Source organism: Telopea speciosissima, chromosome 7 (genome assembly GCF_018873765.1).
Source record: "Telopea speciosissima isolate NSW1024214 ecotype Mountain lineage chromosome 7, Tspe_v1, whole genome shotgun sequence".
NCBI lineage: Eukaryota > Viridiplantae > Streptophyta > Magnoliopsida > Proteales > Proteaceae > Telopea > Telopea speciosissima.
Window position 1 is genome coordinate 61,416,248 of NC_057922.1, and position 129,330 is coordinate 61,545,577.

Genomic DNA, 129,330 nt, shown 5'->3' on the forward strand with positions numbered 1-129,330 from the left:
ACAAGACTATGCCCGCCCAATGCAAGTCTGAATACTTAAACGGTCGGACACAGTGTGAGGGTGAAAATTGGTGAGGCCCGGCTAGGCCCGACCAAGCCCGACTAGTTGACACCCCTAGACACATAATAGGAAGAGAGATTAATAGCTATTGCTTACATTAAGAGTTCTAATTTCGTGAATGAGTTTATGCTAAGTTTCAAGATGATAACAAATATCAAATGACAAATTAGCAATTGCTAAAGAAAAGGAGTCAAGACGAAAGGGAGATAAATTTCAACATGATTTTTTTTTTTGGGGAAAAAGTTGTGCACAACGTCAACTCAAAAATGAAATTGCACACCCACTCATTTTTTTTTTTTGGATAAATGCAAATTTTATTCAAGAATAGTGCAAGAGGAGCACGAGACATCCTGATTACAAAGATAACGGAGTCAATAAGTGGAATTGGGCCACACTGTCTTACTTGCCATAGACAGGGCCTCCCTGACTAGAGAATGAACAACTTTGTTTACATCTCTATAAATAAAAGAAAATAGGCAAACTGAGAATTGCAATGCTAATGCATGAATATCCTCCACAATTCCCGCAACAGCCAAGGGAGGTGGACTAGAAGTAGCCGACGAGATAGCTATGAGGTTGGAATTATCCGATTCCACGAGGATGCATGGTAGATTCAGTTTGATAGTTGAAAGCAAGCCATTTCTCACAATGAGAGCTTCCCCTATTAGAGCTTCAAAAAAAAAAAAACAGAATTGGTTCCGACAAAGCATGGATTGGGATCCCAAACTGATCGTAGAACACTATACCGATGCCTCCCGCTGAAGATGAGTGCGGCAGAGCTGCATCACTATTCATTTTTAAAAAGCCCTCCCTTGGAGGAGCACAATTTTGAGGAGAGCTTTCCGACCTGGGTTGAGGAGCATCAACGAAATGCACTGACTTGTACTACTTAAACAAATGTTGAGCCTTGGTAAACACTTCAATTGGAGTCCAATCTCTCTAGTTGAATACGAGACCGTTTCTCGCCAACCATAGCTGCCAACAGACGAATGAAAATAGACTCAAGACCTCAACCTCCATGTGCTTAGATGGGAAATTAAATTGATCCCAGATGTGTAACAACTGAGATAAGCTTGGACAGTGAATAGAGGGAACAATGAAGGATAGGTCGCTATCGAACCATGTAACCTTTGCAAAGGGGCATTCCAAAAGAAATGATCCCTAGTTTCCACTGTTTTACCACATCGCTTGCAACTCGGGTCAATCGTTAGACTCCGTTTAAGAAGGTTCTCCCCAGAAACCAAACCTTGGGCACACAATTTCCATAAGAAGGATTTGATTTTTGGAAGCATCTTACAATGCTAAATGCGTTTCCGAACAGACGAATACATATCCTCCCAAGCATGTCTATGCGACGTGGATGCATGAAGAGAAGCTTGTTGGTCCCTCTAATTGGAAAGAGGGTGATAGGAGGTCTTAACAGAGAAAGTATCATTCCTAGAGCGCCCCTCCCCCCAGCGCCCCCAACCAATCGATCTTCCCTAGGGAAGAGATTAAACTTGATTCACAAAATATCATCCCACCCTCTCATATATCTATTCATGTGCAAGGGTGATATGTCATAATCGCTTCCTCGCACACATGTCCAATGACCCCATGTCAACAAGGGAGATAAGTTTTCAGTTTTTTTTTGTAAAATTATTTCCAAGGCCATCATAAGTATTAGAAGCCTCTTTGGAATTGGCTTCGTGATAAGAGATCAGAGAAAATAACCTGATTGTAGGGTCAAAGCCTATTAAGTCTTGCAACATCCTTCAAGCAAGGGGAGGCAATTGCTTTCAGATCTGGTCTTCTATATGCCTCACAAGAGTGTCTCGACTATCTAATGGTGGAATCTGATAATAAAATGCTATTAGCCTTTGTCAGAGACCATATTACCCCCCACCCACCGATGTACTTCTAATAATCAGAGATGTACAACAATTATCTACATGCTTTTAAAGATCTAAGCTCTCTTATATTCCAAGGACTACCAATACTGTAGCAAACACTTTAGATCGAAAGGCATTGTTTCTATCAAGTGTGACAATATGACCTAGTTGTACTTGGTGGCTTATCAAAACTTGCATGTATGATCCCATGAGTATTACTCAAAGGTCATCAATAAATTCAATTCTACCCACATGCCCCCCTCAAATTGCCCAAACGTTCAAATGCACTCCTAAAACTTTACTAATTGCAAATGCATCCTTATTTTCCAAATTTTGTAACAATCTAGTTTAGTCTGTTAGTCTAAGACATTAGACGATAGTTTTAGGGAATCTAATGACCAAAATGCCCTTATGATAAAAACCCACCAAAATGAAAGAGTAAAGTGACCAAATTGCCCTCATCTTCTCCAAATCATTTAGAGTTTGAAATTGGAAATTGTTTCTCCATTGATTTTGCAATTGTCCCTGCTCCAAGATCAAGACACTACTGCAAGGTCATCGCTACCACCTGTCTTTAACCCATTACCTGCAATCCCAACAAAATTCACAGATTTGACGTTGATGATCGATTTGTCGCCGTCGATGCCAAATCCAAGCCAGAAGCAGAAGAAACAGAGTGTCGTAATAACCGCTTTTGGGGTTTGGGCGAAGGAGAGTCCAGAGTAGATGGAGTAGAGGACCATGAGAAATATGGGTTATACCGTAGACACGCTTGCAACCCATCTTGTCTTCGAGCCAACCAAAGAAGAGTTGACTTGCAAGTGTGTTGCACAGAGCAACACCATTGACTGTGGCTGATACATTTGGGGGCAACGTGCCTGGCTTTTCTGCTCCTTCTTTAGTGTAATAGATTCGACCAAGCAACTTGGTGACAAGTGAGATGCAGGCAGATTCAAATAATGGTAATTCTCCTCTCCTCTTCCTCCTCCGCCTTCAAATTTTTCTTTCCCTTATTTTCCAATTTTTTTGTAAGGAAATAAAAAAAAAAAAGAATTAACAAAAATAAAAAGCTTATTAATTTGTGGTGTTATTTTTCAGTTTCAAATCTTAAACGATTTGGGGAAAATAAGGGCAATTTAGTCACTTTATTCTTTACTTTTTGTGGGTTTTTATCATAAGGTCATTTTGATCATTAGATTCCCTAAAACTAAAGTATAACGTCTCAGACTAACGGACTAGACTAGATTGTTACAAAGTTTGAAAAGTAGAGGTACATTTGAAATTAATAAAGTTTTAGGAGTGTATTTGTAGGTTTAGGCAATTTGAGAAGGGCATTTGAGAAAAACCCTTATTTGTTTTGGTAAAACATGTCAATGTTATTCATGCCTATTTACATGCTTATAATTTTTTTTTGGGGTGTTACTCTCTCTGCTGCAGTGAAGACTGCGTCAGACACATGGGGTTGGACGCAATGACCACCCTGTCGCTGCGTCTTTGTTTTTAATTCATGGAAAAGAAAAACCCATCAGAATTTAGAACCGAAAAACGGACTCGAGATTCGTGTCCGTCCCTGACCTTGTTTTCCCCTCCCGCAAGTAAAATCCTTTTATAAACAGAGAGAAGATATCAGAAGGCGAAGCAAAACTCTTCGTTTAGAAGTTCGAAACGATAATGGCATCGTCTTCCGAGGAATCTATGAAGGGAAGACTGCAGGAATTGCAGAAGCAGCTTGGGAAGAAACAAATGTTCGAGGGGGCCGTCTCCTCCATTAAATCTTTGCTTATTGAGGCCTATCCATCCGCTTCACCCTCTCTACGGAAGTCGGTTAGACTCTTCTAGAACCTCTCTGTTTGATATTTAAAGATTAGGGTTTGTTTGTGTCTATCTGTTTAATTGTGATTTCTTGTTACCCAATATGCTGGTGAACTGTGTTAATGGACGATTGATGTCTAATGATGTGTGTTTGTTTGAAATTCTTCTCGGATTTAAGTTTGTTTGGCTGGAAAACATTTGGATTCAGAGGATATGTTCTCCTGATTTGTTTCTGGACTGCCCCAGTTTTCTTTGACGTTGTACCAACTTTGAAAATTTTGTTGTGAACAATTCAATTTCTTGTCTGATGTCTAGTTTGCCAAAATTTTGCAGAGAAGAATTACTGAAACTTGCCAAAAGTTTGCAGAGAAGAATAACTGAAACTTTCTCTGCTTTATTAATTGGGTTGGCTTTGCATAGTAACTACAGCCTTTGTATATAATCTAATATCAATGGCTGCCTCTCAAGGCCCTGCTTTCTTTTCTCTTGCAAATTTGACGATATGAATCTGCAGCAGCTGGTAAACATAGTAATCATAATGAATGCCCCTATCTCTGCGAATTTAGACGTGTATAAATTAGGATCCTTAAGATGCGATTAGGATGCCAGAACTAACCTGGCAAGTTAGTTTGATTAATATAATGGGTGCATAATCTCTAATATAGACCTGTTATGTGCTGTATTCAGTCTAGAAACACTACAATACTTGCTGTAGCTATCAGAGTTCTAGTCTGTTGTCCCGTCCCTGGTGTTCCTTCTTACCATGTCTGGAGTTGAAATATTCACCTGCTGCTTCCTGTGTACAAGTTACCTAGGATCAGTGCAAGATACAAGCTGGACTGGGACTCAAGGGCATCAACTACAAAAGCAGGAAAGTAGTAGTTGCTACTGAACATCGATTAATAAAGCAAAGAACAATTGAACCTTATAGGTTGGCGCAACCTCCTTCCCTGACATACTTTGAAAAATAGAAACTTGTCAACTTCTAATTCCTAAACTACTCCCTCTTTTAATAAAATAGAAACTTGTAGACGCTCTACCAATTCTATCTCACTGAAAACCTAAACTCTTAAGGATGGAGACGTTTTAGTTCTTTAAACTATGTTCTAATTTTATGGTTCATGACATTGCAACAAGTCAACAGTAACTCAGCCTTATCCCAACTAAATGGGATCGGCTACATACATACTTACCCTCCAACCAGCTCTGTTCAAGGTCATACTTGATACAAGGCCTAAGCTATGCACGTCTTTCCTATCCACTTCTCCTATGGTCATTTTAGGTTTGCCCCTGGCTCTTTTCACTTCTTCAATATAAATCAAATCATTCCTCCATACTGGAGCATCCAAAGGCCTCCATTGAACATGGTCATGCCACCTCAAATGACTCTTGCATAGCTCCTGAGTTACGCCCAACTCAGCTCTAATATGATCATTCCTTACTTTATCCTTCCTAGTTTTGCCACATCTCAACATCCTCATCTCAGCTACACTGAGTTTATCTACAATAAACTAAGCCTTATCCCATCTAAATGGGGTTGGCTATATGGATCCTTGCAAATCAAAGTAAGAGAAAAGAAGAAATGAAGACATAAGAGATGAGAAGTGCAAAAAAGAGAAATGAAAGTAAGAGGAAAGAGGCCCAACCCAGGAAGTCAGGGAAATTTCAGCTATATTGAGTCGGCAACATGGATCTTTGCCCTCCAATAGGCTCTATCCGAGGTCATACTTGGTACAAGACCCATACTACGCATGTCATTCCTCACAATCTCTCCTATGATTATTTTAGGCCTGCCCCTAGCTCTTTTAACTCCTTCAATCAGGATCAGATCACTTCTCTGTATTGGGGCATCCTCAGGCCTCCATTGAACATGGCCATACCACCTCAAACGACATTCTCCAAAATCAGCTCTAAAATGTTCACTCCTTACTTTATCCTATATAGTTTTACCGTACATCTATCGTAACATCCTCATCTCTGCTACACATAGCTTCTCTATATGACACTTCTTAACTGCCCAATAGTCCGCCCCATACATCATAGATAGTCGAACACCAGTCCTATAGTACTTTCCGCACCATAAGATGCTTCTTAACTACCCAACATTCCGCACCATACATCATAGCTGGTTGTATGACTGCTTTATAAAATTGTCCTTTAAATTTTAAAGGAATATGTCAATCACACAACACTTTGGATGTACCTCTCCGCTTCATCCATCCTATTTTAATTCTTTGTAAAACATCATCCTCTATAGCACATTCTTTATTTATGATTGATCTCAAATACCTAAAATAATCACTTTGCAGAATCTCCCTCTCATCAATTTTTGCCACCTCATTATCCGTCCTAGTGTGACTAAAGTTACATACCATATACTCCGTCTTCATTCTACTTATCTTAATACCTTTTGATTCCAAGGTTGATCTTCATAGCTCCAACTTGGCATTAATCCCTGCCTTTGTCTCATCCACCAAAACAATATCATCAGTAAAAAGCGTACACCAAGGAACCTCATCTTTTATGTCTCTGGTTAAATTATCCATGATAAGCGCAAACAAATAAAGGTTTAAAGCTGATCCTTGATGTAGCCTACTTGAAATTTGGAATTCACTACCTAGATCCCTCATAGTTCTTACAAAGGTTTAAAGTATCGGTATCAGGTATCGTATCGGTCGGGTGATTTTAAGAGACGTATCGTATCGTATCGTATCGCTTCGGAGATACGTATCGAACAATACAGATACGCATAGAAATGGTCAAAATACACATGGAAATATACTTTTGGAGCAAAACAATAATATAAATAAGCAATATATAACAAGTGGCATGCATAAACACTAAAATGATGAATAATGTATAACCAAACAAGTGCATTAAATTGAAATTGTTATAAAAGACGAGGTTTCTTATATGTTGTAATCATCTATAGCCATGAAGAGTATTGGATGATGCAAAGGATGATGTTTTTTAGTTTAAAAGTGTGAAAAACCAAGGTTAAATGCAAGATTTTAGACTCTTGGTTGAGAGTTTTCCTTCATTTTTTTGTTAGATTAGGGGTTGTATCAAGTCTGTGAATGAAAATGGCTTTTTATGGAATGTATCGATGGTATCGGTATGTAAAGAGCTGTATCGGCCGATACGTATCGATACATATTAAACCACCCACAGAAGCCTTTACTAGACGTATCGATGGTATTGATATGTATTGGTCATATCGTATCGGCCCATATCGGTCGATACATTTCGAGATAGTTCATTTAAAAAAAAATAAAAGAGACCTATCGGTATGTATCGTATCGATATTGATCGATACCGATATGTATCGGTCGATACTTAAAACCATGGTTCTTACACTAGTCACCACATCATTATACATATCTTTAATTATGTTCACACCATTATATATATATATTGAAATATATATTGAAATTTGATATTCACTACCTTGGTCGCCTTGTTGGATTCATCTTCCATCAAGCCCCCCCCTCCAATGCCTTGGGTTGGCTAGATGCCATGACAACTATATGCGAGTTTCAATAACTCTCTCCCATAATTTCATAATATAACTCATGTCTTATAGTTATTGCAACTTTGAATATAACCTTTATTTCTATAAATTGGAACCACAAGCTTCTCCTCTATTCATTTGCCATTTTCCTTGTGCTCATAATCTTATTAAACCGCTTAATTAGCAAAGATACGCCACAGATTCCTAAGCTCTTCCACACTTCTATTGGGACACCATCTAGACATGGAGCCTTGCCTACTCTCATAGTCTCATCCTCCTTATAGCTTCTTTTACTTCAAGCACCCTAATTTTTGTATATATCTACGGCATGTGATGTCTTGTTGGGTAATGCAGTCTTCCGGGATTTATTACTCTTATGACATTAATTTAGTATTTTGATAATATTACAAATAGAAAGTTAGAAACCCTCTTCAGTGTTCTCCAGATGAAAGAAAAAAAAAAGAAGGTTAATCTAGACCTTCCTATTGACTCCCACTTCCTGTAATAGAAACCCTGTGTCAGTGTGACGCTATCAGTAAATTAGCCATTCTTTCCCAAAACAACTCCAATTTACAAGATCTTGGTCTCATCAGAAAGCTAATTGAGTAAGGAATCAAGTGGCATGTAAGAGGTGTCAAATCGATAAGTTTTGACCTTTGAGAAGTTGCCAAGAAATAGATGTCAGAAATAACCCGCATATTGAATCCTTGAAACTTAGATGCGTCTGCATCATAAAACTAACAAGAAGATGGCAGCCTTGACATGAAAGATAAAAATTGGCATGGCTGTAGTAGGTTTTTCTGCCTTATGTTGGTGTTGGAATCCGTGTTCTTGTGCCGGACAAGGGTGCAGTGCTTATTCGTCTGACAGGTCCATGCAACATAGCTATGGTTATTATACTACTGTTTCATGTTCAGGAACTTGCTTTTAGCTTTGTGGTTAGATTTATTTCAGTTTCTTAGAGATTTTGGTTATTAAGTCACTTGATGAAAGTGAAGTTTTCTACTCTTTTTACTTACCTTGCAAGGCCTTAATCCTGATATTCCTAACTTGCCGGGTTTTCTTGATTTCATTCTCATTAGGTTTTTCGTTCCTTTATATAATGAACACAAGTTGCCATGAATCTGATATGATATATGGGCAAGGTACTAGCAGGGTGTCAGTTTGTAATGAGAATTCTACTGTTTGGTCATTATGATTAGGATTTACGGATTTGCGTGAGTACTCTAGTTCTAAGCAAAGTATAGAGTGCCTGTTTGTTAACATAGAGTCATGTTATGAGACCCAATTAAGTAACGCGTAACTGGATTACCTCAACATATTTTGTATTTCTTGGTTGTTGGTGGTTTTATTCTATTGTAATTTTGTTTTTTTCATGTTATTTTTGGAAAGGGGGTTACCTCAACACGAATCCTTTCCCTTCTTCTTTCTTTAGAAATAATTAAATGAGTAAATGAAGGAAGATAAATGAGTTCATGATGGTGCCCTCTTTTAGGAATCTTTCTAGGCTTCTGGGTATCCCTTCGTTAATGAGAAGGCTACACTGGTCTCTACATCCAAGGTTGTAATCATTGTATATCCAGATGAAGTATTCAAAGCCAATTGGCTTAACCCTGGATACACTCTTGTACACTAAGTTAATCCCTTGGACAACAAGGTTCTAGCCTGACGTTTTTACCTGAACACAGTTAATTCTGTCTGTCCCTCTCAGCAAGATGCCTTCAGAGGTCTTAAGGGAATTAAAAATTACTGGTTTCCTTCAAGCTTGCAGTTTAGTGTTCTTGTTTTATCATGAAAATTTTGAATTAAACATTGACCTTGTGTACAGATCTACTCTGTTGTTTGTCGGGTTGCAACCATTCTACAGTCAAGATACACTGGACCTGGATTCTGGCTTGCTGGTTTGCAGCTTTTTGAGGAGGCTGAGCACTTCATTACTGTGTCTTCTGAAAGAGAAAATTTGAAGTCTTATATTGCCAGAGCACGTGATCATTTGCATGAAATAAATGATCAGTCAGAAGTTCCTCAATCTGTGCAAAACAGTATTCGTAGAGGTATATCAGAGTACTTTCTTTTATCTATATGTTAATTTATTTTTTTTCTTGTTAGATTAAATAACGAGATTTACTTTTTCTTTTGTTAGATTCTAGGTATCTTTTTGAGGGGCATCTCACTGTGGATCCTGAGCCCCCGCAACCTGCATGGCTTAGAGCACAGACTGTCATTGCTGCAGCCGAGTCGTCAATGAGGCAGACAGAGAATGGTAATGCACCAGAAAGTGCAACTGAAGTTCTGCAGGACTTGATAAATCACATGCAAGAGAACTTGCAGGACTTTGAGAGTGTCATTGAAAGTGCATTGCAGGTATTCCACCTCTTCCCCCCCCCCCCCCTTTCTTTTCTTTCTTGCTAAGCAACAAATTTTATATGAGACAGGCGAAGGTCATTAAATGCCAAAAACTTTCTGCCCCTGAAAATAAGAAGTCTACACTACACTGAAAATTGTTAGGAATCCCCTTGCCCCTTTCCTAGTGCTGCTGTACTTCTAATCTGAATGGAAAGAAGAAATTCATTTAGCTTTATGTTCTCAAGGATCATGTGATGTAGTGATCTAATGCATTTGGATTTGTTTTCTTCATGCTTGATGCAAATGTGCTGTTTGTGTACTCAAATTGTGTGGAGTTTGTGGAGGTATTAGTTTGATTGTTCCCAAAACTCTGAAGCTTTTGATAAAATCAATGAGGTTGCTATTATCTGAAACTGTTGCTAAAAGCAAAAAATGTTTTTTGTTTTTTTGGGTGTTTCATTCGATCAGTGTTTCCACATCATGTACTTTTAGATTGAAAAGTGGATATGCATTAATATTGATCTATGTAGTGGAATCAACTCACATAAACCCTTCTTGACATCTAGGATATTGATACTGTTCGTCCAAGAGCCCCACCTGCGAGTAAAGAAGTGGTTGCAAAACTTCCTGTTATCACCATTAATGAGGAAATCCTTGCAAAGCTAGGAAATGAGACAAAGTGTGCTGTTTGCACTGAAGAACTGGTTTTAAATGATGAGATGCAGGAATTACCTTGCAAGCACATGTTCCACCCACCTTGTCTGAAGCCATGGCTGGTAATCTACTTTGACTTCACAAGAAAATTTTAAACATAAGAAAAATAAAAAATCTTCCATTTTAATAGTCTCTTAAATTTTTTCTGTCTTTTTTTTTGTTAAACAGTATTTGAAGATTCAGTGTCTCACATATTCTATTTATGGCAGGATGAACACAACTCCTGCCCTATCTGCCGACATGAGCTTCAAACTGATGATCATGCCTATGAGACGTGGAAAGAGCGGGAGAAGGAGGCTGAAGAAGAAAGGAAAGGGGCTGCAAATGCCATTCGTGGTGGTGAATATATGTATGTTTAATGAAAAAACTATTTTGTAATATTGTCAGTTTGTGTTGTTATGATGTTGGTGTTAATAAATTTCTTTTTTAGATTAAAGTCATTCCAATATGTCACCATGTTCGAGCATAGTTACCTCCTATTGGCTCTCTGGCCTTGCTTAGGTAACAACCACATTATACTAGTATTTAAACCCATATTCCTTCTTATACCAATGGTGTCATGGAAATAGTACTTGCTTCTGGTTTAGGGGTTTGGTAGACATCTAGTATGTGTAGATGCCCTGGATATGCTTTCTTCTGATTCCTGATATTCCATGGGAGCTCTGCACTACGATGTAGGCAGAAAATTTACCAACAGAAAAGCAAGCCTGAAATAAGAGGTGAGATCAGGGATGTTTGGTGGATGAATGGTAAATCTAGAAGAGACAAAACAAGAAATGAACTTGTGAGAGATGATTTAGTAGTAGCCCAGTCCAGTGATAAGTTGAAGGAGATATTTTGAGGTCGTTAGGGCATATATAATGTAGGCCATTGAATGAACCATGATATTTTGCAGATTAGAGTGCTAATAGAACAAGGGGTAGACTGAAGATTATCTGGGAAGAAATAATGACAAAAGATAAAGAGGCCTTAGGTTCCCAATGTTTACCAATAAATATGGATTTAAACATAAATTAATAGCAAAACAGGATTCACATAGCCGATGCCATTTAGTTGGGAAAAGCAGGGATGAAATTTCCGGAGTTTTTACCTAACTTGGCAAACTCTATGAACATGTATATGCTTAAACAACTTCATTTTCTGTGCAAAAATAGAGGTGGGTTCTAAACTCTTTAATTCAACCCTGGAGATGGTAATGTAGTAGACAATGGATAATAGCTAGCTAGCTCAAATAAAAATAGTTCCAATGGTCAATCTGAATCTTTCTGGTTTCTGTAACAGCCTCCTTTCTATGTTAATCGAGATTTGTTAGAAGACTAACTAAACATTTCAGATTGTGTAGTTACATGTTGACTTTGAAACATGGCGTCGGATTAGACCTCTTGTGTTACAACTGTCAAAAGAATTCAATATTAGTATACCATTTTGTTATGCTTATGAATCTATTTATTTTGATTAGTTGATAGTTGATTTCATTATTAAAGAGAGAATACAATGAACATGAAACAAGGTTATTCCCAAGGAAACAAAATACAACTGGATGGCACAGATAGTGGGAAGAATTAGGAGCTCAAAAGGCGTGGTATGAAGTCATGTTTTGTCTGCTCTTTCCAAGATGGATGTCATGGAATTACTTCTGACTCACTGACTCTATTAGCATATGCAGCTCGAGCATGTGTTTCTCTATTTTTTGGTCTTCCAGTGTTTCTAATTATCCCAGACCGATTTTTCTAAAGATAGCTCAATGTCTTGGTCTCAGTTTTCCATATCCTCAGCTGTTGACATTGAGTTGTAGATGGCTATTCTCTCTTTCTTTTGAGTGTAGTGTTAGTACTGTCGACTTCTATTGCTGATGTAGTGACCAAGTTGTGGTTACTGGAGGGTGGTGTTCATTGAGACATATATATATGTGTGTGGAGGTTGAACAAAGGATGTTCCTTTTGGAACCATTTTGATCAGGAAACCCTGCAGGTCACTCCTTTGTCCTAGGTAACACTATTTCTTCTCTTTGCTGCCTTCCACTTTTGTCTGAGAAACGAGTAGTTTGCTAGTTTGTTTCTCTCATCATTGCATTGGACCTTTATCCCCTGAGGTTCGCTGACCGGTACGGTTGTGTGGTTCCTCTCATAGGGGGGGCTGAAATGACCATTCCACCCCCTGACCAAACACACTGCCCAGGTGGGATCCACTCCCCTTTTATTAGAGGCACTAGGGAACCGTACCGGGCAGGGGAACCGCAGGTGATAAAAATTCCATTGCATTCTGCAGTTTAGTTGATGATGGGGTCTGGTTCAGACTAGCTTGGGAAAGAACAGCATTAGAGGAACAAGTTCCCATAGGTTAAACATATTAGATACTTCCCCTGTCTTGCTGACCTTTGTAAAAACAATTTGGTGTAGATTAGATGGCTTCAAGTTCCACTCTGTCAATTTCCAGTATTTCAAATAATATTGTTCTGGCCTAGAGTTGTGTGTTTCCTTGATCTTTGGTCGAACATTGGTTGTACTGGGTTTTGTTTTGGTCTGTGCTCATTATGAGTTCCACATCTCCCATCTTGCTTTTTTTCCATCTGGATCATGGTTTGGTCCAGAACTGGATTTCGATTTATTCTATGAGACTCCTGGTCTTATATCATGTAAACTAAAGTTGAAGCTTCCTTCTTCGGTTCTTCACGTATCTGTTGATAGGGTTATTGGAGATGGATCAATGTTAGAGTTGCTTATGAGCCAGGCTTGCATAATGGACTAGTGACTAGTGAGCAAGCCCACTGAACCGCGCAGATGTGCCTTCTTTTCTAGGACCATGGACAGGTCTTGGATTTCAAATTTCATGGGTTTGCCAAGTTCAGGGCTGGGCAAGGATTGATCAACCATACCCAACTAGGCTTTCTTGTCATGTAAAAGAAAGATGGCAAAGAGGGTTTTAAAGTTTTCCAGGAAATATTTTTTCCAGGGTTAATTAGTCTCTTATTTTTCTTTTTGGGTAAACGACGGTTAATTAGTCATACCCTGATTTTTTTTTTTTAGTTAAAAAAGATCTACTAATTAGTCATACATTGATTGAACAATACAAAATCATAATAAGATGCTGCCATCATTTTTATCGATTTTGGGAGCATTATTATTCATTTTTCATTCTGTCTCTAGTCCTAAGTAAGTCACAACTATCAACAACCATAGACATAACAAGCAGGTCAGCCTGGCACATTCACAGTTCTTAGCCATTCATGATATACTAAGGTTGTGTTTGGTGTGTATTCTCAGAATAGATTCTGGGTTTAGAATACATTTTCAAATTAACTCATGTTTTATTTATTCAATGAGAGGTCGGGTTGGGATTTTTATCACCTCCAGTGCACTACACTTGTGCAGTGATGTCTTTTTATCTTCTCAAGTGTTGGGTGTATGATTGGATTCTCAAGTGTGATGCACTGGGGCGATAAAAATCCTCTGTGGGGTTGTCCCTCATAGGAGCTTCCTTTTCTCACAACACAAACAACCCTCCCATTTGGTTAAGTCAAAGCTTTTCAACTTGTATGCCCAATACCTATAGGGCATCTATTATATCTATTCAGCCTTTTTTTCAAATTTTTTTCTCTTCCTTTCGCTGAGTTTTTTCTTCAAAAGAGTACAGTTTTTCTTTTATATCTATACTTTGGAACTTAATGATCTCCTCTCATTTTTCTTCTCCCACATCATATATTTTTTTATTTTTTTTTGGTGCAACACATCACTTTTTTTTTTTTTTTTTTTGTGAGAGAGAGAGAATAAACAGAACTTTATAACCTAAGCCAAAAGAGGAACAGCATTAGATAATGTTAGTTTATTACCCTGGTACGCTTTGCATGAACTGCAAGATCTTCACAAATAGGTATCTTGCTTGATCCTTCACTATACCAAGTGTGCACAATCAATCCAAATGAAAACGACATCGATTGTAAAGGCTCCCATTCCTCACAAGCCTTGGAGAAGTCCCTTTGCTTCAGCTTCTTGAGTTGTCACTGCATAACCAAAATCCGCACAAGCTTTCTTTATTATAGAAAAACAGGGAGGCCCTGCCTGTCGTCCATATCTTTGACGAACATATCTTTGACGAAACTACCGTCACAAATCAGCAGAAAAGCTTTGACGAAACTACCATCACAAATCAGCGGAAAAGCTTCAGGTGGTGCTAGAGATGCAATTTTCCAAAGAGAGGGGAGGGGGGGGGGGGTTTAATTCAGACTCTGCTGTGGTAGACAAGTAAGGCAGTAAGTGGAGATCAGAGATCCATCTATTGACATTTTGCAAAAGTCTAGTAGGGTTAGGTTGTGAATTTGCAAAATAAAAAATGATTTCGAGAATCCTATGGAAAATAACAGGTGATTGAAAACACGGATCGAAAGAAAGACTTGTCAGAGACGAGGTGATGAGGGTATCAATAGATGGTACAAAAAGTCGAACAAGGAAGAACCTTGGAGGTACTATGTACGTAGTCCTAAAAACCTCGCTGCCCAGATTCTCTTAGAGAAAGGGCATGATAGAAAGAGATGTCAAATTAATTTTATTTTATTTTATTTTATTTTTTGGTGGGGGGGGGTGGAGGGGAGGGGTCTTTGCAAGGATCAATGTAGTAGTGGGTATAAGGCTGAATTGTTGATATTTTTTATCACTTTCTGATAAAAAACAGTACGAACTGTAGGAATCCACCTAGCGTTTGAAGGAAACCTGATGCAACAACCAAAGGGAAGCCTGAGCTTCTTGCCTCTAGGAATCTACATAGAGTTTGAAGGAAACCCGATGCAACAACCATGGGGAAGATAGGGTTATCAGCCCCTTTTCTTCTTCCCATGCACTGCTGCTTCAAAACCACTTCTACTACCATGAATCCACAAGGCTGAGAGCTTTTAGTTTCAAACTGATAACAGCCATCCTTCTATCCTCTATATCGACCTTAACATATTCCAATTTCTACCAAGAGAAGACTTCTATTCCAAACTTGACTCGGTAAATAAACTAATTGTACTAAAACAAATGACATTACCCTCGAGCTGGTCATTGATACCTTGGCTCATTTTCTACATTTTTTTAATTATAATGAAGCGTTTAGTCATTAAAAAGTCGCTCTTCATTTTACAAAACTTCTTGATGCTATTTCATCCTGATCTTATTCATGAGAACAGATTTTTCACTTTCATCGCCACAAAATTAATAAATGGCATGCATGTACCTGTCTTAATCTTTAGTTAGGTACATTGAATATCATTTGATTTCTATCACAGAGAGAGGCGGTGTGGAAGGGCTTAAGGGAAAGGGGGGGGGGGGGGGTACTAAAAATTTCATTCATTAGTTCTCAAGAAATCCTGTACCATTTACACAACACATCATGTAGAAACCTTAACAGGCCCTGAGCACTAACCAGGTTATACCTTGGGCAGGATTAGGCCTTAAGAGTTATACCCAAACCCCTGTTCAGGCCTGAGTCCTAACTATAGTGCTATTCCAACTGGACCATTGTCTTACTACATAAGTACAAACGAATCAAACTTCAAATTTCTATGGTCCTTTAATGGAATAATATTACCACCCAAAGCATATCAACGACAAACAAATCCACTAGCTTCCATTGCCTAGTCTAGAACTTTGCACATTCCTATCACCTCATGACAATAATCTCTTGAATCTACACGATTACTCTACTAAAATAAGTTCAGGACAACCAACAAATGAGGTAAGTTCACAGTGGTAATTCTACATCTCCTAACAATAGAAAAATATATATATACATTGGGAGCAAAATATGTGAAATCAGGATTGAATTTTGGTCCAGCTTCCAATGGAATAATTTGTTATAAAAGATGAACCCTTTTCAACAGCTTTGAGAACAATTTAGGTTAATGCAATTCTTAGTTCCATTTTTCCAACTAGGATAGAACGCCTACATGAGCCTCCTATAAAAAGTCATACGACAAAAATGGAAAGCAATAAAGATTCTAACAAATCACATTCACGTCTATTACTCTACTCTGCATACCCAGAATTTTCTAAAATTCACCAACAGCTTGAGCATAGAATAAAAAGCTTCACCATACAAAGACCAGCAGAAAATCCCTTAGTCGAAAAGACTGAAGCCCATGTCCTGTAACAATTAAAGAATAAAGAACATCAGGGAAGAACAAATATATATAAAAGGTAGTAATTCATTGATATTATAAGGGAAATTATCAGCGCCACCCCCTGACGTTTGCCTATAATTTAAGGCACACCCACTAACTACCATATTATCAGCACCACCCCCTACTTTACCAAACTAATTCCATACAGACCCCCTACCATTAGTGAAGAGCTGTTAAGTGGTGATGTCAGCAACTTAATATTTTTTAAAAGACAATTTTGCCCTTCTTAATGGGCTAAGTACCTAATCTACCCTTTAAATTAAAACACCCCATAAACCCTTCTTCTTCCTCACACTCAGCCGACCACTAACAAAAACCTCATCATTACCGAACTCCCATCCTTTTCATGCCTTCTTCTCATCTCTTACCTAGCAACTCATGGACTGAACTCTCCAAACCCAAACCCTATCTCTGATATAATCTATTCCATTTTCTCATTTCTTTCCTCTGAAACCGATCTCACCATACCAACTCTCATTCACCCTCTCCTTTATTCTCTTTCTTCCCCCCACTAACCCTTTCCTTCAGCTTAGGGATGTAAACGGATCGGATTCAGCTCGGACAGTGCTAAATCCGCATCCGCATCCGCATCCGATTAGCTATCGGACGGATTCGGATAGTGCTAAACGGATACGGATCGGATATTTTATCCGTTTACATGTAAATATAGCTTTTCGGATAGCTATAGCCTATCTGTATCCGCATCCGTTTAGTTTTTGGATGGATTCGGATAGTACTAAACGGATACAGAAACGGATTTCGGCTATTTATTTACACCCCTACTTCAGCTCTGAACGATACAATCGTCTGAACCAACTTGCACCAAAAAAAAAAAAAAAATCGGTGATGGCCATTGGAGTTCAATCACATGGCCTAATCCCACTGGAGTCTGATCGAAAGCAACCATAGGAGTGATCAAAGTGCAGCTGTTGCTGTAGTTCAGGCGGTGACCACTTCTATTTATTTATTTATGTCTGTTTCAGGGATTCGGATGACTCAGTTAAGAGTAAAGGGTTATTTCCAAATGCCCCCCCCTGAAAATGGCCAAACTTACAGTTGCCCCCTTAAACTTTCACTAATTCCACGTGCACCCCTGTTTTCCAAACTAAGTACCACTATAGTCCCTACCATTAGACAGAGACATTATAACATAACGGATCCCAGTTTTTGAACCTTGATGGACCATTCTACCCCTTGATAGGGTAAAATGACCAAAATGACCTAACCTTGAAAAAAAAAAAAAAAAAAAAAAAAAAAACACCTGCAACTCATCTTCCCCAAATCGTTTAGGGTTTGGGGAAGATGAGTTCTTGAATCTGAAAAAAAGATGAGAAAACTAACCACTGAACCATTTGAATCTGAAAAAAAGACGAAATCCGAACCAGCGGAAATCAGGTCTGTCGAATTGTATCTTTTAAAAGATGAAATCCGAATTATGCAATCAGATCGAAAAAAGATGAAATCCGAACCAGCGAAAATCAGATCTGAAAAAAAGATGAAATCTGAATTATTTGAAAGAGGTAAAAATTCAACTCAAAGCTTATATCTGCAAGATTCTGTCGAATTGTGTCTTTTAAAAGAACTGATTTTAGTGAGCTTGGGTTCTTTCCACAAGTTTGAATGACTGTGTGACCAATCTCTGATTTGAAGTCCTATTCTGCTCGATGGAAAACAGGTTCGCGGTGACTTTGCGAAAGAAGAAGAGTTTTGTGGGAGGGCAATTTTGGTGAACCCAGGTGATGGAAATATTCTATCACTCTATGCTGACCTGATTTGAGAATCCCACAAAGATGCTCATCGAGCTGAGAGATACTTTGATCAAGCCGTTAAAGCGGCCCCTGATGACTGGTAAGATAGTTTCTGTTATTTAATTCTTCATATGTTTCCATTTGCTTTCCAATTGGGCCTCCTCAAGATGTACAAGTATTTCAAGAACTTGGGCTTTTCATTTAAATGGTTCAGTGGTTAGTTTTCTCATCTTTTTTTCGCTGGTTCGGATTTCATCTTTTTTTCAGATTCAAATGGTTCAGTGGTTAGTTTTCTCATCTTTTTTTCAGATTCAAGAACTCATCTTCCCCAAACCCTAAACGATTTGGGGAAGATGAGTTGCAGATTTTTTTTTTTTCTCCAAGGTAAGGTCATTTTGGTCATTTTACCCTATCAAGGGGTAGAATGGTCCATCGAGGTTAAAAAACTAGGATCCATTATGTTATAACGTCTCTGTCTAACGGCAGGGACTATAGTGGTACTTAGTTTGGAAAGCAGGGGTGCACATGGAATTAGTGAAAGTTCAGGGGGGCAACTGTAAGTTTGGCCATTTTCAGGGGAGCATTTGGAAATAACCCAAGAGTAAAAAAGAGGGATAATTATGTAAAGCGAGGGGACATGGTAACATTTAACAACCCATCACCAGGGTCATCTTCTTCCTTTCATACACAACCGAAACCAGCGGAAACCCATCTCAGCCTCTCAGGTGTGATTGATGAAACTCATGCGATAGGAATTCAATCAAAGTAAGAGTTAAGGGATAAATTCCTAACTTCTAACCCTACCGAATGCAAGAGATGGCAGCCCCAATAAAGGTCAATATAAACTGATATTTTATTCTGCAATAACATATGGCAGTAGGAAAGAAAGATCAGATCTGAACTGTATTATAACTTCCAGTTCTTGCAAGCCCTCGAACTGAGGTTCTGAATTGGGTGAACAGAAGTGATCGATACACAATATGAAGAGCTGAATGGTCGCCAGAAAACAGAGCATGTAAGGTAGTTTCTGAAAACCAGCAGTCGATCAAAGAGTTAGGAAGGGGAAGGGGAAAAGAAAGAAGGGCTGGGGTGTGATTTCAGGGGGTTTGGGTGGTGGGGGCCAGCATGGTGGTGGATTGGATTGCAGCAGGGGGTAGGGGTGGGTGGATGGTTTGAAGAAGAATAAGAGGAGGGGGCCGGTATGGTGGTTTGAGTTGCACCAGGGTGCAAGGCTGGTGGGGTGGTTTGGGTGTGGTTGCAAAAAGAAGAAGAAGAAGAAGAAGAAAAGAGAACAGTGTGGTTGCAGCAAGAAGAAGAAGAGAAGCTGCTGGTGGTATTATCTCATTTCCTCTTTTTATCTTTTAAGTGAGAGATAAGAAAGAGACATTAGCATAGCTGGAAAAAAAAAAAAGAAATAAAGGATAAAGGGTATTTTGGTCAAAGGAATTTCTGATGTTAACACCGTTCAAAATTGGGTAATGGTTGATATTATGGTAGTTAGTGGGTGTGCTTTAAAATATATGCAAACGTCGGGGGGTTGCCCTGATAATTTCCCATATTATAAAGCTATGCAAGGGAATCACAGCAGTGGGTTCGTTGCTCTCAAATTACCAAACCCTATTCTTGCGGTACCTGACCTTCTCTCCCCAATCCCATCTCTACCCCAATCCTTACTCTCTCTCTATACCTCCCAACCCCACCCCCGACTTCCCCGCTAAATAGATATCACCCAACCCAATCCCTACTCTCTCTCTCTCTCGACCTACCAGCCCCATCCCCGTCTTCCCCGCTAAGTCCCATCCCCGCTTTTTTATCCCCCATTTCGTACCCCTTACCAGCCCCTCTTCGTCCTTGCACCCCACTCTCTCCCACCACAGGTGTTTGGTAGACAAAAGGAACAAAAAAAGAAAAAAACAACGGTCAGATCCCATTTCAGCGATGGTATAGGTAACTCCACCTCCAACCTTTCCCTCTACAACCCAATCTCTACGAACTATCTTCCCTTTCCCGATCACTCTCTCTCCAACCCCTACCATCTCTTTACACTTCCCTCCTCACCCAACCTTCTCCCCACTTTTTCTCCCCTCACCGCCCCCCATTTTCTCGACCCATCCTAGAATCTCTCTCCTCTCCCTTAACTCAACCACCTCGCCCCCCCCATCACCACCCTCTCCCCCATCACCGTAGGTGTCAGGGAAAAAAAGGGGGGGGGGGGGTCGGATTGAAGCTTCCTCCCACTCACTCCCCCCTCCCACCCCCTTTCCCTACAGCACCTCTACCCCTGGGACATTAGGGATAGAAAACAGAATCTGTGGCACTTGACTGCCTGAGCTCTAGTGACCAAGGCATCTTGCGGATGTGCGGCTACACATAGTAAGGCTTTCATGCGGCACAACTATGCCGAGATTCATCGGTTACTCTTGTCCTTCACAGGTAAAACAAGCTAAGGTGTTGGATGACTTTACCGCCCCATATGTGAAATCGAATTAGAGCTCAAGACGAATATAATGACCATAAATATAAGAAAGAAAGGAAAAAGGCCATCACCGAAGCACACCCTTCATTCTTCTCCGTCATGAAACAAATGTATCTACGCAAGGGAATGGTATAAATAAATCATTTTTATATTATGAATTTGATTTGTTTGCAATACATTCCAAAACTTTGGTATATAGGAGATCAAAGTAATAGGCAATGGAGGGATGGGACATGGTGCCCTAATACAATGGTAAGATTATAAACTTATTTCAAAGATGGGTTGGCAGTAAAGTAGGCAGTGGGGGGATGGGATACAGTGCTTTGATACCATGTTGAGATTAGAAACTTATTCCATTCATTGATTATCTCCACAATATCTATATATATATAAATGAATACAAGAGAGAAGATCCCAATCGTTTAAGGTATTACACCTTGTGAGATCTCATTAGAGATCCACTTACAATAGGAAAGCCAGTCTTAGAGATCTAATTATAATGGGAAACCATAGGACAGCACATGTGATAACTACTAAGGAAGGAGACAAGTCATGAAACTGTCAAGGCAATCTTCTAAGGAAGATTGTAAGTCTAATATGGCAAGGATATCTTGGCCAGCTCAATTAGGAGAAAAATAATAAGAAGAGATAGAATCTCGGTTGATACACCCCCTCAAGATGGGGATTCGAGCGCTCGAATTCGCAGCTTGTCACGAAGAAAGGAGAACCGAGCAGTGCTTAGACCCTTGGTAAGAATGTCGACAATCTGGTCCATGGTGGAAATGAACTGAACCTATAACTCACGGGATGCCACTTTATCACGAACAAAATGAAAATCAATCTCTACATGCTTGGTACGCGCATGGAAGACCGAATTTGCAGAGAGGTATGTAGCACCAACGTTATCTCACCATAGGACGGGAGGCACAATAATAGGAATCCCAAGTTCACCAAACAGAGACCGAAGCCATGTGAGTTCGGCACAACTATCGACAACAACCTTATACTCAGACTCAGTGGAAGACCGGGGGACAATTTTCTGTTTCTTGGAGGCCCAGGATATAAGATTGGGACCCATATATATCGCATGACCACTAGTAGATTTACGGTCAATGTTATCATTAGCCTAGTCTGCATCAGAGAATGCTTGGAGTTGTAGGGAATCGGACTTGGAGAAAAATAAACCAAAATCCCAGGTTGCCTTTAGATACCAGAGGATGCGTTTAAGGACCAATGATCCTCTGTTGGAGCATGCATAAACTAGCGGGCACGATTGACGGAGTAAGCAACATCAGGCCGAGTCAAGGTAACGCATAAGCAACCAAAAACTCATAAAGAGGATCGAGCATCTTATGAGTATTATAGGGTTGCAGCCAAGGAAAGCACAAGCATCCAAAAACTTTGAGAAATAAATAATCAGGGATTTGTTGAGTCATCAGTTGATAGAGAGAAAGATTCCCAACAACAAAGGACGGCATCCAATTAATGAGATAAACTGTCGTTTCAAAGTCATAGTCCCAATACAGGGAGGGGACAAATCCATGGGAGAGAAGAGTAAGACCGGTTTCGACAATGTGTCGATGAAGGCATTTAACGGTCTTGATGTCGCTTACTCCATCAACCGTGTCTGCTAGTTTATGCACGCTCCAACGGAGGATCATTGGTCCATAAACGCATCCTTCAGTATCTAAAGGCAACTCGGGATTTTGGTTTATTTTTCTCCAAGTCCGATTACTTACAACACCAAGCATTCTCTGTTGCGAACTGGGTTGGTGACTACATTGACCGTAAATCCACAGGTCGTTATGCGACATATATGGGTCCCAATCTTATATCCTGGGCCCATAGTTGTCAAGGGCGTTGGTGACGCCTAGGCGTCCAGTCGCCTTGGTTGACTTGGGCGCCTTGGACGCCTTGTTCGCCTAGTTGGTGTCGCCTTAAACTTTGGCCCTCTCCACCGCCTTGGGTCGCCTAACCGCCGTGACAACTATGCCTGGGCCTCCAAGAAACAGAAAATTGTCGCCCTGGTCTTCCACTGAGTCTGAGTATAAGGTTGTTGCCGATGGTTGTGCTGAAGTCACCTAGCTTCTGTTTCTGTTTGGTGAACTTGGGATTCCTATTATTGTGCCTCCCGTCCTATAGTGTAATAACATTGGTGCTACGTACCTCTCTGCAAATCCGGTCTTCCATGCGTGTATCAAGCATGTAGAGATTGATTTTCATTTTATTCGTGATAAAGTGGCATCCCATGAGTTACAGGTTTAATTCATTTCCACCAAGGACCAGATTGCCGACATTCTTACCAAGGGTCTAAGCACCCGGTTCTCCTTTCTTCGTGACAAGCTGCGAATTTGAGCTCACGAATCCCCATCTTGAGGGGGTGTATCAACTGAGATTCTATCTCTTCCTATTATTTCTCTCCCAATTGAGCTAGGCAATATATCTTTGCCATATTAGACTCATACTCTTCCTTAGAAGATTGCCTTGACAGTTTCATGACTTATCTCCTTCCTTCTTAGTTTTTATCACATGTGATGTCCTATGGTTTCCCATTATAATTAGATCTCTAAGGTTGGCTTTCCTACTATAAGTGGATCTCTAATGAGATCTCACAAGCTGTAATACCTTAACCGATTGGAATCTTCTCTTGTATTCACTTAGATATATATAAACTATTATAGAGATAATCAATGAATGAAATAAGTTTCTAATCAAATTAGGCATAGTAGTGGATAAAGACCTTAAGAATGACGTGGTGGATGTTAAAAGATTTAGGGATATCCATCAAGCTTGCATTGGAAAAAGAGGTTGTTAACATAATTAGTGCTTACGCACCCCAAGTGGGATTAGATGAAAGTAGCAAGTGACATTTTTAGGAATAAATGGATGAATTAGTGCAAGGTTAGCCAAGGAGAAAAGATCATTATAGGGGGTGACCTGAATGGACATGGAGGGAGAGATCGTAGAGGCTATGAAAGTGTGCATGAAAGCTATGGAGCTGGAGAGAGGAACCAGGGGAAACCTTAGTTTTGGATTTTGCGGTAGCTTATGATTTACCTATTGTGAACACCTTTTTGAAAAGAGCCTAAAATTTAGTTACCTACAAAAGTGGGCACCATAGTAGCCTTTTCTTCCTAATAAGGCCCGACAAACTGTTTTGTAAGGATTTTAAGGTTAATCTTAGGGAGAGCCTAACCACCCAACATAGATTGGTGGTCCTAGATATGCGCCTCATTACGCAGAATTGTAAGAGAGGGGAGCCTATTTGCCCTAAAATAAGGTGGTGGAGCTTAAAGGAGACTTACTAAATTCATTTACCGATAAAATGAGTAAACAAGGAAAGTAGGACTTTGAAGGCGACACTAATACGATGTGGAACGAGACGGTGGCTTGTATTAAGAAAGTTGCTAAGGAAGTCCTAAGGGAATCGAAAGGTAAACGTCATGACCCTAGGGAGACCTGGTGGTGGGATGAAGAGGTCCAAGTAGCCATAAAAACTAAGAAAGCTAGTTTAAGACATGGCAAAGGACTAAAGAGGGAAAGGATCTACAAAGGTATATTTTTGCTAGAAATGAAGCTAAGAAGATTGTGAGGAAAGCAATGGCAAGGAAATATGAGGATCTTTATAACAATCTGGAGACAAAGGGAGGGAAAAGAAGAGTAGAGATTTCGACCATTTTAGATGTATTAAATCTGAAGATGGTTGGGCACTAATACAGGATGAGGACATTACAGAGAGATGGAGAAGGTATTTCAACAGATTTCTAAATGGAGACTTCTCAAGTAATAGTCCCCTTGAGGGCAACATTACTCACCAAGACACCACATGTCACAGTTACATACGCAAATTAGGGTGTCTGAAGTAAAAGAAGCTTTAAAAAAGATGAATAGGCAAGGGACCAGACCCAGATGGAGTCCCAGTAAAAGTGTGGAAGAAACTAAGGCTATGTGGTTTAACCTGGCTAACCAAGCTGTTAACAGGATACCGAGCACAAGGAAAATGACAGATGAATGGAGGAGAAGCGGTGTGGTGCCAATTTACAAAAATAAAGGGGATATTCAGGACTGCAATAACAACAGAAGCATACAATTTATGAGTCATACGATGAAGGTTTGGGAGAAGGTTATTGAAGTCCATTTAAGAAAGGAAACTACTATAACAAAGAACCAATTTGGCTTTATGCCAGGAAGAGCCATGATGGAAGCTATTTACTTACATAGGAGACTCATGGAAAGGTTTAGAGAGAGCAAGAAGGCTCTCCAAATGGTCTTTGTTGACCTAGAAAAAGCCTACGACAGAGCCACTAGAGAGCTAAACTGGCATATACTGGAAAAGAGAAGAGTGTCATGTAAAAATGTTGACATAATTCATAGAACACTCCCAAAGGAAAGGGAAGGGAATTCATTAAAGATATGTATGATGGTGTGGTGACTAGCGTAAGAACTATGGGGGACCAAGTTAGTGAATTCCCAATTACCATCCATCATGGTTCAGCCTTGAGCCCTTATCTATATAACACTGATCATGGATGACTTGACCAGAGACATACAAAATGAGGTTTCTCGATGTATGCTTTTCACTGACGATATTTTGTTGGTAGATGAGACTTAAGCAGGGATTAACACCAAGCCGGAGATATGGAGATCAACATTGGAATCAAAAGGTCTTACGTTAAGTAGAACAAAGACGGAGTATATGGAGTATATGGTGTGTAACTTTAGTCGCACGATGATAGTAAAAGAGGTGATCAATATTGAAGAGGAGAGATACATCAAAGTACCTATTTTAGATATATGGGCTCTATCGTGAATAAAGAAGGCAATATAGAAGATGATGCAAAGTAACTATTTTAGATATATGGGCTCTATAGGGTTCAGCGAAAATCGTTTGAGGTGGCACGGCCCTATTCAACGAAGGCCTTGGGATGCACCAATGCGGAAGAGTAATTTGGTTATGACTGAAGGAACTAAAAGAGCTAGGGGCAGGCCTAAAATGACCCTAGAAGTAGTAGAAAAGAAGATACGTATAGTTTAGTCCTTGTCCCAAGTATGACTTTGAATATTGCTGTTTGGAGGGCTAAAATCCATGTAGCCAACCCCATTAGGTGGGTTTGATGAGCAGTTGTTGATGTAGTGCTCTATTCTTTTTCTTTTTTCCATAATTCTAATTATCTCGTCTTTGCATGGATCCATGTAGCCGACCACATTTAGTTGGGATAAGAGTCAGTTGTTGGTGGTGGTGGTGGTGTTGTAATCTTCGGTTTGGGTTACACTTGAATTGGGCCTCTAGCCCAAAGAGTTTTCTTTATAATAGGCTACCTTAATGGGTAAGAGTTGGAAACAAGGGGTTTATTTTATTAATTATTTAAGTTGGAGTCATAGGCTAGTATCTAAGTATGAATCATATTGCAAATCCCTAAGAGTATTAAGTTTATAAAATCTGGTGCTGCACCAGTGCAGTGGACATTGCATACAATTCTGATTTAGAATGTATCTTATGCAAACACTTACATCATCAGATTCCTCTTTCTCTTCAACTTTCTCTTCTTTCTTTGGTTCTTCTGCAGCAGGTGCAGCACCAGCACCACCCCCGCCACCACTAGCAGCTACAGCAATAGCAGCACCTCCACCGGCAGGAACTGAAGCCAACTTCTCCCTTCCAGATGCAATAAGCTCTGTAATGTCTTTTCCCTTAACTTCAGAAAGGAGCAACTCAATCTTATCCTCATCAGCATCAGCACCAACTGCAAATCAAAATAACAGTTACTATCTTTACAACCCCCCAAAAAAATCAACAAATGTTATTTCTTAAGGAACAAATGCCATACCTAGTATCAGAAACAAGTTTACATACATACTGGCATTGATTTCAAGCATATAATAATAGACTTAGAATTCAATTCTCTGAATGGAGACCCTATTTGCAACCCAAGATGAAAAAAATGCAGCCCAACCTATCAAGTCACCAAACCATGTTTCATAAACTCCAGACCATATTAATGAAAACTGAGGCCATTGTGTCTGGACAGAGATGATCAGTAGTTGCTTAAAAGCCTTAAATCTACGGATTTTAGTAAAATTAAATCAGTTCCCTCTAGCCAGCATTATAGAATAACACGATCAAGGTCATCCAAACAAGACACCACCATATCTTAGATGAACTACACTCCAAATCTATGCTGGTTAAGAGTCTTAAACAAAAGACCATGACAAAACACTGAACACAAACTGTTGGCCGCACGACAATCTAGCCTACAGCTTGCAATCGTTAGCTTTAGGTCATCATAGATTACCCAGCAAAGATCCCTTGCATGGGTTTTTTCTCAATAGAACAAAGAAAAAACAGAAAAAACCTATTAATAAAATCCTGATAATAGCATAGTTGGAAAACCAGGTTTTGACTCGAGTCAAAAAAAATAAGGAAACCTAGTCAAGACTCAAGAGTCGTGAAAACTCGCCAGGCTTAGTAAATAACTAGACTTGGTCCGAATCAGTCCAATTTTCTCATGACTCGGTTTTTTTCCCGAGATTGGTATTTTTTTGGGTTACCCATATTAACATGCTTTATCAATTCCATCTTCCCTAATTTCTCCCCTCCAGTCTCTACCACTCTACCCCTCCCAATTGGCGACGAGGCTGATAAGAAACATGGACAATGATACAATTCCTCTCTCTCTAAATCTGTAAAAAAAATCCATGGGAAGTCATTAGTAGCTGAGCTTTTGGAATCGGGTTTTAAATTGTTGTCTGTTACTTCGATTCTAGCTCTGTTTTTTTGTCATTTTTTCCATGGCCTACATATACCTCGAAATTCAACCCCTCAAGGTATTTCCATATACTTTCTTCCTTTCCTTTAGTACTAATTCTTTCCTGTTTAAGCAAAACCCCTCAATGAGCAAAAGGGGAGAGGGTTTCCTGTTTCCAATCTTTGTTTCTTCCTCTCATGGGGTTCTTAGTTCTATGAAGTGTTGTAAAGCATTGGAAGTCCGAAACTACAAGTCTGTCATCTCTGATGAGGCGATGAGTATCTATGTACCCATTCTTTACTGTAAGAGCCCTTGGAACCGTCTGCCATCTAAAAAAAATAAACGGATCGTATGAGGTGAAGGTATAGAGATAATGATGGGGACATCATGCCGCATCATTGTGCAAGTTCCAGCCCTAGTTTAAGTCCATATTTGGGTGTTATAACTAGTGGTCCTGTCCTATTGCGGGATACCGTAGCTTCTAGGGTTTGTCCTGCATCAGAAAATCACACATTCTTCACTTGAACCTGTAATAGCAAGGTACAATTGCATCTTCATTGCACAAATTTCCTTTCCTTGAAATCAGCAAATCGAAAACAACCTATACTCAACCTGCATCAGAAAATCACACATTCCGTTCTGTCTCAAGCCTCAAACTTGAATCTATTATACTAATTCATGGATCCTATTACAGTGATTCATATTAAACAAGATTATATTGTTGGCACTCGAGATATGTGATTCTTTCATATATTTTTAAATGACTTTTTTCTGTAATAGTTTTTATTTTAGGGCGGGCCTTGGTGCAACGGTAAGGTTGCTCCATTGTGATCAAGTGGTCACGGGTTCGAGTCTGGAAACAGCCTCTCTGCGAATGCAGGTGTAAGGCTGCGTACATTATGACCCTCCCTAGACCCCGCAATGGTGGGAGCTTCATGTACTGGGTAAGCATTTTGTTTTTTTTATATTTTATTTATTCATATTTAACGTATTTAAAATATTTTTAAAAAATCATGAGTCGTTCATGACCAGGTATGATTCGCTCGACTCACCAGGTTCTGAGGACTGCGTCGAGTCAAAAAAAACTGGTTTGTCATCTATCGATAATAGTTAAACCCATTACCAGAAGTTGCAGTGCCAGGCTAAGTACTTAACTGAACTAAACGCACATAGCAACGCAAAATAGTCATCTAACATACGTAAGAAAATTCCAAATCAAAGCAACCCCAGGCAAAGTCGAAGCAAGAATACAAGGAACCATGGGACCTGAAACCTAAAACCTAAATAAACCAGATTTAGAACAGAACAACCACTAACCATCAACAACAGAACCGTTTTCAAAGTGGTAAACTCGTCCATAAGCACGGAGATGTCAACAAATATCCAAGAAACCCTAATCCCCAATAAGAATCAAAGAAGATAAAAACAGTGATTGAAGTATACCGGATCCAAGGATATTCTTCAAATCATCCGCGGAAGGGCTGGTGTTGCCACCCAACACAGCGAGCAAATATGCGGCGACAACCTTCATTGCTGCAATCCAGAGGTCGACCTTTGAGCAGTCGGCAGACGAAAGTCGAAAGTTGGAAGTCGGACGGATGTTGTACACCAGAGGACGGCCTAGAGAGAGTGCTGTTCGGGTTTTAAAGGGATGTGAAAGGAGGATGGGTGGTAGGAGCGGCGACCGGATTACCCGATCCGCCCGGATCCGATGAGAGGGCAAAGAAAGATCATATTGGGCTGGGAGGCTCTTTATGGTAACGTTCTTTTTAAGCGTTTTTTGTGTTTTTTCGTTTGGTAGTACTTTTGTTCCAGAACAGGTGTTTTTATCTTTATCATTTTTTTCTATTTCTGTGTTAAAAACATGTTTCTGGATGATAAAATGGCGTTTGATAAACTTGTTCCAAAAATGTTTTTAGAATAAAAAAACAACACAAAACCGTTTGATAAAATCTATTCTGAAACACCTTTTACCAAATTAATACATTTTAATCACAAAAAAACTTAAGAAAACAAATAATTATTATATTTAAGCTGAGTTCGGTTGGATTTAACATGATGTAAAGTTATGAAAAGGTTTAAAAGATAAAAAAAAAAACAAAAAGAAACTTTCTAACCAACAATGACTGTGCAACAAACTAAAAAACTTACGACATAAGTATATATAGCAAGTAAAATTTTCAGCTAAATTACTGGGTTTTTTTGTAGAGAAGTATGGCAAATGAAATGTTTAGTTTACCTTCAAACTACTGTCTAAAGTGTTACTATTTTTTATAAATGTTGATGTTCTCTTCTTAAAATATTCTACTTCACAACTCCTTACATCCAACCAGAGCCAACCTCAGTTTGCCTTAACAACCAACAACCATAAACTCAATAGACCACTAGACTACTCAAGCCTAAATACAATTGCCTAATAAAATGAACAACACAATTGAAGAACCTTGACACAATTTTGAATACAAGGTTCCACCCAATTACCCGAAGCCAAATCGTATCCATCCTAGAGTACATCAAATGTGAAAGTGAGTGCATGGGTGTATGCATGTGCACTCACATATGCTTGGCCAAGATTGAATCCATAGATCCCAACAGTCTATGCCTGATCACTAAGATTAAAGTTAAGGCCCAACCTCCCATCCATATGCCTTTGGAACCCAATTCCCAATTGAGTGTAAAAAGCTAGTGAACTGTAAAAGGACCAGCCATAAACCTGCTCAGCAGAAATGATCATCGGATAATCCTAATAGAATTGGTTATATAAGTGAAATAGCATGTCTCAGTATACAGGTGCAAGTATGAGCATTACACCCAATTTCAGATAATTCATGGAATTTTGGCTTTTCGTAATGAAAAGTGATATTTAGGAAACTAATACTGAGGAAAATTGAAACGCTAACCTGTTGCTTGATTGCGCTCTCAGCGGCTTCAAGTGCCTTCATGACCTGAAATAAACTATCATTGGAAGAATCATGGACACCCAATCCAGAGAACCTGTCGACTAAATTTACAATTCCGATCTCAATCAGAGGGTTCCACTGAGATCGAGTATCTCGACCGTTAGCCAATCCGTTCCGGACCAGAGGAAGAAGAAGAAGACGAGCAGAGGAAGAAAAAGAAGAAGAAGAGCAGTTTTTAGCTGTTGCAAAGGACGATGTCGCAAGGAACCAGTATAGATCTTAGGGTTTCGTTGGAGAAGACCCTCACAGGGGCGGCTCATTGGAGAAGAGAAGACAATGGAGTTCTCTTGTCTTCAAAAAGATCAGGCACAAGTCTACCATTTTTCCCAAATTTGTTTCATTTGAAGTGTTTCAGAAGTGAAAAAACAAGGTTTTACATGTTTCAACATTTCCTGTTTTTTGTGTTTTTTTTAGCCGGTTTGTTTCACTAGCACAGAAAAATAGATCGGTGCATCCAAACGGTCGATTCCATTTTTCTGTGCCAGTAGCACAAAAAAACACCAAAAACAAGAAACAGAAGTGTTACCAAACGGGCTCATAGTATGTTCGGTTTGATTTTTTGTTTTTTTTTAAACAAATCGGGCACTTGGCACACTTTTAGCACACATTTGAAGTCCGGTTGATAATACTTCTGTTTCTTGTTTTTGACGTTTTTCTATGTTACTGACACAAAAAAACAGAATCTACCGTTTGGATTCACCGGTCTGTTTTTATGTGCTAGTGAAACAAACCGGATAAAAAAAACACAAAAAACACGATTTGACGAAACAAGGGTTACCTTGTTTTTTTCACTTTTGAAACACTTCAAATGAAACAAGGAAAAAAACAAGAAAAAATTGTGCCCGGTATTTTCAAGCTCTCCTCTCCAAAAAAGCTCACTCCTCTCCTAAAGCTCACAGCCATCGTTCGAACCCCCATTGATGCTACTCCTGCTTCCTCTGCTTCTTCTTTACCATCGACGAACTCAGGTGAAAGCCCTATGTCTACTACTTCCTCATCTTCTTCTATTTCCTTCTTTCATAATGAAAACTCAGCCTCATCAAATCTCTCTCTCTTTGCACATATGTGAGCGTGTAAGAATCTGGCAAATTCCCTCTGCATTCGGAGATAACCCTAGAAATTAAAATTTCCAAGGGTTACTCCGTCTGCTTCATTCTTTGCTTTTCCTTCGATGTTTTTCTTTACCAAGGTGTCGATATTTGTAGGAATTTTTCGTTTTCATTTGTTTCTTTTTTAGGATTTTTGTTTAGAGTATACAGTGATACTACTTACCCTAGGTCAATTTATTTCGGTGAAAGGAAAAGGAGGGCCAGATGGATTTGATGCTGGACGTGGTATTCAAGAGAACCATTTCATGTGATTAGCAGAGACTTCCTCAGTTTAGCTTCTTGTTTCTAGCTTGATCTATGATTTTTTCAGCTCGAAGTTGGTTTTAATTTGCTTCTAGATCTGGGTTTTGGCTCATGTTTGAATTTTGATTGCTCTCTACTGCGATTATTTTTATAATTCTACTATCTGATCGAGTTGTATTATGTTTGTTCTTGATCTGTTTGATCGAGTTGTATTATGTTGCTTAATGGAAGACTTGGGAAAAAAATGGAAGAACAGGGGACTGTAGGGGCAGCAAGGGGTGGATGAGTGTGTGACTGTGTGTAGGGACAGCAAGGGGTGGGGGTGAGTGTGTGATTTTGAACACAGAGAGGGGTCAAATACACTTTCTAGACTATTTAAGACCTTGCATTCTATTCAAATTGCTGAGAGCGAAAAGCAAAAAGGAATAAAATTTGGTCACTAGTAATGGATATTTGGTTGCTGGACAGATTTATGGGTTTTCTTTGCTTCTTTTACTGAATGCTTCCTTCTTTATGATGCTCGCATGTAAATCCTCCCTCCTAAACTTCAGTTTGTACTTAATGGCCCATTCTTGGCAACTACAAGCTGCCCCTGCCTCTGCCTGCAGCAACTCTACCCGTCAACTTGATACTCTTTAGATCTTCTCTGTAAAACCCCTTCAATGCTTCACCTACGAACACAAGCCTACAATAAAACTGAGGGTTGGAATTCTAGAACTAAAGACAGAATTGTGATCCCATCGAACTACTTCTTGCAATATTTAACTGCCCAAGCTTCACAAAAACCTCTCTCCTAAAGCACATCCTAGGCAGTCTTTTGATCACAATGCAGGAGTTTACTTGCTTCTGAATTTTGAACTTCGAAGTTGCTTAGTATAGAAATTTATTGCTGATTACTCTTTCAGACTTGAGAATAAAATTCCAATTTACAGAATAGAAAAAGAGGAAAAGGAAAGGCAACAGAAAATTCCCAAGGAAAGGTTGATAAAAAAATTAACCAAGAGAAAGGTTGAAAATCCATAAGCAAGAGAACTTCCACTGGCTTCACAGAGCTGCATATAGACAAAGTCAATGAATCAACCAATTTGTGAAGGACTCTGTCCAGCTGAGCTTATGTAGAACTATTGGAAATAGAAGTGGAAGCATTTGGTCCAGAATTTTACAAAGGATTAAGGAGAGATTATATAATAGTGGTTAAATATCTTTGGTTGTATACCTCAGTAAGCTCAGAGAGATGACGAGTCTTGAACTGCCCATACAAACACTCACACATTCACTCACACCCCTTGCTGCCCACACACTCAAACACCCGAGCACAACATGCAGAGATGTTTATTTATGATCGTAAAAAAAACCCTGGTCTCCTTAAGATGTAGTTGTAGAAGTAAATTGAATGCAATGAATAATAAGAATTGGGTTACTTGTAAACTTCAAACTCAACTTGTTGGGTCTTTAGCTCAAATTGGTAGAGCATTTGGAACATGAGTATGTCTCAAGCATGTTCTAAGGGGAAGGTGGTTTGAATCCTCCAAGATCCTTTTTGGTTAGTCATACATGACATGATCATGGTGGATGTTTTCGTCTTAATTTTAAGTAAGTTCAGTCAAGTAATGGTATTTCTATAATAATTCATTAATTTAGTAAAAAGTGTTTCAGAACAGGTTTTATCAAACAGAATTATGTTGTTTTTTTGTTCTAAAAACGTCTCTAAAACAAGTTTACCAAACACCATTTTAGAACCCAGAAACATGTTTCCAACACAGAAACAGAAAAAAATGATAAAAGTCAAAAACACTTGTTCTGGAACAGAAATGTGATCAAACGGGCTCTTGCAAAACACCAAATTAGTATTTCTCACCTTGTAGAAACACTTCTACAAATTTTCGGAGAAACATGCGGCCCATTTAAGTTAACCAGGGGCAACACTGGTATTTGCCCGAAAAACATAACATTTAGTGAAATCCTGAAATGTACCCTAAAATCTCACAACCAACATTCGATCGACCTACTGCTCTCATCTTCTTCGCGCTCGACCGCTGCTCCTCCCAATGTAATCTTCTTCGCACTCGGCCTGCTGCAACTCAATCGACCTGCTCTCATCTTCTTCGTGCTCGGCTTGTTACAACTCTTCTTCAAGTTTGACCTCTGCTACTCTTCGTCGCAATCCACCTCTACTCCTCGTCCCAAGGTATGAAGTATAATCCATTCAAGAAAACGAATAGGTTTACATCGATTAAGGTTGTGTACTTCGATTTAGGGTTTTTAATTCGATTTTGGGTTTTTGATTCCTGTTCACAGAAAAATGAATAGGTGTATGATTTGTGATGTTTTTGTACTTTGATTTAGGGTTTTTGATTCCTATTCACATAAAAACGAATAGGTGTAGTTGGAATTTGTATTTCTGGATTATGTAAGTGTTGGATGGATTCCATTTCAACAGAGATGTACTATTATCAGGGAAGCTAGGGAGTTGATGAATCTATGGATCATCCAAAGAAAACTAGTTCATAACAACTTCATGTGAGTCGGCTAATTTATTCATGTCAACAATTTGCTTCTGAATACATAATACCTAAAGGCCATGTTTATATCTTGGTCTTTAAACATCAATAGAACTATAAGCCTGTAGTTGTTAGGTATGTTTTAGTAAATCAGTGAAATCTTAATTATGAAGCCTAGAACTTGCAGATAGTTATGATCAATATGATCAAGTCAATTTTAGTGCTATGATCTTACTATAAAATTAGCTGATTCATTTTTCTCTGAAAACAAAAGAATGTGTCAGTTAATATTGAGTGGGCTTTACAACGGTTTTGTTTTTTTGTCGGTACGGTTAGGTGGCAGTTTTTCCAATTTGGATCCTTGCCGAGCTGCCCGGCAGGATCGTGCTGCCCAGACACAGTACATGTTGTGCACAAAGTCCGCTTTACCCCTGCCCAAAAGCCTTATCAAATAAGGGTAAGGCGGTCATTGTGCACAGTACCATGTCTGGGCAGCATAGTCCTACTGGGCAGCTCGGCAGTAGAGGATCTGCTTTCCAGTTTTTCTACCAGTTTCGTAAAATCTCAAACTGATAAGAGTTCAGGTCAGGCTGAACCGGTTAGATTGGATCGATCCAATCAATTTGGGCTGGACCATTAATTTTGATCGATCCAACCGGTTCAGACTGGAAATTGGCACTCCTAGTTTATGCTAAGGTATCAGCTTGTTATGATAGTCCCAACAACTCGGGTTTGGATTGGCATATCACACTTTTCAAGTTATAAGGTCATTTATCCCTTTGTATGATTGACATATTTTTTGCTAAATTGGGATCGACCCAATATTGCATGTGGCCAAACGGGGCTCCCATCATACCCCCCCCCCCCAAAAAAAAAGGGCTCCTGTGGGCCCATCATTTATCCCTCTATATGATTGCTATATTTTTCGTTAATTCATCCTTTTAGAAATCATTATCGGTATGCATTGATCATGTTTTCTTCAAAAATCTTGATTTTTTTTTTTACATTTTTATCTTTGTCTGTACCAATCAACTAATACAGGATCAACCAAGAATCAGTATCAATCTTCTTCAATATTGATACGAATTGATCAAATAGAACAATCCAATATTGATTCCTCAAACCATTGTGTCTGAATTTTTTATATAATTATAATCAATTCCATTGTGTCTGAATTTTTAGAAGTGGAGATGAGAGAGCATCTTAGACACAACCTGTCTATAAATTTTTTTTTTGCTTCATCCATCGCATCAAGTGATAAATAATATGTCAAAGAATGGTCTTAGATAGACCATTTACAAAAATATGAAAAAATAAAATAAAATACTCTTCTAATAACCTTAAGCTATAATGGTTGCATCAGGCTCAACCCAAATCCTTCCCATGTATTAGACATAAATGCCCCATGATCCCAATTTAACTGATGGGAGAGGGTTCCCTCTGTCATCAGCTTGGGGTATCTCCTGCGCAACACCAAAGTTAGTTTGGAGAATGAAACATCTACATGAAGCCTACATGATCAGTAGAGAGAGAGAGAGAGAGAGAGAGAGAGAGAGAGAAACCATTGTGAGAGGATGTACTGTACATTAGCTGTAAGGAAAAAATATTCCCATAACGAAGCGAATGGTATAACACCTGCCCAGTTTTTTTAGATAGTATAACACATGCCTTCAATCTTAATAAGGGAACACTTCCTACGAGCCCTATCCAACACCCATCCTTTTCACTTGTATCCCAACTCATTTGCGACCGCACTTAGAATGCACCTGTCATCCGCTCTCTCTTTCCTCAACCTACTAGTCAAGCTATATTATTCATACATTTATCTCTCCATCCACATGATCAAATCTTTGCTCACATTTCTAGATCTGGTCGGTTCTCCTCCAAAATTGCTGCAAACTTTGTTAGCTCTAGTACAAGTTCTAGAAACCATCCAAATCCCATTTGGACAAGGATCTAAAAACTCAAAGTTCACCACAAATAAAAAGCAACAAGGATTTGAGTTTTTTCAAAAACCAAGGGATGACATGTAATTTACCCTCTTTTTAAAATCAAAATCATCAATAATTCATTTTTTTTTCTCCCTAGAGTTCAAGTTTGATGGCTGAGTTTCATAACTATGTTAATGACATGGACCCTTCGAATGTCCAAGAAGCCTACTAACATTTGTGATCTTTATCGAAACCACTAGATTTTATTAATCATGGAAACCACATGTAGAATGTTAATTTCTGAGGGATGCAATTTGAGCTAAGAAAGCAAGCAGCAAGCTAGCACCCTATGAGGATCGGGATGACGCCGGTTTCGATAGAGAGAAAGAGAGAGACAGAGAGAGAGAGAGAGAGAGAGAGAGAGCTAATTTATGATTTACTGCTAGCATGATCATCCCACTCCCTTTAATTATTCATTCAATGGACGTAAACTCACTTTTTCACTTTTTTAATAGAGAATCGATTTGGTTTGATTCGATTTGGGTTTCACTTTATCAGTTCAGTTTGATTCAAATAGACGGTTATCAGTCTAAAACTGAGACCAAACCCAATGAAATTTCACTTTTTAAAACCAAAATTGAATCAAATTTATTTAGTTCAGTTTTATATGACTGAATTCTGTTTCTGTTTTCGTTTCTGGTTCTTAATTGACACCTTAACTTTGTGGGTATACATTGGCATTTATCTTTGCTGCTTAGAAGCTTTACATACACTTAGACATCCTTATTTCCAGTATGTGATTTTTCTAGTAGAGAGAGGAATAGGCAACTTCTGTTCATACTACCTCAGAGGACTACTTGTTTCACTTGGCCCCTCATGGTGGCCTTGTTATGCATTAGAACATCGTTGACCTGCTGAAGCAGGGGGTGGGAAAGGATAAGCAGGGAAGGTGGGGAAGGGAAAAGGAAGGGGGTTGAGTTTGTTTGGCAAATATATCCAGTAAGGATGAGGATCGGGATGACACAGGTTTTGAAATTTGGACTTGGTTTACCATCCCTTAGTTATGCGATCTGTTGGATCTTGGTTATGTATCAACAATTGACAAGCTTTCAAACAATGCTCTAAGTACTACAAGCCAAACACCAGTGTTGAAGGTGTATCAACCTTCCAAATTCTAACGTACAGAGGTCATAGGTGATTATTGACATGGTATAATATAAGGAAAAAAGTTTGAAACTGTACAGAGATGGGGTAGACACTAGACAGTGTTTAAGAATCAGAGAAGGTCAGGCTCACCACAGAATGCATCTGGCTCAAATGATCTAGCAGATTCATCATTGTAAATTCCAGGTACAGCCCTACCCCCAGCTTCATCAGAAGAGATGTAAGAATTCTTCTGGTTGCCTTCAATGTTGAAAAGTAGAACACCACAAAAGACTAAAGATGCTGCCAGCCCTACAAGTGTGAATTTCAATCTGCTTAACACTGGTTTGACCTGAAATTGGAGAGAGAAATTTGTTTAAATGAGTTCAATAAGTGAAGAATTCAGGCAAGTCAACAAGGAATAGATTGCCCATAAAAGCCTTGATGGTGGTATGTGATCTTGCCAAAGGAGATAACTAAATTAGGTAGTTAGGCTCTATATGTATTACTCACTGAATATGAACCTAGAAGGCGATCTCGTGCCAAGACTTCTGCAGTTTTCACCCATATCTGTAAAGAAAAGAAAGACCCTGCTTCAGCTATAGAGAACATATGTGATATTAGGAAAGAAGAACAGAGTCAATCCCATTTTGTGTTCATTCGTAGAGAGAGACTATAGACCTCCTGAGTTTTATCAGAAAGTTCTGTGAATCTGTTCATGAAACTGTAATGGAGCCTTTAGAGCTTAAAAAATTGACTTAGTATGCCTCTTGGTAGAAAGAGACACTCTTCCATTAAGGATCAAAACGATTCTAAATCATATACTATGATGAAATTATTAGAATCAGGTCCTGAGTGAGAATCATTTTATAAGGGGATTATGATTAATGAGAACTAGGTAAAGAAAGAAAAGCAGATTAGCCCCAGAAACAAATTACCACGCCGGAGTATTCCATGTCTACCTCAAGTGTAGAATGAAAGCAACAAAATTTACATTGAGAACCCGAAACTCCAAAACAGAACCAATTCAGTGAAGATGGAGATATATATTAAACAGAGAAGAAACGAAGAAGGGAATAAAGGTTACCTGGCCATCGTACCACCCAGTTTCTTCATCTGCAATCAACCCAAAAAGACTCCTTTCATTCCTAATTCACAATATTAAATTAAATTGGAAAGAGGTTAAAAAAAAAAAAAAAGAAGAAGAAAAGGAAGAAATGATTTATACACTCGACAGTGGCGCTGAGAAGACGATTTCCAACGTAGGCCCAACCGAGGTACATCCGGAGGACGGCGAGGGTAACAACAAAGAGGCCACTGGAGGCGGCACCGAGAACACAGTTGAGGGGCTGCGATTCAGGATGAAAGATGCCGAACCAAGCAACGGGGAGTCCGACGAATTTATAGAAGGAAGCCCCCATGAGGAAGAGACGAGAGCTATAATCGGGTAAGTCTCCAGCTGCCCAGGAGAAAGGGAAGGAGGCGGCGAGGCTCTGGTACTCATTCACGGGTTGTTGGTCCACTGGGACGGGACACTCTGTTTCTGTTCCTGGTGGCATGTTTGCTCCTCCGTTCCTGAAGTAAGGCGATGAGGAGGAGGAGGCAATTGGGAGGAATCGCTGGCGTTGTTGATGATGATGTTGGAACTGATACTGATTTCCAGGGTATCTGATGTTGTTCTTGCAGAAGAAGAAGATGGAGGTTGAGAAGGTGGTAATTTGAGGAGTTGGGCTGGTGCCGAGTAGCCCTGTGACTGGTGCTTTGCCGGAGCCCGGCAACATTAACGCCGCAGTCATGGCAATGGTCTCTGCACTTGGCCCTCGCTGACGCTGCCTGAGAAAGGAGAAAAGAATCCTCGACTCTCTCTTACTACTCAATTACGCCACGTGGATAGATGATGATGCGACTTAGTGGTGGTAGCAATTAGAGCTGCAAGAGGGTCGGGTTGGTCTGGGATTTTAGTCCTTTAGCTGAGCCAGACCCAGCCCGACCTTGACTCAGGCCTAAAAAAATAAAAAATTAAAAGATTACCTATAATTGGGTTTCATATTACAAAATTAACCATTCAATATTGGGTTTCATATTACAAAATTAACCATTCAATCTTTAGTTTCACCATATTACCTAAATTAAACATTTGCATTACAAAAGTAGTCAAAATAATGTTTTCCTTTCATCTTATTAGGTATTATGACATTTTTACCCCGCATTCCTCTCCATCCTCTTTTCAATCACCACTATCACCCTAGAAATCCTAACGAATTGAAAACAAATTCAATCAAATTTCACCAAGAAAGATTTACAACAGTACTGAAAATCATTCAAACGCTCAGTCGCTTATCCAAAAAAAAATCCAATTTTTAATGAATAACAGATTGTCAAATCTAAAAAACAATCCAGCCCTAACTTGTCCTCAAGGTCTGGTCGGGTTGGACTAACCTTGATTGCCTCTGATCATGGGAGGGAGAAGAGAGATGCATGGCTGGGTTGGGCCGGGCTGGGCCAGGCCGAGTCAAAGAGAAAATTGTCAATTTTATATAAAATAATATTATAATAAAATATATTATATTACTTACTATCTTCATATATAATATATTATATATAATAAAAAATTTGTTTTTTCTATTTAAAGTTTATATCGATATATATTTTAGGGTAAATTACATGTCACCCCTTAGTTTTCAAACGAAACTCAGATCACCCCTTGGTTTTTGAAAAAAACTCAAATCACCCCCTCTATAGTAACGATGTTAGTCTGCTGTTAGTTATTGGTGTGAAAGGACTATTTTACCCTTGTACTAAAACATTAAAAATTAAATGTACAATACTACCCTTCCTTCATCTTCAACATTGGTCAAGGGTAGTTTAGGGATTTAAATTTATTTAATTGGTTGACTTCATTACTTACCAACATAAAACTAATGGTAGGGACTAATTTGTCATATTGGGGTCTAAACCAAGGGGTGATTTGAGTTTTTTCAAAAACCAAGGGGTGATTTGAGTTTCGTTTGAAAACCAGGGGGTGACATGTAATTTACCCTATGTTTTATATATGTATATGTGAGGGCATGGTGACTAATATGAGATCTGTGGGAGGTTAGAGCAAGGAATTCCCAATTACTATAGGATTATATAAGGGATCAACCTTAAGCCTTTATCTATTTGTGTTTATCATGGACGATTGAACCAAGAGCATTCAAGACGAGGTCCCGTGGTGTATGCTCTTCACCGATAATATCGTTTTGATGAATGATACAAAATTAGTGATTAATGTTAAGTTAAAACTATGAAAATCAATCTTTGAAATAAGAGGTTTTAAGATTAGTAGAACGAATACACAGTATATGACGTATAATTTTAATTATACTATGATGGATACAAACATAATGCTAATTGTGAAAAGAGAGATACCGCAAACAATTGACAAGCTTTCAAACAATGCTCTAAGTGTTATACCCGCACCCCAGGAGTATAATTAATTATTAATTCTTCCCCGTGACGTGTAGTTATCACTGCCACGTATGCCGGTGAGTTGTTCTCACTGGTGGTCAAACCCAGCTATAAAATTATTGACCATAGTACGAGTTTGCCTGTGGAAACTAGTCGGGACCACGGAGGTTGCACTTTGACGTGTCAGGGGTAAGTAATTGACCAAATTTTGTTGTGTGCTTACTGCCCTCTCAAAGCCCTCGCAGTGTGGTCCAAAGGCCCTGACCTCTTATGGTGGGAACCACCTTCCTACTCGCATCGGATGCAAGGTTACTGGCTACCTCCGACCCTGCATCCAATGCTGCTGACAAGGACTCTTGTGGGTGAGACCCTATGGCTAAGGTGCTATGGGTGTCCTGCCATGTTTGACCCTACCCAAATAGACCCTAGGTTACACTTATGAGACCTTAGCCAAACAGGCCATTAAAAGTGATTTTTTCTATATGAGAGAGAGGGGTAAGACTATTCCTTAGTCTTTCTTTTTTTTTTTTTCTTTCCTAACCTAATCGTGAAAGGAGAGGAGAGCTTTAAGGAGAGGGGGCGGCAAGGAGGAGAAAAAGGAGAAGGAAGGGAAGAAGAAGAAGGAAATGGCTGCTGGGTTTGGAGCTTTAAAGAGGCCACATCTTGTGTATCTCAGACCAGGTAAGCCAAGTGCCCCTTTTCCCCCCTTTTTCTCTCTTTCTCCCTTGCTCGTTTGAGCTTGGGTGGTTTGTTGGTAGCAGCCCCAAGATGGGGTTTTCCTTTTTTGAAACCCAAAGGGTTAGCTCGAACCATGTGTAGTTTCCCCTTGTAGGATGCTATCCCATTTTCATTACAATCCTATAAAGACCTCTATTTGACCTCTTGCTGAATCTATTTGATTCTAAAGCTTCAACCACCAAAGAAAACCCCAAATCTGGATTTTTGAGCTTTTGATCCTTTAAACCCCCTTAAATCTTTGGATGTTGGGTGTTCTAGGACCCAAATAGACTCCAAGACACCCCCTCCCTAGTCCCTTGAGGCTTAGAGAACCAAATGGGACAACACTGGGCTTTTAAAGACCTTGAAATCACACTTGGGTTGCATCGGAGGCAGAGTCTGCGTGAGTCCGATGTTGCCTCCGATGTGTCCTGAGCCTGCAGGGAAGGTCGGAGGCAAGGTCGGAGGCAAGACTGCGTGAGTCCGATGTTTGCCTCCGATATGGCTTGAGCCTACAGGAAGGTCGGAGGCAAGGTCGGAGGCAAGCCTGTTGAGTCCGACGTTGCCTCCGATGCAGTTTTTAAGGCTTATAACTTATGTAAACTGTGGGGTTTCTCTATGAGGCCTCCCCTACACTCTCTCACACTCTTATTCACTTCTATAGGCGCCAACATATGTGCAATGGAGTGATTTTGAGCGAGAATCGTTGCGCTTATACAAATTCTATGTGAAGTAATTGGTGAGTGGGTTTGGGTGACTGTTTGAGCTTGTTTACTATTGCTTATTCATGCATTTATGAATTATATTGTGACATTATCATTCAAGCATGATTGCATATTTGCATTTATTCTTATTCGATGATGATGATTTGGATGATATGGATTTGTGTTGGGTTACGGTGCCGGGAAGTACTGGCACCGGAACCCCCGAATTACGTGAAATTGTATATTACATCTCATTCTTGCCTGTATGCGCCGTGTTGTGCTGGTACCCGGGTGTTAGATGGAATGGGACGTTGACACACCCGGATGTACCTCTCAACACGATAGGATTCATCTAGTATATCTGTGGTTAGGCTCAGTTCCCTATGCTACGACCCTTACCAACAGGGGTTTAGGTGTTGGGTAGCGAGCACCGCCGCTGTGGAGAGTTAGAGAGGCCAGGCCAGGGTAGTAATGGTTATCGGGGTCTCGCCTCGGTGGTGATGACTACGACCGGCGCGGGCTCCATAGTAATAATTGAGGTTGCATTGTGGTGAGAATGGAAGGATCCACAATGTCTTCCCGAGTTATTGCAGTAGCATATACCCATTGACTTAGCATTGTGGTAGGTGGTAAATGAATTAATAATAGCATGCACCATGGACTATTTGTGATTGTGTGATTGTGCATCCCCTTTTCTCTCTCACTAGCTCGGTGGAGCTAACCCCCGTGTACACATTCTTTTTAGATTTGGATGCAGATGATTACTGTGGAGCTAGAGACCGTGACTGAGGATCATGGCGATGGTTGCCCATGATGATTGTGCCCACGGGTTGTACTGTTACTTGGGATCGTTCCCGTTTTATTATTATTTTAGAGCATTGTGCTTTGTATAAACTTTTATGTTTTACCTTTTTGGTAGCTACTTGATGGTCATAGGAATTTTGTAACTATGTTACTTATTATCATTAGCCAATGAACATCTTATAATCATTTCATTTACGCTTCCGCAAACTCGATTGTCTTGGAATGTAATATTCCTTTGTCTTTCGTACTACGATATTATTGTATTTTAATATTGGTTTATGACGTGATTTGGCCATGCATCGAGATCCTGGCGGTGAGGTGGGATGACGCGTGTCACCCCAATCATACCCTGATATTGTATTCTATCCCTTGTCGGGATAGGGGTGTGACAACATGGTATCAGAGCCATGATGCTCTGCACCAACCACAGTCTCGCGGACTCTTAATTTACTCTCCACAATTAGGTTCTAAACTAAAAATCTTCAAGAACATAAATGATTATGTGCAGACATAGGAGAAGACTGATTATGGTGAAACAAGAACTTAGAAGATAATAGGCAACATGAAACTTAGGATTTGAACCATAGGTTGTTAAGCTACAACTATGTAATTGCTTGGTTGAGTCTTAAGTAGGTCATAAATGGACAACTATATGTTAAAATTCATAAACAACAATGAATCAATTATAATCACCCACAATTATCAACAATGAATTAAACAAGAAAGAATTAAGTAACTACATAGAGATACATATAAGATTAATTACAAATATCCAATTGTTCCAAATCTTCTTGGGAGGCAATCATATTCTTCCCGTTTTAACATTCATGATTTCATCTTTTCCAACAAAAACATATGACTCCATCCTGCTCAATCAAGAGATACCAATCTAAACACCATAATTGTTCCAGATTCTCTTTTTGGGCATACCTGTGCCCTTCCCAACTCAGAATGCAAGACCCCATTTGTTCCAATTCGAAACTTTTGATTCTGGTTATCTCAGATTAAATATACAAGTCTACCATTTCTAAAAGTTCCCAATTGTTCATCCTAAGACAAGAACTAGAAGAACTGATCTGGGATAACTTCAATTTGTTGAGAGAAAGTTGGGATAGTCATTTGCACCACCGCCACCATCGCGACCAAGAAAGGTGTTGATGTCATCTTTCCCTCTCTCAATACCCTCTAGGCGCCGAGTCTGATCGAAGAGTTGCTTCGTGACCTCATCGAAGCCATCCACCACTCGCAGGTTCAGCCTCCTGATGGTCGTCAGAATGTCAATACCTCCCACCTGATGAAGGTATAGGGATTCCTTCTAGGTGAACAATAGGTCTTTGCTCCTCCAATGGACATGTTGATAACGCCGACCAACTGTGCTGCAGTGAAGGCTATAGGAACCCCCTTGACATATGAGACAACCCGATAATTTTGTATGCCCGGGTTCTCGGTGTCCAGATTTGTATAGAAATGGCAAATGAGTTTCAAGTAGTATGGTTCAGGAAGGTTGAGAATGTTGGTCCACCCCAATGCCTCAAATCTCTGCCCCACCTTGTAAGCTCGAGATCATCCAACACTACATCCCGCCCTTCCATTATATTTTTGAAGCGGAAGTAGTCTCGATAAAGCTCTTGGTCCTCTATCTTTTGGAACCATAGTGGATCTAGGACAGTTGGTGCAATTTGTTCTACGCATGCACGTCGTGTTCTTGGAGCCATTGATTGTTTTAACCCGCAGCCAAAAGCCAAGTAGATAGCAAATTAATACCTTGAATGCTAAGGCCTAAGTAGATGATCAATGTAAGGTTATGGGGTTTAAAACCTAGCCTTTGATTCTTTTCCCAAGGCAATTAAGTTACAACAGGATTCTTAGGCTAGAAATTTCTGATTTTTTTTTTTATCAAATTGTGATCTAAGAAGTTGGGGAAAAAGGGAATGCATGGCCACTATGTGAATGCAATCATACATGATAGAGGTTAATGGCCATTTTATGCCTAGAAAGTAATATTTTATACAAAACAGTGGGTTCAAGCAAGAAATAGGTTTATTCAATCATGGAGCATGCCTTGAACTTCAAAGAAAATTTTCAGATTTTGTGGTTGGAAGTTTGAATCTTGGGAAACAAGTAAATATGGTTTGTGACAGCTCAGAGAATGTAAGCTAAGCCCTATCTAGTAAGACCGAATCAAATATGGCAAAAGAGAAGAGGAAAGATTCTAAGGATTTTATCAACAATCATGTATACAAGAAAATATGTTTGAAGATAAGACAATGTGATAATTTTCTATGAGATTTTATGGCATGTAAAAGAATTAGATTTGAACTTGGAGAGTTTTCCCAAAATATTGTGAATTGAGAACTTTACCACAATCAAAACCTGAACATAATCCTAGTAAAATTCAACTAGACTTGACAAACATAGCAACAATCTCTAAAATGCTTGCAAAGACTTGAAAATTTATAAAAGATGCAATAATCAAACAAGGATCCAACAACTTAGTGTCATCGATCAAATAGGGCTTGATTTACACCTAAAAAACCCTAGTTCCGGCCAATCGGTTTGGTATGAATTTGGTGTACATGGCCATGGGTTTACAAGCAAAATCAAGACATGATCACAACTTGAGATGATTCATCCCAAATCCAAGAAAGAGAAAGTAGGAATGAGAAGAAAGTCATATCATGAACAAGTAAGAGTTGAACCTTGAGGCTTAAGATTACAAGAAAACCACCTAAGGGGAGCTTGAACGGAAGTCCCTGTAGAGCTTTTTCTCCCTGCGGTTATGTCCTTTTCTTTGGAGCCAAAAATGAGTTTTAAAACTCGTGGCTCTGTTTTGTTAAAATTCTACGAACAAACGAACGAACGGATCCACACTCATGCGTCCATCCGTAGATCCGTTTGACTTCAACTCTCTCGGCCTTTGAGACTTCTGAGACCGAACGAACGAACGGATTTGCATTCCACATCTGCTCGTTAGTCCGCTCTACCTATTTTCACGGAGGAGCCACGAATGCACCCGGTGCGCGTCGCTCGTGAGTCCACCCGATTTTCTTTTAAGATTTTGAGCCTATTTTGGAGACCTTTTGACCACACCTATATGTGATGATCTTGTGCCTATACCCTAGATCGGACACCCCTGTTGTGTGACCCATTTGTGGGGACCACATGAGTCTAGTTAATACCTTGAAATTGAAAGAGGTTAGGACTTGTACCCGACTGGGCCAGCTAATAAGAACTAGCAGGCATTGGTAACCGCTGTGACTCCTCTCTTACCTAAAAGGAGAAGAGTTACCCTTGAGGATGAAGATCCATAGACCCTATGAATGTAAGGACTCAAACCTTATGGATAGGGAAACCTAAATCTATGCGGGTAGAGACCCTTAAGGGGGTGCGTAGAATCTAAACCTGTGGGTAGGTACTAGGAAAGGAAAGTAATAGGCTGGTTTGGGCTGTTTATTTGAGTAAGCCATGAAGGTCACGTGTATTTGGAAGTCACTCATAACACCTCAAGCTAGTGACGACTCTATTTAAACTTTACTTGGTTTATCCAACCTTGTTTAGACTCATAGAGGGAGTCCTACACCGTGATTTGACTTTCCAAAAAAGGACTTAGTGAACCGTGCACTGAGAACTTCTTGTTCTTGTGGATTGACCTAGATGATGGATATGTCCATAGGGATTTGAATGTAATTATTGAATCTATGCCTACATATTGGTGTGATAAATATATATATAGATATCCCTTAGAACCTTGGACTTGTGTGACTAGAGTGATTCTCTGGTACTACAAGTATGACTTACCTCGACCTTGCTATGAAACTAGTTGGAGCCCTGACCTTGGTTGACCAAACCTTAGGGTAATGAATAATGAATTTAATGACCGAGTAGGTTAATTTATTGAGACCTGCTTGAAGAGTTGACTTGGACCAAAACTATTAAAGGGTTATTGGTTCTCGAAAGAGGACTGATGTGGACTCTTCCTTGTGGGATAACTGTGTAGTAGGTTTAAAGGTTGTGAAAGCTGAAACTGAAGGATGTAACAAGACCTTCTCCAACGACAGATATGAATGGGGTAATGGATCACCAAATGCGTTCCCTCCGTACTGGGAGTGAACAATAGGAGATTCCATCAATATTCCAAATCATTCTAAAGTTGGGTTAGGTAATGAGACAACCAGATGTGAAGGCCTTCAGAATGTAAATCCTATGTTGGGTCATGGACAGGTTAAATCCTGTAACCCAAGAATGACCAGAGTAGTGAAGGCTAGAGTGGTATCACCTGATCTGGAAGATCTAAGGAACCTTTATTCCTTGAGACTTAACTTAGTAGTTGGAACCCTGTTTTCCTATGGTTATTGTGAACCACACCCCTGTGGTAATGTGACCTTGTAAGGAAAAGAGAATTGTGGAACCTGACTTGCTGTGACATGTAGGCACTGCCTCATCTTGACCCGACCTTTGACTTAGTTTAAGATGTGGGTGACTTGGGATGTTGTTATCCAACAGCCCTTATCACTTGAGACCCTAGCTGCCTCAAATTTCGGGGACGAAATTTCTTGTAAGGTGGGGAGAATGTTATACCCGCACCTCAGGAGTATAATTAATTATTAATTCTTCCCCGTGACGTGTAGTTATCACTGCCACGTATGCCGGTGAGTTGTTCTCACTGGTGGTCAAACCCAGCTATAAAATTATTGACCATAGTACGAGTTTGCCTGTGGAAACTAGTCGGGACCACGGAGGTTGCACCTTGACGTGTCAGGGGTAAGTAATTGACCAAATTTTGTTGTGTGCTTACTGCCCTCTCAAAGCCCTCGCAGTGTGGTCCAAAGGCCCTGACCTCTTATGGTGGGAACCACCTTCCTACTCGCATCGGATGCAAGGTTACCGGCTACCTCCGACCCCGCATCCAATGTCGCCGACAAGGACTCTTGTGGGTGAGACCCTATGGCTAAGGTGCTATGGGTGTCCTGCCATGTTTGACCCTACCCAAATAGACCCTAGGTTACACTTATGAGACCTTATCCAAACAGGCCATTAAAAGTGATTTTTTTTATATGAGAGAAAGGGGTAAGACTATTCCTTAGTCTTTCTTTTTTTTTTTTCTTTCCTAACCTAATCGTGAAAGGAGAGGAGAGCTTTAAGGAGAGGGGGCGGCAAGGAGGAGAAGAAGGAGAAGGAAGGGAAGAAGAAGAAGGAAATGGCTGCTGGGTTTGGAGCTTTAAAGAGGCCACATCTTGTGTATCTCAGACCAGGTAAGCCAAGTGCCCCTTTTCCCCCCTTTTTCTCTCTTTCTCCCTTGCTCGTTTGAGCTTGGGTGGTTTGTTGGTAGCAGCCCCAAGATGGGGTTTTCCTTTTTTGAAACCCAAAGGGTTAGCTCGAACCATGTGTAGTTTCCCCTTGTAGGATGCTATCCCATTTTCATTACAATCCTATAAAGACCTCTATTTGACCTCTTGCTGAATCTATTTGATTCTAAAGCTTCAACCACCAAAGAAAACCCTAAATCTGGATTTTTGAGCTTTTGATCCTTTAAACCCCCTTAAATCTTTGGATGTTGGGTGTTCTAGGACCCAAATAGACTCCAAGACACCCCCTCCCTAGTCCCTTGAGGCTTAGAGAACCAAATGGGACAACCCTGGGCTTTTAAAGACCTTGAAATCACACTTGGGTTGCATCGGAGGCGAGTCTGCGTGAGTCCGATGTTGCCTCCGATGTGTCCCGAGCCTGCAGGGAAGGTCGGAGGCAAGGTCGGAGGCAAGATCTGCGTGAGTCCGATGTTTGCCTCCGATGTGGCTTGAGCCTACAGGAAGGTCGGAGGCAAGGTCGGAGGCAAGCCTGTTGAGTCCGACGTTGCCTCCGATGCGTTTTAAGGCTTATAACTTATGTAAACCGTGGGGTTTCTCTATGAGGCCTCCCCTACACTCTCTCACACTCTTATTCACTTCTATAGGCGCCAACATATATGTGCAATGGAGTGATTTTGAGCGAGAATCGTTGCGCTTATACAAATTCTATGTGAAGTAATTGGTGAGTGGGTTTGGGTGACTGTTTGAGCTTGTTTACTATTGCTTATTCATGCATTTATGAATTATATTGTGACATTATCATTCAAGCATGATTGCATATTTGCATTTATTCTTATTCGATGATGATGATTTGGATGATATGGATTTGTGTTGGGTTACGGTCTGGAAATCTGGCACGGAACCCCGAATTACGTGGAATTGTATATTACATCTCATTCTTGCATGTATGCGCCGTGTTGTCTTGGTACCGGTGTTAGATGGAATGGGACGTTGACACACCCGGATGTACCTCTCAACACGATAGGATTCATGTAGTATATCCGTGGTTAGGCTCGGTTCCCTATGCTACGACCCTTACCAACAGGGGTTTAGGTGTTGGGTAGCGAGCACTTGCACTGTGGAGAGTTAGAGAGGCCACCGGGGTAGTAATGGTTATCGGGTCCGCCTCGGGTGGTGATGACTACGACCGGCGCGGGCTCCATAGTAATAATTGAGGTTGCATTGTGGTGAGAATGGAAGGATCCACAATGTCTTCCCGAGTTATTGCATAGTAGCATATACCCATTGACTTAGCATTGTGTGTTAGGTGGTAAATGAATTAATAATAGCATGCACCATGGACTATTTGTGATTGTGTGATTGTGCATCCCCTTTTCTCTCTCACTAGCTCGGTGGAGCTAACCCCCGTGTACACATTCTTTTTAGATTTGGATGCGAGATGATTCTTGTGGAGCTAGAGACCGTGGACGAGGATCATGGCGATGGTTGCCCATGATGATTGTGCCTACGGGTTGTCTTATTACTTGGGATCGTTCCGTTTTATTATTATTTTAGAGCATTGTGCTTTGTATAAACTTTTATGTTTTACCTTTTTGGTAGCTACTTGATGGTCATAGGAATTTTGTAACTATGTTACTTATTATCATTAGCCAATGAACATCTTATAATCATTTCATTTACGCTTCCGCAAACTCTGACCTGTCTTGGAATGTAATATTCCTTTGTCTTTCGTACTCTGATATTATTGTATTTTAATATTGGTTTATGACTGTGATTTGGCCACTACATCGAGATCCTGGCGGTGAGGTGGGATGATGCGTGTCACCCCAATCATATCCTGATATTGTATTCTATCCCTTGTCAGGATAGGGGTGTGACACTAAGTACTTGGATGCTAGATATTGGTGTTATATGTGCTTTCAAATTGTGAACCCTGTCATGGAAGTTGAGATCAAATGGCCATTCTGCGAGAGTGATTTTGTGGAAGAAATGGATAGGAGAAGAGACCATGACAGTGGCGACATCGATTTGGGTTCTGACCGAGCACTCTCCCTTTGGGCTCCCATCTTGCTGGGAATGACGGGTAGTGGTCCTCGGCGCTGAAGATTCAGGAGAAGATGATGGGTGATGGGGAATTTTTCACTTCCACTAAAAATTGTTTGCAGATAATTACTTTCCCAAACTATTTCTCATTCTATTCTCTTATATGTCTAATAGTTACCAAACAGTTTTCATTTTTTTATAAAAAACGTTTTCGTTAATGATTTTTTTTAAATAGAGCATAAAAAAATTGAATATGATACCAAAAAGACCCTTAGTTCAGTTTCAAATGACTGAATTCTGTTTCTGCTTTCGTTTCTGATTCTTAATTGACACCCTTAACTTTGGGGGTATACATTGGTATTTATCTTTGCTGTTTAGAAGCTTTACATGCACTCAGACATCCCTCTACCTCAGAGGACTGGCCCCTCATGGTGGTCTTGTTATGCATTGCAACATCGATGACGCCGGTTTTGAAATTTGGACTTGGTTTACCATCCCTGAGTTATGTGATCTGTTGGATCTTGGTTATGTATCTACAATTGACAAGCTTTCAAACAATGCTCTAAGTACTACAAGCTAAACACCAGTGTTGAAGGCGTATCAACCTTCCAAATTCTAACTTACAGAGGTCATAGGTGATTATTGACATGGTACAATATAAGGAAAAAAGTTTGAAACTGAACAGAGATGGGGTAGCCACTAGACAGTGTTTAAGAATCAGAGGTCAGGCTCACCACAGAATGCATCTGGTTCAAATGATCTAGCAGAATCATCATTGTAAATTCCAGGTACAGCCCTACCCCCAGCTTCATCAGAAGAGATGTAAGAATTCTTCTGATTGCCTTCATGGTTGAAAAGTAGAACACCACATAAGACTAAAGATGCTGCCAGCCCTACTAGTGTGAATTTCAATCTGTTTAACACTGGTTTGACCTGAAATTGGAGAGAGAGGTGTGTTTAAATGAGTTCAACCATTGAAGAATTCAGGCAAGTCAACAAGGAATAGATTGCCCATCAAAGTCTTGAAGGTGGTATGTGATCTTGCCAAAGAAGGCAACTAAATTAGTAGTTAGGCTCTATATGTGTCACTCACTGAATATGAACCAAGAAGGCGATCTCGTGCCAAGACTTCTGCAGTTTTCACCCATATCTGTAAGGAAAAGAAAGACCCTGCTTCAGCTATGGAAAACATATGTGATATTAGGACAAAATAACAGAGACAAGAAACTGAATAGGCTATAATCCGCGTTTCTGTCAATCCTATTTTGTGTTCAGTCTGAAAATAGAGAGACTAAAGACCTGCTTTTTTATCAGAAAGTTATGTGAATCAGTTCAACAACAAGAAGTCAGCCTTATCCCAACTAAATGGGGTCGGATACATGGATCCTTGCCCTCCAATCAGCTCTATTAAAGGCCTAAGCTATGCATGTCTTCCTCACCACTTCTCCTAAGGTCATTTTAAGTCTTACTCCTGACTCTTTTAGTTCCTTCAGTCTGAATCAAATCACTCCTTCGTAGGACTTCCGTTGAACATGGCTATGTCACCTTAAACGACTTTCTCATAGTTTAACATGAAACAGAGCTACTCCCAAACCAGCTCTAATATGATCATTCCTTACTTTATCCTTCTTTTTGCTCTATGAATCTGTTCATGATGAAGCTGTAATGGAGCCTTTAGAGCATCAAAAATTGACTTAGTATGCCTCTTGGTAGAAAGACACTCTTCCATGAAGGATCAAAACGATTCTAAATCATATACTATGATGAAATTAATAGAATCAGGTCCTGAGTGAGAAACGTTTTACAAGGGGATTATGACTGATGAGAATTGGGTACAGAAAGAAAAGCAGACTAATCCCAGAAACTTACTATACAGGAGTAATTTTAATTGAGAACCCGAAACTCTAAAAAGAACCAATTCAGTGAAGTTGGAGATATATATATTAAACAGAAGAAGAAACGAAGAAGGGAAGAAAGGTTACCTGGCCATCGTACCACCCAGTTTCTTCATCTGCAACCAACCCAAAAAGACTCATTTCACTCCTAATTCACAACACTGAATTAAATTGGAAAGAGGTAAAAGAAGAAGAAGAAGAAGAAAAGGAAGAAATGGTTTATACACTCGACAGTGGCGCTGAGAAGACGATTTCCAACGTAAGCCCAACCGAGGTACATACGGAGGACGGCGAGAGTAACAACAAGGAGGCCACTGGAGGCGGCGCCGAGAACACAGTTGAGGGGCTGTGACTCAGGATGAACGATGCCGAGCCAAGCAACGGGGAGTCCGACGAAGAGAGAAAAGGAAGCCCCCATGAGGAAGAGACGAGAGCTGTAATCGGGTAAGTCTCCAGCTGCCCAGGAGAAGGGGAAGGAGGCGGCTAGGCTCTGGTACTCCTTCACGGGTTGTTGGTCCACTGGGACGGGACACTCTGTTTCTGTTCCTGGTGGTATGCTTCCTCCTCCGTTCCTGAAGGAAGGCGATGAGGAGGAGGAGGCAATTGGGAGGAATCGCCGGCGTTGTTGATGATGATGTTGGAACTGATACTGATTTCCAGGATATCTGATGTTGTTGTTGTAGAAGAAGAGGATGGAGGTTGAGAAGGTGGTAGTTTGAGGAGTTGGGCTGGTGCCAAGAAGCCCTGTGACTGGTGCTTTGCCGGAGTCCGGCTACCTAAACGCCGCAGCCATGGCAGTGGTCTCTACACTTGGACCTCGCTGCCTGACTGCCTGAGTAAGAAAGGGGAAAAAAAAATCCTCAACTGTCTCTTACCACTCGATTATGCCACGTGGATAGATGATGATGTTGATGACTTATTTGTGTCGGAACTTTTTCTTTGAACTATGAGGGAGGGTATATTATCACTATCACCCTCTCTTTATCTCTCTTCTCGTATGAAATGATTTTGTTGATCTTTTATATACGAAGCTATTCCATCACCCCTCATTAGTGCATTTTTTGAAACTTACGTACAAAAGTAAAGTTAAAAAATCATTGAGATTCAAAATTGGGATGGGCTAGGAAGAATTTACGAGTCTCCTAATGTTTCGTTTGTGTGATACAAAATATTGTAAAACGAACCCGATAATCTTACATACTTGATAAATTTTGTATAATAGAGATGAAAATATTAAGATAGATGTGTGAAAAAACAAGGATAAAGTATGGAATGAATATATTAGATCAGACTTGGGAGTAAGTCCGATCAATGATAAATTACGAGAGAGTTGTTTAAAGTGATATGATCATATTCAACGGAAGCCTAATGACATTTCAATAAGGAAGAGTGATATAATTCCAATTGAAGGAGCTGAAAGAGCTAGGGGCAGACTTAAAATGACAATCGAAAAAGTGGTCAAGAAGAAGATGCATAGGTTAGGGCTTGTTTCAAGTATAACCTCGGACAAAGCCTAGTGGAGGTTAAAGATCTATGTCGCAAACCCCATTTAGTTAGGATTCTCTTAAGGGGTTGAGCTATGCCTCTCTCCTCTTACTATCCTCTTACTATCTTTCACCATTCATTTTTTGTATTTATTTCCCATATTTCTTTTGTGGTCTTTTTCCATATCTCCTTTTCTATCTTTTCTTTCTTTTTTCTTTTTTTTTTGGTTAAAACTATTTTTTTCGTACTTTGTTTTGTTTGGATCTATGTAATCGACCCCATTAAGTTGGGATAAGACTAAGTTTTTTTTTTATTGTAATAAATTTTCTGTTTCTGCATTTAAATTTTGTCCTCAATCAAAGATCATTAAAAACTAAGAAAATCCCATAATTTGCTTCATGGAGAATGGGAAATTGGGTAGACAATAGACATTTAAACCCCACCAATAAAGGCTGGAAGTAGAGCTCTCTGGTCTAGAACAAGTGTTAAGTAATTAGTGATACTTTCTTATTACCAAAAACCCATTGCAAACATTTCATCTTTTCCCTTTTGGAAGAATAATTAAATGTACACATGCATACACAATTTGTTCCCACGCTGTTCCTTCTCCATTGCTTTCCTCTTTCTTTGTTTTTTTTCCCCCTTTTTCCTTTTCTTTTTCACAACAATTTAACAGAATAGTACAGACGTATACATTTCCAAATGCTTTCACATTTTTGTGAATGAAACCCCTTCCCACCCCCAACCCCCAACACCCCCCCCCCCAACAAAAAAAAAAAAAAAAAAACATGAAACAATGACAGTATATATTGTTTTCCCCTCAACAACTCTCTACTGAAGGTTGAAAAAAATACTTCCCCGTGGTATCTTCAACCGCACTTTGCGCAGTCATTTAACAGATCCCCACAAGACACGACTGAATTTCCTTGCTTGGTTGGGTATTGGTCCCCACTTTGAATGAACCAACAGCCCCAATTCAGTCCTATGATTTTCCCGTTTCCCGCCCTTAATAATGGGTGACTATAAGTATGTGTTTGATTCAAATGATATCTGCAACTAGAGTTCTGCTGCCCCAGCTCTTTGAGCATCGGCAAAAGTTGTACTAGAATGCAATGGTGCTACCCCTGTATGGAGCTTGCCCTTTAATTTGAGTTCCATGCCTATGATTTTTCAACTAATAGGTGCTGAAGACACTTGAGACGGGACATAAGCTGAGCAAAAGAAGGCCGCAGGTTCGGCTCACTGCACAAGCAACAAAAAAAGGCTCATTATATCAAGCTGTTTTCCATAAAATAAATTTCTTAAGAGTTTCATTATGCATTTTCCTTTCCTAGATTTTACTTCTTTTTTTTTTTCTTCCAAGTCAAAAGAAACCATTGGCAATCTCTACCTTATGCATGCCATGCAGGGACCTACCTCTGCCAACAATCACTAATGATTTGCCCCACAGTTGGATCAACCTCTTCAGGTATCTCAAGGCGTCTATTTTGGAACCCAACGGCTCCAACTACCTGCATTGGATTCATTCCGCCCCATGGCATACGTAAAGTAGCCAACTCCCACAAGATCACACCGAAACTATAAACATCACACCTGCGCGTAGGTCAATTTGATTTTATTAGCACAATGCAAAGAAAAATTACAGAAAGCACAACTGCCCATTTTTTCAAAGGTTCCTGCAGTTAATGTAATCAATTTCACTACTTACTTCTCATTGGATGGTTCATTTCTGAGAACTTCTGGTGCCATCCATTCTGGCTGCAGTTTAACAGAAAATGTTCGTCTTAGATGAGAACTTTATAAAACATATGAATAAACAAAATGACATAATGATATTGTTAAGAACCATGGGTTTAGCATATTAGCACCTTACATTAGGGTTTTATCTTATTTTCCCTTTTTCCCTTTTTACCCCTTTAGAGTTGTAACTACATTATAAATAAAGTGGATCTCTATCATTAACGACAAGTCACATCATTCTCCCAACTCTAATTCTGAATTTGGTATTTGAGCTCAAAACCCTAGAATCTTTTTTGTTTTTCACATTGTCCTCCACCGCCGCCGTAGCCTCCTTGTCTAGCATGGTAGACGACACTCGCACCATCCACTTGAGTTTCTCACGTTGTCGGGCCTCCTCACCGCAAATTCCACTGCCATTGCTGCAGCTGCCTTGTCCGCCAGCCTTTCCCACCGCTGCCGCTGTCTCTGCCTCTTTCACGCGACCAAGGTCGCCTCCCCTTACCGCTGCAGTGACCACCACAGGTTGCCTTTACCACCGCCGCGACCCACAACTCGCCACACATCTTCCGCCGGCACCCTTAGCTGCCGGTGCTGCTACCGCTGTGACCTCCAATCTCCGCGCTACTTCCGTCGGCGCTGCCACCGCTCGCCACCGCTACGACCCGCAGGTCGCCGCACATCTTTCACTGGCCCTCCTAGCCATTGGCGTTGCCTCCGCTCGCCACCACCACAACCAGCCAGTTTCTGTGCCTTCTCCACCGGCTCCTTTCATTGCCAATGCTGCTTCTCTCTTGCTGCGACCCTACAGGTCACCAACATGCCTTTCCGCCGGTCCCTTTTGTTGGTGCCGCCGCGACTTGCCTAGGTCATCGTGCCCCTTTTTGCTTCCCTTTTTCTGGTTATCGAGTGATCTTTCTCTACCCTAGATACTATGGTTGATGATCATAGTTGTCAAGGCGTCGACTAGGCGGGCGTCTAGGACACCTTGGCTGCCTAGTTGGTGTCGCCTGGAATTTGCACCCTCTCCACCGCCTTGGGTCGCCGCTACGCCGTGACAACTATGTTGATGATCCTACTGCTACCTCCATTGGTGTACCCTCCACATGTACAACTAAGGGGCACTCACTTGGTCGCTCGAGTTACACTGGGCATCACACTCTCCAACCTGGCCCCATCAAACTAAATGATCAAAACTATCTTACCTGGTCACGGGCATGTTTTCTCACACTCCGAGGACACAATTACTCTGGCCTTGTTACAGGAGACACTCCAAAGCCAATAGATCCTACTATTGCTTCCACATGGTTGTCCAATGATGCGTTGGTTATGTCCTTCCTGCTCAATTCGATGGAGCCCTCTGTTAGTCCCAGCTTTGTTCTCTTTAATTCAACCAAGGACTATGGGATGCAACTCGCCAAACCTATTCACAGGCAGGGAATTATGCCCAGATATATGAGATACAACGTTAGGTTCGTAGTACTACTCAGAAGGAGCTATCTCTCACTGCCCACTATTCTACCTTGATGGCTCTTTGGTAGCAATTAGACTTCTATCATCCCGTTCCTATGGTTCACCCTAATGAAGCTGGTACATTTCAAAAGGAAAGGGAGATGGAATGTGTACATGACTTTCTGACAGGCTTGAATCCGGAATATGACCAAGTTCGGGTCCAGATATTAGGGCGTGATGCATTCCCTACACTTCTTCAGGCGTATAATTTTGTTCAGTCCGGAGAACACCACCAGATTGTTATGATGCCTCCCGCTATTCCTGTTCGATTTGCCTTGCTCACTATACCACCTACACCTGTCATTGCAGATCCCTCCAAGGCTCCTACTTCTACATGGGAACCTGTAAAATGTGATTATTGTGGTTGCCCTCGTCACACATGGGAGACTTGTTGGAAGCTCCATGGGCATCCCAAGGGTGGGTGTAATCCTAAACAGGGCAACACTCGTTCCTAGGTTCATCTCTCTGAAGTACTTGACACTTGCCCTGTTTCTTCTACTACGACACCCTTCTCTCTGGATCAGATGGCTACCACCCAAAATTGGTGACACAACTGACCACTGGTTCTTCCTCTTCTCTCGTCTCCAACCTTGTCCAATCAGGTAATTTCCTTGTCTCATCTATGAGTCCCTTATGGTTGATTGACTCTGGAGCTACTGGCCACATGACTAGTAACTCAGAGGTTTTCCGTACCTATCCTCCTTTATCTGGTAAGGATAAGGTATGTGTTGTCGATGGGTCTATGTCCTCCATCTCCAAGAAAGGTTAAGTCTCTTGTTCATCCCATCTTTCTCTTTCTTCTGTTTTACATGTCCCAAAATTATGCGTAAATTTATTATCCGTATACCATTTAACTAGTGAATTGAATTGTTTTTTTTTTCTAGTCATTGCTTGTTTCAAGATCTGGCAACGGGCGCAACGATTGGGTATGTTTGGGTTTGTGATGGTCTCTATTACTTGGATTCTATCCCAACAGTACCACTCCCATCTTCAACTCACACTCTCTGTTCTAATAGCGCATCGACAAAGCTTCATTACCAACACTGCCGTTTGGGACTCCCTTCTTTTCATATTTTACATTCTATGTTTCCGGACTTGGTTAAAGTTTGTGGTTTGGAACAACTTCATTGTGATGTATGTGAATTTGCAAAGCACACTAGAAATTCTTATCCTATTAGTGATGTTAAAAGCAATGTTCCCTTTTCCATTATTCATTTTTATACATGGGGTCCTTCTAGGACTGTTGATCGTAATGGTTTTCGATGGTTCATTACATTTGTTGATAATTGCACACGTCTCACATGGATTTATCTTCTACATAATAAATTTGATGCATTTTCTTGTTTTCAATCCTTCCATGCCATGCTTCGCACTCAATTTAATGCCACTATTAGGATTCATAGAAGTGATAATGGTACGGAATATATTGATAGTAGTTTTCAGCAGTATCTCACTTCTCATGGCATACTCTCCCAAACTTCTTGTGTCAGGACACCTGAACGGCAAAATCGCCATCTCCTAGACATGACTTGTACCTTGATGATTACTACTGGTGTCCCTAAAACCTATTAGGGAGATGATGTCCTTATTGCTGCCTACCTTATTAATAGGGTTCCCTCTAGTGTCCTGAATTTAAAGACACCTCTTTCTTTTCTCCCAGACCTTACTATTGCCTCCTCCCTTCCTCCCAAAATATTTGGGTGTGTTTGGTTTGCTCATAATTCTTCCCCTTCTTGGTCTAAACTAGATCCTCAAGCTCTTCGGTGTATTTTCCTTGGTTATTCGGCCTCTCAAAAGGGCGTCTTCCGATTCAGGGGGAGCTTATAGTCCAAGGGGAGCCTACGATTGATAGTACCAGTGTTGAGGAGACGTTGGTTCATTCTGTTCTTGATCCGAAAATGATAACCTACACTCGGAGTAGATTCAAGAAAAAGGGTACCATGAACGACCAACCATTACCCACTGCGACGCCTCCACCAGATTCGTCTCCACCATCAGGTAATATCTCTCCTACTTCTGATAACGTGTTTGATCTTGCTAACCCTATGCATGATGACCGTCCCATTACTATTAGAAAAGCCATTTGTTCCTATACTCAACATCCCATTTCCCATTTTGTCTCTTATAAATCTTTATCACCCTCCTATCGGGCTTTTTTTCCTTCCCTGTCTTCTGTGTATATTCCACAAGACTGGAAAGAAGCCATCAAAGATCTGAAGTGGAAGGCTGCCATGTTAGAAGAAATGCAGGCCTTGGACAAAAATGGTTCCTGGGAATTTTTCCCTCGCCCTAAAGGGAAGAAGTTGGTTAGATGCAAATGGGTGTTTACAGTCAAGCAAAAAGTTGGTGGCACTATTGAGAGGTACAAAGCACGTCTGGTTGCCAAGGGCTTCACCCAAACCTATGGAATAGATTATCAAGAAACCTTTGCACCTGTGACAAAAATGAATTTGGTTAGGGCATTGTTGTCATGTGCTGCCTATCAGGGATGGAACCTCCACCAATTGGATGTCAAAAATGCTTTTTTAAATGGAGACCTTGAAGAAGTCTACATGGACTTACCTCCAAGTTTTGCTTCCCCATCTACTACTGGCCGTGTTTGCAAATTGCAGAAGTTTCTTCATGGACTCAAACAATCTCCTAGGGCGTGGTTTGGTCGCTTCCTGAAAGCCATGCAGAAGTTTGGATACCAACAAAGCCAAATTGATCATACCTTGTTTGTGAAGAAAATTGGTACCCAAATTACAACCCTCATCGTTTATGTAGATGATATAGTGATTATTGGGAACAACAATGCCGAAATCTCCCATCTGAAATCTATGTCAGCAAAGGAGTTTGAAACAAAGGATCTAGGACTTCTTCAGTATTTTCTTGGGATTGAAGTTGCAAGGTCAAACAAGGGTCTTTTCATTTCCCAACATTAGTACATATCGGACCTTCTTAATGAAACAGGAATGCTTGGATGTAAGCTTGTAGACTCCCCTATTGAGGTTAATCATTAGTTGTATAGTGCCTTGGGTGATCCGGTTGACAGAGAACAGTACCAGAGACTTGTTGGTCGGCTTATTTACTTGTCTCATACCAGACCAAATATTGCCAATGTTGTGGGCATTGTTAGTCGGTTTCTCCATGATCCCAGGACGTCTCATCTTGATGTAGTGCACTGTATATTGAGGTATTTGAAGTCTGCCCCTGAGAAAGGTATTCAATTCTCTAACAATGGGAACCTAAGACTGGTGGAGGCATTTATCGATGCGGATTGGGCTGGGTCTGTTGGTGATCGGAGATCTACTTCTGGTTACTATTCCTTCCTTGGTGGTAACCTTGTCACATGGCGAAGCAAGAAGCAGTCATTGTATCACGGACTAGTGCTAAAGCAGAGTATCGTGCCATGGCCCAAGGGATTTGTGAACTCATGTGGCTTAAGGGACTATTGAGTGATCTAGGAGTTACTTTTGAAGATCCTATGCGCCTCTACTGTGACAACAAAGCTGCAATCAGTATTGCTCATAATCCAGTCCAGCATGACATGCCAAAACACATTGAGATCGACAGACACTTCATCAAAAAGAAGCTTGAGCAAGGAATCATCTGTATACCTTTTGTTAGTTCTGTTAATCAGCTTGCTAATGCATTTACAGAGGGTTTGAATTGTAAGGTGTTTCATCCACTGGTCTCCAAGTTGGGCATGTATAATATATTTGCCCCAACTTGAGGGGGAGTGCTGAGAACTGTGGGATTAGAATATTAGCACCTTACATTAGGTTACATTAAGGTTTTATCTTATTTTCCCATTTTAACCTTTTACCCCTTTAGGGTTGTAAGTTGTAACTACATTATAAATAAAGTCGACCTCAAATTAAGGACAAGTCAACATCATTCCCCCAACTCTGATTCTGAACTGATATGCATGTATAATTATTATTTTTTGGGCAACAAATATACATGTATAATTACTATTCTGGGGCAACAAATGATTCTTACACAAAGTCTATAGAATATTTTGTTTTATCCTACTTCTAAGTTGTTTCCTAAACAAAGCCTGTTAGGAGGAAAGAAACGATGCGAAATAGTACAAGTCGAGAAGTAAAGGGGAACCTTGTTATAGTTAGTGGAACTATGTTCATAATGGACGAACTGTAGATAAGAAAATAAAATTAAATAATCACAGAGGTACGTAATTAGTTGGAGTTCCCATGGAGAATTACCGTTCCAGCAGTAGATTTTGAAGACAAAAATGTGTGGTGTTTCAAACGTGACAACCCAAAATCACAGACCTGCACAAAGTATGGATACAAGATATTAGAAACTTTTAAGACGGATCTCCAGAGATAGGTCAGCAACGGCCCAGTAGCTTAAATAGTTGAAATTCTGTTTCAACCAGGGGAAAGGGAGAAAGAGAGAGAGCGAGCTTAAAATTGAACTAATATGCATGTCGCCCATAATACTATGTACTAACCAAAGCAAAGGGAAGTTTGAAGGCACCATTTGAGGTTGGAGTTTCAACCAACCCTAGGTCTTACAGACTTGCCAAAATAGGGTAGAGAGAGTTGAAAATTGCAACATCTTGCTCATAAAGAAGATTATGCAGCCACAGTTGTCAGCCCCTATTTAACTCCCCCCCCCCCCCTCCTCCTCTTCTATACACTCAAACCAAAAGATAATGGATTGAGAGAGAATTAACTTCTCTAACTATGGTCATAAAAAACTTGACCCTTCTCACTTAACGTTGTAATCATTTCAAAGTTCTAGAGAGAAGAACATAATTTGAAACCAAACACAGTCGAGAAATTTGTTTAGTCTCCAAGTCCTAAGAAGTCAAGCTCTTTGGCATCTGCCAAGATTTTGTCGTTCAGAACCTGGTAGCTGCTTCTATAATAAAGCTCCGGTACATATGACTAAATTAATTAATTCAAAGACTGAAAGAACACATGCAAAGTTCATCATCATTAGGATATCTAAATCGACAAGGCACAATTAAATTCTGGCCTACCGTCAAGCATCCAATATCAATGTCCTTTAAGGATTAATAATTTTGCATATACATTAGGTTGGTAATAGCTGCTAGCATTAACTACCTAAATTCACAGGCTTGAAAGGCATATAATAACAGAAAATAGTAAAGACAACTTGAAAGCACTTAAAGGACAAAAATTTGGTAATAACCACACCTTTACAACCCAGTTTTTATCAACAAGAAGATTAGGGGACTTCAGATCTCGATGTACAATGGTAGGATGGCTAGTGTGCAAGTAATTCATTCCCTTTGCCTGCAAATAAATAGGGAAACTTAGATGACATGTATATAACCAGATACTGCAAGCTTGGAACAATAATGATTTTCACACTTATACCACATCCAGAGCCATTCGCAATCGTCGCTTTTCATCAAGTTGAACATTGGGCCGATGCAATAACCTATATAAACTCCCCCTGCAGACGAATGGTAGAGAGATTACGTCCCACGAATTGATATCATTAGGATCCATCACAGATTACAGTACAAGGGTTGTTAACAATCAGTGGTTACTACAAGGAACCAATATTGAATACTATGGGCTATAATGTAGACATTTTCCTTCCATTGTCTCAAAATATTCTTAAAACAAACTTCGTGAATGATGAGACATAAGGAAAAATAAGATAGTATTTGATTAAAAATTCATTGAGATGAGTTAGAAGTCTCAAAAGACAAAATTGACTGCACATTCAGAGATTTCTCCACCAACATTTGTGGTATGGAAAACTCAGAAATTCTATCAGCTTAGCAATTTAAATGTTGTATACATTTATCACCGTTATGTGTTATGCATTCAAGCAGATTCATACTTCCAGCAGACAAGCATATGGGAGTTACAGTAATCAAAAGTATTATCTTCTTCAGTACACCCCGCCCCATTCTAAGCGAGAAAGAATTGAAGGAGTCACTTTGGATAATATCATGATTCATGAGCCGAAAAATTCAAGCCTATAGCCACCAATTTCATATAAGCACACTCGTCAAGTTTCCAAAAAAGCAGCATAGTTTATTTCTATTATATAAACAAAAAATAACAATCTCAGTATGCCACACAAAAAGATAAATATTAACAACCTAGGAAGAAACTCTGTCAGTATTGACAAATTTGGAGGGCGAGTAACTGCCCCCATAAAAAGAACAACATTTGGATGCCGCAGCCTTAGCATGATCTTAACCTGCATAGTAACACCAGTGGATGCTGTTTGAATATTTTGTTAAGAAGAGTGAAAAAAGCAAAAAAAAAAAAAACACGATTTGTACTGCTTTAGCAGTACATGACATAGTTTAACATTGTGATGCTTACTTCACATCTGAATTGCGCCAATGCATCACCTGAGAAATCTTGGTCCAAGAACTTTTTCACAGCAACTTCCTGTCGTACAGAACTAACACCATCAATAATGTAATAAAAAACAAAAAAGAACCAATCTTGCACTGGTAGAACCATTCATGACATCAATTTTCTATCACAAAAAAGGTCCATGATTAAAAACAAATTAATGCAGAACGAATGATGGATCTACAAGTGATGGTCAAGTAAGGATTGGAGGAAAAAAATCTAATCTGATGCTTGAAATGGCCAGATCTGATTAAGTATCACAATAGAAACTAGTGAAGAAATTTGAGGGAAAAAATATATGGGACAAGGCTTACCATAGGGGTAGAAATTACAAAAATAGATGGAGAAAATAACAAAGGAAATAGGCTGTCTATTGATGTAGATGAAAAAAATAGCAATGGGAAGGAAGAAAAAAGTGGTGATGTCGTATGGCTGACAAAATAGGATCGGATCTGAAAATCCAGACCAAAAGATGAAGCAATTTAATAGGGAAGAAAGAAAGTTTAGGAGAAAAGATAGACATGGTAGGTGTGATTGAGACTTGAGAGAATAATGTGAGAGAGGAAAAATCTTACCGAGAGTAAGAGAAAGAAGACAGTTTGCAAGGTAATTGAGAGAGAGTACACCACACAAGGCAATTTTCCAAACAAAACTATTCTATTCCAATCAATCAAAATTGGGGGGGGGGGGGTGGTTACATTGCTATTTATAAAAACAGTAATAAAATCTCCTAAATTGACTCCACTAATGACTCTTAACCTCTCTAACTCAAACATTTAACTTAAAAGGACTCTTCTAGATTAAACTAACCTGATTACTTAATAGCACATGGGACCCACACAATCTTATCCATGTACTTAATCCCATGTACTCCTTAAATCCCAACTTTTGGGCTTATAAAAGAGGTCAATTACATTTGAAAAAAACTCAAAACTAACAGGCCTATGGCCATAGAAACCAACCATGGGCCAAAATAAAGTATTCTAAGGCCCAAATGGCCAGATTGGACATCGTTAACTGCATCATAAATTAGGAAAGAATTTGAGTCAAAGGAGCTGATAATGGACCATAAGTTAGCTTAATAACATGGCAAAATAATAGAAAAGAAAACAATTCAGATATCACACTAGAACTAATGGATCAGCCAATTAGCTTAATAACATGGGAAAATAGTAGCAAAGAAAACAATTCAGATGTCACACTAGCACTTCTAGTAATTATGCATTAGCATATCAAAACTCTAATTTGAAAACAAATATTTAATTGAGGCAATTAAATTTGTCTTTACTTGATCTCACAGGTATAGAAACAAAATAGGTGAATAGAGACTAGATTAAGAAGAAAAAGATTGATGCTGTGTAGGTGCTTTTAATAAAAAGTTTTGAGTTGATAAAAATAAATTACAACTTCAATCTCTCACCCACTGAGCTAAACTATTCAATATTTTTATACTAGTCAATAGTCATGCAAACTAATCAGCCCCAACCATCTAAAATTTGCAAGTTAAATATCTAATAAATCAGTTCTACATTAATTGGATGCTGTTTAGCAAGAGAGTCCAAAGAATCTAGTCAAAATTTATTTACTAACAAAGTTTCCAGATTTACCATTAAGAGCAGAGCTCACATTGAGCCAATTCTCAAGTACAAGCTTACCATCAGTATGTTGACACTGAAAATATTTACTACACCCCCCTCCCAATCATGACAACTGAAGGTTAAGTTGAGGATGAGGAGAATCCAAATAGCTTATACCAGAGAAGGATAATTAATTTTTGCTAAAGAAACAAAAGTGTAACTTACAGTGCCATGCCAGTCTGCATGATACACCTCCCCATATGAACCTGGAAGATAAGAAGTTACAGAAAAGTACATCAGGAAGTAGATGTATCATAAAATAAATCATCACTATAATAAGTAGTCAGTAGCAAGGGTAACACAAAATCGGAAAAATCAAGTTGACTGATATTGAAATTTGATTCAAATACAAGCATTTAAAACCATGTTTCAATAAAAATTTTATATGGGATAATTGTTTGAATGGAGGCAAGACTGCAAAGAAGCATGTTTGTGTTAGGTTTTAGAGGAGAAAGAGAAGAGAGGAGCAAAGCTCCAAGGGAGGCAAAGTTCAAACACGATTTGGTGTAATGTGTTGTTTCTCTCAACTTGAGACAAACAGCCTTATATTGAGAAGAATATCTAATTACACTCAGGCCCTTAGCCTAATACAAATAGCACATAAAATACATAAGTAAGTGTCTAAGTACAAATATACCCCTGAAACTAAGTACTCTTAACACTCCCCCTCAAGCTGGGTGGTGTATGTCATACAAACCCAGCTTGTCTAACATAAAACTGAAGTGATGAGAACTAAGTCCTTTGGTGAATATGTCTGCCACTTGTTCACTTGTCTTCACAAAAGGGGTACAAATAGTCTTAGACTCTATTTTCTCCTTGATGAAGTGCCTGTCAACCTCAACATGCTTTGTCCGGTCATGTTGGACCGGATTATGTGCAATACTTATGGCTGCCTTGTTGTCACAGTATAGACTCATAGGTTCTGTCGTCTCAAACCCCAATTCTTGGACAAGTTTCTTCAACCACAAGATTTCACACACACCATGAGCCATGGCCCTAAATTCTGCTTCAGCACTTGACCTAGCTACCACAGGTTGCTTCTTGCTTCTCCAGGTGACTAAGTTTCCCCCAACAAATGTACAGTATCCGGAGGTGGACCTTCTATCAGAAATAGACCCGGCCCAATCTGCATCTGTATATACTTCAATTCTCAAGTTACCATTCCTAGAAAAGAGAAGACCCTTTCCAGGACATGACTTCAAGTACCTGAGGATCCTGTAAACTGCATCAAGATGTCCCACCTTGGGTGCATGCATAAACTGACTCACCACTCCCACAGCATAGGTAATGTCAGGTCTGGTGAGGGAAAGGTAGATTAACTTGCCTACTAATCTCTGGTATTTTTCAGCATCCACAAGCGGTTTACCACAATCTTCCCCTAGTCTGTGATTCTGCTCAATGGGGGAGGAGACTGGTTTACATCCCAAGTAGCCTGTCTCTGTAAGGAGATCAAGAACAAACTTCCTTTGACAAACATTGATCCCTTGCTTGGATCTAGAAACCTCAATCCCCAGGAAATACTTCAATGGACCGAGGTCCTTGATCTCAAACTGTCGAGACAAGTAAAGTTTAAGCTTTGAGATTTCGGCTTCACTATTTCCCGTGACCACAATGTCATCAACATAAACAATGAGAGCCGTAATAGTGCTGTCCTTCCTTTGTATAAACAATGTGTGATCAGCTTGACTTTGAGTATATCCGTTTTGCAGGAGAGCTTGTCTAAATCTTTCAAACTAAGCCTTAGGAGACTGTTTGAGTCCATAAAGAGCCTTCCTAAGACGACACACTTTCCCACTGTCACCAGTATGCTTGAACCTAGGAGGAGGATGCATATACACTTCTTCTTCTAGGTCACCATGTAAGAATGCATTCTTCACATCCAGTTGGTACAAAGGCCAATCAAGATTTGCTGCCATTGAGAGAAGTACCCGGATGGAGTTGTGCTTGGCCACTGGAGCAAAGGTTTCCTGAAAGTCAATACCATACACCTGTGTATAACCCTTAGCGACAAGTCTTGCCTTATATCTCTCCACGGTACCATCAGACTTGAACTTGACTGTGAATACCCATCTGCACCCAACAGGGACTCTCCCTTTAGGGAGCTCAACAAGGTCCCAAGTATGATTCTTCTCAAGTGCCAACATCTCTGTGTTCATTGCTTCTCTCCATTTTGGATCTGCCATAGCCTCAGCTACATTCTTGGGAATAGATATGGAGGAGATAGCCACAGAGAAGGCTATACCTGTAAGGGAAATAGAATCATAGGAAACAAACTTGGCAATGGGATTAGTACATGCCCGAGTTCCCTTACGGTGGGCAATAGGAAGGTCCAAGTCTGAGGATATAGGGGTAGAAGAAGGTATACCTGTCTCGATGGATGGAGACTCAGGATGAGGTGATGAAGAAGGATTTTGGCAGGTCTTCTTTATAGGCAGCCATGAAGCAGGATTTCTCCTTTCCTTCGTATACACCAGTAGCTCCCCTTATTCTCTGTTCCCCTGTACACAAGGGTGCTCCCCCTCAACTACATTCTCTATACAAGGCTCCCCCTCAACAGAACTTCTCTTTCCCTTGTCAATCTGAAAAGGTGAAATAGGAACAGGATAGGAGATAGGAAGTGAGACAGACTCGGGAACCTCTTCACTTGCAATACCACTACCAAGCGATAAACACTCCCCCTGAAGAGGTGACTGAAAAAAAGGTATGCTTTCAAAGAAACGGACATCTCTGGAGAGAAGCCACCGACGAGTGGGAGGATGATAGCATTTATATCCTTTGGAGGTGGAGGAATACCCGAGAAAGATGCACTCAGAGCCTTAGGATCCAATTTAGTGCGGGCAGATTTGCTAACATGTACATAACAAATACAACCAAACACCTTTGGAGGGAGAGAGAATGAAGAAGACCGTGAGGGTAGGACAGCAAGAGGAACTTGAAATTGTAAGACACTAGACGGCATGCGATTAATAAGAAAGACAGCAGTGAGTAGAGCATCAGACCAAAAAGTTTTGGGAACATGCATGGTAAACCAAAGGGACCTAGCCACTTCAAGAAGGTGGCGATTTTTTCTTTCAGCCACCCCATTTTGTTGTGGGGTATCAACACAGGCCACCTGATGAATAATGCCATGGTCAGAAAAAAAGGTTTCCAAACCACTATACATATACTCCCCACCTTTGTCAGAACGAACAATTTGGATCCGGGTTTGAAATTGGGTATACACTAACTCATAGAAATTTGTAAATGCAACATGTACATCACTTTTATGTTTCAACAAGTACACCCAAGTAACCCGAGAATAATCATCAATAAAAGAGACAAAGTAGCGGAAGCCACGCAAAGAGGTAACAGGGGAAGGCCCCCAAACATCAGTATGTATAAGATGAAAAGGTGAAGTCGATCTATTACCATTGGATGTATAAACTGTTTTACAACTTTTGGCAAATAGACAAGGTTCACAATGAAAAACATGAGAGACTGGAAAGGAACTAAACAAGTGAGGTAACTGTTTCCTCATAACAGAAAAAGAAGGGTGTCCCAACCGACGATGCCAAAGCAAAATATCCTCTTGAGTACGTCCACCTTCTAGCCCACAAACATAGGATTAAGGTTGTACAACGGAGGAAGCACCGTTCCAAAACATATAAGCCATCACTTCATGACCATCGCCAATCACCTTCCTCGTCACCAAATCTGAAAAAGACAATGGGTAGGAAAGAAGGTGACAAAGCGGTTCAAAGATTTAGTCAATTGGCTAACGGAAAGAAGGTTAGTAGCAAAGTTGGGAACATGAAAAACAGACTTCAGGGGTAAGCAAGGTGTAACCTGGATATCTCCCTTACCAGAGATGGAAGAGAATGTACCATCGGCAATTTTTACCTTATCTTTCCCAGAACAAACAGAGTAGGAATTATACAGCTGGGACCTACCAGTCATATGATCCGTGGCGCCCGAGTCAATAACCCAAGGTGTGATGCCGGAGGAGGAAGAGGCCTGTAGTGCAGTAGAAGTAGGAGCTGCAGGTGAACTGTCCAGGTGGACTACAACCTGGCGAAAGGCAGCAATGTCAGCTGGGGAAAGGGAGGATGAATCAGCTTCAATGACCCCAACATGAGCCTTAGGCCCCTTTTTCCGCTGTCCCTTCAGTCCCCCAGTGGAACCAGGTGGGGGCTTCCCATGGAGATCCCAACAGAAGTCCTTCGTATGTCCAGTTTTACCACAATGGTCACATAAGAATCGGCTCTTCGAAGACCCCTTAGCAGCCCCCTTATCAGCTCCCTTAGTGGAGTCCTGAGGGATGGAAGAAACAAGAGCAGAGCGCTCAATAGTGGTGTTGATACTAGTCTCCATGGCACCCCTACGGGTTTCCTCACTCTGTAGATATCCACACACCTCCTCCAGTGAGGGAAGACTAGGTCGGCCAAGGATTTGTACCCTTAGAGGCTCAAATTCAGGATTCAGGCCACCAAGAAGAAATAGTACCCTCTCCTTCTCAAACAACCTGTGTACCTTGACTTCATCATCAGGACACAACTGAAGATCTCTATAGTGATCATACTCCTCCCACAGGCCCACAACAAGACAATAGTAGTCAGAGATGCTTCTATCACCCTGGCGTAGGCTAACAATCTGTTGGAGAAGTTGGTACACCTTTGTAGAGTCTCCAACACGATCAAAGATACGGGCTACACTGTTCCAAATATCTTTGGCAGTCTCTTTACCCATAAACCTCCGTCCAATCTCAGGCTTCATTGAGAAAAGAAGCCAAGCCATCACCAGTGAGTTCTCAGTGTCCCATTTGGAATACCCTTGCTCGGTAGGAAGAGGTGCCTTGATGCTGCCATTTATGTACCCCATCTTTCCCTTACACCTAAGGATCAGTTTCATGGATCGAGACCAATCTAGGTAATTGGTATTGTCCAACTTGACAATGGGAAGTGCACATTGGTGTTCTCATATGAAGGGACAGAGGATGATGCGCAAGTGGGTCTACGACAAAGGCAAGCTGTTTCCTCATTTTTGTCACCCATATTTAACTCAAATCAAATGCTTAATAAGTCCAAACAACAAGATTTCAACCACACCATTGCTCCTTGAACACAAGAAAAAAAAGCAAAAGCAGAGACCAGAAAAACGAAAAAAGGCTTGTAAAACCCAAACGAAGCAAGAAACAGCGGCGGAGCAACAAGGGTAAGTCTTCCTTACCCAAAAACGATGCTTGTATGGCCCAAAGAAAGCAGCAAACAAAGCTCACACTAAGAGCTGGATCACTCCAAGAGCTCGTCACGCGGAACCGGGAGAAAAAACTGTCTGGCCGAAACTCGATTCTCTCCTCTCGATGCTACCAGCAGACTTGAGAGGATCAAATGATAGGGAAGAAGACTTCCAAACGATGCTAGAGCATCCGGTTGCTCCCTATTTGGTTGTCAAACAAGGAAGGAGAAGCTTGGTGAAGATACCCCAAGGTTTCCTTCGCAAACCAGCAAGAACAAGGGGATTGCAGCTCACTCCAGCCTTCCACACAACCTTCAAACTCCAGGAAGAAAGTGCTCTGATACCATGTTAGGTTTTAGAGGAGAAAGAGAAGAGAGGAGCAAAGCTCCAAGGGAGGCAAAGTTCAAACACGATTTGGTGTAATGTGTTGTTTCTCTCAACTTGAGACAAACAGCCTTATATTGAGAAGAATATCTAATTACACTCAGGCCCTTAGCCTAATACAAATAGCACATAAAATACATAAGTAAGTGTCTAAGTACAAATATACCCCTGAAACTAAGTACTCTTAACAGTTTGACACTGGTTGACCATTGTCATGCTTGAGTTTGGAAATTTGGTGTGATGGAATGCTTTAGATTGGCTCCACCATTCCATTTTTTTTTTTTTTTTAATCAATTGGATAAACAGTATAATCATCCCATGTAAGCTCCATCCAGGGGCTGTCTTTTAGTTGCCCCAACTCTGTAAAAGCTAGTGCAGCCATTACCCTTTTTCTATCACTTCAGTAATTTAATATAAAAATGATAGAACAACATTTTAATTTATAAAATTACAAAATGGTTTCACCTCCAGTAAAGAAAAGCATACGGAAAATTCTTGGCAACTTACCAGGAATTTTAAGAAAAGAAAAAAGAGAAACATATTAGAATGTGCTTCCATTAGGGGTGGAAATTCTTACCCTACTTGCTGTATCTAGGGCCGGGCATGTGCTTAAATATTTAAGCTTCGGGCCGGCCTGGCCCCGAGCTAGGTGGAAGATCAAAATATTAGGGCTTCCTAGGCTTGAATATGTAAGCCTGGCTATATGGCAAAAATTTCCTGATGCAGATTCATCATCGAAAAGGGCTTATTTCTTTAGACTTCCCTACACCATTAGACTTCCCTACACCTGCCTGCTTTATTGGAACTGCAGAACCAGCAGCCCCTTTGGTCCTTTGTCATTGGATCCTGGATAATTGGCCTCTAGTAGGACCTTTACATATCTAGAGCTACATTATTTCCCTTCTCAGCAGACCGGATTAAGGGGTTCGTGGTTGGGACACCTGATTCTTCTGCCATGTGAAAAGGTCAAATGGCAAATCCAACCATAGGACACCTAGGAATGGTTTGTAAGACCACATCAAATTTCAGAGCCAAATTCAATAATAAACTCCATGCAGTGCCATACCCTTCCATTTATGTCCAGTCCCTTGCACCCATGTCAAATTCTAGATTTTCTAAGTTACTGTTTTGCCATGTGGTCAACTCCATTTGGGCTGCTTACCATGAGCAGGGGACCTTGGGGTCATAGTTCGAAAATCTATCTCGACCAGGTCGAGATTCTCAAGATGGCGAGACAGTGCATTTTTTTTTTTTGCTGTTTCGGTGGGCAAATCACCATAGTTGGCTCCGAAACTTTAAGGGAAGCCTGTTTTAGGCTTACTAAACTTATTTAAATCTTCAAATTGAAAAAAAAATTAATAAAATTGGTGTTTTGAATTTACACCCTTGGTTGGTAGTAAAGACCAAACCCTTAATGTATTATTGTCTATTCCTCACATTGTTTGACTTAAAATTTCTACTACAAACTCCTCCACATGAAGTGTTCACAATGCATATTACATAGACACCCAACAGTGAATAATACATCAGTCACAGACACCCTACTTAACTAGTCTTCCATGTCCCCACTCCCAACAATACAATCAATCTCTTCATAGTGATGTGGCAACGCCCAGTAGTGTATCCCAGTTGTATTGATGATGATGTGGTTAAAAAGTCAGGAAACAAGGCTTTTCCTCTTTTCTATACAAAAAACCCCTTCTCTGTTGAGTTACTTCGAAATTTCGAAGTGTGCTCTTGAGTTGGTGCTTTTTTATAGTATGGAATGTAGTAGTTTTCTGCAATTTTAGCGAGACGGTACCAAGTACTGAAATCTCGCCGAAATTTCGGTCAAGATATTCGAGTTAGTGCATATTCTGTGTCTCGTATGTAAACTCGGCTCGAGTAGCTCGAGATTCTCGAGTTTTCCGAGATCTCAGCGAGTTTTAGATGCTTGGGGTCTACTTGCCCACAAATTCAGCCCAATCCATTCTGTCACATGGCAGATGTAGGCAACTGACCATGGCTTGGTTATGGGGACCATTAGATCAGAAAACCTTCTCCCTATGCAAGGATTAAGTATCGGTATCGGTATTGGGTATTGTATAGGAGGGGTGATTTTTAAGAGACGTATCATATTGTACTGGAAAGATGCAAGATACATTAAAGATATGCATAAAAATGGTCAAGAAATGCATTGATGTTCTTATGATACAAAGAAAATACATTTTTGAAGCATAAAACACCTTATTATGCAATATGTAAATATATATCAGCTTGATGCAAGGATTTGAGTCGCTTTTTACCTAATCTGGTGATGCATAACTCAAAAACAAAAGTAAGAAAAATTATTTTGAGTGCTGTAAGTCCCAAAACTTGTTGAAATGGTAAACATTAGGGTCTTTATATATATATATATATATATATACACACACACACACACAAGGTTTTAAGTATCCTTCCATACCCTCTGATATGTATCGTATCTTTAAGGTACCGATATGATACCTAATAAAAATTTTGTATTAGTACATGTAAGAAACCTCATCGTTATATATAATCAAATGATACAATAGTCTCGTCATACTTAATTCTCCTTTTTTATACACGATATATTTTACTTATTACTTATTCATAGTGTTTTATGCTTCAAAATTATATTTTGCGTATCCTAAGAATTTCCATATGTTTCTTGACTATTTGCATAAATATATTGTGTCCCTCGGAATCAATAGATATGTCTCTTAAAATCACCCTTCTGATACCGATTATGTAAACCTTCTATATATAATTTCCTCCATCTCATATCAAAGAGAAAACAAGTTTCCAAACTTCGGTTGCTCTCAGTTTCGTATGTCACTCACAATTTCTGTTTTTTGCAGATTTAAAGTAGGCGTATCAAATGTATCTTAATTGTATTGGACCATATCGGCCCTGTATTGGTCCCGTATCGGACAGTATCAGACCTGTATCAAACACTTTTTGAAAAATTAAGTATCATATAGATACCCACCGATACCGATACGTATTGACGATATATACCTACCAATACTTAAAATCCTGATTATAAGTATGATAGTTCATATAAATTTGAACCCCTTAGCCATTAAAAACCCAATCCTCTAAAAGAAACAATGGTTGAAGCACTATTCAACATCTCAACATAAAGTACAAATGGGCATTAAAAGAGAGAAGACACAAGTCTCAAACTATGGCCTTGTTGTTATTACTCATTACTTGCATTTTACCAACTTAGTACACTACAGACTTATCAATTGCTTCTATAAACAAAAAATAGATGTTTCATGGGCTTCGAGAGATTTCTATGGCGTTTAAGGAGGCTTTGATGTGGGATATTGAATAGTTAGGAAGACACTGTATGCTAGCATCAGGCCCGGGTTCCAACCCGGCCCATTCATAGGGCAGACTTGGGCCTGAGTACTGGGGTCCCAAGGAAGGGAGCCAGGCCCGGGCAGCTTGGCATGAAGCCCTTCTCTGTAGGCTAGGTGATGCAGATAAATCACATAAAAAAGGCTTATTTTAGCGGAAATAAACCTTGGATTGAGTTCTATACATATTAGGCCTTAGTCCAACTAGGTTTCGCTGTAATGGGTCTAATATAAAGGTAGGAGTTAGGAATACAGGATTTACTTTATTAATCAATTTCAGTTGGAGTCCTAGTTAGAATAGGAGTTGTTTTAAGTCTTTTATTAGCCAATTAAGTATCTAGTTTGATTAGTAGTTGGTTAAGGCTATTTTTAGTAATCTTAGAGGTTAAAGTCTTAAAGGCAAGACCTCAGCGAGCGAAGCGAGGTTAAGGCTGCGTACATTATGACCCTCCCTAGACCCCGCAGTGGCGGGGGCCTCGTGCACTGGGTACGCCCTTTTTTGCTTGAAGTTGGATACTTAGAGTCGGTATGTATGTATGTTGCCAGCCATTCAGACATGAAATTATGAGTAAAATTATTGAAGTTTTGTTCAAGTACTGTGGATTCAGTCTTGTTTTCTGAGTGGATTCTGAGGTTCAACTTGGTGGATTCCAAGGGAGGGTTTTTGGTGGATTCAAAGCCACAGAAGTATTCCTGGCCTATTATTTTTTCTATTTTCTATCTTAAGCTCTTTACCAAACTAAAGGTCAGATCATCCAATCTCTTTAACTTGTGATACTCTGTTTTCTGCCTACATTACCGGCTAACTTCTAGTTGATATATCACATCAAGTACTACTCACTGCTCAGTTTAATCTGAAACTTCATGTTTTCTCATTGTTTCAGCTAACCTCTTCTAGTAATCTGATAATTCTGAGTTCTAGTTCTGAAATCTGAAGTTCGAGTTTGCTGGTTAAGAATCCTTATAGCACTAGGAATGCTCTGTAACTTCTACCAAATTCTGCAGGTCTATTCATCCACTAGAATAGGCCATTTAACCTAAGTTCTAGCCTTATCTGATCAGTCTATTGTGAGTTATACATTTTCTACATTTTCTGGTCCTTTCTTCTCTATTCTGTGATCCTGTTAAGTACTAGTCTCTTGCTGGATTTTCCTATTCGGGATTAAGAATGATAAATATGAAAATAAAGTCATTTATTCGTAAAATTTGTGACAAATGTCGACTGACCCATAGAGGGGACGGATTATAGTAATTTGTTCCAACCCAAGTCTACATTACTAGGCTAGTCCGGGCTTGGTTCGTTGCCACCCCCAGATTCCGTGCTTGCTTCTCTTTTTTCATATATCTAATTTTAAAATTTTTACTTATTCTTCCGTTCAACCAATTATATGATTCAACTCACAAGACCACTCCAAATGATTTCAGCACAATACTGATATAAAACACTGACACACATGCTCTAGATTATGATTTACTGTCAAAACATTTTTTTTTTTTGGTGAATAAATAATGTATTACCAAAGCCCAAGGGGGGCGAGGGAGAAAGGGGGGAGGGAAGAAACAGACCCAACTAGCGGGTTCTCAAGAGAATGCTATCCAGGCCCCGGGACACAACAATATGCCTGTTCCTTGGGGAATCCAAAAAGGCCTTCAAACTTAGAGAAGACATCGAAAAAGATGGCTTTCCAAATCAAGTCGAACAAATGAGAATTGGAGGTCCATCTCCGAAGATTCCTCTCCATCCAAATGTGATACAAGACCGCACCAAATACAAGCTTACCTATAGTGTCGCAGATAGTGGGGTTTCACTGAGGTAGGTCAAAACATTTTTTCTTTCATGGAATATCAAAATGTGGGGTTTCACTGAGGTAGGTCAGTTCAAAACCTCAACCCACTACCCAACTCCATGGACTACCATTTTTGCCAAAGAAACAGGGAAACATCAGCAGATCATCCATTTCAGATGGTCTGACTGCTGGAAATGTTCAGATTGTTGAAAAACAACAGATCAGATAGAACATCTCTGAAGTCATGTTATATATTTATTCCCAAAAATCCAAAAATTACGTATGGAGGGTTTGAACCTTGGACCTTTAACTAAATAGCCAACTTAGCACTGAGTTTATGACATCAAAAGAATGACATACAATTCATAACTGTACATCACTACAATCATGGCATTTATTATTGGAACGGAATTAATGTCATTTTCTTCTAGATAAATAAGAGTAAATTGCTGCTTAGTAGCTTGCTTACCAAGACCAATTCGTTCACCAATCTGAAGATCATCCCATGGAATCTCCCATTCTGCAACCTCATCAAGTATTGGATTACTTTTCTGACCATGAAAACCACCAGCAAATTGTGGGTTTTTATCGGCTGGTTCAATCAATCCTTTGGCACTTGGTTGAAATTCTTGCAAAAAATTGTTTTGCATAGTCTCCACATTATTTGCAACTGCTCCTGCATTTCCTTGAGAACTCACCTCATCCCCAGCGAAAACATTTTCAAGTTGCTTTTGATAAGAGCCAACTGCACATGGCGCAAGACAGTCCTGAATTTTTTCTTCACATGCAGTTCTTGCTAATGATGAACTAAGTACAGGAAGCAAGCCTACAACCGGGGAACCATCCAGAGTCATTTCATTAACTGCATTGTTAACCAACATAAACTCCTCACCTGAAGCCACAGAAGCTGAACAAACACCAGTGCCAATTATGTTTTTGCCAACAACGCAATGAAGATCTGAGCTGGCAAATCCCAGTTTATCCATTGAAGTCAGAATTGGTTTCTCATCTTTAAGGTTACCCAAATCGGTTGCATTCTCTTTCTTTTTTCTTGCCATCTCCCCTGTCAAAGTTGGTTGTTTATCTTGACTTACTGAGTCAATGCTAAAGCAAAATTTATCATGACAAAATTTAGCCCCACCAGCAATCTTGTTGGCATCCACAACCTGGCTTTGACCAAACATGGTATGTTCTTCCGGGGCAGTGGGAGTTATATCAGAAAACAAATCCGGTGGAGGTGACGCACCACTCTCTAGCAAGACAGCATGAAGTTTCTGTGCAAATTCTGGGTCCTGTGCCGCACTAATCACATATTTAGAAACATCTGTAACTTTTACGTTTTGGACAGATGAAGCTTTTCCACCAGTGCCAGATGAACTTTCATGTGGTCTATGCAAAGATGGAAGAAGTTTTCCAAATTCATACTCAAATCTCTCAGTTTGATTTTTTTCAGACATATTTGCATCATTCTTCTTTGTTTGACTGCCAATATCTGACGCTTCATTGGAACCCAAATAACTACCTTGAGAAACATGATCTAGGTGGGATGGAAGTCCCCCAAATGTAGTTGTTTGATTTTCAATTTGACAATTGCCCTTGTCAAGGGCAAAACATGAATCCTCCACATTCTGTGCAATGTTAACAGAGCCCCTTACATCTAATCCAGAATTTGGAAGACAATTATTAGGTATTTCTGCAGGAATTAGGGTCCCTGGAGCTCCCATTAAATCTATTATGTACTCACTGCATCATATAAACAGTCAACAGTGTGTTAGTATAAATACCCATTGAATCCACATAAGTGAACATTGCAATAAATCAGTCAAGCAATATTCTAATCAAGTCCTTGGAAACAGTAGACAGAAGTTAAGAAAGAGGAGAATGATGCAATCTGTATATCAACAAAATAGTGATACGGTGAGTTCACACCTTCCCCTCTGAAAATATAAGAGCATAAAGAATATGAATCATGTCATACTGTTTGTAAGTATTAACTGTGTGTAAACTATGATGATACCGATAGAAGAACTGATATGCAGTATTGCAAGTTACAATGCAGGGGATAGCTTTTAAAGTCTTTATTGACATACCAGATTCATGCAAAAGCCAAGAATAAATTTGCATCCACAATTAGAAAATAAAAATTTTAACTGGATGGAAAGGAAAAAAAAATTACAAAATTAGGTTAGAGAATGGAAAAGGACAGCTACATATACATCCAATAATAACCCACTCAAACAATGAACATCAAAAAACTGATTCTCAAAACTCAATTTAAATTTTTTTTGCAGTGGACCTTCCAGCGGTGGACCATTTGGAAATGACGGGATGAAAAGAATTTCTCCAGATCAACCAGAGATCCAAGAAGAATTTTCCACTCTGCGGCTGAATTCATAAAATCCTTTGACAAAGAGTGTAGACCTCAGTCTCATTGAAATTGAGATGCAACGGAGGAACCTGAATGGAAACACACTAAACAATGACGGTTTTGATGAAGCATGGCATAAGGGCTCCAGCAGAGCAGGCCAGGGTATTGTTTTTCATACAAGAAGATATTACATTGCTGCAAAAGCTCAATCTGCAGTCTCTCAGCCTGCTTTTGACCGAGGCAGAGGTAATCAGGGAAGGTATATTGATTGCTTAGAGTGTGGGCTTTACTTAGCATGGTAAGATTAAAGGGCAGTCACTAGACAGGTAAGAAAGAAATCCTTAGTACTTCAATTGAGCTGATTAATGTTTTATTTGGCTTGCATCTGAGTGATACAGTTAATTCACCCAAATGAGCTTATTTTATTAGAAATAAGCTTTGGGTTGGGTTATGTATGTGTTGGGCCTTTAGTCCAATGGGTTTTTATAGTAATGAACCACTTTAATAGGTCTATAATATGGGTATATGCTAGGCATACGGAGTAATTCAGTTAGTGTCTTTATTTTTTTGTTATTTCATTTTCCTAACCACTTTAGGTTACCTTATTAGTTAAGGATTGCCTTAGGCCTTTCCTTTTCAGTGTTAAGAGTCTGTTTTGAGTTTCTCTATAAATTTATAAGTGAAACCAGCATTGTACACGATTTTTAGAACGAAAACTGCAGCTTTGCTTGCCTCTTCTCCATTGAAGATCTCTTGTGTCTGACCAAAGAAACCCCATGTGTGTGATCAAGGTAGATTGGTATCTGATCCAATCGAACACCTTGAGGTGTGAAGCTCGGGTAGATTGTTCTATTGCTGGATTTATTGATTCTTCTACTAATTATTCTGCCATTAACAAATAAGTTGAGTTCTGAAATTTTCAAAAATTTCTATTCTACCTAGAATTCATATGCAAGGCTCTTCTTTTTTTTTGGCACAAATTCTGAATCGAAGAATCCAGCAGCCAGTATCTGCTCATTTTTTGACCTAAGGTTCATCAATTCAAAAGAATAACTCAATTCAATTTTGGCAAGATTTTGACGTGCTGATCTGGATCCCTGTTTCAATTCTGCCCATGTTTCTTCTTAAACTACTATTTTATACCCTGACATGCTGATATCAATTCTGATTTGCTGTTCTATTTTATTTAGTGATTTCAGATTCACATGCAGAATTGATTGGTAGTCCAAACCCTAAATTCTGTTCTGTTTAACCAACAAAATTACTGTTTTACCCTTTCCAAGTAATACTGGGATTACTCCTTTATTTGCTGATTTAACCAACAGATCGATCCCAAACTTTCAGCAACCATTCCCCTCCTAAATACTAAACTCGATAGGAGTTTCAGACTCATTCCACCATCTGATTTTGTTATCTGTGAGTTCTCTTAAATCTGGAAATTATTCTTTGTGAAAAGATTTTGTCTTGGTACTGTTTTGTTCTTTCAGTTACAATACTACATTAAGTGGTATCAGAGCATGGCAGAGAACAGTTCCGTAAGGCTTCTAGATCCACCTGATCCGATGGCTAAGGTGTTGGAGATGTTCCAACAGTTATCTGAGAGGATGAATAAAAGTCAAAGGAGCATCAATGAGAGGTTGTTAGCAATGGAGAATGGAATTGCTATACCTACACATGATAATCACATTCCACCTAAAGGTGAAACAGGGTATCTGGCTAATGTAGCTCTAGATAGGGAAAGATCCTGCTAGAGGCCAATTATCAAGGATCTAATAACAAAGGAATCAAGGGCTGCTGGTTCTGCAGTCTCAGTAGGACAGAATTGCAGTTTTAGGTCAAATCTAGGGTTAGGTTTATGAATATGGAGATGAATCTTATAGGATATTGATGGGCAGGTCTAGGAGAAGCTATTAATGTAGGTTTGGATGATGTTTAACTAAAAACTTGAATTTCAGAAAATTAGGGTTAGGGTTTCGGGTTTTGGGTTTTAGAACTTAGGCTAAAACTAGGGTTTTTAATGGGATTTTAGGGCTAGGGTTGGGATTGAATTTTCCAGGTAGGGAGGGGTAGGTTCGATCCAAATATGGGAGGTTTTTATTGGCTGGAAGTACTAATTTTGGAATTTAGGGTTTTCTTGGGTTTTAAAGAGACAAGGTAAATTAGGGTTGGAGCGGGAGGATGGGGCTGCAAGTTGGATCGAGTGGAAGGGCTGTAGTATGGAGGCTGTGGTTTAAATTTGAAATAATTCTGATGGTCAAATATGGCTGGGCAACAAGATCTAGGGTTTAGTGGAATTAGGTTTAATGGAATTCAAACAAAAATAAAGGGGATCGATTGGAGGCGGGGAATTAGAGGATTAGAAGAAATTTGTGAACAAGTTGCAGCAGAAATCCACTGGTAACAGCTTGGACAGAAGTGAAGGATAGAACCACCTTCAAATTGAGATCCTCCCGGCCGTCACGGTGCAAGGAGTCACAGGAGATCCACCTGCCCTTCTTCCTTGATAGAACCACAAGGCAAACACTCAAAAGGAGCAGCAGCAGTAACTATGGCAGCAGAAATACTTCAACGATTTGGGAGACTAACTCTCTTCTGTTTTTTTATTCATATATATAATAATAGGGCCAAAGGCCAACCACGATTCAGCCTTGGAATATGATTCCTTGGCTGAATCAAATTACAATTCTAAACCCCTTCAAAAATCGTGGAAGGGAGGAAATCCTAATCTAAAACAAAAAACTTAAAAGATTCCTAAATTACCCTTCTAAAATCGTGGAAGGGAGAATTCTCACTTAAAACAGCTGATATAAAACAAGATTCCCTACTAGCCAATAGGATTTAAGAACCTATTAGCCAATAGGAGCCCTTCACTTAAATTAGACCAATTGGATGCAACCAATTTAAATCGGTTCAATTTAAAAAACAGAAAATAAAGCTAAGTATAGAAAATCTAAGTAAACTACTAAGTAATTAACTAAGTATGGGGGCCAAGGGCCAACCCTAACTAACTACTCAATGGGCCCCACATGGGAGTGGGGCTTGTTCCACTTCTTCCTCTTGATGTGGCCCTTTGATGCTGGATCACTGGCACATTCTACAACTAATAACCACAACTGGAGGTTAACAAAAAGAGTTCCTACAGTCCAGCCAACTTTTGAAGAACATGTACGGACTTACTTTAATGGTGATCATGGTGTATCCCATCGATGTTCTGACGATTCAAAGAAAGTCAAGCTCGAACTGAAGGAGTATAGTGGCAAGCACAATCCACAAGTGTTTTATGATTGGTTGGCAAGTCTGGACGACTACTTTGATAGGTTCGAGTTATTTGAGACAAGAAAGATGAAATTGGCTCGAACTAAGTAAGTTGGTTCAGCACATGAATGGTGGAGGACCTATGAGAGGGACCTTGAAGACTGTGGTAGAGCACCCGTTACATGGGCGGTGAAGAAAGAAGATCTGAGTTACAAGAATTTAGCACAGATTCAGAGCTCGATTGCAAGATCAGCTGAATTCTCTTCATCAAGGTAATATGTTGTGGGTGAGTACATGGAAAATGTTGACTCTCTTTCTTCTCGTAAGACATAAGAGAAAATGACATCCAAGTGCTATCTCGGTTCAGACTGAGGTTAAGGTCTGAAATCAACAAACCAATCGGTGTTATAGATATTGTCAATGTCCGGGATTGCTTTGAGAAAGCTATCCATGCAGAAGAGTTGATAGCACCCTCTGGAAGAAGGTTTGGGCTTCAAGCTGTGGAGAACGAGAAAATTTTTCTAGCACTTAAACCCATCACTACAGCTCCAATACGTGCCACAGTTCCTACCCATTTGGACAACAAAGGGAAGGCCCCTATGACCAGCAACAATAAAGCATAGTACTATCATTGTCAGGAGTTTGGACACTTTGCAAGAGCTTGTCCACAACGTTAACAAGTGAATGTGGTTGCTGAAGTAGAAGAAGCTCATGATGATAATGATCCTGATCGATTCCCATATTGACTTGAAGATGGAGACTTTATTGGGTATGAAGATGAAGACGCTGATGCAAAAGAAAAAAGGGTCTTATGGCATTCATGTGCTTAGCCATATCCTGGTGGCTGAAACCAAGGTAGAAGATTCTACTGAAGAGGTTCGTTGAAGAGATCAAAGTAGACAAGACTGAAACCGTGGAAGATGAGGTAGTGGTCGAGAACACTCCACAAGAAATCTTCAATATTCATGATGCTGTTCTTAAAAAGGTAGAGTTTGTGCCTCAAGTCTTCGGTGAGAAGGATACCAACGTTGAGGACTCTATGAATACGACAATCACAATTGATATTGTTTCAGAGGTCGAGCACGTAGAGTTTGCTATGCTACCATGGTTCTTTGAAGAGAAAGCTCCATGCCTTGAAGATTACATTCCAAACATCCACAAACAACAAAAATTTTGTTTGGGAGTGGTCAAAGCTGCAACTCACATGTAAACCCCCTTGTCATTGCAAAACTCGAGGTCAATTTTTTATTTTTTTTCAAGCTAGAGATGATGCAGGTACATAACCAAAATGGGCTTGTTTTATTACGAATAAGCCTAGGGTTGGGTTCTATACATGTTGGGCCTTTGTCTATCGCGTTTTTAATGCAATAGGCCACTTTAATTGGCCTAGAATATGGATAGTAAGCAATGCAGTCTTTGGTTTGAATAATCAAACTAGGAACCAATCCAGGATCTGATTTCAAAAGGTGAGTAGGTTTAGGGTTCAGATAGACTAAATTAGCTGTTTTAGGATTAGGGTTTACGCCTTTAAGGGGGTTTAGGGTTTGATGGTAGGGTTAGGGTAGATGATGTAGGGTAGTCTTCTACTGAAGGTTTCGTCAAGGTTTAACAAGTCTAAGACTGCTGAACAGAATCGGCAGCAGGTTTGGAGTCTAGGGTTAGGGTTTGAAAGATGGGAGAAGTAGGAATTTTTAGGGTTTGGTTGGTTGGATTAATACCAAACTTGGATCGAGTTTCTCAATGGGTGAGAGGGAAACTCGACCAAAATATGGGGCTGTCTCTATGGTCAGAATGGGCTGGGTGATGTTAGGGTTTTGGGGAATTAAAGGGAAAAGGAGAAAGTCAAAATTAGGGTTAATGGCTGGTCAGAAAGGGACCAGATTTGGATCGAATTCTCCACAGGGGCAGGGGAAGACTCGATCAAAGTCCAGTGATGTTTTGATGGCTGGTTTAGGCTGTGGAAGTTGGGGATCCTCTAGAAGGGAAGAAGAAGATAGGCTAGGGAATGGATCAGATTCAAACTTAATTGTTGATGAAGAACACCTTCACAGCAGTGAGCTTGAATGAAGAACAGTAATGGAGAGCAAAGAGCATCAAAAACGAACCACCCAGGCTTCACACCATAAGGTGTCAATCGGATCAAACACCGATCCCACCAGCCTTGATCAAACACAAGACAGTTCTCCTTGGAGAAGACAAGTTGCAGCAGCAGCTTAAGTATATAATTTCAAAATTTTGAGGTGAAAAGAGCCCCACGAAAATTTACTTATTTATAAAGGCCAAGTCCTAATCAGGCATAGGAGAAGGAAAGCTTCCCCTAGCTGACTTAGTTACAAAGCACATCCTCTCCTATGAACCGTGGAGAGTAGTGGACCAACTTAAAAGGTCATGTGGCTATTTAAGTAGTCACAAGACCACTAACAACAGCTGCCTAGTGCAGTTGGTGAGCTGTGGTGCGCTTCATGCCCATGCTCACCAGGAGGTCTCGAGTTCAAGTCTCCTGACTGTTACCTTCCCCCTTCCCCCCCCTTCCCAGTTCCCTCCCCCCACCCCGCCCCTTAAAGAAAAATATATATATGAGCTCCCAAAAAAAAAAAAAATGTAGTCACATGACCACTAAACCAAAATAAATAAAAACTAATTAAAAACTTAAATTGAACCACTGGTTAAAACGGTTCAATTTATTACATCAAAATAAAACTAAGTATGGAGATCTAATAAACATAGAAATCCACTAAACTACTTGGACACTTGGACTACTTGTTCTTCTTCCTATTCTTCCTCTTGCGGACGTAGGTCTTTAGATCTGCATCAGTAAGACTGCATATGAGATTTCCTTTATTAGTCACTTAGTTTATTTTAAGTGTCTTTTGGTTTAGTCCAATTGAACTGGTTCTATGTGGTTCAATTCAAGTTGCGATGTTTATCAGTTTTATTAGCTAACAAGTTATGGAGTCCACATCAGCAAGGCTGATTGTGTTATTTACTAGCTAGAGTCAGTTATGGGCTCCCCCATTCAAACTCTAACTCTAAGTTTAATTATCAATAAAAGCAAGTAGATGGCTCATTGTTAGCCAATGAATTTGAAAAACAAAGTTTTTGTTGTTGCTGCTATCTTCTCCATTGAAGAACACCTTGTGTCTGATCAAGGAACCTCTTGTGCGTGATCAAAGTTTAGATTGGTATTTGATCCATAGTTCAAAAACTCAGCGAAATTTTGGATATTTCGGTAATTTCAAACATCATATGAAAGTCGAAACCCAGAACAGACCATCTTTCGACAGAAATTTCGGTCATTTCGTTTTGGAATCTAGCTCATTTCGGTCTAAAAAATGCACTGTTTTGTCGAAATTTCGGTTATTTCGGTCACTTCGTTTCAGTATTTTGCTCATTTCGGCCTTTCTTCGCACCCTGAAATGGCCAAGCAAAACTCAGAGAAAAAATACAATGTTTCGGCGAAATTTCGGTCTGGACGAAATGACCCTCTGTAGACACTGAATTTTTCGAGATGAGTTTTCAAACTATGGTTTGATCCAATCGAACCACCTTGCGGTGTGAAGCCCAGGTGTTCAATTTCTTTTTGTTTTTATTCTTCCATCATCCTTCCTCCATTAATCAAGTATTGTTTTGATTTCCTGCAATTCTGTCTCTTTGGTGCCCACGATTCTACAATTCATTCACCATTAAATTGTTGAACAGATAGTGATGTACTAATCTTATTTCAATTCCCTCTATTGATTCTTTTAATTGAAAATTTTCTCCATAATCTGTAATCAATTTCAGATTCTGATCTATAATTGATAGAGTCCTATTTCGATTAGGAATTCATATGAAAGTCTTTTTTTGCATGAATTTCGATTAGAGCAATCCAGCCATTAGAATCTGTCCAGATTTTGAGCAGTTGCCCAACCCTAAAGAAGAACTCGCTCAGAATTTTTCCCAGATCAGACCTGCTGATCTGGATATATATTGAGTTTTCCAATCCTGCCCTTGACTGGTAAGCTGTCCATTATTAAGCTAAAACGAATTCTGATTTATGAGCTGTTTCTGCTGAGAGTTACAACCCATATACAGAATCGGTTGGACAGTTTAGTTCTGGTTTCTGAAGTTTATTTTAATTAGTCAAATCACTGATCTGCCCTTCTCCTATATCAACTAGGATTGGCCCCAAATTTCAGATCTGTCATTAGATTGATCTGTAGTTTTTAGCAGCTTTTCTACTACTGATTTGCTAGATTCGATTTGAGTTTGGAGTTATTCTGACCACCACCTGATTTGATGTTATTTTAAGTCTCCTAATCTGAACTTATTATCTGAGAAAAGATCTTGTATATTGAGTATAAAGATGGAGACTTTATTGGGTATGAAGAAGATGATGATGCAAATGAAGAAGGGTTTTACGACATTTATATGGTTAGCCATATCTTGGTGGCTGAAACCAAGGTAGAAGAATCTACTGAAGAGGTTTACGTTGAAGAGATCAAAGTAGACAAAGCTGAAATAGTGGAAGATGAAGTAATGGTTGAGAACACTTCAAAAAAAAAAATCATCAACATTCATGATGTTGTTCTTGAAGAGGAGGAGCTTGTGCCTCAAGTCTTCGATGAGAAGGTTACCAAAGTTGAGGATTGCATTACAGATGTTGATGAAGACATGATTAAAGCAGTAGTACCATATGAGGTCATGATTAAGGAAGCTTTTGAATACACTCCGCATGAAGTTGTCACCAACCCCGATGCTATTCTTACCATTGAATTTGTGATTCCACCTCACTAGTTTGAAGAGAACTTCTAGGATTAAATATTTTATTCCTAACGTCCTTACATCATCAGAGTTTTGTCTGGGAATGGTCAAAATTGCTATTCACATGTTGTATCCCCCTTATCACTGAAAAACTCGAGGTCGAGTTTTTTCAAGCCGGGGAGAATTGATGCAGTTAATTCACCCAAATGGGCTTATTTTATTAGAAATAAGCCTTGGGTTGGGTTATGCATAAGTTGGCCCTTTAGTCCAATGGGTTTTCAGTGTAATGGGCCACTTTAATGGGTCTACACTCTATAATATAGGTATAGGCTAGGCATACGGGATTAGTTCAGTTAGTGTCTTTATTTCTTTGTTATTTCAGTTTCCTAATCAGTTTAGGTTACCTTATTAGTTAGGCTTTTCCTTTTTAGTGTCAAAAGTCTGTTTGTGAGTCTTCAAATTCAGTTATACATTACTGGATCTGGTTGTTGGACCTCCCACCTGTGTTTTCATACTTCTTTTCTTTTGTTCCCTCTGTTAGAAGATCTTGTTTTATATCTAACAAAACACTTTTAGCCCAGATGGGGTAAAATAGAAGGATTCAAAGATTTTTAACATCAGCACCATAAAAGATCTAAACGATGAAGCATCACCTGTTACGATCAATTTTAATCAAATTTACTGCTCCATCATCTGTACCAGTGTAGTAGCTCCCTTTCACCAGCCTACATGGAAGATTGATCCGATCAGCTAGTACCTAGCAACAAACGTGAAAAGGATCATTCAATGCACTTCTGGAAATCCATTGATGGGAAAGAAAAACATGCAAAAATCAGAATGAATTATGAAATGCCACAGTCAAAACTAGTAGTATAAACGCTGCAACAATGAGCGGAATTTTAACAATCTTAGCCACCACAATTTATCTTTGGGGTTGCCAAATTTTAGGCACCAAGTTCAATTTGTTGTGAGAAAACTGGAATGAATGGTGTTGCTGGATTTTAGGGGGTATTAAGCTCAGTTTGTTGTAAGAAAATTGAAAGTGTATATTAATTTATATATGATGGGAGGTTCAGTATATAGCTCTTGGATTGCCTATCATTGATCTTGTTGGATTGCTCTCTCATTAGTTGACTTTCCCCAAAATAAATAAAAAATAAAAATTAGCAACCAAAGAGGGAGCCACCCACAGGTGCCTCCAATATTATCTGACATCAAGAGGGAAAAAATTGCATGATCCAGGAAAATCAAACAGAATCCATGCTAAAAGGTTTGGATAGAAGAAAATTCATTTTTTAATGCAATTTGAAAGTTCATTCCTGTAATGCATTAAACCAATAGGATAAACTGATAATGGGATTTTCTTATTGACACCCCTTAAGGTGTCTAATAGTTTGTAACCTTATTTTTTTCCCTAGTACAACAAAGTTACACTTTTTGTGAGGATAAAATTTTGTCATTTCACATATGGCAATGACATTATGGTATGTCACTTTCAAATTATTTTGAAAACCCTTTTTTACCCTTGACTTAAAAGAATTTTTGAGAATAAGACAAGAGGCAATCAAAAGAAAGTTACAAGTTCTAAATACAACAATAGAGGTGTCATTCAGACAATCCCATTGATAATGGTCTTAACAGTAGGAAACAGGTAAGAAAGTAGTCCTAATACAAGGAGAAATATAGGGAGCAATACAGTCATTATAAGGTGCTAAAATAGTTAATACAGTTTCAGAAACAATCAAATTTTGTTATCATGGTCAAGTTCATGAACCGAACCAAGAAACAAGAACAGATGAAGAGTATACTTTACATGGGCACTAGGATTTGGGAAGAAATTTGCTAAACATTGAAACGTGACTAAGGCATCTTAAGCAACAGAATTTAATAAGCTGAATGAGGACAACATGAAAAATTGAATTTCAATGATTAGAATTTTACTTGACATACAGAAACAGCGAAAAATCATGACAATTATACCTTAAAGAGCAATGCCCTGTGACGAGAAAGTCCAACATCCAAGCAACCAAGGGGAAGAATAATTGTGTTCAAAGAATTTCTTAATTCGTAACTCCTAACTTTCCACCGTCTTAACATTTCATCAGCATCCGCGACTGGCCCACCCATGCAACCAACAACAAGATCTGCAATCTTCTGGACTAGACCACTTAAAATAGGACCGAGCTCTGCAGTTCGGCATTCCGAGTCTAGATTAACTGCTCTTCTCTCGAGCTGACGCAGTGTAGGATCAGCACTTCGATTTACTAAGATCACTTCGTAATCAACATTATCAGAAGTGGATGTTGCTTGAAGGTCTACCAACATTGGCATTTTCCCCTCCATGTTTGAGTTTGAGGTAATGCCATAGACATCATAAAATCCATCCATCACTCTTTCATCGTAATTTACAACATTGAAGTTCTGCACAGAAGCAACCAGAAAAACAAATACAGTTCTCAAACAGTTAATGGCAGATAGAAGTCGTGCACATCTGCATACAGGTTATAGAAGGCTCATTGATGACCAATAATCACAATGGAAGGGGATTTTATAATTTACTAAAAATGATTTCAACCCTTCCAGAAGAAAATATTAAGATAGCATCACCTCAGACATGGAATAAATGATCACAACATTTACTGATGTAGATAAGTCACCTGAAGGGTTTATTTTATTGAAAATAAGCTCCGGGTTGGGTTATGTAGGTGTTGGGCTTTTGATCCATGGGTTTATTTTGTAATTGGCCAATTTAATGGGCCTAAAATATGGGTAGAAAGTAGGTAAACGGGATTTACTTCCTTAGTTTAGTTAGAGTCCTTTTTTGAGTCTAATTTCTTTATTCTTAGTCAATTTAGATTACCTTATTAGTTAAGGATAGGGTTAGACCTTTCCTTTTTAGTGTCTAAGTCTATCTTTGAGTCTTCTATATAAGTTTGTAAGGGAGGCCAATATTGTACACGAATTTGATTAATGAATATTGGCTTAAGCCTTTGTGAAAATCTTGAGATAGGATGGGTGAGATTCCAAGGCTGAGATAGCCTTCCCCAACCCCATTCCATCAATCTCCATTCAAGCTCCAGTTCTGCCCTAGCCGATCTCTTGAAGATACATACTCAGATGCTGGAAATTCTTTGCAAGGGTTAAGAATACTTTCAGACAACACGTAAGTGCATCATCCCCAACCCAAACCCTTCTTCTTCTAATCCTCTAAACCAAACCCTAGCATCCCCTCCATCTCTGAGCATCATTCCCATAACCCAAATTCTGCCCAGACCAAACCAACCATCAGAAACAGCCCAAAGTTGGACCGAACCTCCCTCTCACCTTTAGGGAAACTCGATCCAAGCCCCTGCCCTAAACTGCCATCCTAAACCCTAGATTCTCCCATTATTCTCTTTTCAAAAAACCTAGAAAACCTAAACTTAATCTGTGTCCATTCAAGTTTACATACCTAACTCCATCAAAACATCTCAGGACCTTCACTGGAAGACTCCCCTACATCAACTTACCCTAACCCTACCATCAAACCCTAACCCTAATTTTACACTTTCACCTATTTTAGCCTAACCACACTACCTGTTCAGATCAGATCTTGGTTATTTGGCTTCTAGTTGGTCTCCTACCAATCTAGAACTACATTATTCACCTTCCAGATTGAACAAATTAGGCATATTTATTAATTTCAATCCCTTGTGACATGCAGAAAAAATAATTATGTTCATGTTGAAGTTCATTGAAAAACATAGAAATTCAACAATGTAGGAAATTGAAGGTCCTTAAAAAAAATTAACCACAAACTATTATCTCCTAAGTTGAAGATTAGCCTACAAGGAGCTGCGATCAGTGCCAAAGGTGAGAAGCCAGAGCTTCTTTTTTCCATCCCCACCCCCTAGGGAATTTTTTTTTGGGGGGGGAGGGGGGGATGTGGGGGTGATTCATAATAAGTATGAGCATATTTTTCTACAAAGGAACTCACAAGTGCAATTTAGGCACTTTACTTGGTCAAGATTTATGTGTGCTGTTCTGTTAGTGCTTTTTGTTGAATTGACGGAAGAGCAGTTTTACATTAAACTTTGGTAATGAAAGGATCTGACAGAACCCAAAAGTAGCTCCAATATGTGATAACAGCGTTATTTGATTTGGTTTTGCCAATGCAATAGAAGGCCATGCGCAGTGGAGCATATTGAGAGTTCCAAATAGAGGACGGAGAAGAGCAAAGAGGATGTGAATTTGGGTAGCCAAAGTTTCTACGAAAATATAGAAACGCAGTGGGTGGAATATGTTCACCCAAGGGCAGGACGACACAATGGTCAACTGCTGAAATGGATTCCAATAACTCCCAAAATATAAATTTTAAGGAAGAAATAACCACTCCACTAATTTCCCTCGTCTGGGGGCATCAAAGTCAACAGCCAACCAATACCCACGATGGGAATGAGTGAAGAACATAGAACTTCAACAAACAAAATTGAAGCATCATAGCAAACTCTGTATGCAAAACACAAGCACCAATAAGCAAATCAAAGAGATCCATAATTCAAAAGTAGCAGTACGTTCAACCCAAGTCTTAAAGGAAATGGTTAAAATAAAACTAAAATCACAAGCCAAAGCAGGGTTAATATTCTCTACGTACCCAGTACCGAAGAGATAGATACTCGACAAGGGTTTCATCAGCCGAGACAGAAGGTGAACAACCCAGACTCATCCGCTTCGCGGCCTTGATCTGGACAGCCTCCGGGTCCTCACGACCATCAGGATCAGAAACACTGATCGCCAAAGCAAGTTGAACCTGAAACTCCTCTTCGAAAAAACTAAAATCAGCAGAACTATCCGATGACGCAGCTGTCGGAACGGCTCCAGCAGTTGCCCTATCAGATGCATCGACCACTCTGTTCCTAGCTAATGTAGAAGGCGTCGATGAAGACAGTGGAGGAACCGACGCCGACGCCGACGTCGAAGAAGACGAAGATGAAGAGGAAGAAGAAGAAGAATTATTGGAAGGACGATTTTCGCCTAATCTTTGATGTTCGTTAACGGCTCCTCCGATGTGGAGTTTGCGCAGCAGATGCTTCATCTTGGACATTGGAGGATGAATAAAGGATCAATCACTCTCCTTGGAACTGCATCGCTTCTTCTTCCTTCTCGCCCTTTCTCTCTCTCTCTCTCTCTGTTCTCTGTGTCTAAACCTAAGCCCACTTCTCTCAAAGCAGATTCTTTCAATCTGCGCACGTCTTCATCGTCAAGCTACCACCAACTGGAATTAAATTAACCGCTCTCCTTCCCTCCAAGCATGGCTAGTGGGGGAGGATACCGTATTATAATATTTTATTTATTTATTTATTTTCCTTTTATTACTAATAATAAATGAGGGTCAAGGGCCTCAAGGAAGATGGGTAAAAACTAACATGAAACATCATGTCCATCATCTTCGTTACACCTTCCTCTATATGGCCTACCGTTTACTTAATTTCAAACGTCTGATTAACGAGTTAAGGCTTTTGATTTCGTACAGCAAGTTAAATCTTGATAGACTTGAATGTATACTATAAATTTATCGTTTACGACAAATAATGGGTTTACCTTTTTTTTGCCCTTTTACGCAAAAAAAGAGTTTTGGGATGTGGAGTTTATTATTGGGATTTACCCCAAATGAAGAGAATTTGTAAGGAATCGAATGGATCAGATTGATAGTTGGCAGGCCACGTGTAAGGTGAATCTAATCAAGGAAGGAAATGATGGCCCACAAATGAATCGATCTAAACTCATTGGACAAGATTCAAGGTGGGTATGGAATTTTTATCTTGTCCGTTTCTCTGCCCATACATTTGGCGGAAATGACTATTTAATCTCACTCGGGTAGTGTGTTTAGGGAGGGAATTCGGCTAGGTCATTATTTCCGGCCCCCTATGAGAAGAACTAGACAACTGTTCCGAGTAGAGAACCAGAGAGGATAATGATCCATATATTTCATAAAAAAAAAAGTTCAAGGTATATGAATAATTATCACCTCCAATTCCTCTAATAGGGGGGAGTGGACTTTACCTTGGGCAGTGTTTTCAGACAGGGGTAGGGTGGTCATTTTTGCCCCCATGTGAGGAATTGAAGGAATTGGAGGGGGCAGTGAATTGAAGGGGATAACGATTCCAAGGTATATAGCAAATGATTTTCTATTGTGTGAGAACTTATAGACCTGCATAGACATACATGGAAATGCAAGCCTGTGGTTCAAGTAAATGGAATCAGGAGAACATTTGGCTAACATATTTGGTAGAAGCGTGGAGAGTAAAAGCTCACCTCACTAGAAGGTCTTGGGTTCAAGCCTCATACTTCTCATCTTCCCTCCCTTCCCCAAGGAACAGTTGCGTATTAGACTTGGATCGAATCCTCAAATCAAATGGATTCAATAGTATCTATCCATCAAATGGTGAGAGTTACCACATCATTATTCAAACTATTACAATAAGAATGAGTTTTTTTTATAAGAAAGTTGACTAGTCAAATAAGTTTTCCCCTAAATAAATAATGGGAGAAAGAACGCCACCCAATCGCACAACACACGCCACTCTTGAACCCAAACATAGGGACACACAAAATGTCCGTCGAACCCCTTGGAAAGATGGAAATGACCAAGGATGCGGCAATAATTTTGCGTGCCCCTACATCTGGGCGCAGGGGTGGTGTACGACCTCATGGTGTTCCCTTTCCCATGAATAATAATGGTTTAAAGAATATGACAGAGGTCATGGGTTAAAATTTTTAAGGTAAGTGTTTCCTGCTTGCGTGTAGGCACCAACATGTCATTGGATTGGGCAGTCATTTCGCCACCCCTCTGTGTCTAGGTATAGAAGCGATGCTCCCCCACAGAATTCTTTTTTCCAAATTTTTAATAGCTCTTGTAAGTGTGGATAATGGGTACACAGCAAAAAGATACTCGTGAGTTATTTGATAGCGACAGAGACAAAATTGACTTCACCTCTCCTTTTCTCACTCTCGCTATATGCTTGTATTTAGCTTAATTATGGTTTTGTGACGCAAACAAAACTAGTAAGTGTTGTCTAATCTAATCTAATCTAATCCTACTTGTATTTATTTTTTCTATTTTAATCACCTCCCCCTCTCCCCTGCATCTATATCTGCTAAGCAGAGAGCGATGGGCTAGGCTCCTTTATATTTGATGACCAGAGGAAGCTTATGATCATTCATACCCGGTAAAACCCTAACAATTCGATTGGGAATAAAGACAGCTTTCAATGCTGGACTGAGACAAGTCCTGGTACATTGTTTGGCTGATGAAGCTTTCCAACCTCCAAGTGAGATGATCTCCACCATTATCAGAGACCTAAAGATTGTCCAGGAGAGATTTGAAAATTTATTTGTCCACTATAGTTTAAAATAGGCAGTGAATTACTCTAATCAAGGACTTTGGGAGTTTTCTTTTCTTGAAGATCTTCCAAAGATTGTAATTCATAGTCAAAATGACCCAATTTCCAATTCCTCCATGGAGGAACTAAAAGGCATCAAAATATTTTAATAAAGTTAGCAACCATTGTCTCCAACAATTGAAACTTCTTATATATTTCATTTTAACAAATAAAGCTTCAGTTGAACAGTAGTGATATCAAATCTTTCACCTACTCTAGATAATTGACTACATGAAAGACATACGAAAGAGAAAAAGGAGAGCTAGTAATTACAGGCACTTGAGTTGCGATCAGAAACAAGTGTTATTGGAAACAGCAGCTGATCAAATATCATATAATTAAGCTTCAAAGTAAGCAACTGCTTGAGCGTATGAATATGAGCTGTTTATATACAATAAACAGGAAGGGATTGAGATGGCTTTTTCTTCCAATGAGGAAATCATGTAACAGCCAGTGCATGTTGACAATTATGCATTAACAGCAGCTTGCTCTTCAAAGGCCGGAGATGCTGGGAGAAGGGTGCAAACAAGATTCCGATCACCATAGACATTATCCACCCGTCCTGATTAATATTGCACAACTCCATCATTAACATCATCTAGTGGCAAAGGATACAAAAACACACAAAACAGTCTAATGCCTTGATTCCACAGGCGGGGCCCGAAGAAAGGTACGTTAGTGGGGATAGCAAAGACTAAGACCAACTTCAGGCTGGTCATATATACTACCCAAAGTTGAATCCACCAGATTTTAAACTGGGTAAACATTAGCCAATGTGAACCCAGAGAAGAGATCGTCCAGACTAAAAAAAATTCCAAGTAATGAGAACAAAGAACCTGATAGGCATAGTTGTCACGGCATCGAGGCAACCCAACATGTTGGAGGGGGCCTGGATGCAAGGCCACATCAACTAGGCGGCCAAGGCGCCTGGATGCCTCAACAACTACGAATTGGGGAAAGCTGTTACCATCCGCAGCACTGGTAGGATTTGCTAATTTATGTCATCAATGGCATTGGGCTGATAGGTTAGATACACATACCTGTTGTAGGCCAGAACTTAGCAGCACGGAGCCAAGCAGCAGGGAAAGCCGCATAGTCCCGTGAATATGGCTTTGTCCATGTATCAGCCATGAGCAGTGATGGTGGATGAGGAGCTCCCTGCACATGTGGTTCTCAGTTAACACTTCTAAATATTTTTCAGATATCAAATCATGATGGGATGCAATAAAATGAATTCATGTATGCGAACAAGAGCTGTACCACTAATCCATAGCTTTTCAAATGAAATCATCATTTATTTGTGTCAGTTAAATATAAACTCTTTTTACCTTGAGAACATTGTTGTTAATATCAGCTTTCCCAGACTCTATCTGTGCAATTTCTTGTCTAATGGAAATAAGAGCATCACAAAACCTGTCGAGCTCAGCCTGACATAGAAACCAAAGTAAACTTCAAGCTAAAACAGGGCAAGTGAGGACGCAAGTTGAGGAAGTTATTCCAGTTGACAGTATACCTTGCTTTCACTCTCGGTTGGTTCAATCATAAGTGTGCCCGGAACTGGCCACGACATTGTAGGTCCGTGGAATCCATAATCAATAAGACGCTTAGCAATATCTTCAGGTTCTATCCCAGCAGTATTCTGAACCGTCAACCACATAAAGTTAATTATAGAAACTGTTAAAAGGAATAAATAGCACAAAAGTGTTTGCAAATTTTAGGTAAAGTACCTTAAAACCTCTTAAATCAACAATGAATTCATGGGCAACTGTGCCACTGACACCACGGAAAAGAATGGGGTAGTGGTTCTGCAGGACCCAAAACACAATTCAATACAGCAAATTGAAATAACAGATTCCTACAGGGAGGATTAAACAAATACTGAAGTTATGAAGGTAGCAAATGCTGTTTCTTTCTCATATGGTAACATGCAAGAACTGTAACTCCAGTTTAAAGACCTAATAGTTCTATTACCATCACCTTTGAAGGTAGTTTGTTTTGTTTGTGATGTCAATCACAAAACTACACCTTGAACTAATTTTCTTAAGCAAAGGGCATGGACAGTAAACGAAACCTGTCCATTCAGAAACCTTGAGTACATTTTCAAACTTTAATTGCAAATGCAAGTCAAGGATGATTCAATAACCTCCAAACGCTTTGCCATGTAGTTTGCACTCAAGATTGCGATCTTTGATGCATCTGTGAGTCCCTTTGATCCCATCATGGCTATGTAGCAGTAGGAAATGGGCAGGATAAGTGCAGAACCCCAGGGTGCAGCAGCAATGGTACCAAGAGGCTGGGATTTTTCAGGCGCTGGTATGCCACCAGTAGGCACCTTCAGAACATCACAGCAAAAAAAAATTAGAACCTTCACCATGGAGATGACAAACAAAGAGCAAAAAGTTAGAGCTTTAGCCATGGAGATGTCAAAAATAGGTTTATGCATATAAGCAGCAGAGAAATTATACAAAATTTATGAACTTTGTAGACCACCTGTTTTGCAACCCATCAATAATATGCTCAGAAGCTCAAAAATCTATGCTATAACTTCTTGCAAAATGAATACGGCTTCATAGTGTCATCTTGAGCATCATACACAGAACAAATTTCAGGTCTTCCAAATCACAGGTTAATATGATAATCTATATAATTAATCATCAGATCTTGTCTCACTAAAGTAAGCAGGGAAAGGTAAGGCTAATCCCTACCCCTGCTAAAGGAAAATAAGGAACACATTTGGAAATGCATATTACAAGATTTTACTTCAGTTGACCAATAAATTTCCAAGCCATAATTAGTTTTTGGGAAGGTGTTTCCTGCCCGGTAATGGAGGCTACATGGGCAGGCAAGAGCCAATGAGGGCCCCCACTATCGGTTCAATCAATTGGTGGGCAGATAGGTAATTTCATGGGGGAAGGAGAGAGAAAAAGAGAGGGGTGCTAGCGGAAGCTACGCCCCCCGGGCAGGAAACATTCTCCCTTACTTTTTTAACCAGACATGCTAACAAGCTTCAATCATTATTCCAGTGGTTCATGCATACCAATGCCATTGCCAAAGGTGTCAACTGCGAAGTTTGGATTTTAGGCATGCTGCTCTTGTGAGTGGATAAACATGCATTGCTATGTAGTGTTTATTTCTAGTAAGGCAAGAAGTTCCATTATATATGATCATAGGAAGCAATCAAAAGACAAAAGAAGAAAACACTCCCAAATATAATTATCCTAAATTCAGGCAGATGAAAATTGGCATGGCCCATTTAAAGTTTATATATTAAACATTGTCCAAGTGGTTACCATCACTCTGGGCTCCTACCAAAAAAAAACCCATCACTCTGGGCATCTTATTGAACTTTCTCTTCAAGTTTTCAACTCATATGGTCACCAAATAAAGAAACCCAGCCACTTGTACAGTTGTACTTCTTCAGATGGTAGATTTATCTACTCATTGGAAGGCCAAGTCATTATTGCCACTCAGACAAATGGGCCATCAAGATGATAACCTAGGTGGAAATCATGGACTTAGCTACAAGCCATATTGAGCATTTTTTACTCTCATCAATACCTTGATAGAATGAAAGTAAAAGCAAGATGTAGTACAGACACAAAAACACAATAACTTTAACATAGAACAGAGGACTATAAAATAAATATTGTCCTTGAGAACAGCAGAGTAAGAAAGCAACAACCAGATATTTGTACTCGCATATTGTTACTTATAATTTAGAGCTACCAGCTGAAGCTACCAGTTTCATCAAAGTCAAAACTCCACTGATGAACCCATTCAATCCAGACACATTTGAACTCCAAATGAAGCTTCCAGGCTGAAGCAACTTATAGCTTGTTCAGGCCCTAGAGTGACCAGCTTTTATAGTGTATCTGATAGGACAATCATAGTTCTGAAATCAAAGATCCTCCCCCCCCCCCCCCTCTCGCAAACAAAAAAACCACACACGCTCTTCAGTTAAATCTTCTACAAAGCACAAAGTATATTGCATCGAACTTCAACTGGAGCTCCAACACCAAATTCAGAAAGCATTTAATCCAATTATTCTAAGAATCCTACTTTAAGAGAATGCAACTGACTTGTACTTCATAGGTTCTCTCAACAAATGGAACCTTATCACTGATGAAATAACATAAAAAACAAGAATACAAAAGAGACATCCAAACAAACATATTAGATACATGTTTCTACAAATAGAAGCACCTTAAAAATTCATTTAAAAGTCAAGTCATTCTTCTGTCAATCATTTAAATGATTAATTTGGTGAACGAAAGGAAACATACAGAACTGAAATTTGCTCCAAAAAGGTCATAGTCATACCACAGGATGTGATGGTAGGAATGGCGCCAAGTGCTTTTTCACACCTATGGGTCCCATGCCGGGACCTCCTCCACCATGTGGGATGCAAAATGTTTTATGGAGATTGAGATGGCAAACATCTGCTCCAATCCAACCTGGACTTGTTAGACCAACCTGTCATGAGAGAAGTCCTCATCAAAATAAGATTTGAACTGATTAACACCCTTCCAGAAAACAACCTCAGTAATAAGTATAACAGAGGGGGGGGGGGGGGGAGGGGGAAGGTTTGACTCACAGCTGCATATTAATTAATGCTATCAATACGGGTTTTAGGTTGGATTACATTAGATCCGGAACTGATCTGGACCCTGAATAGGGTCCAGAGCCTAGCTGATATTGGATCTATAAGCCCCGATTTCCAGTAAAGCATTCACTTAGTATCACAGCTTCATCTATGCCACAAAACATACATTCTGTAGGATGGGAAAAATATACAAAGTACCCAATCATATGATTATCTTGGATTAATTTAACTGAAAACACATGTTTTCTACCATATCAGAGACAATATGAAAGCAAGAAGACCTAGCAACTGCTTGGCTTGGAACAAGATATCGGGGCAAGCATACCCACAAGCACAAGCATATCAAAACTCGTCCCTATTAATAATCAGTTGTCCAGAAATGGTACAAATCAACACTGTCAGGCATTCTGGAATCAAGTTGGCTGGTTGGGTAATAATAGAAATTCTGATCATCAGCATCCCAAAAGGTGAGCTGGTTATCAATTGGGAGCTCCCCAAAAATATGGTCCCAAACCCAAAAATCAGATTTCATCACGTATATCCCAGGAAATAGTGATGCTTCTCCACCAGGCCTGTGCTAGCAACATAGTGGAATGAGCTGCTTGCCTAAAATCAGACAGATTATTTACATAACTTAATTTTCTGTTTAAAAATAAGGCCTGCCAATGCACAACAGAAAAGTTCAAAGATCAAGCCAATAGTAGAAATGATGACAATGGTCAACAACACAATAAAACAACAAATCACTATAAATTATACAAGTAGCCATAGATCCTATTGATCAAGCATTACAAGTGGAAATAACAGCATTTTTAAAATCCATACATGCTTTTCAGTCTTCATAAATCAAATAGTAATGAATCACCATCTCATGGGCATCACTACTACAGCATGAAGAAGCACACGAAAAAACATTTGAATGAGTTCTAATAATATGCATGATGGAAAGTCAAAAACCAAGAGGTACAAACCAGCAGAGATTACGGATGGAGCACATTAGGCAACAAAAGTAGGATGTCCGTATGAATTGTATATTGTACTGAATAATTCCCACCCCCCCCCCCAAAAAAAAAAAAAATCTTTTGATAAGTGTTGTAGAGACAGATAGTAACAAACACAATTTCAGGGGTGTGATGATAGGAGCAGAAGCACTCATTAAGGCTGGGTTTGGTTGCTTTCTGGGGTGAAAGAAAAAGAAAAAATAAAAAGAGCAAAGAAATGACAATATTTCCTTCATTGCTTGTTTGATTGCATCAAGAAAATCAAGAGAAAACATATGACAAAAACTGTCATGATTGTCTGGATGTCCACAGATTTTTGGTAGTTATTTCTCATCTCTGAGGGGGAGAGCAGAGATTAGGCATGACCAATGTTCCCTTAAGTTTCTTTTCCTTGTGTTTCGTATGTAAAATGGGTGAGACAAAAACTAGGGATAATTTTTTTCAAAATTAGTTGTTTCTTTCCTAATTTTTCTCCCACTACTGCAACCAAACAGTCACATCTCTAGAATTCTTTCGATTTTCATTTCCCACATCATGAGGCAAAACAACCAAATGCAACATAAGGTAATAGCATGACTGTAATTAAGAGAAAAGTTTGTGAAGAAATGATATGAGGCACAGAAGCATAAACCCCAAATTGAATGATCATCAAACTTGTATGAGGAAACAGGAAAGGACAAAACACATTTCTCAATGTACAGGGAAATAAGTTTTCTGATAGCTAAATGGCAACTTACATCCACCGAGGGATCTTTCCAACAGAACCATCAACCATCTACAGTTCCAAGATTCCAAACCAATAGCACCATATATGTGTTCTCACAATTTACTTTTATCACGGAATGTCAGACATAATTTACTCTAGTCTAACACATTTCCTTCAATATCTTAGGGACTTAGATCCCAAGCACAACCAACAATACAAAAATGTAAATTGTTCAGCAATGAAGAAAATTTGTTTAAACCAACATGGATTTTAGTTTTAAAAGATTTATTCTTCAAAGATCACCATTGAAGTAGCCATACTGCATGTAAAGACATAAGCGAAGTGCATCTTTTTTTTTTTGGGTGAATAAGCAAAGTGCATCTTCTGCCTGCAATAAGAGCAAAAGTTGGCAGAAAGTAAATAGGAGAACTAAACCTGTGCATTCATGTTAGCCCCATCCATGTAAACTTGACCACCATTGTCATGAATTATCTTGCATATCTCATCAATGCCCTCCTCATAAACTCCATGAGTGGAAGGATATGTGACCTGCATATTCCGTCAAATCCATTATCACATCTAAAAAGTACATCTTATTGCACATGGAATGTCAGTTTAATTTTTCATTCGAGGCTCCATTTGTTTCCATTTTAATATTACATGTAAAACTTTCAACTGGAAAATCTTGCATGAACATTTTTACTCATAAATTTTACATATAGGAGGTAAAATATGATATAAAATGACCTTGTAAGATTTTCCAATGTTTTTTTGTCATTTATTGTATGTAGTAAAATCATTTAAAGTAATTACATAAAATACGATTATAACCAAATTTGAATTATACAGCTCCTACCATATGGTTGTGAGAATCATATGTATATGGTTGTGAGAATCATATGTGTATGGTTCCCACAGATACATAGTCCATGTGTGATCATCAAAGGCAACAAAGGGTGCCATCAAGATAGAAGATTGTACGGTCAAATTGCACATGCAATTTGCCAGGGCAAAATTTGGAAAACGTGTGATCCCTCGAAAATACAAGTTTAAAACAAGCAGTTGAAAATTGGATTTTACGATAAAATTTCTTTTCTGACAATTGTACGCCGAAACAAATGGAGACTGATCAAGAAAAATTCCATTAGCAATTCAGAATGCAAAACATCATTACCATAAGAGCAGATAAGTTGTCCCTATTTGCTTCGGCAGCCTTCCTTAACTCTTCGATGTTAATGTTTCCCTTAGCATCAGTTCCAACAGCAACAATTGTCATCCCACACATGGCTGCACTTGCAGGATTAGTTCCATGTGCTGAAACTGGTATAATGCAAACATTACGGTGATGGTCTCCTCTTGCCTACATTATTAATTAAAAAGTAAATCATCCTGATCAACGGTGAACCTTGCCAACTTAAAGGAACAAACTCCTGCTGCTGTCAGAGGAACAAGCAAACAACTAATGAAAAATGGGTCTCGTTCACCATACCAGATGGTAAGCACGGATAACCATCAGCCCAGCATACTCGCCAGCAGCACCAGCATTGGGTTGCAATGAGAACGAATCAAATCCAGTGATGGTGCACAATAGTTCACCCAGATCTTCGAACATTTCCTGAAAAAACAGAGAAGCAATGAACCACAGTCAAGGGTTACTTATGCTTACTCAAAACTTCTCCCATACAACCCAGTACAAAATCAGGAAGCCTGGGATGATGAAGATTTTCTAACTACCTGGAAACCCATAGCTTGCTCGACAGGGGCAAATGGATGCATGTCTGCGAAGCTAGGCCATGTCACCGGCATCATCTCCACTGTTGCATTCAATTTCATTGTACAAGATCCCAGGGGAATCATGCTGTGGCAGAGTGAGAGATCCTTAGACTGTAATCTGTGAAGGTATCTGAGGAGCTCATGCTCTGTATGGTACCTGAAAAGAGGAAACAACAGTAAGAGTGGCATATTAACTGGTAACGATAACAGTAGCAAGCTCACAGCGAAAGGTGTACATGTTAAAGATTGGATGAGTCAAGTAAGGGCTCTCTCTAGTGAGCTGAGGTGGGATTGCAGTCTGAATCTCCGGTGCCAGAGATGCAGCAGTGAAGGGCACCTGGGAATTAATAAGAATAAGGTTACATCCAGACTATCAAAACATGTCTGTTATTGGAACTGAATTTCACCAGTGTGTCATAGAGATACAGATACTGACAGGCTTGCCGCATGAAAAGACTGAAAACAGTTTATCTACATCCTCTAAGGTCGTAGTTTCATCAAAGGACACAGTTATCTGGAAGTACATCAAATTGAAGTCAGATCTCCTAGCATGGTATCAAGATCCATCAATCAGCAGCAACAGAAAGAATAATACTTACCGTCTTTGAATCCACAATCCGCAGATTCATCTCCTTCTTGTAAGCAGCATCTGCAAGGGCATGTGCATCAGGACACTTGATCTTTACAGTGTCAAAGAAGGGGAGCCCTTGAACGTCCACTGTCCCAAGTTTCTTAAGCCCATGTGCAAAAGTCCCAGCAAGACCGTGGACACGTTGGGCAATGGTTTTCAAACCCTCAGGTCCATGGTAGACCGCATACATAGCAGCCATGTTTGCAAGCAACGCCTACAAAAAAAACAGGTTAATCGTTCGCTAAGAAACACAGTCCACATCCAAACTCATACTAGAGGGCAGAGACACATTTAATTATTAGGGAAATAAGACCTGAGCTGTGCAGATGTTGCTGGTGGCCTTGTCCCTCCGGATGTGCTGTTCTCTGGTCTGCATAGCCATACGCAAAGCAGGCTTTCCGGATGAATCCACACTGACACCGATTATTCTACCAGGCATCATTCTCTTGTACTCCTGAGAGGTGGCCAAGAATGCAGCGTGAGGGCCTCCATAGCCCATTGGGACACCAAACCTCTGAGCGGAGCCGACGACAATATCAACCCCAAGTTCACCAGGAGGCTTCAACATGGTCAGCGCCAGGAGATCGGTCGCCATCACAACTTTTACCCCATTTGCATGAGCATTTTTAACGAACTCCCCGTAATCCAGAATCTCTCCCTCAGTGCCCGGATACTGGACAAGAACCCCACAGACATCTCCAGACTTGTAGTCGATATCTTTGAGATGGGCTGTGACCACCTTGAGATTGAAGCCGGCAGCTCTGGTCTTGCAGATATCGATGGTCTGAGGGTGGCAGTTGCTGGCAATAAGGAAAGTCTTCTTCTTTCCCTTCTGGATGCTATTACACATGGACATTGCCTCCGCGGCGGCGGTTCCCTCGTCGAGCAGGGAAGCATTGGACATGGGAAGGCCGGTGAGGTCGGTAATCATAGTCTGGTAGTTGAGAAGGGACTCCAGGCGACCCTGAGCAATCTCGGCCTGGTAAGGAGTGTACTGGGTATACCAACCTGGGTTCTCCATGAGGTTCCTCAGGATCACAGCAGGGACGAAAGTGTTGTAGTAGCCCATCCCAATGAAGGACTTGAAGACTTTGTTCTTGGATGCCAATTTCTTCATGTGTTCGATCATTTGGCTCTCAGTTAATCCCTCGTCGAACTTGGAAAGCTTCATGGATTCGATCCGGATGGCCTTAGGGACAGTGGCATCGATGAGGGAATCAAGGGACGGGTATCCACAGGATTCTGCCATCACGGTCTTCTCCTCCGGGGTGGCGGAGTTATGACGATGGGGGAATGTATCGCTTGGTTTCAAAGATTCGAGGGAGATAGAACGGGTCTGTGACCCAAGATTGAAACCAATGCTGGAGGGCGCATTTCTCCGGGAGAAGGAATCGAATCCGGAAGAAGTTCCGGCTGGGAATGCGGAAGGAGAGAGTGAGGAGACATACCTTGCCGGATGGAATAACGCTGGTGATGTATGCGAAGAAGAAGTATTGCGCTGCGGCTGCTTCGAATCGGAAACCAGACGTCTGAGGATCGCCCGGTTTCCTAGTCGCCGAGCGCGCTCCATGTATGCTTACAGAAACTTAAAAACCAAAACGAGAGAGAAAGAGACCCTCCAGAAGGAGGAGGAAAGAGAGAAGAGGGGGTGGAGAGGAGAGGAGTGGGAGAGAGGATTCTATATTCTCACCAATTTATTCCATGAGCCAACATTGAATGGGTGGTTGAGGCTTTTTTACAGTTTTTGGGAGAGAGAAAGAGAGAGAGAAAGAGAAGATTCAACCTTTAGAAAAGAAAGAAAAAAATTTATGAAACAAAAATTTCCATGGATGGACAGATACAGTTTACCAATACGTCGTAATCGAGGGATTTGGTGGTGGAAGGAAAGTTGGTAAATTGGTATGGGTGGGTGTGAGAGAGATAGAGAGAGGGCGCAGGTTAAGTTAAACTGCGCATCATCGCCTCATCAGAAAAAAAACAGACAAATCGACGTGGCAATCGTGTTTGTTGTCTTCCCTAACTTGAGATGAGATCCCAATCGAATCGAATCTCCTCTGTCACAGTCTCTGAGCAAAACCAGAAAACCCAATCCTTTTAATCTTTAAAGTCTCCCTATAAAACCAAATGAATGGAAGACATTGCTGCTTAATGGATGGAGTTTCAATGGACCAAAACATCTCTATCTCTCTCTCTACAGTTAAACAGAAAATCTCAAATTTTTTGCGTTCATTATTAGTTTTCAGAGGAGGAGATCAGGTGGAGAAGATTACCTCGTTGGCAGGGTTCAAAATCACACCTTGCTTATCGTTGTCTCCCACCTTACAAATTAAAAGGCCATGTTTTTTTATGTTTACTTGTCCCTTCTTCTCTATCACACATTCGTGTTCATCCTTTAAAATTTCAAAAAGATCTAAGGCTAGGGTTTTAGATAAGAGGTTAGAACTTAGAACTACTGGTTTGGTACTTTGACTACTTTCAATTACTCTGCTAATACTTTTCCAATGAAATAATAGTAGAAGAAGAAGAACCTCGTTTTGATTTGTCGGCGGTTTGTGAGTCACCACCTTAATAAGCGCCGGATTTTCCTGCTATTTCCGGCCAAAAGCTACCGAATCTAAGAATGGGCGTGAGGGTCCCACTCAACTGGTTGGCTAGAAATTAACAGCAAAGGCGGCGAAGGGGAAAATACAAGGACCGACTCGTGAGTCGTGACACTATAAAAAGGGAATCACTGACATATCATGACAATGGTTCATCTGGTATGGTCCACTTTGTTCATCCTATCAACGGTCCAGATGCAATCGTCTAAAAAATAATGTTGACTAATCAAAGTTGAGGAATATCCAATCCTGTACTATTCTATCCTTAGTGCTTTTTATGGGCCAATGGTTTGAATGGTGGCATATCGTGGTCTGATCTTACTTGTCGGAATATTCTCTCGAGAGTGGTGATTGTGTCAGACTATCACCTACTCACCCACCATATCATATGAGGGGAAAAGGCATCCAGGGCTCGTTTAAGACTTTAAAATAAGCAACCAAATCAAACCCCTCCCCCCCCCCCTTTTTTTATCCAATGCAGTGATTGCACGGTGCATTACTGCATCGTGCGCCGGTTGTAGAGGTCATGTGCATCATGTGGGGTCCGTTATGTCACATGGTTTTTGCTGTGCCGTACGATGCAATACTGCACCGTGCAGTTACAAGAAAGGATAATGATTCCCCCCCCCCCAAAAAAAAAGTTGCATGGACGAATGAGATCAATTATTTATATTTTAAATGATTCTTGTTTTTCTTCACCAATGGTGAAAGGGAACTTATAATTGGATTTGGACCTTTATCCGCTGTTATAACTGGAGCGTTGTTGTGCGCATCATGCGGTGTAGCAGCGGTCATGTGCGCACAGTGGGTGCCGCTGTGCGTACATGACCGCTGTTGCGCCGCACAACAGTGCTCCAGTTACAGTAGCGGATAAAAATTCATTGGATTTGAGGAAAAGGTTTTTTTCAATCTAATAAAATTGGGAGTGAAAATAACATTTTAAAACTGGAATCAAATTTGTTGAATCTGAATTTTCAAAGGGATTGATTCTAGAATTTTTGGAACTGAATCTCTAGATTTCAGGTATGAGGGATTGATTGATTCTAGGATTTTTTGGATCGATTCTTATACAACATTTAATTCAGAGTTTAAAATTTTTAGATAAAAATTATAGAAGATAAATTGAAAAAGCCAATCATAAGATCAAATCACCTATAATGTAAAGTGCCTATCAATGAGAAAAACGTAATCTAAGATGGTAGTTACATTTTTTAATAAAGTTTTTCTTTATGTGTTACCAAAAAAATAAAAGAAAAAAAAAAAATTTCCTACTTGTGTTACCCAAAATTTTTTTAAAAAGGTTCATCACTTTTGACTATTTATACTCACAACCAAAAGGTTTTGGGGCCTTTCTATGGAGAAGGGTTCATTACTTTCGACTATTATACTCATAGCCAACAGGATAGGGTTTTTTTTTTTTTTTTTGGGGGGGGGAGGGAGTGGGGAACAGGGAAAGGCAATCAGTATAATGAGACCCATTCACATGAGTGTGGACTGTGGAATAGGCAAGATTCAACTTCAAGTCACTTGTATGCGAATTCCTAGCACCGTTTATTTTTTGGGTAAAGTGCAATTTTATTGAGTAGCATATCCATATCAAGTTGTATACAAAGGTTTGACCAAACTATCCTACTTGTCGAGGATAGGGCCTTCCTAAACTAAAGAATGAACAACAATGTTTACTTCTCTAGACCTTAGTTAGTAAGTACGTATTATTATATATATATTTGAACTTTTGAACGAATAATATTCCCGTCCTTGCATTTTTCCATATTTTTTAATCGATCGAGTATTATACTCATATAATTTGGGTATTATATGGTTTATACTTTTTAAGTTTTAACCCTAATGTTAAAAAAAAAAAAAAAAAAAAAACCCAAAAGATTAGAATTTAGAAACGATTTCACTTTCCCTTTTGCGATTTGCGTTGAACACTCCAACCCTAGCAGGCAACAGCAGCCCCCCTCCATCTCCAATCATCCTCCCCATCTCCGTTCAACACCTGCGATCGTCAAAGCTTCGACGACAACGGCGACGGCAGCAACGACGTTTCTCCTTTGTGGTTAGTATCCCTTTTTTTATTTCCGCCGAAAAATCACAAGTTTCAACTGCATCTCCATGGAAAATAGAAACGGAAAGCCTTTTTGATTCTCACCACAATAGCGTTGAATACATCTGGGCTTTTCTTTCTATCTCTCTCTCTTTTGCTTGTGTCTGCTTTAATTTTGCCCTTTCTTCCCTTCCAGCCTTTTCTATTTCCACTTCTAATTATAGCCTCACGCCCACATAAAAGTATATTCATAGGCCCATGAATGCCCCTTTAACCGCTACGGTTAGGTCCACATTATGCAAATAAAAGAAATGTTTGCAGCTTTGGACCTATCCTCTATAATAGACTATTATATTGATATTTTATGGTTTAGAGACTACTTTATTGATATTTTGGTATGTTAAATGATAATCTTAGAGATGTAGTATAGGATATTATATTATTGTGTTTATTTTAGTTCATAAAATCATGATATTATTTTGTTTATTAGGTGGTGAATGCATGTTATATAATGAATATATGCCCATTTTTTTAAAAGTATTATTGCCGTCTATGCCATATTATACTCGTATTAAACGGTATCGTATTATTACCGTATGCATTTTATGAAGCCGGATTTTTGAAAAGTATTATTACCGTCTAGTCCGTTTAATTGCCGTACGTATCCGTTCCCGTTCAATTGCCGTTCCCGAACTTACTAACTAAGCTCTAGACTAAGGAATCAGCAGGTGTTGAAGCGAGCCAAATAGGTACATAACAGCCAGAGGAGGAACATAGGTCTAATTTATGAAGTCAATCAGCCCAGTATTACCAGATACTACAATGATGTTGTATAACTCCTCCTCTAACGCGCAAAGAGACCACTTCGAAGCACCCATGCTCCGCCCATCAAAGTATCAGAGAAAGGAGTTGGTTCAGATTAGCCTTAAAAAGCATTCCTTGTCGTCCCTTATTATGAACTTGAGGCCACAATTGGTATCTCCTTGGCAAAGGGCAATATCATAGTTGAGTTTATAACAACTCAGGATCAATGGGAGTGGCTGATGTTGACCTTGGATGGAGTTCTCATTATTTAGTGGGCTCACTCTAGGATTGATTTCCATGGAGGACAAGAATTCTTCATAGGCTTGTTGAGCTTTACTGAAGACTTAGCGCTTTTTAATTTTGTTGGGCAACTGTGGTGTGGTTGTCACTGTTGGCAACTACACGCATGCCTGTAGTGGTGTTCAGGTGATGGAAGTGTCTGACAGTGGCTTGGCAGCTCAGAAGAGGCTATGGCAATGTCCAGTGGCTCAGGGAACTTTTGGTAGCAATATAGAGCATTGCAAGCATGGCCAGCAGTGATACAAAGTTTTTGGTAGCAATACAGAGCATTGCAAGCATGGACTGTAGTGATACAAAGTGTTTGGAGGTATTTGGTGGCTTATGGCTGTTTTGAGTTATGTACCAATTCATTCTTCTGTCTTAATTCACAGGTCACCACGGTTGTGGTACTTTTTGGATTTTTTTAGTGGATCCCATGGCAGAATTTGGAAGAGCTTTGAACTGAAGAAAGTTAGTTCATCGAGTTCTCTTTCTATTGGTTTAAACGGTTTATTATTTTGATGTCAGACGAGGGAGTTATGAATTTTTTTGTATGGGTGCGCAGAAAAGAAGCAAACCTGAAACAAATTTGAGCTCAAATCATACTCTCGGCAGCAATGCATGTTCAATTTTTTTTTTCCTCAGGGGTTGAGATTTAATTATTAGAAGTTGGATGGGTGTGTAAATTATGCTGAAATTGAAGAGGGCCTCATTTGCAATTTTAGAAATTTCTTTAATGTTCAAGTACTTAGAAAATTCCATTTTGGCTTCATCTAAGTTGCTGCTGTCCCAGATCGTATGGTTTCTATGAGGCTTTTAGGTCTCTTTTAAAAGGGTTTTTCAACCAGATCGTGGCAGCTCACTTTGGGAAAAGCGCGAAGAACATTGAATACCTGTAAAACCGAGAAAGTGAGAAGAAGAATAACATATTTAAATGCCAAGCTTGATTCGATGATGGAGTTCGCTGTTTGTGAATGGGATTGGCACTAACGCGGGTTAAGTTTCTGTTGATCAAGCAAATGGATTGGTTCGAGGCCGTGAGCAGAGGTATTTCAATTCGATAAATCCTATATTTTTGGTCGAAGCTTGTATTTGCTGTCCCTAGTTCATTGGATGTAATAAGGGTTGGGATTTGTTATTCTCTTTAATTATCTTGTATCACCGATCAAGTGGCTGCTTGTTTGGTTCTTTTAGGGTTGTAGCTCTATACTCTTAGGGGTGTAAGGGTTGAGTGTTTTGGGAGTGGGTGCTCTCTGGTTGGTGTAACTACCCAATTTAATGGAAGTGTATCAAGTAAATACGAAGCCCTATTAGGGCATTACTCCGTGGACGTAGATAGTCACACAATGTGTTGTTGAACCACGTAAACCCTGTGTCTCCTGTGAGGCTTTTTATTGTGAAAATTGGAGTGCATTTATTTTGTAGAGTGGGTGTGCACATCAGGTAGACCTCGCTACATGTGTATGTGTGTTGTTACACGTAGGTGAGAGGTAGGATGTTGCATACGATTGTGTGGTTGCTTGATTGCCAGAAAATTGCATTTTATTTGGGGTTCACTAATTCACCCCCTCTCTATGACACGTGAGGACCGACAATTGGTATCAGAGCCGAGGGTCCCTTCAGTCAGAGCTTAACAGCTTAAGGTCAATTAGAGGTGTACTGAAATAATGGCATCAGGAGAGAATCATTTCTACAACAAGGCTCCACTTTTTTATGACACGAACTATGCTTTTTGGCGGACTCATATGGACACTTTTCTGAAGGCACTTGGTTTTGATGTTTGGATGTCAGTGAAAATTGGATATACACCTGCCACTGAGCCAATCATTGTGTTACACCCGCACCCCGGATCATAATTAATTATTATTTCTTCCCCGTGATGTGTGGTTATCACGCCACGTATCTTTGGTGAGTTTCACTTGGTGGTCAAACCCACTACAAAATTATTGACCACAGTGCGGATTTACTGTGGAGGAAACTATTCGGGTCACGGGGACAAACCATGACAAGGAAATAGTAAGTCCTAGCACTTAAGTTTATTTATTTACCCTTTCTCTCGATGCCCTTGAAGTGCGGGTCAAGATTGGGACCGCCGGGCTATTTTAGTTGAGTTGGGAATATTCCATTTGTGGGTCCCACTTATTTAAGGGAGCGTGTGATGGGCTTATAATCCCATGGTGGATGGACCCATCCCCAAGTGGGTTCTTTTCTATTTGAAACACTGTGGGCATGCCCATTTAGTTAAGAGGCCCATTTGACTCTATTTGACCCATCTAACTTAGAGTACCCATTTAACTTGGGTGACCCATTTAACTTAAACTACCCATTTAGCCTAATGACCCATTTATCTTGGATCCACCCATTTAACGCTTGACCCATTTAACTTAAACTATCCATTTAGCTATTTGACCCATTTAACTTAGAGGATCCAAGGTCCATTTTCTTTAAATAAGACAAAGGGGGGGGAGAAGCATTCATTTCATTTCTTCTCCCATCTAACCTAAATCGTGGAGGAGAGAAAGAGGAGAGAAAGGAGAAAGAAGAAAGAAGAAAGAAGGAAGAAGGAAGAAGGAAGGAGAGAAGGAGGAAGAAGGGTGGAGAAACTTGGTTGGAGGTTGGAAGAGCACTTCTTGGAGCCTCAACATGGAGCCTTCTACCTTGGGGTGGGTAAGCCATTCAATCCCATCTCTTTTCTTCTATTTTGGGTTTTGGGGTTTGGGAAATGGGAGAAATTCGACCTAGGGTTCTCTTGGAACCTAAGGAATCGATGGAACCTCTAAACCTAGATTATGGTGGAGTTATTTCACTCCATTACAAGCCCTAAGCCTAAGTAATCTCTTTCCATTTAAGAAATTTAAGGTTTCTACCATATTATGTCCTAATTTAGGTTTTCTTTGTTTTCTCTTAAATCCATGGGATTACATGGACCTAATGAAGTCTTAGAACCCTAATGGACCTAGGAGGAAGCTTTCTTGAAGCCTCCCTACCTTTAAACCCCTTGGAAAATGAATCCCTAGTGAGAAACCCTTCAATTTTCGGTTCTGCGCGGTATGTGGTTTTACACTCGGATTCGATTTTAAACCACACCGCAACCGACCTTGACTAAAACTATCCTAAGCCCTGGTTAGCTAGGATTTACATGTGATTTCGGACACGCAAGAAACCACCACGAAATTACCTCCCTGAAAAGGCCCTGTGAAGCTTCGGATTTACACTCGGATTGATTTTACGAAACCACATCGCATCCGACCTTGACTAAAACCATCCTGGGCCCCTGGTTTCCTAGGATTTACACTCGGATTCAGTTTTCGAAACCACATCGCATCCGACCTTGACTAAAGCGTCACCGGGCCCCGGGTCTCCTAGGATTTACATGTGGTTGCGGAATTTGGGCATGAAACCACACTGCAACCACTTCACTTCAGAAACCTTATACTTAAATGATTAATGGGAGACCTTTTGGGGATCCGCCCCTTTACTTAATTAATCCTGTTTGCACTCTTTATTTAGGTTTAAAGTTTTCATCTTATGACGTGTTACTTGATTGCGGCGACAACTCATAACATCGGGACATAACACAAATTGTGAGTGGGTTTGGTTGTTTGGGCTTGATATTATTATTGCATTGTATATATGTCATCATTATAAATTATTAAGCATGCTTACGCATATTGCATACTTTTATATATGAATGTTATGATGTTAATTGGAGATGCTTTACTTTGATGGGTCTCGGTGCTGGTGGGTGCGGTCGGAACCCAGAACACTATATACATTTATGAAGAAATTATGTTGAATGTCATGTTGAAGCGTATCTGCGCCGTGCCCGTCTTGTGTAAGGGCACTAAACCGGATGAAAAGTTGATGCGCCGGATTACCTCTCGGGACGATAGGACTTGCATGTAGCCTGGCTAGGATTTTACACCCTTATGCTACGACCCTTACCAACAGGGGTTTAGGTGTTGGGTAATCAGAAACCGGATTACGTGGAGGTGGGAGAGGCGATCATGGTAGTATTGGTTATCAAGGGTGCCGCGAGTGGTCTTGGAGGCTTCGATCGGCGTAGGTCCCGGTGACAATTGAGGTTTCATTGTGGCGATAAGTTAAGTGACCCACAGTGTCTCCCGAGTTGTCACGATAGCATATGCCATTGACTTAGTTGTGATGTTAGGTGGAAAATTTACTTAACATATGCATGCATCATTGGACTATGTGAATTGTGTGTTTGTGCATCCCCATCCCCTCACTGGCTCGGTGGAGAGCTAACCCCTCGTGTACACAATTTTTAGATTATGATGCAGTACGGAGGAGCGGAAGGCTGTGTTAGAGGAACATGGCAGGGTGTCCTTGTGACAATTGTGCCTACGGCCGTGAGAATTCTAGGGACTTGTTCCCCTTTTGTTTATTTTAGGCGTAGGCCCATGTAAAAACATTCTTGTTATACCCTTCTTAATCATTATTAGATGGTAATGAAAAATGGATTAACTACGGTATTTATCATCTAGGCTTTGATCATCTTGTAACTATTGATTTTATACGCTTCGCAAAACTACGATCATTTGGAATGTAATATTTCCCTTTCCTTTCTCGATATTATATTGTTTTAATATTAGTTATGGTATGTGCGTTGGGACAACGTGTCGATGATCACTGGCGGCTTAGTAGGATGACAAGCGTTGTCCTAGTCACCCCTTATAATGTATTTTATCCCTTGTTGGGATGGGGCGTGACAGTGGTATCGAGAGAATGATGCTCTGCAGCCACGATCTCGCGGATTCTTGATTTACTCTCCACAATTAGGTTCTAAACTAAAAATCTTCAAGAACATAAATGATGGTGTGCGAGACATAGGAGAAGGCGATTGTGGTGAAACAAGAACTTAGAAGATAATAGGTAACATGGAACTTAGGACTTGAAACCATATAAGTCGTAAAGCTACAACTATATAATTGCTTGGTTGAGCCTTAAGTAGGTCATAAATGGGTAACTATATGTTATAATTCATAAACAATAATGAATCAATCATAACCAAGCACAATTATCAACAATGATTTAAATAAGAGAGAATTAAGCAAATACATAGAGATACATATAAGATTAATTACAAATATTCAATTATTCCAAATCTTCTTGGGAGGCAATCATATCCTTCCCATTTCAACATTCATGATTTCATCTATTCCAACAAAGACATATGATTCTATCTGCTCAATCAAAAGATACTTATCTAAACACCATGATTGTTCAGATTCTCTTGGCATAAGCGTGTCTTTCTCAACTCGAAATGCAAGATCTCATCTGTTCCAACTCAAAACATTTGATTCTGTTCATCTCGATTAAATATACAAGTCTACCATTTCTAAAAGTTCCCGATTGTTCATCCTAAGACAAGAACTATAAGAGCGATCCGGGATAACTTTAATTGTTGAGAGAAAGGTGAGCTAGACATTGCACCACCGCCACCATCGCGACCAAGAAAGCCTCGATGTCATCTACCCTCTCTCGATACCCTCTAGGCGCCAAGTCGATTGGAGAGTTGCTTCGTGACCTCATCGAACCATCCATCACTCGCGAGTTCAGCCCTTTGATGGCCATCAGAATGTCAATACCTCCCACTTGATTAAGGTATAGGATTCCTTCTAAGTGAACAATAGGTCCTTGCTCCTCCAATGGACACGTTGATAACGCCGACCAAGCTGTCTTGCAATGAAGGCTATAGGAACCCCCTTGACACATGAAACAACCGATAATTCTGTATGCCGGGTTCTCGGTGTCGATTTGTATAGAATGGCAAATGAGTTGTAGGTAGTATGGTTCGGGAAGGTTGAGAATGTTGGTCCACCTCAATGCCTTGAATCTCTGCCCCACCATGTAAGCTTTGAGATCATCCAACACTACATCCCGCCCTTCCACTATATTTTTAAAGCGGAAGTAGTCGGGTAAAGCTCTTGGTCCTCTATCTTTTGAAACCATAGTGGATCTAGGACAGTTGGTGCAACTTGTTCAACGCTTGTACGCCGTGCTCATGGGGCCATTAATTGTTTTAACTGCAGCCAAGAGTCAAATAGATAGCAAATTAGTACCTTGAATGCTAAGGCCTAAGTAGATGATCAATGTAAGGTTGTGAAGTTCAAAACCTAGCCCTTGATTTTCCTTTCAAAGCAAATTAAATTACAATGAGAATTCTTAGGCTAGAAAATTCTGATTTTTATCCAATTGTGATCTAAGAAGTTGGAAAAAAAAAAAAAAAAAAAGGAAAGGCATGGCCATTATGCCTAGGACATGATATTTTATACAAAGTAGTGAGTTCAAGCAAAATATGGACTTATTTGATCTTGAAACATGCTATAAACTTTAAAGAAAATTTTTAGATTTTGTGATTGGAAGTTTGAATCTTGAGAAACAAGTAAAGTTGGCTTGTGACCACTCAAAGGATGTAAACTAAGCCCTATCTAGTAAGACCGATTCATACATGGCAAAAGAGAAGAGGAAAATTCGAGTAGGTTTTGGTTTTTCCAAAATCCAACCTAAATCCTTGAGTTAGATGCCAAGATTGTATGCAAGCATTTGTATAGGTTGCTTATGGTGAGAAAATGGTTAAGATTAGATTGTGAACACTAATGAGCAAAAGAAAGCAAAACCCCCAAGTTTCCAAAACCTAAATTGTGTTTTGGGGTTTCTCCTTGAGAGAAATCGATGGGAGAGAGAGAGATCTTACCCGAATGCGATTGGATGTTGTTGAGGAGTAATTGGGAGCACTAAAATCCACCGAGGGAAGAGAGAGCAAGAACGATCACGGCCTTTGGTTCTTCAAATGTATTAGAGTTGTGTTTTGAAGGAGGGAAATAAACCTCTAAGTCGTGGGTTTTAAAATTTTAATTTTTGGGCCATGCGGTTTCATCCGTGGATTCAATTTTGTGAAACCGACTGAGAATCCATGAATTTCTAATAACAAAATTGGTTCTGTGAAAGCTCGGATTTACTGTGGTTGCAACTTACACGAAACCACACCTAAGACCGCCAAGCCGAGAAAGGGTTTTCTTACCTGTCTTGATGAACCAACCTATGTTAGGCTTTTATTACCTCCATTTGATGTTTTCCTCGCCCCTCTTGTGGCATATCTTACCCTGGTAATTTAAGCTTTATGCTTGACAAATAAAAGTATAGAAGTGAAATGTCTACAAGATGTGGAAATTGTATTGTGACAAGAGCATATAAGGGAAATGAGACATGATAACCAGAGGAAGATGTTTGGAGTGAAGAGAAATGAATAAGATCAATGCACATGTAAAATCCGTGTGAAATCCCTAGTGCATGGACGTGAATAATGAGATCAATGTGAACAACATATACTTTTGGCTACTTTACATCCCAACGAATATGAAACAAGCAAGTTATTGGATGAAAATACCTCAACAAGAGACAAGAATTATTTATTTGAGGAAGAGAGGAAAGATTCTAAGGATTTTTATCAACGATCATGTATACAAGAGAATATGCTTGAAGATAAGACAATGTGATAATTTTCTATAAGATTTTATGACATGTAAAAGAATTAGATTTGAACTTGGAGAGTTTTCCCAAAATACTGTGAATTGAGGACTTTACTACAACCAAAACTTGAACATAATCCAAGTAAAATTCAACTAGACATGACGAACATAGCAACAATCTCTAAAATGCTTGCAAAGACTTGAAAATTTATAAAAGATGCAATAATCAAACAAGGATCCAACAACTTAGTGTCATCGATCAAGTAGGACTTGATTTACACCCAAAAACCCTAGTTTCGGCCAATCAATTTTGGTATGGATTTGGTGTACATGGCTATGGGATTACAAGCAAAATCAAGACATGATCACAACTTGAGATGATTCATCCCAAATCTAAGAAAAGAGAAAGTAGGAATGGGAAGAAAGCCATATCTTGAACAAGTGAGAGTTAAACCTTGAGGCTTAAGATTACAAGAAAACCACCGAGGGAAGCTTGAACGGAAGTCCCTCGAGAGCTTTTTCTCCCTGCGATTATGTTCCTTTCTTTGGAGCCAAAAGTGAGTTTTAAAACTCGCGGCTCTGTTATGTTAAATTTCTGCAAATGAGCGAACAGCGAATCCACTTATCGTGAATCCGCTCCGCATAAAACTTGAAATTATCATTATAAATGCATGCGGATCAACGAACGGATCCACACTCATGCATCCGTCCGTAAATCCGTTTGACTTCAACCCACTCGGCCATTGAGACTTTTGAGATTGGACAAGCGAAGCGGATTCGCATTCCACATCCGCCCGTTAGTCCACTCTCCCTATTTTGCGGAGGGGCCATGAATGCACCCGAGTCTGGCGTCGCTCGTGAGTCCACCCGATTTCTTTTAGGATTTTTAGCTTGTTTTGGAGACCTTTGACTACACTTATATGTGATGATTATGTGCCTATACCCTAGATCGGACACCCGTTGTGTGACCCATTTGTGGGAACCACCTAAGTCTAGTCAATACCTTGAATTGAAAGAGGTTAGGACTTGTACCCGACCGCGACTAATAAAAAGTAGCGGCATTGGTAACGCTGTGACTCCTCTCCTACATAAAGGAAGAAGAGTTACCTTTGAGGATAAAGACCTTCGATCCTATGAATTTAAAGACCCGAACCTTATGGATAGAGAAACCTAAACCTATACGGGTAGAGACCCTCAATGGGGTGCGTAGGAAAGGAAAGTAATAGACTGGTTTATTTAGGTAAGCCATAAAGATCACGTGTATTTGGAAGTCATTCATAACACCTCAAGCTACGATGACTCTATTTGAACTTTACTTGGTTTATCCAAACCTTGTTTAGACTCATAGAGAAAGTCCTACACCGTGATTTGACTTTCCAAAAAAAAAAAAAAAAAAAAAAAGATTTAGTGAACCGTGCACTGAGAACTTCTTGTTGGTGGATTGACCTAGATGACAAATATGTCCATAGGGATTGAATGTAATTATTGAATCTATGCCTACATATTGGTGTGATAAATATATATAGATATCCCTTAGAACCTTGGACTTGTGTGACGAGAGTGATTCTCCGGTACTACAAGTATGACCTTACATCGACCTTCTTGTGTAACTAGTTGGTGCCCCGACCTTGGTTGACCAAACCTTAGGGTAATGAAGAATGAATTTAATGACCGGATAGGTTAAATTATGGAGACTGTTTAAAGAGTTGACTTGGACAAAAGCTAGTAAAGGTTGTTGGTTCTCGAAAGAGGACCGATGTGGACTCTTTCTGTGGGATAATTGTGTTATAGGTTTAAAGGTTGTGAAAGCTAAAAGCTGAAGGATGTAACAAAACCTTCTCCAACGACAGATATGAATGGGGTAATGGATCACCAAATGCGTTCCCTCCGTCTTGGGAGTGAACAATAGGAGATTCCATCAATATTCCAAATCATTCTAAAGTTGGGTTAGGTAATGAGACAACCGGATGTGAAAGCCTTAGAATGTGAACCCTATGTTGGGACATGGACGGGTTAAATCCTGTAACCCAAAAATGACGAGTAGTGAAGGCTAGAATGGTATCACCGATCCGGAAGATTTAGGAACTCTGTTCCTTGAGACTTAACTTAGTAGTTGGAACCCTGTTTTCTAGGGTCATTGTGAACCACACCGGTGGTAATGTGGCCCTGTAAGGAAAAGAGAATTGTGGAACGACTTGTTGTGCCACGTAGGCCCGCCTCATCTTGACCCGACCTTTTGACTTAGTTCAAGATGTGGGTGAGTGGGATGTTGTTATCCAAGAGCCCTTCTCACTTGAGACCCTAGCGCCTCAAATTTTGGGGACGAAATTTCTTGTAAGGTGGGGAGGATGTTACACCCGCACCCGGATCATAATTAATTATTATTTCTTCCCGTGATGTGTGGTTATCACGCCACGTATCTTTGGTGAGCTGTTCTCCTTGGTGGTCAAACCGACTACAAAATTATTGACCACGATGCGGATTTACCGTGGAGAAAACTATTCGGGTCACAGGGGACAAACCATGACAAGGAAATAGTAAGTCCTAGCACTTAAGTTTATTTATTTACCCTTTCTCTCGATGCCCTTGAAGTGCGGGTCAAGATTGGGACCGCCTGGGCTATTTTAGTTGAGTTGGGAATATTCCATTTGTGGGTCCCACTTATTTAAGGGAGCGTGTGATGGGCTTATAATCCCATGGTGGATGAACCCATCCCCAAGTGGGTTCTTTTCTATTTGAAACCTGTGGGCATGCCCATTTAGTTAAGAGGCCCATTTGACTCTATTTGACCCATCTAACTTAGAGTACCCATTTAACTTGGGTGACCCATTTAACTTAAACTACCCATTTAACCTAATGACCCATTTATCTTGGATCCACCCATTTAACGCTTGACCCATTTAACTTAAACTATCCATTTAGCTATTTGACCCATTTAACTTAGAGGATCCAAGGTCCATTTTCTTTAAATAAGACAAAGGGGGGGGGAGAAGCATTCATTTCATTTCTTCTCCCATCTAACCTAAATCGTGGAGGAGAGAAAGAGGAGAGAAAGGAGAAAGAAGAAAGAAGAAAGAAGGAAGAAGGAAGAAGGAAGGAGAGAAGGAGGAAGAAGGGTGGAGAAACTTGGTTGGAGGTTGGAAGAGCACTTCTTGGAGCCTCAACATGGAGCCTTCTACCTTGGGGTGGGTAAGCCATTCAATCCCATCTCTTTTCTTCTATTTTGGGTTTTGGGGTTTGGAAAATGGGAGAAATTCGACCTAGGGTTCTCTTGGAACCTAAGGAATCGATGGAACCTCTAAACCTAGATTATGGTGGAGTTATTTCACTCCATTACAAGCCCTAAGCCTAAGTAATCTCTTTCCATTTAAGAAATTTAAGGTTTCTACCATATTATGTCCTAATTTAGGTTCTCTTTGTTTTCTCTTAAATCCATGGGATTACATGGACCTAATGAGGTCTTAGAACCCTAATGGACCTAGGAGGAAGCTTTCTTGAAGCCTCCCTACCTTTAAACCCCTTGGAAAATGAATCCCTAGTGAGAAACCCTTCAATTTTCGATTCTGCGGTATGTGGTTTTACACTCGGATTGATTTTCAAACCACACACTGCAACCGACCTTGACTAAAACTATCCTAAGCCCCTGGTTAGCTAGGATTTACATGTGGTTTCGAGCACTGCAAGAAACCACCACAAATTACCTCCCTGAAAAGGCCCCTGTGAAGCTCGGATTTACACTCGGATTGTTTTACGAAACCACATCGCATCCGACCTTGACTAAAAGCATCACGGGCCCCTGGTTTCCTAGGATTTACACTCGGATTCAGTTTTCGAAACCACATCGCATCCGACCTTGACTAAAACTGTCCCGGCCCCGGGTCTCCTAGGATTTACATGTGGTTGCGGAGAATTTGGGCATGAAACCACACCGCAACCACTTCACTTCGAAACCTTATACTTAAATGATTAATGGGAGACCTTTTGGGGATCCGTCCCTTTACTTAATTAATCCTGTTTGCACTCTTTATTTAGGTTTAAAGTTTTCATCTTATGACGTGTTACTTGATTGCGGCGACAACTCATAACATCGGGACATAACACAAATTGTGAGTGGGTTTGGTTGTTTGGGCTTGATATTATTATTGCATTGTATATATGTCATCATTATAAATTATTAAGCATGCTTACGCATATTGCATACTTTTATATATGAATGTTATGATGTTAATTGGAGATGCTTTACTTTGATGGGTCTCGGTGCCGGTGGGTGCAGGAGCGCGGTCTAAACGACACTATATACATTTATGAAAAAATTATGTTGAATGTCATGTTGAATGTATGCGCCGTGCCGTCTTGTGTAAGGGCACTAAACCGGATGAAAAGTTGATGCGCCGGATTACCTCTCGGGACGATAGGACTTGCATGTAGGCTGTGGCTAGGATTTTACACCCTTATGCTACGACCCTTACCAACAGGGTTTAGGTGTTGGGTAATCAGACACCGGATTCGTGGAGGTGGGAGAGGCCATCATGGTAGTATTGGTTATTAGGGGTGCCACCGAGTGGTCTTGGAGGCTTCGATCGGCGTAGGTCCCGGGTGACAATTGAGGTTTCATTGTGGCGATAAGTTAAGTGACCCACGGTGTCTCCCGAGTTGTCACATAGCATATGCCATTGACTTAGTTGTGATGTTAGGTGGAAAATTTACTTAACATATGCATGCATCATTGGACTATGTGAATTGTGTGTTTGTGCATCCCCATCCCCTCACCGGCTTAGTGGAGAGCTAACCCCTAGTGTACACAATTTTTAGATTATGATGCAGTGCGAAGGAGCGGAAGTCGTGTTAGAGGAACATGGCAACGGGTGTCCTTGTGACAATTGTGCCTACGGGCCGTGAGAATTCTAGGGACTTGTTCCCCTTTTGTTTATTTTAGGGCGTAGGCCCATGTAAAAACATTTCTTGTTATACCCTTCTTAATCATTATTAGATGGTAATGAAAAATGGATTAACTACGGTATTTATCATCTAGGCTTTGATCATCTTGTAACTATTGATTTTATACGCTTCCGCAAAACTACTGATCATTTGGAATGTAATATTTCCCTTTCCGCACTCTGATATTATATTGTTTTAATATTAGTTATGACTGTGCGTTGGGACACTGTGTCAGTGATCCTGGCAGCTTAGTAGGATGACAAGCGTTGTCCTAGTCACCCCTTATAATGTATTTTATCCCTTGTTGGGATGGGGGCGTGACACATTGAGTCTGTAGTTGAAAAGAAAAAAATTTGAGAATGACTCAAATGCCAAGAATGCACTATTGAGTGGATTAGTTGACAACGAGTTTGTCGGAGTAAAGGGCTGTGAAACTGCCAAGGATGTGTGGGATAAGCTTAAGAGTGTCCATGAAGGAGATGCAAAAATCAAGGCATATCGAGATCGATTGCCACCTTGTTTGCGAAAAATTACAAGCCGGTTTGATACAACCAACAAAGATTGTCATAGGCCAACAAATAGCAGATATATTCACAAAGGCCTTGGGTCAAGATCAATTTTGGTTCCTAGCATCCAAGTTGGGCGTTCACAATCTACACGCTCCAACTTGAGGGGGAGTCTTAGCTATGCCAACTCATGGCATCAAATTCTGCCTTATCTTGTAGATATTTTTGGAATGTATGAGTGCATAATATTTGAATTTGAATTGTACAGTTACAATACATTAACCTAGGGAATCCTATCCCCCAGATTAGGGAGGCAATCATGCCACCATATCCTTATTATTTTATGTGTAAATAGCCTATCATCTATCAATAGAAAGACAAGCCATTTTAGCATCATATCTACATGTTACCAAATTAACACAAGGAGGCAAAACTACAGCATTACAGGGCATAGTTTGAAGGGTTGAAAATGTCTGAGAAGGAAACAGTTGAAGCTTACTTGCTGCGAGTTAATGAAATAGTAAATTCAATTAGGGCTCTTGGAGAGAAATTGAATGAACTTATTGTTGTGAAGAAAGTGCTCAAATCTCTGCCTGCCAGATACAACCCCAAAGTGTCAGCCATAGAAGAAGCCAAAGATCTTGACACTCTCAGTTTGGATGAAGTACATGGATCTCTAACGGCATATGAAATAAGAATTGGCAAAGAAAAATCAATAGAGAAGAAAGCCGCTTTCAAAGCTCTAAAGAATCTGAAAATCAAGCAACAGTCTGATGATGAGGACTCTGAGGATGAGCTCATTGCAAACTTGGCCAGGAGACTGATGAAAGGAAAAGGCACCCACAAAGGCAAGCTACCCTTTAAGTGCTTCAATTGTGGCAAGATTGGCCACTTTGCTTCCAAGTGCCCAAAGAAAGAGAAGCATGAGAATGAAGAAGAAGAAGATGCACAGGAGAGTAGCAGAAGCAAAAAGAATAGAAAGAAATTTTTTTCCAAAAAGGGGGAAAACAAATAGAAGGAGTCTGATTTCCAAGAAAAATGACAGTTCTTCAAATGAATCTAGTGATGAGAGTGATGAGGCACTATTTATGGCTTTTATAGAAGTGACTCAGGATACTACTACAGTTGCGTCAGAGAATGAGGAAGAAGGGGAAATTAACTTAGAGGGAGAACTACTATCTCCTTTGAGTGACTTAAAGGATAAAAGAAAGAAGACCAAAAAGCTGATAAAGCAACTTGGTGAGGCTAATGAAATGATCATTCAGTTGAAGGTGACAGTGGAAGAATCAAAGAAAATGATTGAAGACCTTACGATTAGCCTATCCTCCAAAAGTGACAAGTGCATTTTTCTTGAAGAACAAATTATGTTGCTAGGAACTGAGTTAGATGAACTGAAGAAGGTAGGAAATGTGTCCACAACACCTCAGACAACCACTTTTGCAAGATTCAGTACAGAGATAGCAAACACTTATTTAGAAGTCACTTCAAGCCAAGATAAGTCTCAATCTAATGTCCTTGATGAGATATTGAGTAGTCAGAGGCCAACTCACATCAAATTTGGACTTGGTTTTGAATTGAAAATTCCTCAAAAATTCAAAATACCAAGGGTAAGGGTATAGCTCAAGACCCTGTGAAGTTTGTTCAAAAGAAACACTTTGGTACTTAATCTAGAAGAAAAATGAATGTCAAGCCTAGTAAGGAAGTGGATAGAGACAGTTTTACCAGAGTTACTCAACAGAGGCAGCCTTCTAGAGATAAATATCAGTTCCATGGTTACTGCTATAGTTGTAATGGTTATGGACACAAGATAGCTGAATGCAAGAGAAACATTAGACCTATCAATTTTGTCAGTAGAAACTCATTTGCACCCCTTATGGAGGAGCTAGTTATCTGTTACAGTTGTCAGAATCTTGGACACATTGCTAGAAATTGTAGAATAATATTTTACTCACAAAGACAGCAGAGAAGGTATAAGGAGAAGAAGCTAGCTGAGCAGAGTGAGACTTCAAAGCAGAAACAGATACCTAGACAACAAACAATTGTAGAGAAAACAGTTTGGATTCAGAAGAAGCAGAGAAAGACCTCAAATAACTCATTGATTGTTCAAACTGCCTTTAGAGCATAGAACAGGCCTTCACCTTGGATACTTGATAGTGGATGTTCCACACACATGACTGGTGACAGAGAGAGATTTGATATATTAGAGCAGTGTGAGGGTGGTTCAGTCAAGTTTGGCAACTATGATGGAGCAAAGATAGAAGGGAGGAACAGTGGGCTTGAACAAGGGCAAGATCAAATCTGATAGTGTTCTATATGTTAGTGGCTTGAAGCACAACCTCCTTAGTGTGAGTCAAATATGTGACAGAGGTCATGAGGTGATCTTCAAGAAGGATGGTTGTGAGATTAAGAAGGTTAAAAATGGAAAGGTAGTGGCATCTGGTTCCAGGACAGCTAGAAATCTTTACACCTTGGTAAAAAATTATGACAACACCTGTATGATCAGTTAGGAGGAGGAGAATTGGTTGTGGCACAAGTGCCTTGGTTATATCAGCTTTAAGAATCTGAGAAAGATAAGCTCAAACAAAGCAGTGAGAGACTTGCCAGACATTCAAAAGCCTAATTCCTTATGTGGATCCTCTCAGAAGGGGAAGCAGACTAGGGCTAACTACAAGTCCACGGAGTATCATTTGAAAAAGCTCTTGGATTTGATCCACACTGACTTATGTGGTCCTATGAGAACACAAGCTATTGGTGGTGAGCGCTATTTCATGTTGTGTTGATGACTGTACCAGAATGACATGGGACATGTTCCTAAAACACAAGTCAGAGGCTTTGGATAATTTCAAAGTGTTTAAGAACCAAGTTGATAATCAGACAGGAAGTAAGATTAAATGTCTTAGATCTGATCAAGGAAAAGAATACACATGGGGAGAGTTCACAGAGTATTGCAATGAGAATGGAATCATAATTCAACATTTAGCAGGCAGAACACCTCAACAAAATGGTGTGGTGGAAAGGAAGAACAGAACCATTTAGGAGATGGCTAGGACGATGTTGATTGATGGTAATGTTGCAAAGAGGTTCTGGAGGGAAGCTATCTACACTACAGTATATATCTAGAACAAATGCATGATTAGACCTCATGAGACCAAGACACCATATGAGTTATGGTTTGGTAGGAAAGGTACAGTTAAATACTTTAAGGTGTTTGGGAATCGATGTTTTATTAAGAGAAAGGAGGATAACCTTTGAAAGTTTGAAGACATTGTTCGGAATGAACATTTACCTATACATTATTCGGAATGATGTTTTTACTACTCACTGGAAGAGAGTTAGGGTTCACCGAAATGACCCAGTGGCGTCAGGAATTCCTTCGGAGAAAATACGATAAAAGTGAAGATTTTGACTGGAAAAGTTACGAGAGCAAGAAAATATAGCTTCAGCACTACAAAAGTTTGATTAACCCTTCTGCCTGATAGTATTGAAGTTTCTTATCTTTCTTTGTTGACAATATATCTTCTAATACTTTTTATGTCAACTTTCTCTAAAAGCTTGTTGATCTATGTTTTAGGTCTTTAAATGAAATTTAAATACTCATGGAACTCTTATTCTTTATATATCATGCTTCTTTTTTGTAGGTTCCTTCACCAATATTTCGCATGAGCTTTTACTATTCTTCATATAGCTGCGACAACTATGCTTTTTACTTTGTTCTTGTTGTCAAAAGGGGAGAGAAGTACAAACTATGGTGTAGAGTTGAGTAGAGTTGCCAAAAATTTCAAAGGGGGAGATTGTTGGGCAACTATGGTGTGGACTTGATTTGGCTTTGATCATCTATGCGTTCAAACAAAACTGATAAAGTAACAAGATTAGGTTTTATTCCAGATTTTGCCATTGCTTTTAGCACATCAATTGCATCTTTCACTCTGTCATTAAGGCGTAGGCCACCAATCAGAGACGTCTAAGCCACAGTATTTAATTCGAATCCATTGTCGACAATCGATTGAAACAGCTGGATAACTTCAGAAACCATTCCACGGTGGAATAGTGTATTTACCACAACAGTATGTGTTACTGAATTAGTAGGGACTTCCATATCCTCCATCTTTTGAATCATCTCACCTACTCCTATAAAATTTTCAGACTTGGACTATTATACCCGCACCCGGGAATATAATTAATTATTATTTTTCCTCATGACGTGTAGATACCGCTGCCATGTATGTTGGTGACTTGATCTCCATGATGGTCAAATCCAGCTACAAAATCATTGACCACGGTACGAATTTGCCTGTGGAGGAAAGATTCCTCAACCGGTAGTGGGGGAAGTTTGTCGATGACAACTTTGTCGACTATCCTCCGAGTACCAGCCCGGGAAGCGAAGAGTTTAGGAGGGAGCATCCGGGACCGTCACCTCAGTTGGACACTTCGTTCAGTGATGAACTTGACATTGCTGTGGCGAAGCTATTCGGGGTCATGGGTGACAAACCATGACGAGGGAGAAGTAAGTTCTGGTCCTTAATTTTATTGAATTGTCCTTCCATTCGATGTCCTCGAAGTACAGGTTAAGGTTTGAACCGCTGGGCTATTTTAGTTGAGTAAGAAATATTTTATTTGTGGGTCCCACTTGCCTTGGGAAGCGTGTGAAGGACTTGTGGTCATATATTAGGTGGACCCCATCTTTAATAATCTTCCTTCCTACTTAGAACCAATGGGATAACCCATTTGGCTTAATGACCCATTTAACTTGGGTCGACCCATTTAGCTTTATTGACCCATTTAACTTGTTGGGCCTAAAAATGGGTTTTTATTCTATTTCTTGGCCAACCAAATGGACCCTAAGCCTCTCACTTGCCTTAAATAGAACTAAGGGGGGGCATTCATTGGCCATTTATCATTCCCATCTACCCTAGAATGTGGAGGAGAGAAAGAAGGAAGGAGAAAGGGAGGAAGAAAGGTGGAGAAGCTTAGTTGGAGGCTTGAGACCCCACCTCTTAGAGCCCTCAACGTGGAGCTCTTAAGCCATTAAATCCCACCTCTCTTCTTCTATTTTGGGTTTTGGGGTTTGGAAAATGGGAAAGACTTGAGCTAGGGTTCCACTTGGAACCCAAAGATCGATTGGAACCTCTAAGCTAGGCTATTGTGGAGTTATTTCACTCCATTGTTAGCCCTAGGGCTCCCAACCTCATTCTATTTGAAAGACCTAGGGTTTCTACCCTATTATGCCTTAGATTAGGTTCTCCTTGTTTTTCCTTCTTGAATCCCTGGGATTACATGGACCTAATGAGGTCTTAGAACCCTAACAGACCTAGGAGGAAGCTCCCTTGGTGTTCCCTTGCCTTCAAACCACTTGAAAATTGAACCCTTGGTGATTAACCCTTTGAATTTGGGATATGGAGACATGCGATTTTACATGCGGTTTTAAGACCTACGAGAAACCACCCTTGAAACCACCCCCTGTATAAGCCCCTGGTTAGAGAGGTTTTACGTGCGGTTTCATATTCTGAGAAAAACCACCCATAAAACCACACTTGGTAGAGACTCTCCTGATCCTCTGGTTAGCTAGGTTTTACATGCGATTTTAGGTATTGGGCATAAAATCACCCATAAAACCGCCCCTGCCTTTGAAACCTTATACTTAAAAGGTTTATGGGATACCTTTTGGGGATCCTTTCCTTTACTTATTTAACCCTATTCTCACTCTTTGTTTAAGTTTAAAACTCTCATCTTGTGAAGTATTACTTAATCGCGAAGATAACTTATAACTTCGGGGCATAACCTATATTGTGAGTGGGTTTGGTTGTTGTTTGGGCTTGCTATTATTAATTGTACATTTACCATGCTATTAGTATACTATATTAAGCATGATTGTGCATTTTGCATACTTTTAAATATATGATTGATATGATGATGTTGTGGTTGCTTTCCATCTCTTATTGGGTTATGGTGTCGGTGAATGTCAGTGCCGAAACCCCGGATATATTTATGAAATACCTTGTTGAATATCATATTGAACTGTATGCGCCATGCCATGCTGGTACCCGGGTGCTAGATGGAATGGGACATTGATGCACCCGGAATACCTCTCGGGATGATAGAACTTGCATGTAGTATATCTGTGGTTAGGACCATTATACCCTTATGCTACGACCCTTATCAACAGGGGTTTAGGTGTTGGGTAACCAGAACTCCGAATTATGTGGAGGTGGGAGAGGTCTGTCATGGTAGTAATGGTTATCGAGGTTTGCCACTAGGTGGTCTTGGAGGCTTCGACCGGCGTAGGTCCCCTGGTAACAATTGAGGTTCATTGTGGCGATAAGTTAAGTGACCCACAGTGTTTTCCGAGTTATCACAGTAGCATATACCTTTGACTTAGTTGTGTATTAGGTGGAAAACTAATTAACATATGCATGCATCATTGACTATGTGACTTGCGTGTTTGTGCATCCCCATCCCCTCACTGGCTCAGCGGAGCTAACCCCCTCGTGTACACACTTTTTAGATTATGATGTAGATGGCGGGTATCTCACGGGACTCGAGGTCCAGTCCTCGGGTTATGATGACATTGTTATGGAGGAGCCGAAAGTTGTGTTAGAGGAACATGACGATGGGTGTCCTTGTGATGATTGCGCTTACGGGCCGTGAGAATATTTGGGACTTGATCCCTTTTGATTATTTTGGGGCCTAAACCCATGTATAAACATTTACTGTTATACCCCTTTTAATAGTTATTAGATGGTAATGGAAAATGTATTAACTACTGTATTTATCATTTAGCCTTTGAACATCTTGTAACTATTTGATTCTATATGTTTCCGCAAAACTACTGATCTGTTTGGGAATGTAATATTTTTTTTTCGCATTCTGATATTATATTATTTTAATATTGGTTATGACTATGCGTTGGGACACTGTGTCAGTGATCTGGGCGGCTTAGTAGGATGACACGCGTCGTCCTAGTCACCCCTTATATTGTATTATATTCCTTGTCTGGAATAGGGGCGTGACAAGGACAGTCCATCAATCAAGCTCGTGAATGTGATAGTGTCAGGGCGAATTCCCCTTTCAACCATGAACTCAAATGGCTTCAGAGCTTCAGCAAGTGATCCTTGTAGAATCAAGCGCTAGCCAATCCCCCAACAGACGCCTTGTGAGGGAAGGTGCTTATTTCCTTATTGCAAACCAGCCAATGCGCATTGCTTTGCCTGAGCCGAGGTCTGGGCGGGCGTTGGATTCTCCAACAATCCCCCTCAACGCACGCTCAGGGCTCACTCGCAAGAACAGTCTACTCCGCAGTATGCCTCACGTGGGGAGATTCGAACTCGCGACCACTTGCTCGATACAAATTGTAGGATTAAACGTTTGCCAATCTCCCAAAAGACGCCTTGTGAGGAAAGATGCAACTTAATTTTCTTATTGCAAACCAGCCAGCGCGTATTGCTACCCCCGAGCCGGGGTCTGGGTGGGCGTTGAATTCCTCAACATTCCCCCCAACGCCCGCTCAGGGACCACTCATAAGTACAGTCTGCTCCACAGTATATCGCATGTGGGGAGACTCAAACTCGCGACCATTTGCTCTGATACCAATTGTAAGATCAAGCACTTGCTAATGCCCAAATGACACATTGTGAGGGAAGCTGCAACTTTATTTTCTTATTGAAAACCAGTCAATGTGCATCGCTTCGCTTGAGCAGGGTTCTAGGTGGGCATTGGATTCTCCAACAATCCTTTCTTACGTAAATAATCAATAAAAACGTTGAAGGTTGTTGCATCGGGGGCAATATTGAAACGTAGAATTTTTTGAACATTCTTATATGTTCTTTACCTTTGTAAATCACACATTGGCTGTGAATTAGGATGTTGAAGATAACAACGTCTGGTTGGAAACCTTTTCAAATCAACCATCTAATTAGTGTGTAAACTTCAGCTGTTTTCTTTAATTTGAAGAGGCAATCGATAAATGTGTTTAACACATTCAGATTCACTATATCAAAGTCCAAAAGGCTCACAGCTTCGTTCCAATTGCCCAACTAACAGAGCATCTTAACAAAATCTTTAGTAGTATTAGTTGGTATCTCTAGCAGACCTCAGTTATCTATAATGTTGCCGTCGCAGGCTATTGTTACTTGATGTCCATAGAGTGGGATAAACATTTACATAAGGGTATGACATTGTTTAGAATGATATTTTTGCTGCTCACTGAAAGAGAGTTAGCGTTCATCGAAATGGTCCAGTGACGTCAGGAATCCCTTCAGAGAAAATACGATAAAAGTGGAGGTTTTGACAGGGAGAGTTACGAGAGCAAGAAAAAACAGCTTCAGTACTACAAAAGTTTGATTAACCCTTCTTTGTTGACAATATATCTTTTAATACTTTTTGTGTCAACTTTCTCTAAAAGTTTGTTGATCTATGTTTTAGGTCTTTAAATGAAA

General features: G+C 40.0%; 6 protein-coding genes across 8 annotated transcripts; 1 reads left to right on the top strand and 5 right to left on the bottom strand.

Moving 5' to 3' along the window:
* Positions 1 to 3,451: 3,451 nt before the first annotated feature.
* On the top strand, positions 3,452 to 10,858 carry LOC122667234 (E3 ubiquitin-protein ligase AIP2). Its single transcript, XM_043863481.1, has 5 exons — positions 3,452 to 3,755; positions 9,083 to 9,308; positions 9,398 to 9,618; positions 10,167 to 10,376; positions 10,524 to 10,858. Exons 1-5 carry the CDS (start codon positions 3,603 to 3,605, stop codon positions 10,671 to 10,673), a joined length of 960 nt encoding a protein of 319 aa, XP_043719416.1. The 5' UTR covers positions 3,452 to 3,602; the 3' UTR covers positions 10,674 to 10,858.
* Positions 10,859 to 16,161: 5,303 nt separating this feature from the next.
* On the bottom strand, positions 16,162 to 43,549 carry LOC122667236 (60S acidic ribosomal protein P2-like). 2 transcript variants are annotated; one of them, XM_043863484.1, is made up of 5 exons: positions 43,544 to 43,549; positions 33,841 to 33,845; positions 28,882 to 28,971; positions 26,204 to 26,436; positions 16,162 to 16,431 (listed from the first exon to the last, which is right to left on the bottom strand). In XM_043863484.1, exons 3-5 carry the CDS (start codon positions 28,967 to 28,969, stop codon positions 16,405 to 16,407), a joined length of 348 nt encoding a protein of 115 aa, XP_043719419.1. In that variant the 5' UTR covers positions 28,970 to 28,971; positions 33,841 to 33,845; positions 43,544 to 43,549; the 3' UTR covers positions 16,162 to 16,404. The 2 variants fall into 2 exon arrangements, with proteins under 2 accessions (XP_043719419.1, XP_043719418.1); XM_043863483.1 differs by lacking the exons at positions 33,841 to 33,845; positions 43,544 to 43,549 and adding an exon at positions 37,094 to 37,116.
* Positions 37,268 to 39,163, bottom strand: LOC122667235 (protein CONSERVED IN THE GREEN LINEAGE AND DIATOMS 27, chloroplastic-like). The gene is made up of 4 exons (XM_043863482.1): positions 38,554 to 39,163; positions 38,413 to 38,441; positions 37,839 to 37,895; positions 37,268 to 37,677 (listed from the first exon to the last, which is right to left on the bottom strand). The coding sequence occupies exons 1-4, from the start codon at positions 39,119 to 39,121 to the stop codon at positions 37,459 to 37,461; spliced, it is 873 nt and encodes a 290-aa protein (XP_043719417.1). The 5' UTR covers positions 39,122 to 39,163; the 3' UTR covers positions 37,268 to 37,458.
* Positions 43,550 to 50,874: 7,325 nt separating the features above from the next.
* Positions 50,875 to 53,865, bottom strand: LOC122668755 (uncharacterized protein ycf36-like). Its single transcript, XM_043865288.1, has 5 exons — positions 53,842 to 53,865; positions 52,470 to 53,016; positions 52,332 to 52,360; positions 51,443 to 51,499; positions 50,875 to 51,282 (listed from the first exon to the last, which is right to left on the bottom strand). Exons 1-5 carry the CDS (start codon positions 53,863 to 53,865, stop codon positions 51,067 to 51,069), a joined length of 873 nt encoding a protein of 290 aa, XP_043721223.1. The 3' UTR covers positions 50,875 to 51,066.
* Positions 53,866 to 54,631: 766 nt separating this feature from the next.
* LOC122669849 (probable serine/threonine-protein kinase SIS8) lies at positions 54,632 to 91,388 on the bottom strand. Of its 2 annotated transcripts, XM_043866722.1 has the most exons (14): positions 90,727 to 91,388; positions 88,074 to 88,514; positions 86,747 to 86,850; positions 76,620 to 77,470; positions 76,197 to 76,247; positions 65,140 to 65,180; positions 63,302 to 63,370; positions 63,073 to 63,173; positions 62,333 to 62,411; positions 62,150 to 62,248; positions 61,187 to 61,255; positions 55,438 to 55,487; positions 55,146 to 55,322; positions 54,632 to 54,971 (listed from the first exon to the last, which is right to left on the bottom strand). In XM_043866722.1, the coding sequence occupies exons 1-14, from the start codon at positions 91,174 to 91,176 to the stop codon at positions 54,890 to 54,892; spliced, it is 2,664 nt and encodes an 887-aa protein (XP_043722657.1). In that variant the 5' UTR covers positions 91,177 to 91,388; the 3' UTR covers positions 54,632 to 54,889. The 2 variants fall into 2 exon arrangements, with proteins under 2 accessions (XP_043722657.1, XP_043722656.1); XM_043866721.1 differs by having other exon boundaries at positions 76,197 to 77,470.
* A 2,385-nt stretch (positions 91,389 to 93,773) lies between these two features.
* LOC122669848 (glycine dehydrogenase (decarboxylating), mitochondrial-like) lies at positions 93,774 to 103,829 on the bottom strand. Its single transcript, XM_043866720.1, has 15 exons — positions 102,542 to 103,829; positions 102,197 to 102,442; positions 102,034 to 102,111; positions 101,834 to 101,934; positions 101,559 to 101,754; positions 101,314 to 101,439; positions 100,999 to 101,184; positions 100,260 to 100,373; positions 97,835 to 97,987; positions 95,658 to 95,846; positions 95,242 to 95,319; positions 95,028 to 95,153; positions 94,843 to 94,941; positions 94,555 to 94,672; positions 93,774 to 94,076 (listed from the first exon to the last, which is right to left on the bottom strand). Exons 1-15 carry the CDS (start codon positions 103,796 to 103,798, stop codon positions 93,982 to 93,984), a joined length of 3,162 nt encoding a protein of 1,053 aa, XP_043722655.1. The 5' UTR covers positions 103,799 to 103,829; the 3' UTR covers positions 93,774 to 93,981.
* Positions 103,830 to 129,330: the final 25,501 nt, after the last annotated feature.

Excerpts from the sequence above, each read along its gene's own strand:
- LOC122667236 (XM_043863484.1), bottom strand. The coding sequence starts at position 28,969 with ATGAAGGTTGTCGCCGCATATTTGCTCGCTGTGTTGGGTGGCAACACC. Across the intron at positions 26,437-28,881 it reads GAAGAATATCCTTGGATCCG|TTGGTGCTGATGCTGATGAG; the intron begins GTATACTTCAAT and ends TTTGATTTGCAG. Across the intron at positions 16,432-26,203 it reads AGAAAGAGGAATCTGATGAT|GACATGGGCTTCAGTCTTTT; the intron begins GTAAGTGTTTGC and ends TAATTGTTACAG.
- LOC122669849 (XM_043866721.1), bottom strand. The coding sequence starts at position 91,176 with ATGTCCAAGATGAAGCATCTGCTGCGCAAACTCCACATCGGAGGAGCC. Across the intron at positions 62,412-63,072 it reads CTGACAGAGTTTCTTCCTAG|GGGGAGTTTATATAGGTTAT; the intron begins GTTGTTAATATT and ends ATTCGTCTGCAG. Across the intron at positions 55,488-61,186 it reads CAAAATCTACTGCTGGAACG|CCAGAATGGATGGCACCAGA; the intron begins GTAATTCTCCAT and ends GTTAAACTGCAG.
- LOC122667234 (XM_043863481.1), top strand. The coding sequence starts at position 3,603 with ATGGCATCGTCTTCCGAGGAATCTATGAAGGGAAGACTGCAGGAATTG. Across the intron at positions 3,756-9,082 it reads CACCCTCTCTACGGAAGTCG|ATCTACTCTGTTGTTTGTCG; the intron begins GTTAGACTCTTC and ends CCTTGTGTACAG. Across the intron at positions 9,619-10,166 it reads TCATTGAAAGTGCATTGCAG|GATATTGATACTGTTCGTCC; the intron begins GTATTCCACCTC and ends CTTGACATCTAG.
- LOC122669848 (XM_043866720.1), bottom strand. The coding sequence starts at position 103,798 with ATGGAGCGCGCTCGGCGACTAGGAAACCGGGCGATCCTCAGACGTCTG. Across the intron at positions 102,112-102,196 it reads GGATTGTGGATTCAAAGACG|ATAACTGTGTCCTTTGATGA; the intron begins GTAAGTATTATT and ends ATGTACTTCCAG. Across the intron at positions 95,320-95,657 it reads ACATGGCAAAGCGTTTGGAG|AACCACTACCCCATTCTTTT; the intron begins GTTATTGAATCA and ends TGGGTCCTGCAG.
- LOC122668755 (XM_043865288.1), bottom strand. The coding sequence starts at position 53,865 with ATGGTGAAAGATAGTAAGAGGATA. Across the intron at positions 52,361-52,469 it reads TCTCAGCGCCACTGTCGAGT|ATGAAGAAACTGGGTGGTAC; the intron begins GTATAAACCATT and ends GGTTGGTTGCAG. Across the intron at positions 51,283-51,442 it reads GCCTTCTTGGTTCATATTCA|GTCAAACCAGTGTTAAACAG; the intron begins GTGAGTGACACA and ends CTCCAATTTCAG.
- LOC122667235 (XM_043863482.1), bottom strand. The coding sequence starts at position 39,121 with ATGACTGCGGCGTTAATGTTGCCGGGCTCCGGCAAAGCACCAGTCACA. Across the intron at positions 38,442-38,553 it reads TCTCAGCGCCACTGTCGAGT|ATGAAGAAACTGGGTGGTAC; the intron begins GTATAAATCATT and ends GGTTGATTGCAG. Across the intron at positions 37,678-37,838 it reads GCCTTCTAGGTTCATATTCA|GTCAAACCAGTGTTAAGCAG; the intron begins GTGAGTAATACA and ends CTCCAATTTCAG.